Genomic DNA, 111,915 nt, shown 5'->3' with positions numbered 1-111,915 from the left:
TTAATAAAAACAGAACAAAAACGTTTCGCCTCGTCTGAACTGTGTCACATTTAGACAAACATAAAGACAAAAATAATAAATCAAACTCGGAGAAAACTCCACCCTGAAACACTTCAATGGGAGATAAACAAACTGCTGAAGCGTGTTGTTGTTTCTCGTGCAGGTTAATCGGGCGATGCCGTTTGGCTTCGGGGCCAGAACACCTGAAGGAACGCAGGTGATGCAGTATGTGAGGGGTCGTCAGGGGTCGTCAGGTACCAGTGATCGGATTTGCCTTGAAAAATAGATTTTATTGAGTGTTTTTGAGAGTCAAAGTGTGCGTACAAGAGTTGTGATTTCATTTTGGCACTTTCAGGATCTTGTGAACATCCGTCAGATTGTTCACACTGATATAAAGATATCGTTTTCCTTTCGCACTGGAAGGTCTTACTAAAGGTCCTGAACCACGGCGAGGTTTTCACTCTTGATTTACAGTCTTCTGGCACAGTGAACGTTACCAATTAACCTGTTCAGCGACGCACGATATGGACTTTTTTCTGGCTAAACCGTCAAACGTGAAGTTGACCATCGTTTATTCAGACCTTCAGCTTCTCGTCCGAGGTGGAGTTTCAAAGTCAAAGAACTGAGGAGTCGTGAACGATGTTTTCCTAAACCGAACCGAACTTCAACCGTTTCCTGACGTTCGCCACATGTTTGAGAGGCTGAATCGAACTTCTCCCACTACTGAGAATGCTGCAGTGTGACATCGGTGTGTAGCAGCTGGTAGTTTATTAGCTTTTGGTTTATTGTTTCTCATTTTCCTGAACACAAATATGCGGATATCATATTTGCATATTCGTGTTCCCTGAGGGGGTGGGGGTTGTGTTTGTAGACGGCTAGTGAATAAAATATTTAGATACTTTTCCAAGAATAAAAGTGCCGTAAACTAAAATGTACGATGGTGTCGACTGGCTCCGTTTTGTTTAAATATGCGAGAAGGCTGCACTGCTGAGGGTTGAGCTGTGTGTAATTGTTGGAAATTGGAAAGTTGGAAATTTCAACTGGGGAAATCCCGACCCCTGACTCTGACTCGAACGCACCATGAGTGCCTGGAAAGCCTCAAACATGGTAGAAGACGACCTGTGAGAAGTGTTCGGTGGATTTCAGGGTGGATTTTTCCTTTAATTAGCTTCAGCTCTTCATTATCCACGCTAACAGCTGACTGACATTGATTGTGGCGAGCGGGGCGATGAAACTGTGATTTTTTCCGAAAGCTGCGACGACACACGTCCGTCTTCCACAAAACATGCGTACGAACACAGAGCGCAGACGTTTTGGCCCTTGAGGAGGTTTTATCGCCTCCGAAAAACTGACTCAGTCCAACTGAGGTAAAATGCAGCGCTGCGAGTGATTGAAAGCTGTCAGACTCCTGCCTGACCCCGCCCTCCCTCCCTCCCACCCGGCCTCCCCATCCCAGCAGGAAAACAAGCCTCCTCCTCCTCCTCCTCCTCCTCCTCCTCCTCCTCCTCCTCGTCTTCTTCTTCTTCCTCCCTCCCCCTGAAAGCCAGGACAGATTCACGAACAGAGAAGTCCCCATAATGCAAACACGTTGGACTAAAACACTGGAGATGCACAGAGAAAGGGTTCGTATATACACTCAGAGTCACTTCCTCACCCCCTCCCTCCCTCCCCCCCACCCCCTTCATACACAATAGTTACACCGTTGTCCTTGGTATACCAGTCTTCATGGTTCCCATAGCAACCGGCTGCTCTTTTGTCAGCCAATGGAATCGCAGTCTCTATGGTAACTGGCTGTACAAGAGCCAATCTGAAAGAGTCTGTGGTTCCTGTACTTCCTGTTTTCTGCATCGGAATGATCAACCAACCACCTTCGCCCACAAAACACCCTCCGCCTCCGCGTGTCGTCGAGCAGGTCCTCCTGGGTGCTCAGGTGACTCAAGTAAATATTGATGTTGGCACTTTATGCACTTCAGTAACGGAGGGAGGGGATGGGGAAGAGGGAGGGATGAGGAGAACCAGTCGAGCAGCCTCGGTTTTTTTTTTTTGTTTTGTTTTTTATCCTCCCTGGTCTCACCTGCAGGAATGTCTCTGGGTCACATCTGTAAGCTCTGTGAGGAGTCCGTCAGGGCTGCTCGTGGGTCCATAAAAAGAGAGAGTGCTCCTTCAGATTCAAACAGAGCGAGGTGGTGGGGGGTGAGGGAGGGAGGGAGGCAGGGGAGGAGGGGAGGAGGGACAAAAAAGAGAGACAGGGACAGACAGGAGAGGACCGGGCGTCAGTCCTCGTCACATTCATGCAGAGGTTCTTCACATGCTGAGTCCTCCCGAATGTTTCTCTCCTCGTCCCTCTCGGTGAACTGGCAAGGTCCCATGGCAGGCAAAAAAAAAAACTGTATCGCGCTTATGATTGGTCGTCATGTTGAATGTGTTGAACGTGCGTGTGTGTGTGAGTGTGTGTGCGTGTGTGTGTGTGGTCGGTAAGAGGCTGGTGGACATGGTCCATACACACACTGCGAGGCGTCCTGGGAAGGTGTCAGGGCTGAAGTCCTGCGGCTGATGAGAGGGGGATCTGGGATGCAGTGTGTGTGTTTGTGTGTATCAAGGTGTGTATATGTGTGTGTGTGTTTATACGTATATATATATATATGTGTGTGTATTCACAGGCCGTTGCTGTTGCGGTGTGTTAGGGGAGGTTTGGAGAGCTCCACCACTCCGGCCCGGCCTTTCCCGATGACTTTGGGGGCGCGGCGCAGCAGCTTCTGGGCTTCTGTGAACGCTTCGGTCAGCTCTTTCTTCCACTGCACGAACTCCGGGTCGCTCTGCGGACAGAAAAAAATAAAAAAATAAATAAAAGGGATCAGCTCTTTGTCTTCATCTCGCTGACAAGATTCAGGAATAATAAAAAAAAGACGATGTGGCGCGCTGGTCCTACCTCGCACTGCAGCACAAACTGCTTCCCTCCTTTGATGCGCAGCAGGATACATTTCTTGTCTTTAATCTGCGTCTCCTCCACCGTCACGATCTGCTCCATCGTCAGCAGGTTTTGCTGTGGATGAAATTGACCCATCAGAAAAATGAGCAAAGGTGAAGCCGACCGAGCAGAATAAAGATAATGACACATCAAGGCTGAGCTGATGGACTACAGTGACTGCAGAGCTGTAGAGGTGAGAGTCCACTTTAGACTTGAGAGCAAAATTAGGTCTCAGGTGTGACTTGACAAAATCCTGGAACAATAAAATATATACGGCAGAATCAGGAAGGTTTTTAAAGCCACAACAAGATGTTTCATTCTCTCAGTAAAGATCTTGAACCACAGCAAAGTTTTCACTCTCTTAACCTAAACTAATCTTTTGTACAGTAATCGTCCTAATGAGTCAAATTAGGACAGAGTGTTTGAACAAGAGAATGTTTACTAGGGGTAGACGGATCATCGTGGCCGATATTCAGCATTTTCAAGGTTATCTGTGATTTTTCTGTCAGATTGCAGATAAAATAAACTGATTTTAAAATGTGCCACTTTGGCTCTGACGCAGCAGCATCCTCTCACACAACACTATCTGACTGGTAACACGTCACAATTAACAGCCTACAAACACTGAATAATCAAAGCAACTAGTACCTCAATGTATCAAATAAATGTAGTAGAGAGCAGAAAATGGAAATACTCAAGTAAAGTATCTGAAAATTGTACATAAGAAAAGTACTTGAGTAAATTGTACTTAGGTTTATTTCATCACTGGTTGTGACAAAGACTTTCATGTCTACTACAGACGAGTGTCCGTCCCAGATATCGTTTTTCTCTCCTTGATTTCTAATAATCGGTATCGGCCAGTCAAGATGTCACCTGACGAGTAACTGAACGCAACACAGGTAACAGCTCAGCGACAGGGTGATGCCTCTGTCCTGCACAACTTTCTGTCTTTAAGGAAGTTAAAGTAAAGAATGTGTGTGAGAGGATGGATTAGGGTGCGAGGATTATTTTGCACTGAAAACGTATGATTGCCTGCTCGTTTTGTGGTTCAGCGGAGGACGACATGGTCCTGATTACTGAACAGCTCGTGCCCATGTATTCTTGTGAAACTGTAAGGTTTTATTGAGCCCACTCCGCACACAGAGAGGCATAATAGGACAGAATTCAGGGAGTTGCTGCGGATGACAGCAGAGGATTGGCTGTAGCTCTTTCATGGCATTGGGGACATGTTGGCGAGCTGTCCCCGAGCTCCTGGATCACGTCTTTGAACGGTTCACACATACCGATCGTCAGTCACGACAGAACGAGCTGATCTGACTCTGATCTGGGGCTTTTTGTCAACCGTCTGCGAGGCCAAAACCAGGGCTAACATCCTGTAGTGTGAACTTGGCATAACATGAACTCAGTCAGGTTCAGACGTAGAGGAACAGCTTGTTGAGTTCGGGTCAGGCTCGGTTAACGGTGTCGGACTCTAGCCGCGCTCTAGTTTGTACGATCAGTATCTCGTCCTGTATTCAGCTGATGGGTGGAGAAGGATTTAAATTCTCTTTTTTGGAGTCGTGGTTGAATGAACGTACGAACAACGATCACTGAATTACTCTTGATGCTGGAGGAAATGTGTAAACATCTTTTATGGATCGTTTCTGAGCAGATTTATGGATGTTTATCCTTTGACGGAGATGCTGAGTTATGACTCTGAAGAGATGGGATTTTTTATGCCAGTCTGGGTTCTTTGAAAGTTAAAGGATTTCCACCGACTTGCCTTTAAACATAATGAGTTTCTCTCTCTTGGTTTCTCTTCCTGTTGCTCGTCTAACAGGGTGTAAAGACTGAAGCAGCACTACAGAGAGTGAAGCAGGGAGGAGGTCTACAGCTATAAACAGCTTCTGGACAACGACAGCAGGGGACACCGAGGACACAGCAGCGGGGATCTGGTGGGACCTGGTGTCAACACTCACCCCGTCTTTCTGCCATTTTAAATGTTTGAGCCACTTGTCCTTCAGTGTGGAGTCAGGACAGACAGACAGACAGACAGACAGAAACATTCATACTCTGACAAACGGCAGAAGAACACCCTCTCTTCAGGACAGACGGACGTTAAAAGGACACACGTGAACATGAACATGGAAAGTGATTAAATGTGTGTGCTGCCAGGTGAACTCACCCGTGACTCGCCCTCCCCCCTCCACTCCACACGGTTGGGGAACAGATAGAAGTATCGGCGCTGCCACTGGGTCAGGAACGGGTTCCCCAGCTTCAACATGTAGCCGTGCATTATACAGTCTTTTCCCAGAGCGTAGTCTGCACACGGACACAAAACATGGTTAGGTTAAAATCTGCCAAAGGATTTTTTTTAGTTTCCTGTCGCGATCACGTTCAGAGCGGCCGTCATTACCCTCCTCGTGGCCCAGCTGCTTGTTCTTCGCCCTCTTGCGAGCCTCGTTCTTGTCCGTGTCCGAGTTGACCGCCTCGTAGACCGTCTCTGCCACTTCCTGCTGCCAGCGCTCCGATATGACCAGAGGAAAGTTCTTGTACAGCTCCTGGTCGCTGTCCAGCAACTAAGGACAGACGGACGGAGAGAGATGGTGAGAGAGACACATTAACAATGTCACAATTTTAATTTTGAATCGAAAATCGATCGACATGAGTCTTTAATTTCAGGACTCGAAATCAAATGCAGTATCAATGATCAACCCCAAATGCTTCTCTTCTCGAGTTTGATCCAACTGTCTTGTTATTTTGGAAGCTGTGCTTTGTGTCATTGTCGACCTGTATTAGATTATACTAAGAGGTGTTTCTAAAAAATGTTCCACCCCTTTCATATCAGCGGGAGTAGATCAAATAATAAAGAAACCTCTCTCAGTATAATGCAATAAAATGTGTCCTCTGTTCCCTCTCAGACATTTTGTTCTGGCTGGATGACCACCAGGGGACTGCAGCTCTCCGCTCTCCTTCCTTCATCTTTACGTTCTCACGTTTTCCACACAGCACTTCTTTACATTACGGCTGCTGTGTTAATAAAAGCACCGCCTGGGGAAATGCAAACTAACGCTCCAGTCTTTTTTTTTTTTTTTCCTCGGCACTGGAGCAGTCAGAGGATGAATAACTGCTACTGCAGCCGCATTAATGTTAATGAAGGAGGAGTCTAATGTTCCAGGAGAGCCAACACAATCACAGGAAGAGAAGACTATATGTTCCATACCTCCCATATTACTACTGTAAACCAACACCTATAGTTAGAGTCATGCTGAGAAATGACCACAAACTAGCTGTATTAGTTTGTAAACCTCTCTGCACGTAGTCAAAGAGACAGCATACGGTTTGACAGAGAAGAGTGTTTTCTTTTTGTGTCTTAAACAGCACGAATAACAAAAAGTAATACACAAAAAGTATCAATATTCTGAGGAGGAAATCTTCCTGATCACTTCTTCCACACTGGTCAGAAAACCTGCTAGCCCCTCGCTAACATCTGTCTTTTGTCTTCAGCGTGAACGTGCACAATCCTGCAGTAGTCATAGCCTCAGATCAGCTGTGATGTGAACACAACACCCGGGCGAACACGTTAATTTACTCTCCTTTCCAGGCGCTATGCTGTGACATGTGATGTCTGTTGGCTTCTTGATATCTTTCCATCTGACGCTGTCAAGCAGCTTGAACATCGTTCAGTCGGCGCAGAGTTTGAAAGAGAGACCGAAGTTAAAGATATTTTGCCTGATCAGTTAAAGACACAGAAGTGAGAGGTCTCACTCCTTAGCAACTTCCTTTATCAGCTCTGGAAAAAAAAACCGATGTGCCTAATTCAGAATATTATTGATTAAGACTTAATTAAAAAAGTTTAACTTCTGTTGGATGTATTCTGATGAGGTTTATGATCTGCTGCTTTCTACTGTTCCCTGTTTTTTTTCCTCTTGTGTTTGTCATCACAAACACAAGAGGTCCAAGTATTCGTCCTCTCTGCTGGCTGCAGCCCCCAGAGGCTCGATCGTCATCAGACGGTTCCAAGATGGTGAAAATGGTTCCTCACTTATCAAAATAATCCATTAATTTTCTGTTGATCAGCTATTTTTTCATCGAAGCTAACGTTCCCTCTTTCTGGTGAGACGAGGACTTCCTGCTGCCGTTGATGCATCGGGAGACTCACGGTTCATTTCTCACTGCCTACAAGGTCTGCATTAGTGTTAAAACTACTACTTGCTGCTGTCTCTCACTGGAGTTCAGTGTGTCATGTAAGCCAGCACCAACCAACAGATGTCCATCAACGTGTGGTGTGCACAGAGGACAAGTTCGGCATACAAATTCACCGCTAAACAGCAATTTTACCAACATCATTGCCGTGACCCTTCGGCAGGGAGATTTCTGATGTTGTACGGACGGCATCTGTGCCGTAAGTGGGTAATAAATGTAGTGTATGGACGTGTTAGCGCGCGCTTTACCTTGATGCCCTTGGTGTCCTCCTCATCAAAAGAGCCGATGTCAAAAGCATCTGCAGCGTTCACCTCCCCCCTGGGAGGAATTAACGGAGGGGAGTACTACAGACGGAGGGAGAGAGGAACAGAGAGGTGGCGTTCAGAGCGGAGCAGTGAAGAAGAAGTAAGAGGAAGTGACAAAGAAGAAACAGGACAGAAAAACAACACCAGTGTAGCTCCGTCCTCTGTTGCTTCAAACAGAGGGACACAATTTTTACTGCCATGATCAATATTTTTCGAGAGTACACAGCAACAGTGTGTACTCGCATGGATCCGTTCTGTTGCATCACATTCATATCTTGGTCAAATGTGTGTTTCATGCCCTACAGTTAAAAACAAGATTTACAAACGTGTGAGGATTTGTGAGTCATTAATGGTCGATACGTACAACAATTTTATAAATAAATACCCAAATTTCAGTGTTGGATTCAGAGTTTTGCTGTGTTTAAGTGCGTCAGAAAGGTTGGATGTAGTGATTTTTGGGACATTCATGTGGATTTATGAAGCCTTTTTCCCCAAAAGATAAAACATCTCATACTTCAGGTTCATGTGACTAAGTTTTAGAAAATGTACCTCTATAAATGACTCACAAATCATCATAAAACACTAATTATTTAAAGGTGAAAAACCCCACATCCAGTATTTAGACAGTTTTCTCCCCTATATGTCCATCATATCAAAGGCGGACCGTGCTGACATTAAAGAAATAATAAAAAAAAAAACGTGCAGCTCAAAGAACAACAGGTGGTGACTCACCTTCTGGAGGTACACCTGCTGCCAGTCGATGCCTTTGAAAAACTGATGCTCCTTCACCTCTGGAGCTCTACATGTGTGTGACAGAGAGATGGACACAGATGAGATTGGAGCAAGGTTTTTTTTTTTTTTACTCGTGTTAATTTACATTTGCACACTAGGTGGCAGTGTTTGCCACATTAACTCCCCTCTAATAAACACTTGTAATCCTGCTATTTAGCCAAATACCCAGTGCAGACAGTGATCCATCACTCCGCTTTAGTCCTAAGCTGATGTGAAACGACAGCGCTGATGAAATTAGCTATGAACCCGGCTTCTATCGGATCACTTGATGTCCGTCTCTATCCGTCTTCACTGGGCCGCAAACTACACCACCCTGTGTTTCCAGCTCTAATGAGGACGGCTAGCAGAATACAGCTGATGGACTGATTTAATTCATCTGGAGGTTAATGTGAACTTTTGTATGTGTGTGTGTTGGGGTTGAGTGCGTGTCGTACCCTCGGCCCTGACAGCCGAGCCTCTTGGATACGTCTCTCTGCAGCAGCCCCTCGAGCAGATCTTTGAGCTCTGCGGTGAAAGAGTCTGGCAGCTCCACATTCTGCGAAAGACAGACGGGGGCGAGGGAGGGAGGAAGAGAGAGAGGGAGGGAGGGCAGGAAGACACCAGAAGGGGGAAAGTGAGAATGGCTTGTTTGAAAATAGATTGACATCATTTGCACCTTTTTTTTTAAATTGTTGAGGTTTTTGTCTGTATTTAAATATCAGTACATGAATGGATGGAGGAGAGCGTCACAGTTCCAGGAATATAAGTCGAGCCTCAGTCATGATTATGTCAAAAACATAATGAAGACCAGTCAATTTTAATAGAAATGTATCATTCTTCTCATATTACTCTTCATCTTATGTCCATCTGAGGGACAATCATGCTCTTAAATTTAGAACTACACTTCCCAGAATGCTTTTGAGGGTGTAAACAGGAACTGTAACGCCACCATGCTGTTAGCTACAAGTCAAGCTTGTTTTTAAGCCTGTATTTGTTTACATTTTAACACATTTTCACCATTTAAAGTATGCCGAATGATTTATTGAAAGTTCATGTTTGCAGCGTACTCATGAATGTATAAACAACCATCACTGGATCACATTGATACAGAATTAACTTAAAAATGTTTATTCTCAGGCAAGTTCTGCAGTTATGAGGAGCGTCTTTTTTATATGATTTTTATGGGAAATTCTGCACATTCATTCACATTAAATATATATTTTTGGAAAGTGTGAGTCACCCTGAATCTAAAAATATGTGTATCATGTCCCATGAGTTTACCCAAAATAAATAAAGCCCTAAGTGTTTTAAAGTACTTTGAGACATAAACAGGAAGTTTAATTTTGTCCTGGATTCAGTGAATTACACTTTGGGAAACAACTTGAGCCATGTTTCTTTAGTTTATCTTTATGTGTTGCAAATCAGCGCCATTAAGAGAATGCCGAATTAGAAATTAGCACTTCCGGTTTGCGGTGTACCTACAGATGTACAGACAACCATCACTGGATCACTTTGATACTAATATAAACTTATAAACGTGCCGATTCTCAGGCAAGTTCTGCAGTTATGAGAAGCGTCTTTTTTTCCATGATTGCCATGTGAAATTATGCACGTTCATTTACGATAAATATATATTTTTGGAAAGTGTGAGTCACCCTGAATCTAAAAAAATGTGTATCATATATGTGTGATTACATATTTTTACCCAAAAATAAATAAAGCCCCAAGTGTTTTCAAGTACTTTGAGACATAAACAGGAAGTTTAATTTTGTCCTGGATTCAGTGAATTACACTTGAACTCTGTTTCTTTAGTTCGTCTTTATGTTTTGCAAATCAGCGCCATTAACAGAATGCCGAATTAGAAATTAGCACTTCCTGTTTGCGGTGTACCTACAGATGTACAGACAACCATCACTGGATCACTTTGATACTAATATAAACTTATAAACGTGCCGATTCTCAGGCAAGTTCTGCAGTTATGAGAAGCGTCTTTTTTTCCATGATTGCCATGTGAAATTATGCACGTTCATTTACGATAAATATATATTTTTGGAGAGTGTGAGTCACCCTGAATCTAAAAATATGTGTATCATGTATGTGTGATTACATATTTTTACCCAAAAATAAATAAAGCCCCAAGTGTTTTCAAGTACTTTGAGACAAACAGGAAGTTTAATTTTGTCCTGGATTCAGTGAATTACACTTGAACTCTGTTTCTTTAGTTCGTCTTTATGTTTTGCAAATTAGCGCCATTAAGAGAATGGCGAATTAGAAATGAGCACTTCCTGTTTGCAGTGTACCTACAGATGTACGACATCACTGGATTACTTTGACACTGAAATAAACTTAAAAACGTGCTGTTTCTCAGGCAAGTTCTACAGTTATAAAGAGATTACAATCATGCGTTTCCTAAAGTGGTGAACCTCGCCCCATCCTTGCTGGTGAGCGACTGAGTATTTTGAGGAAGCTCCTTTCACACCCGATCATGATACAATCACCGGTTATCAATGAGCCTGTTTAACCTGTATAAGTATACATTTAAAAAGAAAATCAAAAATTAGATACGGTGTCTTTCTACTGTTTTCAGCTGAGTAGATGTCATAAAGGATTAGTAAACTATCACATTTTGTTTTACATTTCACACAGAGTCTCAGTTTTCTTTGGAATCGAGGTTGTAAAGATGTGTTTCATGCCTGTGTGCTCAGATTGGACCGACTTCTGACCAGTGTTTCCCACACATAGACTTTACTTCGGGCAGGCTGCCCCAGATTTATTTGGCGACCCACTTAAGCATTTTTTTACTTTTAGTTTTTTTGAGAACGACACCATCCGCCATCAATTAACTAGTGGACAATCTGCCCTGGTTCTGCCCCTGCTGTCTGCCGACATTCACACATGCTCTGCAGAGAAACACAGGAAGAGAGATGTCCTCTGGTGTTACATCCCTCCTGCAAACACACTGACTATGATGCAACCTCTCCTATTTAACGTGCCCTACTTACGCTGTTGTTTCACACAGGCTTAGAAGTGCACCTGGTTGTTGTGATGTTATTCAACGCTTTCTACGAGAAATGTATTTTAAGACTTCTAATAATTATGACGAGGAAAATGATTATTATGTTAAAGCATATTCTATTTAACAAACTAGACTGAATACAAGCCAATGTATGGCCTATTTGTGAAGTAGTCTAAAGGCTCATTAATGCTCAAGGTTTGATACGTATTCCCTGCGTTCATTTCATCCATATTGCTGCACATTTTCGGAAAGCTTACAGATAATGACCAACAGAGCAGTACCTCCGGTAGTCATGGGGGGCAGTGTAGAGGTGTAGTCCATAGTTCGAGCGAGACACGGCCACAGGACAAGAGGAAGAAGTTGGTGAGAAGTTTTAGACGTATGTTTTTGAGAATTAATTAGATTGGACGGGAATTAAATGTGAAGGAAAAGTGGAGGTCTGTGCGAGACCGACTTGACTCTGAGTGGCGCCCTCTGGTGGTTTAATTGCTTAACATTCATGCCAACATGAAGGAGCCATGTAAGAATATGAGGGAAATCTGAAATGGACGCAAAGGGAGCATAACGGAGGCTGGAGTGAATTACAGATTCCCCTGATGAGCATAAACACAGTGTGTACTGATAATATATATCCGGGACTCTTATTGTGAAAGGTAAAAAAGGAAGGAGTCTATCTATCACGTGCTGCAGCCGACACGAGCTTCCGTTTTGTTATTTTATATGATCCTTAAAGCGTAGCGACGTATGTCCCTCAGCTGCATGAATAAAAACGTGACGTTAAATCACATTAATGTCGGCTTTGGGTTCATACACTTGTAATCAGCTGGCAAATGAACACCCCCACTCTTAATTACCTCCATGAGCTGTGAGTCACAGATGAAAAGTGGCCAAAATCAGCAGCGGAACAACGATAACTAACTTCCTGTTGTATTTAGATCGCCTGTCGCTTTTCTCTTCACCTCTCGTTTACAGTTTGGAAACCTTTGCTTCAGTCCGCCTCGTTTCTCCTGGCGGCCTTTACTTTCTGTTTCAGAGTGCAGACTGCAGAGTGCCATCTATCGGGATTTGTTCCATCCCTCCTTCTATCCATCTCTTCCTGTCTTGGCTGCTCAGTTCAACCTTTTCACTGCCGTCTGCTTCCATCGTGTTTATGTAATGAGACCATTCATCATGTTTAATAAACACAAAGACATATAGAGCAGTATTTTTAGCCCGGTCGAGGCTGAATCGCAGCCTTTCCCCTCTCTCTCTCTCTCTCTGCCTCTCTCTCACACACATACACACCCACAGATGAGGATTAAAGGGATAAACCAGATTAAGTGGCTGGATTAAAATCCTAATCTGGATTTATTGTGATATGAAAGATCATACTTTCTCTGTTTAGAGGTCCTGCTCGGCCAAATAGCGCCTGTGTCTGTGTGTTAGTGTGTGTGGGAGGGAGCAGCTACCCTTCTCAATTGCTTCATGTCCTGACAAAACACATAAACGGACACGGAGATTTGGACGTCTTCCACTGTGACGGACAACTGCTGCTGCTGGCAGGCGGGCAGGCGGGCAGGCAGGCGGAGTGAAGAGGAGCAAAGCTGTGCTGAAAATTCACTCTACAGTTTGTCATCGTAAACTCGTCTGTGCTCAAACACAACATGTCGCCTTTACGGAGCTCCGGCCTGGACGAGCGGAGGGAAAAAAAGTGTGGGCGAGAGCAGTTATGTCACTGGGTGGGCTCAATGGACACCATTCATCAAGTGTTTGCTGAATCTGACCCCTGACATCAAAAGGCTTGGCAGCGTATTCCTCTGACAGACAATGACTCGCAAAAATACACCGCAAGCTTTCTGCTCAGTGTTATACCTCAGATTTTTACATAGAGCTGCGAGGATTTATCAATTAGTCGTTCAAAAGAAAATTAGTCGCCAACTATTTTGATAACAATTCATAATTTTAGTCATTTTTCAAGGTAAAATGTCAAATATTTGTTGGCTCCAGCTTCTTAAATGTGAGGATTTGCTGTGTTTTTGTCAGAGATGACAGTAAATGAAGAGTCTTGGTTTTTTGGACTGTTGGTTGACAAAAGAGGAAAACTGAATTTGTCACTTCGGGTTCTGGGAAAATTGTGATAAGCATTTTTTATTTTTTTTGGACGACGGATTAGTCGTGAAAATAATCGGCAGATTAATCTATAATGAAAGTCAGTTAATGTGATTTGAAAAGGTAAGACCAGCAGTGATGTCACATCTTCTGGGACAGAAATGTGTCTGAAGCTCAGAGGATCTGAAAATCATCAGGTACTTATTCAGTAACCTCAGTTCTCTGAAAACATGAAGATATTCAGTTTACTGTCATGTCTGACAAAGAGAAGCCTGTAATCCTCACACTTCTCCGAAACAGACGTTTGTCACTTTTACTAAGAAAGTGACAAAAATCATTGTTCGATTTGCAGAATAACGGCGATTCATTTCTAGTTGTAGCGCTAAATAACTACTCATTCACCGAAGTGTAACCTCAGTTCTCTGAAAACACGGGGCTGCCAACTTTTGGACGTTTTCACTTCTCTTTCAAACATCTGTTGCAGCTTCTCAACAGTCTGGAACCAAAACAAACCGTTCTTATATTTGTGGATGACTCTTTGATCAATATTTGTATCTGTTATAACTCTGAACTCAAGCAACAGGTTGAAAACAAACCTCCAGGTTCATCAAAGTGGCGGCAATAAACGTCCATCAACTTTTACATTTCAAGAGCAGCAATTCTAATCTTAAGTTAAATAATTAACAAAGTCTTAACAAGCTGCTGCAAGTTAAATTTTAAGCCAACAACTATTGATCTGCTGGCTACAACTCATAGATTCATGAAGGACTTGATACCAGATCCAAAGGTTGGATCCTACTCAGTGCAATGAGAACTTCTCGTCTAGCACTTCCGGGTTTACTTCCTGGTTACACAGCCCACTGAATATTGGTAGTAGTTTTTCGTCCTCTGGCTCGAGAAAGGAGGAACATGGATGCTTTTTTTTGGTGACTTTGAGAACCACAAGCCGACTGACACCACTCACACCAAAACAATCTAGACTGATGACCAGCAGTAAAGGTAAGAGGATAAAAACATTAAGTTGAGCTCAGAGAATCTTTCCTACTTCAGCAGATGTGATCTGTTCTGTACACTGAAGGTCACACAACATGTTTTTAAGTGGAGGTGGACTTTCAAAACAAGAGAAACTGTAATGCGTTGTCTCTCTTTATTGTTTTTTACCTGGACCACAGATCATCACCGCCTCCCTGAGTAAACCTGTTCTGGATGCGTCTATAAATCCATCTTCAACTTTCCTGCTCGGCTGCTGGTTCAGTTTATCTAAGCCGGGTTTTCTGTCATATGCCTCGTATCCGGTGTCTTCCCGTGACACAGCAGAGTAAACAGAGTTAAAGACGACCCAAAAACAAAGACATTTATCTCTGTCGGGGCGGGCAGCTGAAGAAAAACACCGTGGCCGCAGTCAGATGGTAGAATACGGCTCAAACAGGTAGATCTAATCTAATTCTTCTGCCTCGCGTGCATCAGGCGTCTGTTCACACACAATTCAGTATGCATAGGGATATAAACATCTGTGTGCATTTGGTATTACTGTAAGGTAAACACGGGCCGAACCCCTGTGCTCCGGGTTAAGTAAAGCTTCATATTGCCAGTGTGTTTTACAGCTTGTTGACACAGAGACCACGTTTAATATGTGCATCCCACATCATGTGCACTTTTGTCAGCGTGCACCACTGACTTCTAGGAAATACAGGTAGCGTGTGGATGTGCCTTACCATGGTGAGCGTCATGCGGTCGATCTCATGTTTGTCTTTGGTCTTGTGCTGTCTGAAGGGACTGTGCCTGAACAGGAGAGGAGACAGAAGAAGAGGGATACTTAAAACTCTAACTGGAGATTATTGGACAGAAAAACAGGGAGGATGGGGTGAGGTGAGGTGAGGGCGAGGATGAGGGGGAGGACACAGGCTGCCAATCGCACCTTTCACAACTCCACAGACTTTAAACATTTCTTGGTTCAAAACTCGAAGCAGCGAGCTCATAAATATTACAACGCTGTAAATTAAGAAATGGTAATTTGAAATGACCCAGATCGCACCGGCTCTAATTAGCCACCTGCATGTTCAAGTGCTGACTTGGAGATTTAAGCGTGTTTGAGAATTTTCACATTCAGTATCAAAAAAAGGAAACTGTGGCCTCTTTTTTGTACACTTTTTGGACACTTTCTTTGAGGTTTTCATGGTGGGATCTCAGAAAATTTCACAGTTTTATGGTATCGCCATTAACAATATTATACACTTATTAGTTTTGGTATTATCAGTTACAATTATCCTTAAGAGGCATGAAAACAGAAGGTTTTTTTGGGCTGAACAAAAGATTCATTATAATTTCACAAAATATTACGCCCTGAGGCAAATGCAGGCGGCATGATAATTGTCAGTTTTCATACCATGGTATACCGCTGCGACCATACTGCCTCCACTCTCCATTCAACCTGCATGTAATCACCATCAAATTAAAGGGAGCGTGACAGTTGCCACCTTTCTAGCTTCAAACAGTGTTCTGGGACCCTTTTTTCCTCTGAGAACAGCTTTTTTATTCAGTTATGGAAAGAATAAATATTTCTGAGATTGTATTATTACCTCATTAATATTGTAAATATTACAAATCTGAGTTTGAATTTCTTCTTCAAAACTTCATAGTGCCCCTTTAAAGAAAATACAATTATTTTAATTTTATGTCTCAGTCCATCTGTTGTTTTCTCATCTATTCCAAATTAATAGACATAAAATGACTTTTCACTCAATACAAATCCTTCGACATCTTTTTCCATTCTCATATGAACCAGAAACATGTGATTGTAACGTCCTCTTTTACTTCAGTCTCCCCAAATATGCATTTCAATATTAACTGCTGACGCACGGTTTCAATTATCTTGAACTAATAGACTGTGATTAGATTTTGCAGGTGTTTGTTGCAACTGCCACGATGATTACAGAAGATAACGATTATTTTTCATAAAGTCAGAGCGCTGAGTTGAAGCAGTTTTGGGACCAATTTGTTCCTCTGAATGCTGAAGCAGCAGTTAAATTGGACATTTCTAAGGAAGCTGAAGAATTCATGCTGTAGAGATTTTCACAGACAAACACATTCTGACCCAATACAGTGCGAGCGCTGCCCCCGAGACAGAACGGCATCTCCATCCAAGAAACAGCAGCGCACTCCACTTAGTGAAAGTGATCAAATGACAACTGGCAGCCTTAATGGGAGAGTAGCAGCTTCCCAACTACATCTTCAATGGGTCTAATTGTTCCGTCTGAGCCAAATGACGTCAAAATCCACTGCTGAAGACCGGAAGGAAGATAATCGATAAAGTCTGAACTTTATGGACGCAACCAGAGAGCTTATTTCAGGAGAATTAAGAAATAAAGCAAACAGCCTGAAAACAAACATGCGGCTGGAACTGAAAGGAAAGAGGACTTTAAAAAGACTCAATTATTCACCAGAGGCACGTCGACGTTGTCTGGATGAAATCTGATTTTCATGCAGGACAACAGTCTACAGATGCAATGAAACTCCAACAGGCTAGTTTGAAGTCCACAGAGGAGCAAAGGAGTTCTGACCTGCGCTGCTTTACAGAAATCTGAACTTAGGGGGTGGATAATATGGATACAATCTTCAGTCATATTGTGATAAAGTAAACTAAAGACAAATTAAAAATGACTGTGTAAAATATAAGACTGCTTTGGAGGTGTCAGACAGAGCCAGGCTGGCTGTCTCCCTCTGCTCTCTAGTGTTTTTGGTGAGCCAGGCTTCAGTACTTCAGTAGAGAGCTCTGCAGCACAGTACATTGATGTCATCACTGTTGTTTTTTTTCACACTCTGTTGATAATGTAAGTTCATTTTTTCAATGTTTTAAATTCAAATTCTGACTGTATCCTACACATTGGTCCTTTAAAAGAATCTATGCTGCTTAATAAGTGATTATTAGGTAAAACATTCAACCTCTGGTTCATAAGTAGTCAAGAGTATTCATAGGACACTTAAACCTACAGTATAATTCATTACAAGTCACGTTTTCAGTGTTTTATGACTGTTAGTATAGTGTCTTAGAAAGCATCATGTGTGTTTATGAGTGACCCGGAAAAGACAACATTTAAACGATGGCTCAATATTACAATAGACTGAAGAGACTGAAATCTGTTTTTACTTTTGAACCAAACATTTTTACAGAGAGGATTCTTTGGACCAGAGCGTTACAACACGTCCATCCATCTCTGAAGCAGCCAACCTTTCACCAAAGACCAACACACTCTTCCTCTTTAAAGTGTTCAAACACACACATCCAAACATCAATGGAGAGACACGTCACACACGCTCTTCGCTCAGAACCACACACACACACACACACACACACACACACACACACACACACACACACACACACACACACACACACACACACACACACACACACACACACACACACTCTTCTTCCCTCCTTTTACCTGAATTCTGACCTACTGGGCTCAGACCTCTGGCATTTACACACTCCAGATCAAACAAACACACACACACAGCCGCACACACAAACAAGATCAAACACACACCAAACAGGCGGCGAGCACATTCAAAGAGGTTTTACTCCGAGTGGCTGAAGAGGTTTGAAAAGCAGACAGGAAGCCGGGACGCGGAGTACAGAGAGGTAGAAGAAGAAAGAGAGGAGATAAGAGGAGGAGACGAGGAGCTGGAGTAGTTACCCTCGCAGGAGTTTGAAGAGCATGCAGCCTAAGGAGAACCAGTCGGCGCTGCTGTCGTACGCCGTCCCCTTCTGAAGAACCTCCGGAGCCATGTAGCCATGAGTGCCCCTGTGACAGACAAACACACCACAGCTTCATGTCAAACACACACTCATTACTTTTTACAACCCCAGTGCAGAGTCGCACACTAAAGCTCCATTTGGACGGGATTAATATTAGAGGAGAAGGTGGGTAATAAAACATCCGCCCTCGTAATAAAAGCTGTGGTTCCAGACGGCATTTCGGCTTCTGGGAAATTACAAGAGCTGCTTCTGTGATGCACAATCAGGCTTAGTGTTAGTCTTATTATTGCTATCATTTAGTGTTGAATTAAGCTGTAATTTAATTTTTATATTTACTAAAAAGATCCCCTCCACACATATACTTGGGCGTACATAAAAATTCTCTGTCTGACATGGGTTTTGCAGAAAATAAAGTTTAATGAGCCTGTTAAAATCCTTAAATCCTCCCTTATTAAAAAACTCCCGGACGTATCGATGTGGAAGTGTTTTCATTTCACATGTTTAAAGCTGCAACTCACGATTATTTTCACTGTCCACTGATCTGATCACACTGATTCATCGATTAAACCTAGCAGCTCTATTAACGTTTGACTGCTGGACACAAGATGTCTCCTGGAAAAGTTTTTTCTCAGTGTTTGTGCACCGGAGGCTTAAAGTTTCCACATCACGCTTGTGTTTGCTGAATATTGGGCCAGGATTGGCTTCCAAACTATTTGTGATGTCATAAATCATCTCGTAGGCCCCGCCTCTTAAAATCAGATTTTTCAGTGAGCTCAGAGAAAATTTACGTTCACGGCTCAAACTCTGCACGTACATCATTCCTCACAGCGAGACTGTAGGAACAAGAAGAAAAACATCTTCTGACTGGAGGAGGACCTTTAGAGACAAAACCTGAGTTAAAAAAAGGAAACAAACAATAAATTAAACCTATGGAGGCTCATATCACCAAACGGATCTCATTTATCACCTGTTTTAACCACAGAACTGCACATTTAGAAATGAACAGGCCATTTAAAACAATATTAATAACATTTTTATGTGGAAAACTGTATTTCAGAATGGATACAAGAAGCGTCATAATAAACGTCATAATAACTGAGTGCACACTTACAGCTACAGTAAACTTCTCCCAGCTTTCAAGATGTTTTTAAGTATCATTATATCTGTTTTCATTACAATATAATGTACTTCATTGTAGGAGAGAAACTGGTGTCTGCAAAGAGAGGTTCGTATCCAAGTGATCTACCAGATTAACAAAATCCATTTCTACTTCTTCAAACTCAGTAATAGTAAACCAGCAATTTCTCCAGTCTGGAAAATGATAAGCTCACTGAAGAACAGTATTAAACCCTATTTGTACAGGACCAGTATTACCAGTATTTCTGCTTTTTACATCTGAAAGGCAGAAATGTGTCTTTGCTTGCATGTGCAGAAGTGCTGTAACAATCACTGGGGTAGGCTAAAAAAAATATATATATATAGTATATACACTTGGAAAATGTCAGAAATTGGCACTCCAGAAGGGATTAATGCCACTGACCAGTGTTAGCAATATATAAATGACCCCACTTCCCCCAGAGAGAGTGAGAAGGCTGTTTCACGGTGACTTACACGCTGGCGTGGGGTTTCTTCTTTGAGAAGTCGCAGGCGAGGCCGAGGTCGGAGATACGAACATGGCCGTGTTCATCCAACAGGATATTAGCTGGCTGAGGGGCAGAGAGAGGGACAGAGAGGGTGATACTGATGATGGAGAATACGACAGATACGATCATAAGTATAGGAAACAATGTTAGAGACCTCGCTAATTCATGACTTAAGAACAATTTCTGCCCAGCAGCAGAAAAAATTCTGTGTGGATACAGACAATAAAAGAAAAAACCTCCTGTCCTGGTTATCCTCCGCTGTTTGGGGAAGAAAAAAAAAACGTGACTCACTCGCTCTCCCCCCCAAACACTCAGCCTAAAAGTATTATCTGCATTGTTCTGCTCTGTTTATTGAAGCCCTAAAACTGTTCCCTGACTTCCAGCAAAATATATCTGTTATTATGGCAACCAGTCCAAACAGGGGAATCGGAGGAAAAACAGAGGAGAGCTGAAAACATGGCTGATATGAATCTATGGCTTTGAAAGAGCATCTGTGGAGGTGAGCTGGGACTGAAATGTGCAGGGTTTGATTCTGTGTCACATGTCATTCTTCTCTCTGTGCCGTTTCCTGCAGTTATCTACTCAAAGATCTGACGAGGAAACATTCATTTACAGGCAACATGCTGTGAAATATCTCCAGCAACTAATCATCTCAGGTTTTAATTAATCAGTCTGACGTTAACAGGGTCTCTACAGGTTTCAGACACTTTAATGCTTTTTATGATTGTTGAGTTTTTTAACTAAATTAAAAGACTTTACATTTTTTGACAAATCACCATTTTCTCATTCAAACATTGCAGGTAAGTGTAAAGCTAAGTAGTTTATATGTGATCCCGGGCAGAGGAAGGTTTTATGTAGAAATATGGTTATTAGAGTGAGTTAGGTTAAATGCAAATATAAAGTAAAAAGAAAGTATTAGGTTCAGTAGAACCTGTAGAAGATTTGTAACATCAGAAAAGTTTCACGCAGAAGAGCTCGACTCATTTCGACAAAAAGAAATTAAAATGTTTGTGGCAATTAAGTCCTCATAAATTCAAATTTAAAGCTGCTCTAATCAATATTTCAACACAGTGTGGCCCTAATGCTACGTTTGTGGCTTAGAAGCTTCAGTGAGAGTTTCCTGGGAATATTCGAAGCTTCGACAATAAGGCTGTGGCCAGACTTTAATACATGCATTGTTATTAGTCTAATGGAGGTGAGGGAGAGAGGAGAGACATCAGTTGCTGTCTATTCCATCCACACATATTACTTGTGTGGGTTTTGAGACTAATTAAAAACTCTTTTACATCTTTTTTGGAGCACCGACTGCAAAGTCTCCTTCCTCTTCAAAAGAGTAGAAAAACAAAACAAACAAACGCGGCAAACAGAGGAAGGAGATGTACCTTCTTGACACACGAGGGTTTATTTCAATTCAAAATCAAAAAATCCATCAGATGAGCTTTCATTTTTGATGAGGGGTGATTCTCCTGGTGTTTTTTTGTATTCGCTCCACCCCTCCTACTTGCACCCATCTGAAGGAAAACAACACTTAACAGAGGACACAGCTAAGCTTATCCTGTCTGCACAAAGACGATCAACTGTCGAGCATTATTGGGTTTATATCCTTTTTTTAGAGATTGTTTACTGACTTGTTTGAGAGGAGGCTTTACTCGGGACAGATTTGAGACAACCAAACGTTGTGACAAACTGAATTTTGTATCTTTTGTTGTGTGTTGTTGAATCCATCAAGGTGTCTTTTGGTGAAATCTGGAATCTTTATTTTTGGTGAATATTATTTGAACTTCCCTAACCTGCAGAAAGCCAGCAGGATGAAGTCAAACTGTTGTTATAAAATCTGGTAAAGTCTCCTGATCTTTACAAAATTAGGTGTGGTAGTCTGACAAAGGCGTAGCTGTCAGTGTGGATGGGTGTCTGTGACACCCATAACAGACACAGAATACTTGTTAGTCGATACATTCACTGGTTTATTGACAATAAGAAAAGTCTAGAATAACCAGACTCGTCCTTTAAACGAGCTGTTTCAGAGGACACTGTTGAATCTACCTTGAGGTCTCTGTAGACGACGAAGCGGTTGTGCATGTGCTCCAGACCCAGGATGATTTCAGCCGCATAGAAACGCATTTCTTTCTCGCTGAAGACACCGTGCTGAGACAGGTGGTAGTGCAGGTCGCCCCCTGGACACACACGCGCGCACACACACACACACACACACACACACACACACACACACACACACACACACACACACAGACAGACAGACACAGAGTGCGTCAGTATGACCTCATAATACCTCATACTTCAATCAATAGCCATCAATAAGTTGTGGTTATCTTCTCGGGGGATAAAATGAGAGTCGATGGGAGGCCTTCTAGGACTCTCCCCTCCACCCCTGCAGTCTGTCTTAACATGTATTGACCAGCTGTATTATTAGCACAACTGAAGCTATAACAGCCTCGTATTTGTACACTGTATGATGATGATGATGACTGTGTTGACTTTTAAAAGGTGACTCAGGCTTTGATTGCGAGAGCCTCTGATGAAGCTGGAAACTGGCTGACCCCTCGGAGGAAATACTGGCGTTGAAGTGTGAGGAGTGTTAAAACTAGGCCAATATTAGCTGTGAGGAAGGCTAATACAGGCAGGTCGCTGCGGTGTAAGACGTCACCAGTGAGGTCAGAATCCCATCAACTGTTGATTCTCTGGGGGAGGAAGTAGCTGACCGGCGGACGACAAGCTGAGTAATCCAATCTTTGTGACTGACTGTGGCTCGTGTTTAATCTGTGCAGGAGCCGTGGAGGTCATCCTACCGTTCATGAGGTCCAGGATGAAGCAGAGCTTGTCGGGGGTGTGGAAGGCGTACGTCATACACACGATGAACGGGCAGTCCTGCATGGAGGGAGAGCCAAAGAGTTTAAACCAGGAAGTTCGCAGGAGGTTGATTAATCTTAATTCACACTTGAAAAACATGTGGACGCTAAGTACTTGGGAACTGTTCACCCAGAAATGGAAATTCAGTCATTTTCTACTCAACCCCATGCTGATGCAAAGTCAAGCTGGTCAAACAAGCTGCTGACGTGTCCAACTCACCCCTGTGCTGACTAATGACAGCATGATTCTTTCATTGAGCGCTAGAGTCTCCCCCTGCTTCATCTTGATCCTCTTCTTGTCCAAACACTTCATGGCGTACCTGACATTCAGACAACAAACAGCACGGATTACACGTCAGCAGTCACAGCATGACTGTGTCCTTTAAAAGCTTTCATTCTCTTCTCTGCGTGGCCTTTCTTACATCTTCCCTGTGTCGGCCTTCCTGCAGCCGTACACCTCTCCGAAGCCGCCCCTGCCGATGATCCGATGCACGCTGAAGTCATTCATGGTCAGCTGAGGGATGGATGAGGAAGAGCACAAGCTTCAGTAAAAGCAGGAGTTAAAAGTATCTTTCAGAGAGCTTCACACCCTGAACCCTGCGAGAACCGCATTTTCAGAAAAGCATCCTGTTTTCAGCTTCGTGACGATGCATTTTACAGCCCATTCAAGAGGGCTTTTAAAGAGTTTATTCAGCTTGAGAAGGAGGAGAACACATTAAGGAGCACTTCAGCCTTCAGTTTATCACAAACACCCAATGTCAACACATCTGCAGATACAGTACGTGGTTTTCACAGGACAGGAAGGGGATGAAAACTGTAATCTGAAAAGTAACTAAAGCTGTCAGACACATGTAGTTGAGTTAAAAGTAGAATATGTGCACAGGATTATGTGAGTTTTGTATCTTTCCGTCTGTGCTTTCAACAACATCTCCTTCATTTGATCGTTGAGCAGTGAACAGCTGACTGACTAGTTGTTGTTGTTTTGATTTGGATCCTGATGATGCAGGATGAGTCATCACCAATGAATGAACTACCTGTCAGTCCATGGGATGTAATGTTTACACCTCTTGGTTAATGTGTAGTAAGTCAGTGTGAACATGAAATGGACTGGAACTAAAAGCCAACAGAGTGCCGTTGTTGTCCTTTGGGTCGGGACCAGAGGTTTTCAAACTGAGAGCAAAGATCTTGCGTGAGGTGAAAGACACAGGTGCACGCAGCTGTTCTGACCCGCTGACTTGAGCACTCGTCGACATGGTGGCACGCAGCTCACGGAGGCAATTAAGGTACTTTAACACGATTGCTGCAATTTGCGTCAATATCAGACTCCTTCTAGGAGTCACAGCTCAAATCTGAACACACAGACATGGTGCACATATTTCAGGTTCAGTGTGACTTGCACTTTCCAAGGGCGATCATCCATCGATCGATCGATCAGATTGCTGGGAGCAGCATCTGCTAATACCAGTTCAAATAATGCTTCCTTACTTCCCCATCATCTTTTGTTGTTAGTCATTAGTAGAATAATAAAAACTAAAGCCTGACCGATGTGCAGTTTTTGGATATTGACATAAGGGAGTAAAAAATTCAGATATCGATACAGCAGTTGATATACACAGTTTTTTGCATTGATCCTGGTTATTAAACAGCAGCATATTTAACATTTTAACAATAAACTTTATCGTCTTAATAGACATCAGTGAAGTGAAACATAAACTCACCCCTGGCATCAGTCAACAAAACAAAAAGTCTTCATATGAGTCAATATCGACAACATATACACTGATACCAATGTATCTGTGACAAGCCAACATCGGCCGAAAATAGTGTCCAACCGATATAACAGTTGGACTTTTATAAAAACGGCATCCAATTGTTGAGAAAATAAATAATTCTATTCATTCAAAGTAAGAGGCTTAAAACCTAACTGGAAAATTATCTGGAAAATGTAAAACAGCATAATTAAGAAAATAAATAGGCCAGTCAGTCTCAGTCTATGTAGCCCGAAGCCACTTCTCCTCTCCACTATCTGATCACTGCTTATTTAATCAAATACATGCTGATGTAAAACACAATGCAGGACTCTGCTAACAGCTAACAGCTAGCTGCCTCACGTGACGTTATAAAGAGGGATTTGCAACGCCGTCTTGGTTCCTGCCAGCAATAATAGGAGAAAATATAGCTTATGTATAGACACGGTCACTGACACACCGTCTTATATTTGCCCTGCATTAAATACATTGGGACACACGGACGAGAAGTGTGGCGTTGGGGCGGAAACCTCTGATCTGGACCAAATAAGCTGAACTTCAGGTGTGATGGTGACATTTAAAGCTTGAACTCACATGGATGTTGAGCTCCACGTTCTTCCACTGGCAAAAACGAGTAAATTTGTCACTGAAGGAGAAAAAAAAAAACACAGATGAGTAAAATGTGAATTTATTGTATGTGATGAATCTCTTCCATCCAGTCCCTCCACCTCCACCTCTGCCTCCCCCGTCTCACCTCTCAATGAACTTCTGGAAGATCTTCCCTCTCAAGCTGTCACAGATCTCCACTATGTATGGCTGCAGGGGGGAGAGACACACAAACAGCAACTCAGGCCAGGTTTCTCTCAGTAAGTCCTCTGTGCATTGTTCTGATGACTGAACTGGACCTCCTGTTACTGACGTTCAGATTTAGTTTGGTTCCGCCTTGTTAAAAGCGTCGGCCGCCTTCCTTTTTGTCTGCTGTTGAAGCTAATTCACTTCAGAGAAACTCCCACTGAACGCTCATGCATTGTGACAACTGAGCTCCAAAGACGCCTTTATGTTCACGCTGAATATAAAATTTGAGCAACACGACATATACAGGAAATTCTAACAGGTTGATGTCATATCTTTGAGGGAAATTAAGTCACTGGGGATAATTTTATGTCCAGAATAAGAGCCATGTTGTCGTCTAAAAGAGGAAATTGTTGATTAGATTTACTGTGCTGAAAGAAAAAACTGTTGTCCCTCTTTTTTCTGTATTTTGTTTTCCTGGGTGGCCTTTTGGCAACTGATGCTCCACGCTGAATTGATAATTACCAAAAGTATGAATCTCAGAGTCTGGAGTTTAAAAATAACCCTGAGAGAGTTGGAAAACATGAACACTTGTTACAAATCAGGGCTGGGCTGAGAGCACATAAACACTTAACATTTCCCTGATAAGGAAACTTTCTTTAACTGTTGACACACAAACAGACAACTGCATCACAGAGACCAGGTTATTTTTAGCCGATCACATGACAGTCTTCTAGGATCTAATTTGGAAGTAATTTTCCTAACTGGCTGAGTTAGCTGAACACAAGTCAGACTGTTAGACAGGTGTCACCACAACCTTAAACATGAAGAGCTACTGCAGATAAATAAGGTCAGGTGACGTCGGTTGTGCGGCGAGACTTGCCCATGCACACCAAGAACGATTAAACATAATAAAACCAATAACGAGTGCAAGGGAGCATCCACACTGATGACTGATAGCGTTCTGTAAACAGTGGCACCAAGCACATACTGAAAATAGACATGGATGACCTGTTACTGCTATATGTGGCTAAGAAAAACAAACCAACAACAAAAAATAACCCCAGACGGATTTTATGAAATTCTTTACAGATGAGGAGTAGGAGAATCTAACACTAGACAAATTTGATAATTGCTTTTGGCTGAGGAACATCAATTATCATGGGGATCGTCAGTGAAGACAAAACAACGTTGTCTTCGTCTGTGTTGAGATTGTTCATCAAATCACTTAGAAGTCATCCCAAGGGCATCACTTTCCTGAGTCTGAGCTCTTTATAGTTGTTTTTTATACTGAAAATAGTTTATAGTTATTGTTCTATTCGATGTTCTTGGTGAGGACGGCCCCTTTAGACACAAAGTAGAAGAGACCGTGTTGAACGTGAGGCTAGTCTGATTTAAGACGAGAAACCGATCGGCGATAGCGACGGTGGTGTTTCAGAGCTAGTTGTGTATTGTTGAAAGCCACTGCCAGTGAAGATGTAATGTTCATTAACTGGAGCATCAACATCTGGCGAGACTCACAAACCAGAAATTAGAGCAGGATACACACAGAGAAACAACCCGCAGCTAAAATTCATGCCAGGATCTGCTTTTTCCAGCTTGTAACCAACTGGTGAATATCAGACCAACTTCAGCCTGGTGTCGACTCTTTCAGACTTATTAATTTCGCTCGGTGATGTAGCACCACGGATCATTTTCCCTGAAGCTAAGCGAGGATAATATTGTATTTTATAAAGTGCATCAGTTCGTAATGGAGGCAAGAACACATTGTTCGCTTAGTTAGTGAACCGAGTCGTGACAAAACGTTTCACACTGGGGGAACAAGATTAAAATCGTACGTTTAGTTTTGTATCATTTATTTAACTAAATAGATTTTTTCATTTCTCTGACAACTCTTGGTCATTTTTAGGTTCACAGGTCTAATACAAACATTTTGACAAAGGGCATAGACTGCAGCATGCTGCGTGTGTGTGTGTGTGTGTTCATAATTTACACTCTCAAATGTGTCGAGGGTGTGAAAAACAAAAATAAGGGAGGTGTTCAATATTTTTTAATTAGTTATCGTCAGCCGTCACTGACCAGGGCGCAGATCGTTTGCTGTGCTGAGATCACAGTCTGAGCTGTTTTACATTATTCATTCATTATTATTATTATTGTTAATGGAAAAACATTTTGACATGTCACAGCAGGAAAATCACAGGTGGAAATAATAAATAATTCAGTAGTTGTGAATTTCTGTCAGAGGTAGAAAAAACACACAGAAACAAGAAACAAAACATTGATAAAGATGTTGAAAGATGTGTGCGTTTTGTTTGTTTTACCTGGAAGAGAGTTGGGGGAACCTGTTTCTTTGCTAAGTGACTCTGCACATGGTCCACTGCTTTCTTAGAAAATGGCTGAGACAGGAGAGGAGGAAATAAAAGGAAGGGTCATTAAAAAATGCAGCGTTACCAGTAATTTCACTTCTGTTTTCTCTGTGTGAGGATGTGCAGCCCCGAGTGGAACATGACCAGCAACATTACGCTGCTATGAGACCGCTACTAACAAGAACACCAATATCTGTGTGTGTGTGTGTGTGTGTGGGCGGTGTGTTTAATAACTTCCTCCCTTTGGACGCCAGCAAGCACCAACTTTGCTTTACATCCAAAAACGCTGGCGTGCAGGAGGACAAGAGCTGCACTGTGGTGAGTTTGTTTGTTTTGAACATGGACGGACTTGTTTCAGCTGGTTTCCCATCATCCCTCTGTTCCGATACGTGCAAAGTTTTGGATGTTAAATCAGTTAACTAAACATGACATCCGCTGTTTTGAGTTAGTCAACCCCAAAGTCTGATTCTGGTCTCAGTCTATAGTGTTTTTTTGCCGAGATAATAAAGATTAAATCTGCCAACTAGATTTAATCTGCCAAAAAACTGAAAAAAAAAACCAACTTGATTTCAATTACAGAACTCGACTGTCTGTGTTGATGAGAGCTTTATTGACGACACACAAGCTCCCATTAAGCCCTATTTGCATGGGACCAGTATAACTGAGGGACCTCTAGCAAACTGTAATAATTGCAGAGAACGTATGTGGTTTTATCTTGTGTGAATCTGCCATCTGTTATTTGTAAACAAAGAATTCCACCACATATTACCCATCACCCATTGATTACCCATATATATGCTGTTTGGACCTGGTATTAACATCCGTCCTGAGTGATTGGATCACAGGTGAACGGCTACAAAACAGGTGTGAATTCCCCCAAAACACATTGTAGGATGAATCTGAAATTCGATCACTCGGACCACATTCACGGATAGCCTGAGCCTCATGTGAATGTAAATTACATGTTTGATGACCAATATAGTCTACTTCTTTGTTCCCCGAGAGAAAGTCGGCAGACTCCCTTAAAAAATTGCTCAATTTTGAGAATTGTTGCGCGAGAAGAAACATTACAAACTGTGTGAAACACTGTCTTTAACAAATCCTTAATTATTTGGGCCTTTTTGTTCATTCAGCAAATGTTCTACATGAAGATATTTCTTTCTTTGTGTAAAAAACATCGTATCTGTTTGTTGAAGTGATGTATATAGATAATTGCATATGGAGCAGGAACCTGAGATCTGATCAGGTCACTCCAGATGCATTATAATACCAGATGCAAGCTGATGGTTGTAAAGCTGTCCACTTGTGATCAGATCACTCAGGACGGATGTTGATACAGCCTCTCAGAGGTCTGTGATAATATTAGTCCCTGTATGAATCAGCATGTCTGTGATCTGGGGTTGTATTTCTTTATAAACTGCTTATTTCTGCTGTCAGACAACTGAACAATTATCATAATGAGATAATGTCAGTAAATATTAGCAAAAAAACTGAATAAATCACTTGAGGTCCCATGGTAATACTAGTCTAGATATTGAATCTGCAGCAAATGTTTGATCATTTTGCCAAAAAAATGACTGAATGAATAGTTGCTTGTTAGCTCTGCTTAAAAAATACAGACACACAGTATGTTCTACTTTTTTCTATCTATCCGCTCAGATTTGTCTTGTGACCCATTTCCTGGGAGACGAGGCCGCACAGACTCCGCCTCCCACCAGGTGCGAGCTCTGTGTCCCTGCCTGTACTTGACCCAGAGTGCATCAGTGACGTAGTGTGGAAGGATCTGAAGGTGCCCTCACATGTGAACAGGACAGGAGCTCCTTCATGATGTAGCCGTCGTAAATCTGCCGGCTGCGGCTCAACCTCTCCTCCTCCGAGTCCAGCTTCTCGTAGTCCTTAATCTGAAACACACACACACAGGAGGTCAGATTAACGCCACAACAAAACAACGCAAAGCGCTTCCTGGGAGGGCTAAATCTCAATGAGCGGGATTACAGGCCTAATCTCTCACCCAACCCATGATGCCGTCTAATCCTGCACATGCACAGGGACGCGTTAGACTTACTTCTTCGTAGAACTTGAGCTGCGGCACGGCCTCGTCGATCTCGTTCATACAGAAGTCCTTGAACAGTAGGAAGCCTGGAGGACACAAAGAGGAACAGTGAGGAAAAAACAACCCACACTTCACAAAAACTCAAGTGTTGTTGGTGACAGGGATAAAACGTTGTGTGCTCATTCTGTCGGTCCACGCCGAAACATCTCGACAATGATTAGATAGATTGCTGGTCGATATTTGTGGTCCTGAGAATGAATCTGACTGACTTCAGTGATCTCTGACGAGTGTTTAATCTGCTCCCTCTCAACGTTTGTAGAATAAAAGTTCATTAAGAGAACATAAAACTCAAAATTAGACTGAAAGACACTTTTCATTCCTCCACAGTCGAGCACTAAAACGAGTGTCAGGGTCGCAACTGACGATTCATTTCAGTGTCGTTCAATCTGCCCATTCTGAAAATAGTGAAAAATGTCGATCAGTGTTTCCCAAAGCCTAAGATGACGTCCTCAAATGTCTTGTTTTGTCCACAACCCACAAATATTCAGTTTACTGTCACAGAGGAGGAAAGAAATCAGAAAATATTCACATTTAAGAAGCTGGAATCAGAGAATTTTGACATCATTTTTCTCCTAAAAAGAATTACTCAAACTGATGAATCGCTTATCAAAATACTTGGCAATTAATTATGCGGACATACAGTGTGTTGTACACATTCACTGAGCAAAAATTTGAGAACTACTAAGGCAACAGCCATTTTCACATTCATTTCTGGCCGATACTGATACCGATAATAGTCATTTTCAAACCTTTATCAGTCAATAATCCAATATTATAGTTGCCCTACTTGTACTGAATCATTTCCTGTTAGAACAAAATGGTTAAGTGTGTTAATCTCTCATTTACTGACCTAAAAGCACAAGTAAATAATGACCTACTTCTCGTCTAGCACCATCACCATTCAATATGTTTAAGACCGAAATACCATCAGCCTCAGCTACACTTTGCTTTTAGTACCAATAAGCAAATGTTAGCATACTAACACCTTGACAAACATTACCTTCTAAACACCTGTAAGTTAAACACACTACAAGGAACTTTTAACTGCATATGAAACAGCCTCTGACCTACATGAGCAAACAAAACACATCAGTGCCAAGACCGGCTATTTGTGAATAGTTATTAGTTATCCGTGATGCCCATCAGTGGGTTGGATTCCAATTTATCTTGGTGAGACAAGACATAAAATTAAAATCATATTTCATGGTGCTGAGGATAAATTGAGGAGCCTCAGCCTGAGGAAAGAAGCTGCTCTGTAGTCTGTTGGTACAATATGGCACTAAACCTTTGGTAATACTTTGTTTCACAGCAGTCATCTCTTGTCTACAGGAGCTGCCAGAATCAACAATAAATTAAAGTTCCTTGTCGGGGCTCAAACTAAATAATTGTGAGCATGTTCACATGGTAACCACGACGACTGAGATCCTAAAAACACTTTGCACCACGAATTTAATCCATCTAACGATTTGGTTTTGTTAACGAGGACAAACATCTATATTAAAAATGGACAAAAGTCAATCTGTCAGTTCTGTATAATGATCACGACCAAAATCAATGTATTCAACAACAGACGCACGCTGAAGTAAACAACTGTAAGAGCACATGAACATGAAAGAAGGGCAGCTCCATTTACTGTTTTAGCCTTAATAATGGATTGAGGTTTACTTGTTCTTATTAGGGTCGCTACAGCAGCTGATTCCCTCCAGCCTACACACACACACACACACACACACACACACACACACACACACACACACACACACACACACACACACACACACACACACACACACACACAAACACAGCTCATAATTACAGAAGATGGCACCAGGCACTATTGGCTGCAAATGACACACAGTGTTGTCACTCTCAAACACACCAACAATGGATAATAATCTCACGACGTGCAGTCAAATCTACACCCAGTGAAACATTATCTGAGGGAGAGGAGGGGCTGGGGAGAAATAAAAACGGATCCACGTTTGCTTGCAGGGATGAGACCCGCTGTTGCCATGGTAACTGCCTCCGTGGCTACCGGCTATGTGTGTACGATGGTGTGGAGATGAGACGTACAGTAGACGGTGTCGCTCGCCGGGAGGCCGGCCCGGTGACTTGTGGTGGTCCCCTGATGTCTGCAGCATTATCACGCTGCTGGATGGTTTCACAGCACATCAAGAGGACAGAGAGGAGTAATGAGCTCAGCTGCAGCATGTCGCATGTGGCCGCGACACAGAGGCGCTCGGTGTTTGCATGCCTTGGCTTTACCTGATTAGCATCAGGTATTAGCAAAAAATAGACGCCTAACGAGATTCTCACTCCCGACACAAAGAGGCTGGTCGGACGCTCCGACCTTCTAACCGTCCTGTCAGACATCACGGTGCGAGAGCAGCATGATGGACGGTCGGACAACAAGGTGATGAAATGTGTAAGAAGAAATGTGGCACATGTTCTCAGAAACATGTTATTCCAATAATTTTTGAGTGTCATATAAAGGCCGGCACAACAAGAGGGAAGCAGAGAAAAGGGGGAATTATCTGGACTATAAAGGCTCACAAGTTAAATTTAATATAATGTTAATGTTGACACGTCAATTAATCAAACTTAATATTGCACCTTTCAACCAAGTCAATGCAATTCAAAGGGCTTAATAAGTGATTTAAACAAAAATGGACTTTGAGACCCACGTAAAAAGGTAATTAAATAAGACAGTAATAAAAGGTGCAATAAAAATAATAATTAAAATAAAATCATGACATACTACAAATAAAAATGGTTCTTGATTTAAAAGGCTAATAAGATTAAATTGAAAAAAAAAAAATAAAAATGACCAACAGTAAAATGTTCATTAAACAAAATATTAAAATAATTATGAAAAATTAACAAAGCATAAATACTAAAACCATAAATTTAATTAAAAAGGTAACTTTTCCCGAGAAAACAAACAATTAATTGAGAATCTACATACACACATACAGTAGGTGGTGGTATACACCTTTAAAGGGGCATTATGAAGTTTTAGAGGAGAAATTCAAACTCAGAATTTCAATATCTACAATATTAATGAGGTAATAATACAAACTCAGAAATATGTATTTTTTACATAACTGAATAAACAAGCTGTTGTCAGAGGAAAATAAGGTCCCCAGAACACTGTTTGAAGCTAGAAAGGTGGCAGGGTCCGCCACATATAAACAAAGCAAAGCAGTATGAAAATGTGTTGTCTGTCATGAAAACAAAGAGAGTTTGTTTATTTAGTTTTAGGCATTAAAGAAGATCGTTCTCTTTTGATTAAAATCGTTTTCCCCAAAACCATAAAATGCTCCTTTAAAGTTGGTTTGCAATCTGCCAATAGAGAAGGAGAAGAAGGAGGAGACGGAGCTGTCGTCACGCTCGTGACGTCAAACTGCTGCCCCTGGATAGAACCACACAGTGTTGACTGGAGCACTGGTCCTCTGCCTGGGGGTCGGGGAAATTCCTGGATCTGCCCTTTTTATCCAGATCGGCCCAGAATAGACCATAATAAGTTTTGGTGCAGCTGCAGATAAACAGGACGGATCCAGGGATTTTTTTTCCTCACTTTCTTTAATACTGCAAGATAGGGCATTTTTGTTGGGTGTTGGCGGAGGTATGCTCTCTACTGAGTGCCATTATAGTTGAGTCTGTTTTAGAGAGTCGAGGTGTGCGTGCATACAAGTTCTTACTGGACACACACAAAAATTATTTTCTTATTTTTCCACTTTCAGGGTGCAAGTCCCTGTTTTTTACAGTTTCAGAGGAAAACAACACGATTGCAATTTCAAACACGTTACGAGTTTTTACACCAAATCTCATTAGAGCTACTAGATCTCATCCTTTTCTCCCCTCAGGTGGGCATAAACTACAGGTGAGAACTGCTTTTTTAAAATACGAGAATGAGAAATTATGTGTTATCGGCTGAAATAAAAATCCACATCATGCATCCCTAAAAATTATGTATTGTGGATCTTGTGCTGTGGAAATGATGCACCAGTCACAGGTAAACGTTGAGGAAGGGTCGAGTTTGCGTCGAGAGCAAAATGTGACATAAGAAGAACAAAAAAAAGGGACAACTTATGAAATGTATGAAGATAAATGAATAACAACAGAGGATATTTTGATACAGTCTTGTATTAGGAGGTCTCTGAAACTCTCTGAGAATCTGTAACTTGTTTAGCAACAGAAATCCGCCACAGAACAAACAGAAAATGAGCTTCTGGCTTTCTAAAAGGAGGCTTTTGTTTCAATTTAGTGGCCTCAGTGATTCAGTTTAAGGCGAGCTCGCAGCAGAGCCCATTTGTTTTGGGCCTCGTGCCTACTATCATCCATCCTCACTTCTTCCCCTCTCTGCTTTATCTCTTCTCCAGACGTGATGCATCATTTCCCCTCTGCTCCCGTGCTGACACTGAGGCTCACACGAATAAATGTGCTCACATGCATACACACATGGTGTATGTACACAGCCGACTGCACAGGGCATCCTTGTTTGCAGAATGGGTGCTACTGACAACCAAACACACACACACACACACACACACACACACACACACACACTGGTTTTCAACAGCAAGGACTAAACATGCAGGAGAGGTATTAGAGAGAGGGACAGAGGGGGAAAAAACGACAGTTCTTACATCACCAAGACTCAAGGATTAACCTTAATCGCTGAACACTTCAACACTGCCCAGCTAATTCAACAAATGGCCTCTTCCAGACACGCACGCACACACACACACACACACACACACACCTGGCTCAAATCAGACACGAGTTCCTCTGAGCTTTGTCTCATTAGCGGGATCACCTGAACTGTCTAAAAATATCACGTTGGCTTGTTCTGACCACTGCCTGTCGTCGATCACCGGCGCACACACAGCAAGGAGAGCAGGGAGGATCCAGAGTCGGTCCTGAACTCCAACCAGAGCCAAAATGTGGTGTTTGATTTCTGAAAGGCAGGTTTGGACCTGCTGTACGTCCTTCTACATCACCATTGGTCAATACGCTGAAAAGGATAACTTAAGACAATATTCACTGATTAATCGATTATGACAGCGATTGCTAGTTGCAGCATAAAGAAAATCTCCTGAAGCCCGAAGTGACTCCTTCAAACTTCTTCTTCTGTTCGACCAACAGTCCAAAACAATTAAAGATTTAAGTCACAACGACACAGAAGCGGCAAATCCTCACGTTTAACAATCAGGGACCAGCAAATGCTCGACATGACAAGCGACTTAACTGATTATCAAAACTGTTGTAAAGTAATTTGCTGTCAATTGACTCGTGGATTAATCAGCTCGAGTGTGATTACTGCACCAAAGTTATGTCAAACAATGAAGTCTGTCTCTCAGCTGTTGAAGTAAATAAGAGGCCAACTGAAATACGCTTGAGGATTCCTGTTGATTACTTTGTAACATAGACGCTATATTTCTACAGTTTCCCTGCAATCATTGTGACAGATGATACATAAAATGATCATCGGAGGGGAAATAAAATTATGTCTCATAGAATCATAAGCAGCTGAAAAGTGTTCAGCATTTGAGGAACTTTAAAATTCATAGATCTGTTACTCAAACTAGATTCACTGAGTGATATTTCATTGTGCATCTCCAGCAACAAACCTACATATACCAATATAAATACTCTGTATATTCAACAAACAGAATATCTATATTTTCTATTTTTTTAACTCTGGGTGTAACGCTACGTGTTTTCAACCTGAACCGTCACAGGACGGACATCTTAAACCATTTATTTTCTAATATTTGCTATGCTAAATGTCCTTTAAAAGCAAAAATGCTGCACTACTGTTGGCTGCAAATACATGAAAAGAAACCCAGCCTATTCATTTGGTGTTTTTTTGTTACTTCCTTCCCGTTGTACCAAGGTATTTACCAAAAAGTGACTTTTATCTGATGTGACAGACACAACTTTTCATACTTTTAACCCAAAAGAATCATAAAATCTCCTATTTCAAAAATGACGTGAGAATCAGATTGGATAAGCAGAATCAACCAACAGAATCTTGCCTCAGATAGTTCAGCCAGAAATCAATGATCCTTATCTTTCTCTTAAATGTTCTGCTACTTATCTACCTAGATTGTTTTGGTGTGAGTTGCAGACTTTTGAAGATATCAGCCGTAGAGATGTTTGCCTTCTCTAGACGGCACTCAGCTCGTGATGCTTAAAACACCAAAAAAAAAAAACAGCAATGTCTCTTTCCAGAAATCATGACCTGATTACTCAAGTCTGTGAGGAGAATCCCACTTCCTTCTGTGTGGTGAAACAAGAAAATAGTTCCTACATGAAACTGATCACAACAAGGTCTGTGGATTATCTTCAGTAACCAGGTCGTGATTTCTGGAAAGATTATTTTTTTGACGCTTCGAGCACCACAAGCCGAGTTTCATCTAGTCCTATCATATTAAAGAGGAGGAAGACATCTCTTCAATGTCAGGTTAACCATCAAGATGGATAGATAACACTACAGGTAAGAGGAGAAATAGGTGTTTGATATTGGGTTGAACTGTCCCTTTAAGAAAAAAATGCTCACAAAGTACTGTATCAGCACCATCACACTGTCTCACAGAAGTTATTCTCTGCTCCGTCTTCTCACTTTATGTTTGTTCCGATCAATGTTATCTTTCAGGAAGTGCAAGTTTTCACCCGCGTTTCAATCACTCTCACGTTATTATCTTATATAAACATGTTGGGTCAACATCAAGTAGAAGCATTCGTTAGCAAATAGGTATGTAGTTGAGACGTCTACTACCTTTTCTCTGTCAGTGACTACTCAAGTTATTCAGCTGTACGTTTCTGATCCGTTGTGAAGTTGAAACATTTATCACATGTTTGAATTTCAGGTGTGTCCTCACAGAAGCAAAACAAACTCTTGTTAATTTTGAGGTGAAGATGTATTGAAAAAAATAAACATTATTCAGTTCTATCTATGGAAAAAAAGAGAAGAGAAAAAGTTTTGTATTGAAGGGTCATGTGAGACCGGGGATGACTGTGTTGCATTATACATACACTGACCTTTACTGGTGGAGGAGAGCCAGCACCGAGCAGACCAGTGTGGTGTGTGTGCGGTGTGTGTGTGTGTGTGTGTGCGGTGTGTGTGTGTGTGTGTGTGTGTGTGTGAGAGTGTTGCACAATGTGGCAGATATTCATTCTAGTACAACATCAGGATTAGCAAACAATGTTAAGTATTCTCACAGCCCTGCTGCTCTCTTGTTCTGCTGTCTGATGGTGATTACCAAGTGTGAGTGCGGGCTAAAGGCCGCTAATATTAGCTCCAAAAATGCTAATTACTGTAGCTCTGACGATTTGCTTTGAATTGTGATTTTATAAAGTGGGTTTTAAATAAAACACTGGCACAGTATCATTGACAAATCTACTACAAAATGGCTACGGGGATGCCATGGGTAGTACTTGTTGCTCTGTTGATTCCTCTCGGTTGTCACTCCCTTAATTCACAGGCTTACAGCAAAGTCACTGCATGTCTAAGCTAGTCAGTTATATATTGTTGTTTTGAGGCGCGGTTAAGCTACACAGATACGCAATCATGTGGTATGCAGGCAGTACTTTACATGTTCAGTGACAGTTTATATGGTGGAGGTCAAGGCTGCTGTGGCAGTCTCCACAAAGAGACTGCTATACAGAATAAAAACACAATTGCTTACACACGACTCACAAAACAGTTGTTTGCTGTTAATGACAGAAGAATTCCAATAAATAACAAGCATACAAACAAACATCGCATTTGGCAGAAATATGTTTGTGTATATGAGCGTAAACACAGAGGACTGATAGTGTGAGAACAAAAACATCTTCATGGATTCTGTCAGTCCTGGTGTCTTTTTGTTCCAATGGGAGGGAAGTTACGAATACGTTACGCCTTCATGCCACTGGACATGTCTCTGTAGCCTCATGTGTGACGCTGTTTTGAGTTTATTCAGTCATTTTTCTTGATTTCTGTGCTTCTACCTTGGGTTGGTAGGGAGTCTAATGGTTTCTTATTATGTGTGTTTTACGTGTGTTTATTGTCCATATTTCGGACTTTGTTGTGTCTGCACAGAATGTTTTATTTTGAAAATTGACCAGATATTCTGTGCCGTTCCTGTGTCCGACTTCCTGCCTGGCTATGTGCAGCTTGATGCGGCTTCTGTCTGACGTTTTCACGTCTCCCATTCATAGTCTACGTGGGAAGCCAGGCAGTGCATTCTTGTAAAAGTCGCGTTGTGTTTCAAGAGATTAGGCGTCGTACCGCCCACTCCTCGTTTGCATAAAGTTGAATTTCCCACCACTTCATGCAAATCAGTAGCTTCGGGCTTGAAGCGACTTATCTTGAAACTATAAAAACTATGAAAACTGAACCCTGCTGAGTTAAAGTTTCTGCAACTGCAAGGGTTGTTTGTCGCCTAAAATATTTTCAGAAACAGATTTTGCTGAGCTGTTTTTGTTATATAGGAGAAAGTCTCCAAACAAGCCGCCATGTACGTTTGGTTTGAAGGAGTGGTGTTCGCCCAATCCTGTGCAGCCAGTGAGTGTTTGCATGGTTGACGGAGGGTGTAGCCTGTATTGGTTTATTTTTGTTAAGGTAATCAGCTGCTACCTGGCAACTAGTAAGCTAGTTAGCTAATACCACTTTTACACCAAAATTACACACTAAAAAACAAAGTACTAGGGATGCACCGATTGTGAAATTCTGGGCCGATGCCGATGCCGATGTTTAAAATAACGACATGGCCGATGGCCGATGCCGATGTTTTTTCTTTCCTTCTTTGTTATTTGTTTTGCTCTAGCGCTGTCTGGAGCCAGTTCTTTTACTCTCTCAAAGGCCGTGTCAATTAAAGTCTGAGTCTTGCCGGCGGTGGCTGTTTTCGCTTTCTTGGCAGCTTCATTTTTCCGTTTGTGGTCAGCTTGCAGATACTCGTTGTACACCGCTGCGTGCCGGCTTTTCAAATGTCCAATTAAATTTGATGTGTTAAACGACTTTCTGTCGGTCCCACCTCTTGAAATATTAGTTTTACACGCATTGCAAACAGCATGACGGGGATCGTCCTCCGACACAGTGTAATATTCCCACACGGTCGCCATCTTCTTTTACCTGACTAAGAAAAGTGTGGCGCTGGCGCCCTCTTGTGGGCATAGTTATGTTCCCCCCCCCAAAAAAGGAAAATAGAAAGGTTCCTCCCGAGCACAGCGTTCATGCGACATTTAAATCAACATAAACATCGGCCACTGCCATCGGTGAATGTAATCTTTTTTTGCCGATGGCCGATGGCAGTTAACTAGCCGAACATCGGCCGATGCCGATGGTCGGCCGATGCATCGGTGCATCCCTACAAAGTACCATGTAACATTATCAAATGTCTCTTTTTACCCGACCAACATGTTAATAATAATAGTTGCAGATTCATTTTCAGCTCATCAACTAAACGGTTAAACAACCAATCATAGCAGCTCTGCTCTACATGCTTTTGCATATTAGCTACATCTGCGCTACTAACACTTGTAAAAACCAAAAACAAACATTAGCAAAGCTCACATGCAAGCTACTGCTCATTTGACTGAATGTAAATCCATCCCACACTGTATATTTGAGTTGCCTGCGGTCTGTTATGCTGGTGAAAAAGACAAGAACTGAAGCTTTGTATGGTAATCAATAAAACCTGTCAGTGCAGCCTGAACACCAGGTGCAGTTAAGCCTCGATCAGTGAAGCGATTTCTGTTTTGAATGTCTCGATTTTCATTCGACATCAGAATAAAATCATCTTATCTTATTTCCCAAGTGTGAAGGGAAACCCTGATCCAGGGTTCTGCACTGCACATTGGAAAGCATGATGTTAGCAATACCTTTAAAAAGAAATGTGTCTGCTTTCAAATGCTAATTTTAAGGACACTTCCTTTATGATGATGACACCACATCACCAGTTGAGGTTAGAAGCCGTTTACAAAGAAAATGACTGACATTGAAAGCCCGTTTACTCTGGCTGGGAAGAGACTTTCATGCTTTCAACGTCTAGCTTCATCACCACGGGACTGTTTGCAAAACTTAAAACAAATTACAGAGCGGATGTCTCGTCCTGGAACAACTTTGACTGTTTACAGAGCCTGCTGCATTGAATATGCTAACCGATACTACACTCATGACATTTGGACAAGCTGTACTTACTGTACGATTCTGAGCAGATTATGAACACCTTGAGACTTTAGTTTATAAAAAAAACAAAAAAACAACAAGCTAGGAGAGGTGAGAATTCCCCCGCACACTCAACCAGGCGCTGCTCGTGGTGAGACAACACAGAGCAGACAATATGATTTATACATGTGGGTTAAGACCTTACTAGACGAATCTGAGCATATGGAGAGCGTCTGCAGGCCTGCTGGCTGGGCTCGACTCAGCATGTTACACAGCTTCATCACATCATCCTGCACGTCCAATCATACCCATATTTACAAGTTTTGATACGAAAAGGATTAATACTAACACAAACTACCGTCACAGTTACGTTCACTCAGAGTGCTCGTTTCTGCCACTGACAGGCCGAGGTTGTTATTCAAAGTGTCTGACGACGTTACGGAAATGATTCTTACGGAGATGAACCTTTTTGTTGAATATTAAGATCCTTTTTGTAACCACAAACGCAAGTCTCAAGAAATCTCCCTCTGAAATCTTCCAACAGGTGAGTTGTTGCAGGGAGACGATGGTGGGAACGTGAGTCGAAGCTGGAGAGAGGAGATTGAAGTTCAACTAGAGGAACTGCTAGCAATAATATTTCCAAAGTCATGGCCGACCACAGAGGATTTTGACAATCTAGATGAGGCAACAACTTCTCCATGAGCGAGACTTGTGTTTCGGTTTACAAAGTGATTCTTATATCTAACAAAAGTGTCCATCTCTGTAGGAGTTAGGGCTGAGCAACATATACATTATATATTGTTACTGTGATGCGAGACCACATATCGTGTGTTGTCTTTTCCTGGTTTTAAAGGCTACATTACAGTAAAGTGATTATATCCACATAACTACTGATTATTTAATACAAATCTTATTGTGTTAACATTTTTTGGGGATTAGGATGTGCTTTTGAGGATGTATATATCGTGTATCGCGATATGGCCTAAAAATATCGTGATATTATTTTATGGCCTAGGCCTCGTGGGAATCGTTTCCATAACGTTGTCAGACACTTAAAATAACATCCTCAGCCTGTCAGGGGCAAAAACAAGCACTTTTAGGGGACTGAACTTGTTGCAGTTGCCCCAAATGATTTCACTGCTGCCACTGTAGCCAGCTGAGGCGAAGTTTTGCTAAGTTTGAATTATTTACACAGCAATACCTGTAAATGTAGGTCATCCCCTTTAAATAATATTTGGGATGGGCTGCAACTAACAGTCATTTACTTCCTTGATTAATCGATGAGTTGTTTGGTCTGTAAAATTGTCCAAACGTCCAAGATGACTATTCACATTTAAGAAGCTGAAGTCAGAGAATTTTGACTTTTTAATTTTAAAAAAATGACTCAAACCGATTCATGACTCATGATTAATTTAATAATTGACATCTCATCGATTCATCCTAGCAGCTCTAATTTGGGACCATTACGACCAATCAGAACACATGAGATGAAACTGATGTTGTCACCAACAGATGGTGTAACCTTCAACACGCCAGCAATGTTCATTTTTATAACAAGATGAAGACGAAAAACGATATGAACCAGTTCAAATACACAATTAAGGAAACACAGACTCCCTGTCTGAGAGACACATGGTGAATTAAATGCACACACACACACACACACACACACGAACACACACACACACACACACACACACACACAACTTGCTGCCAAAATCTGGAAAGGGGGGCAGAATGGGTCAGAGGAAAAAATGGAAAGTGGGCAACAAAGCGAAAAGCTGACATCTGTCTCTGTAGTGAGTAGAGAGGAGAAATATTAGCCTGTTACCAACTCCATGTTAACCAGCAATCCTGGAAGGTCATGAGGTTTGCTGCCCAGTGGCATGATGGGTAGAAACCCGCTCACACCAGCATCGAAAATAGCAAAAGTTTGGAGTGAGATACAGTCATTTCACTCAGAAAATCTGAGTTTGTTTGACTTTGGTGGACTTTAACACACAAAACTACTGATCAATACCACGCTGTCTCAACAGTACCGACCTCTTGGGGAACAAACAGCAAGAGAGTCCAAAGCAAAGCGAGCTATCACAGGCGACAGTGGTGCAGTGAAGGCAGAACTTCCGGGTTCTGTTCCCGAAATAAAGAAAACCTCATTCAAAACCTCTCAGACAATCATCTACGTTGTTGACTAAAAATACAGCCTGGGAACTGAGCCGTTCTCAACAGTACGTCAGCTGGCTCAGTTCATGTTTACATGAAGATGTGGGTTTTCTTTTGGAAAATGATCCGATATATTAGTTTCTTTAATATTTGTGTATTTTAGTGGCCTCTAACAAACAGCGTTTCTCATAAGCTCTAGGTATTCTTGGTCTAAACGTTACAGCTCGACAGAAGAGGAGAGCACGAGTAAGTCTGTGACAGTAGCAGGATATGTACCGCACCACACTGTAAAGTATATGCAGTAAACTTGGTCGTGTTAATTTTCACATGTGATGGGAACTCGACTCTTAACATTCTCACCATCGAGCCGAATGAAGATATGACACCTGCTTCCTTTGAGGTTTTAGAGGTGAGAAGGTGAGAACGAAGACGAACATTTTAATCAGAGTGGGAGCCTGTTTTCTCTGGTGTGAATGAGTCGATACGACCACAGTTTAACACAAGACTAAACAGGGCTGCTGTAGCACAACCAGATACATTTTTCCACTTTTGTTTTAAGGGCAAGGGGTCAACCGAGCAATAGCAACAACCTGCTTTAGCGCAGAATAAGTGGTGGATTATACAGTATGTATAAATATAAGGTAGGCTGCAACTGAAGATAATCTTCATTCTCAACGTGCAGATTATCGTCACGATTAAATTATTATCTTTACAAAGAAAAGCAGCAAATGCTGGAACAATGACTGAAACAATCAATTTTCAAAATAGTTGACATCTAATCTAATCCAACTTATCAACGCAGCTCAATTGTACCAACTTTTACTCAATGTGGAACAGCGTTGTCAGATGCCACTTATCGTATTTGTGCAATAATTCGGCCCTCCGTACAATCAATAATGCCAAAAGTGCCACAACGTAGAATAATAGTCATAGTCTACACCGTCTCATAGCAATTAACTTCCTAACTTGATCAGCTGCTAAGATATGGATCCTAAGTTTCACGTGACCTCGTTCCAGTCAATCATGCTTAGAGTAGGTTCTGATGATGGATGTGATCGAGTCAATGCTCGACACTCGTATGAAATGTATTGGAGCGGGAGCTTAAACTTTGATGTGCTCATGTTAAGTTGTTATTTATCAAATTAGCTTAGTCGATGGTCTCATGTAGATGTTTTCACGTAGAATACGAGCCGTCTTGCAGTCAAGATGTCATGTACTTTAATTTTGTAATAGTAGTACAAACATGGTCAGAGTAATGGACGGATGGTGAACGTATCATAGCTGCATCCGCTTGCTCACAAAAAATAAATATATAATGTGGGTGGATCTGTAGAAGTGTCAAAATCCGTTTCAATACGTGCTCTGTAAAATGACACATTATCACTCGTCTACAACTGTGCAAACTCCAAAGTGACACAGTCAAACGCTCCAGAGCAGAAACTCTGTCTGGCGTGTGGTGAGACCGTTTCATCAAACCAAAAATAACATAATTTCTCGTCTCTTTGTGGGTGAACTCATCAGGGCTGGTTGTGCAGAGAGCAGGTGGACAAAAAAGCATTTTAAGCTGCATTGTGTGTCTGAGACCTGCTGTCAAAAGGAAGTTTGTGATCATTATCATAATGAAAAGTTATTTGTTTGGTTATCATTTAAGCTTTTGAAGTAGAATAATCTGACCGCAATACTTCAGTTTTTAAAAATACAAATACTGCATTACTTTATCACAGTCCAGTAACTGTAATCTGCTGTCTGTAACTCCAGTAACTCAATCGAGCTGCAATCAGATTCCTTTGATGTGAAGATAGTGTGAATCATGATGGATGAATAAAGGACAGACGTGAGAAGGACTGGAGGCGTGGACAGTCTGTTGACATACTCATCCTGGCCTCCAGGAGAAACGATGCATTCTGGGAAAAAAAAGGGAAGAAGAAAAGAGAGAGAGAGAGAGAGAGAGAGAGGGAGAGAGAGAGAGAGAGAGAGAGAGAGAGAGAGAGAGATATGGTCCGGGCTCTTTCCATTTATTGCTCTGCTTTTAACGTCGTTGTCCTCTCCATTTCCTCTCTCCAATTCTCATCACCTATTTTATTCCTCCTTTAATCAATTTCATTTCTCCCCGTCGACAAGCAAATGCAGCAGTTCTGGTCGGGTTCCCATGGCAACCACAGTTGCTAGGCAACGCGCGACTCTCCATCATCCATTCCAGAAGTCTGACAGATGGAGAGCGAGGACGCCAAGGCAAAGAGTGAGAGAAGAGGGGGGACATGAGGAAAGAATGAAGAAGAGAAAGAAGAAGAAGAAGAAGAAGAAGAAGAAGAAGAAGAAGAATACATGATGGCTGAAGCACGGATACAGAGCGCGGCAGAGAGGCGGAGATGATGCAATCCAAATAAAACACAGAGGGTCCAATAACCTCGTCAATGATCCGAGCTTCATTTGAATTCCTTCTCTGACTCAAACTCTCTCTGTTAGTCAACACTTTCATATTTCACGAAGGTCAGAGGGGATGACGTTTTGTTCCAGCCAGTTTTTATGAATGATATTTCAACACTACGAATCACTTTAAAGCTTTGACTTGATGGTGTTGATTAGATTCAACTTTATTGCCAATTGAACAGAACAGAACAAATGGTGAGACACAGTGAAATGCAGTGAAGCATCTAACCCTCAGTATCTTCATATAAATACAGTGCATGTATGCCACTGACCTGATGACTTATTCATAATCTCAAAGAAATTATTTAATCTGCATGTACTGGGTTTTTATCCCCTGGAGACTGTTTTTACAGTGAAATAATGTAATTTGTTATTATTTCAACAGAAAATAGAGGAGCAACATGAACATGAAAGGCTGCTGAGTTATACATGTTCATGCTCCTGAGGCATACAAGGTAAGATATCAATTTAACATGAGTCAGCTTATGACAAAAGTGGATAGACGGGCACTTTATTCATCCCCCTGGGGGAAATTCGCATGACACAGCAGCAGAAGGAGCCGCAGAGTACAAAGAATACAAGCACTAATATATCCCTTTTAAGCATGGGTGTACAAGTGTGCAAAGTGCAGTTAAGTGTTCAGACTTTAACTGTAACTATAAGTCAAAAAGTAAAGAAGATGAATTGCAGCATGTCCAAGTCCAATTAGTGACGCTCCAGCAGAAGTAACAGCGGTATAGATTATGGGGATATCGATGAGGTAGAAATCTGCCCCAAACACTGCGAGTGATCACTATTCAGTACTCGCCTACTACTACTGCAGCCATTGATTTTGTTGGTCTACATGGTATTACTTGATGTCATACTGTTGATTTTACCGACTCTAAAATGTGGGTTTATTGGCCTGTGAGTCTCTGAAGCAGGAATAATTGATTTCTGGTCATTTAGGGGCCGTAGATCAAGCTTCAGTCATTACATCGATCCACTGTGTCAACAAGGTGGGTTTGTCCAAAACACGAACCCAAAACAGGGAGGGCTGACAGATGTTAAACCAAAGTCTTTACAGGCACGTCTCACCACTCAGCAATGATTAATGTGTGGATTATTTTCCCACTTTAACATTTCGGCTATAAAATATCAAAACAGAAAAACATGAAAAGCCCAAAGTGACGTCTTCAAATCGCTTCTTTTGTCCAACAAACAGTCCAAAACCAAGGAATCTTCATTAACACACAAATGACAAAGACAAGCAGCAAATCCTCACATTTAGAAGACAGAACCAGGAAATGTGACAAAAATGACAATCTGACAAACAATTAATCGGTTATCATAATAGTTATAGCTATTTTGGTCTAACGAGACCTTGATCAATGGGGAGCGTGCCATAAATACACTTTTAACTGTCAGCAGCCAATCTGATAAATACATTTTAAAAAAACACGGTAACAAGTTTGGTGACTGCCCCAAATATGGTTTAAAACTTCTTCAATGGTTCAATCCAAATCACGGTGATGTGACACCAGTCCACCTGACCTTCGCTGTCTGCTTGCGTCAGTGCAACAACACAATCAGCTTGATATGTTTCCTGGTGCGGCTGTTATAAAGCACACGATTGGCTTTTTGGGGGAAAGGGGCGGGATATGGGTCAAATATCTGCCATCTCTGGTGTTAATAGAAGTTTCTATTCAAAAAGTGGTTTGTATCCTCTCTTATAGCATCTCTGGTTAAACCGCCCCACAGAGCAGAGGGGAACTGCAGGGCGGTGATATTTATCTGTAGGTCTATTAAGATAAAAATACTGATTAGTGTAGCTTTAAAAGTAGCAGCCACAACATCTCAACTGTGTGATAATGTGTGATATGATGCACACGTTCAGCCTCTTAATGTGACACATCGCTAACACGAGTATTTTCATTTAAAGGCAGCCAGAACTGGAATACTGAATGCAGTAGTAGGAACCGTATACATAACCCCCCCAAAAAAAGTATTCAAGGTGAAGTTGTGGCCAGTATGCCTGCTATATTTAGAGCATACAAAATGTCCATTACATAATGGCCATCCTGCCTGGCCCTGATTTTGTGTGGTCCATGGACTTCACAAGCAGGAATCTACTCACAGCCAGGTTCTCACAGCACTGGCTGCCATCCAGCTGATGTAAAGACAGGTGGATCCCCTCAACACTGCTTCTTCAGGTTTGTAACACCGAAAAATAGGTCACTGACTCTCATCCCTTCAGGAGTCTGGATGGCAGAGTTCATGAACCACAAAAGATTATAATGGATGCTCTCCAAATGAAAACTCTCCTTCAGATCTTCAAGTTTGATTCACTGGACGCACAAACTCGTCCTACTTAATCTAATCTAATTCACCTACTAATACTAATTCAATATTTCACAATAACATTTTATGCTTGCCAAAAGGCTCTCAAAGTTGACTCGCTAACGCTGCATCTCTACCCTTGAGGATAAACATTCCAGCAGCACTGCAGCGTCTCCCTCCTGACCTTGGTTGTCATGACAGTCAACAAGGCTTGTTGAGCTCAAGGACGAAGCACGTTAAGAGTGCCAAAATCAAAAGCAAACTCGCAGCCCTGCTTCTGCGACTGCTGATTAAAATCCACCTCCAATTGTGAAGCTAAAGCCCTGCAATCCGAGTGAGAAGGTCGACATATTTTTATGCATGACAATACCGGGAATGAATCCACTGTGAATGAGATCCAACACAGGTAAACCCAGTACCTGGAACAAACCATGGATCTCTGTAATTCATATTCAACGGGTATTTATGTAACACAGGTCAAACTCTTAATGCAATGCAGGGTAAAGATCGAGTGTTCTCTTGCTTTGTGTCCAAATACACGACAAAGTGTAAAGCGCAGTGGTTAACACCGTTCACTCGCACCGCCCTTCCTTTGAACCGCCCTGACGACTGTGTCTGTTCTTAAGAGAAAAAAATCAATTGTTTTCTTTGCATCCGGACAAATGTTCTAGCTAACTCTTTAAATTGACGGTAGATTTCACATATTGCACGACACAATCGGTAATACTGAATTCAGAGGGCACGCTCAAGTGTGAAATAAAAGGATTTTTCAAATGAAAGAACTCTTAAAAATCAATTCTGTCTGACAATGGCAGCCAGTGTCAGCAGAATGAGACAGGTGTGTTGAGGTCTGACAATTTTGTCTGTATCAAAACCTCGGCTGCAGCATTTTAAATGAGCTGAAGGGCAAAGCAATAATAGAGGCGGACTGATAATTAAAGCATGAATGAGCCTTTGTGTCCTGTTGTGACAGGGCGGATCTTACTTTTAGAAAATGTGTTGCAAATAAAATAATTTTCAAATCATTTAAATGACAACAATCTAATAATAAATAACACTGTTTAATAATAATAAAACCGTTTTAATACCAAACAGGAGGCTTGTTGTTACTTTATCAGATTGTAAAGCGACAGGTTTGTGGCTGATGTTTGTATTGCTGAAAACACAGCCTGAACACCTCCATGGTCACATCGTGCTGCGTTTGAGTGCATTGGACAGCTATCTCTTGTTCCATGCAAAACCACACATTTGCCATTCAGATGTGTACAGTGCACAGGCTCTCTGTGATGCTCTCAGCCTCGCAACTATTTCCCTGAGCTGTGCTGCCTAATGCTGCGCCGCCTGAGCTCATCACTTCTTTCACATCTCTGTGTTGTTCTGTTAATGGATCGGGCTAAAAGAGCACAGAAAAAAAAACAGTAAAGCAGGAGGGAGGCTCACGACTGATTCCCGCACTGACTGAAAGACTCGAAAGATTCTTTGATGGGTTCACATCACTGATCGGCACTAGAACCTGAGTGTTACAGGTACATGAGACTCGACATGTGGGTTTGTTATGAGAGTCTAGATAGCTTGACCTGAAGTCACTGGAGCTACAGCTGTCCAGCTTCTCATTCTAGCATCGCACATATGCTCATTCATCGCAATCATTCATTGATTATGATAAAATGACAACTGGCAGACTTGATCGACTGTAGCTAGCTTGCGAGTTCGGTGGAAAACTACATGTGCAGCTAACTCGTTTGAAAGCCAGAGCCCTGTAAAAGGGTCTTAAATATGCACAAGATGGCTACAGCAGGGCAGCTGTGGTCACCAGTGGTTAGCATGGTAGCTCGCTGCCATTGGTGTTTGAATGCGTATGTGTGTGAGTGAAGGAGAGGTAAACTTTAGAGTGCTTTGGATAAAAGTGCCATATTAATGCCCTTCATTTACCATCAGCAGGTGGAGTGAATAATATTGATCATCTTATTGCATTGCAATGTTCTGCTGGGAAACCTTGGGTCCTGGCATTCATGTGGATCACACACCTGAACACAGTTGCAGCCGACATGGCAACGGCACTCCCTTGAGGCTTTAACATACACATTTGACTAATGTCGCTCTTTTCAAGAGTAGCGGTCAACGGAGAGGCTGTAAATACACTTCCTCCCTTTATTATCGCAGAATACCTGCTAATAAAGCTCTGCTACTTGATAAACACATTTCATTTCATATAAATTGATCATAATAAAAGTCTCCGTTATTTAATTATGAAGCTTAATGTTGTGTTTTCACCAACTGTAACTTAACACGACTTCCAAAACAGCTGAAAGCAAACAGTTAACAGTAAAACACAGTAAAACACAGCAGATATCTGAGAATACAACCAACAAACTTCAAACTACAGAGATTCAGTTAGAAGCAAAAAAAGTACTGACAGCTGAACACAGAGAATTTTAAACGTCTTTCTCTCTGCTCTCTTGCACAAACATCTTGCAATCACAACACGTGCATGTTTGAGGGGGCGAGGGGGGGTTCATCGTGGGTGAACCGCAGTTGTGAAACGTCAACCCAGCTCGCTTTGGCCCCACTCCAGAGAGGGTCCATCCTGGGCGTGGCTAGGCTCAACTCTGCGTGGTTAAACTGGTAATTGAAACCAAATCAGCGGGGTATGATCCGTCTGGGCCAAAGGTGACAGTGGAAGAACAACATGATGGCAGAGGCTCTCCCAGCAGGAAGTTGCCCAAGGAACTTGACAAAGAGCTCAAGGCTTCAATCTGGACTCCAAATTCCCCAATTCCAAAAAAAAAAAAAAAAAAAAAAAAAGCACTCAGCTCAATGTAACATCAATCAAGACCAAGTAATTATATCACCAAAATTAAGCAGGGGGAAGGCTGCCTTGATTACCTGGACTGTCAAAGTCCCAGAGGTAGAGACACATTGACTGTCCTGGTAACAAGTATTTTCTAGGAGAGCAGCTAATGAGAGCTGAGAGCTGGACTAATGACCAGCAGGAACCAGGGGACGGGCTCTGGCTCTGATGAAGACAGTAAGACGGATGAGAGAGGAGCAGTGTGATAATGTGTCCACAGTAAACATCACACACATTAGGAACAGGAATACAGGAGAAAGAGGCCGAACATTCACTGGTTCCACGTTCACATGTGAGATGACTTTATGTTTAATGTAAATTGTATAGTTGGGGTGTGTTCTTAGCATTTTCTTACATTTTATAGACTAAGCAATTAGTTGATATCATTATAGGTTCAGCAGCCTCACTAGACAGTAGGATTGTCAAATTTTTTTAATTATTATTTTTTATTATTCTTCGAGATATTTTGGTTTATTGTGATAAATACTGCAACATGAAAAATAGAGGAATTTCCTCCAGATAACTTGTATAGCTCTATTTGGAAAGAATTAAATCACTCCAGAAGCAGGCCATGCTTTGTTTGATGGATTGATCGAGAATGATTGTGGTTCGCTGTGCATGCAGCGCCTGCATGTCACCCACAAGCAACAAACTCCCCATGAACCCAAGAACTCTTAAATCGCACTAGATTACGTAATATCAGACTGACATCTCTTGTAGATTAGTCATCGACAATGAGAACTGCTCGACTTTTGTTTTTGTATGAAGCAACAACAAAAGTTGTATATGAATTAATTTGTCTGTCCTGGCTGAAAATATATATTGTGCAGGCATAATTCCTTCTAAATAAAAACACTGAAGTTCAAAACTTTCAAATATCTATTTTTGCTCTTTCTGTTTATGAGAAGGCAAACCAATACAAGAGACATGAACCTGTCTTTAAAAGTATCCAACGCCGCTTTCTTTCACTGTCTGTCCAGCAACGATCTGTGTGAGTTAATTAATGACTCATTATTGATGGTGAGTGATTCTTACAGGTTGGCCCTCTGCTTGCTGGCTAACTGCTGCTGAGATAGCTTGAATACAACTTTATCTCTAGGTCAGCTATATTTCCAAACAGGGCTTTTTAGATTGCTCACAGTGTAAATCTCTCTCTCTCTTTGGCCGAGTTAGGTTGTGAACTCCACATGGTTGTTGTTGCTTGTTTCAGCTTGACCTACATTTAATTCTTTAACATTTTCACAAATCACATGTCGTGTTTTTTACAATTCAATTACATAAATCGAATTCAGAATATTTGTTGATAGCCCTACAAGAAAGAATTTTTCTAGACAAGTGAAGTAAATCTTAATTTTTCCAAAACAATGTGATATTTGTGAAGCTCAGCTCAGATTGTTCATTATGTAGAACGGAAAATGACCTGTCAGGTCTAATTTGTCTCATAAAATTAACTACAGTGTAGAGAGCCTTATGTGAAGCATTCAGGTACATTACCATAAGCTGTAGAAACTGGTTTAATGGTTTACCTGAGGAGGAAAGGCTTTGTTTGTGATGTGATCTAGATGAGCCTGAAAACATTAGACAGTAAAACCTCTTTCATTTGTTCCGGCTGGATGATTATAAAAGACGAGACTTTGATCTTGATCATCTAAATACCGGGTGCTTGACCAATTGAAGGTGAAAACATGACAAAACATCCGCACACTGATCTACGAATGACTTTTCAAGCTAATCCTTGTCTTTAGATTGAGTTATATACAGAGACGCCATCTTCACTCTGGTCAAATGATAGCCGCATGATGATAATAAGTTATATTGCAGACAAATGCAAAACTTAAAACGTCCCTTTCTGGATGTGCTAATGAACTGCATGTAAGGGAGCTGCAGCATGCAGATCTTTTTTGTGTTTTTTAATGTTTCATTGCTGCAACAAGTCCATATTCAATATGCATGACACAATAAACTACTACAACAACTTGAAAACGAAGTCTGCAAATGTATTGATCAGTAAATATTCGTAAGCTGCAGTCTTGTCCCTATATGGACCAGTCATTAGCAAGTAAACACCGTAGTCCCCCCTAAGTTCGAAAGTGCGATTTCCATCTTTTCTCCCTCCATTAATGGATTAATTGTTTGTTCTATTAAATGTCAGAGAATAGTGAAAAATGACATTCACAGCTCCCCAGAGCCCAAGGTGACATTATCAGATTGCTTACTTTGTCCAGGCTACGGTCCAAAACCCAAAGAGATTCAGTTTACAGTGACATAAAACAACAATCCTTGTGTTAGAGAGGCTGGAACCAGCAAGTGTTTGGAGTTTTTATTTAAAAAAAATGACTTCTTATCAAAATAGTTGCTGATTAATTTTCTCTCAGTTGAATGTTTATCATATGTTGAACTGGCAGTCTGTGTAGTTTTAAATATTCCAGCACAGGAAACAGCACGTCTGTACTTTTGTTTAGTCAGAGCGAGAGCACAAAATATCACCTGGGAAGTGGTGATATATTATTGGAGGGGTGAATGTCAGGGGTTTCAAACTGGTGTCTGACAAGCATGTGCACACCCACCCACACACACATACACAGAAAGAGAGAGGAAGTATGAGGTGATGATACAGAGAAATAAAGAGAGCAACAAGTGTGACGGAGGGAGATCTGGAGACAAAGAGAAGGAGGCAGGGAGAATTAACGCAGCCTGTTCTCACAGGGGGGCTGAGACCTAGAACAGTAAGTAAACCTTGTAGAAGCCTGCAGGGCGGCTGTGGTCCCCTGGTACGCCACAACTACTGGCACACAGCCCGTCTGCTCAGAATGGAAACACTCGGAGGAGCCGGCGCAAAGGCGCTTGCTACCGACTGGAGGGCAGGAGGAAGCAGGAAGCATGACGCTCTGCATTGAGCCACTGCATCGACAACAGAAGCACTAACACAAACAAAGACGCCAGGCGATCGAGTCTGCATTGGGAAGTGACAGCAAGTATTTGTTACCATTGTGGTGCTAAAAACAAATCCTGACTCGGATGATTCAGGGCTTCAGGACAATGTGCTCCATGGCTGAATTAAAATTATTTAGAAATGAGAATGGAAGAATAATAAAAAAATAATACTTTGTCTGGACAACAATTAGGTGGTCTATTTTTAGCAGTAAGGTGTAAAAATATGGAGAAAGTGATGAGTTTGTAATCAATAGCTTTTTGTCCAGTCAGCTTTTGCGAGTGTGGATGTCAGGACAAGCAGCAGTAATGGAAGAACCCCAGCAACACCAATAACGACACCTCACCTCTGACCACAAGCAATCAATGTGCTGGATGTAATATCTGGTGCCTGTAGGTGCACATTGCATTGAACCACATAGCAGCTGTTGTCGGTGACATTAATGAAACCGCACTACAAAGTTAAAAATGACAAAAATTGATCTAAAGTTCAGTCAAGATGTGAACTTTTAAACTACAACAACAAAGCAAATGAATGTAAAATCAATGTGGACATGAGCCCAGGAGACTTCTTAAGGAGGTATAATCACTGAGCTGTTTCGGTGTCGTTCATTTATTATCTGTTCTAGCTTTTTGTACATTAGTACACAGACATCATGATTAATAGTGGCCTCAAATTATGTGTAATTGCACATTTCTGATTGAGGAATTCTTTCAAAACTAATTTAAAGGATCCTTTATGTATATACTCTGAAATACAGATAACAGGCATCAGCCTTTTAAAGCTGATACCAACCTATACTTTCATCAGCGGATGAGCTTTCCCTGACTTAATACCCTGAACAAACTCCATCAGCCCATTGAGACCAAACGTGGTTAGAAGCTCTGAGGAGCAGCTCGCCAGTGGGCCTTCGGTTAAGATATTTTTCCATTAAATTGAAAACGTGTCCTCAGCAGCTCAGAGGAATCGTGTACAGAGATCGTGTGAATGTGATCATGTTCAAATAAAACACATTCCGACGATTGTTTTATTTAATTGTGTGTGGATGAGGAATGCTACTGAATACTGCCAATTCTATTACAATGTCTGGGGCGTTTCATCTGATTCCTCTGAGTGGATAATGTGCTTTGATGAAATAAAAAAAAAAAAAAGAAAGAAAGCTGAGACTTACCAATTTTCTGGTTGAAAATTTTGTCGAATGTCAGTTCATCTCTCTCCTCGAGGTACTTCTGCATCACGCTGCGAATACTGTGAACAGAGGGAGGGGGTGAGGAGAGGAGAAAGCTGATTAATAAACACCATCATTAGCAGTTCACTGAGCCAGATGCAACAATAACCTAATCTCAGAGACGTCTGTCCTCCTCCACCTCCACCTCCACCTTCCATCCGTGATCCCGGCCCAGGTTTGAGACTCTCCCTGCCACCTGTCCCCTGACAGTCAAACTGCAGGGAGGGCAGGGGGACACATGGGAGGCTGCGGGGGAACCTGGAGAGATACATTCTACCCTGGGAACGGGCGATAATGAGAACGAGAGCGGGGAGAATGAATCAATTAGCACCCCCTCCACGGGCCCATTAACACTACACCAGCACCCTACATACACCGGAGAAAAGTGGCCAGGCTTGACCTACAAACACCTCCGCAGGCACACACTGAGCATGTGCACGGAGAAACCCTGGCTCCTTATGACTGGGTCGTAATTTTCTCCAGTATTTACATTCTGATAGCGTTGGCTCACATGAATAGGTACTGTTGTTTTCTGTTCCAAGAGCAGACAGACAACACAATCATAAATAACCTTTTGTTTCCAGGATCAAGTCCAAAGAAAATGTGTGTGACCACAGTGAGCACCGACGCTGACTGGCGAGATATTGCTTTTAACCACTGTAGAATCATAAAAACACTAACTGAGATATAGATGTAATGGTAGAGAATGGAGTCTATACAATACTTCTGCATAAGTAATTTATTACAGTTAATAACTCAAAGTGCACATCATGATAACAGGCTCATTAATAGATGATCAGTGTGTAATACTGAGGTGCTTATCTGTAAATACAATGATGCCGAGTGGACCTCCACGGCCTTTAATGCATTATATACCTCATAACAGGGGTGTGACCATCTGGATTCTTTGAATCGAGTGTTCAGTTTCGATCAGAGAAATCAAAAGCACAGTTTGGCAACACTCACGGCATTATTTTGTCTCTCCACCACAGAAGAAAAAAACACTTTGAAGATAATACATCTAGCTTACTGGTAACAACAATGATCAACTGTCTGGTACCAGAGGTTACTCTGTTAGCGTCGAAGATGTTAGGTTCATTTTCTTTTCCAAAGATCCTCTATTGATTTGTTTGGAAAGAGGGTTTACTCGAGACAGACTTAAGAAACAATTTTACCGTTTATTGTTGAACTCTTGAATCTTTATTGTTGGTGAATATTATCTGAACTCGTCACACCCTAACCTGCCAAACCACACCAAGATAAAGTCGAGCCGTTGTTATAAAAATACTACTATCTTGTTAAAGAAGAATTTCAAAATGTAAACAACACTTGTCAAGACATAAAACCAAGGATCTGTTGATCTTTACAGATCCGGGTGTGATAGTCTAACTACGGACGTCATAGCTGAAAAAATGTTTAAATAGAAAATCAATCCAATCGTGGATCCTCGTGGGCCTCACAGTAATTTGTGAAGTGTACATGTCATCCTAATGAGCTCCTGTCGGATTGATCAGAGTGTAATGTGAGCATTTTGAAATATCAATAAGTTTGTATCATTGACTTGCTAGCATTAAAACTGCAGGAGGTGTGTTATTTTTTCACAAACAGCTCATTAAATATAAAAATGTAAGTATTTTTTAAAATGCGAAAAACTGCATTAGGGCTGTCATGATATAAGATTTTCACTACATGTTTATTGTGACCATACAAATTCACATTAATGATATTATCGCAATATTCATCTTTCACTTTGTTTGCTGTGTTTTGTCTCTTTTTTGTCAAATAAATAACACTGAAATACAACTGTAGGGATTTGGAGAGAGAGTTTCTGATCATAACTGATTAAAAACATACAAAAGAACAATTACACTTAAAAGGCGCGCTGTGTAACAATTTGTACCAATTTACATGCATCATTTACTTTTTTATTGGCCATATGTGAGCGAACGTGATGCGAAAAATGAAACCAACCCCGTCTCTCTCGGTCGTCTACAAGCCAGTGGATGACTTGTTGAAGTTGTTTGGACTCGGGTCGGATTTTCCACGACAGTCCAAAGGATGTGACTTTATGCACAGTCGAGTGACTGTCTCCGCTCCGCTAACAGAGAGCAACAGTAGCTAACGATAGTTGAGAAATGGAGTCTGCTAACATAAACCAACGATCCGCTTCCAACACAACACAGAATATCCACAGAGAACCTTAAATGAATTGTAAAAAGAAACCAGATGCACTGAGAAACAACAGATCCACAAGTCCTAACATCTGCGCTGGATTCTTCATACAATATTATTCTCTGTGTATTATTATCACAATATCAATATTTCAATACCAGTATAGAGCGACACCCGTTAACTGAGCAATTACTTATGTAGCAATTTGCTGAAATTCTTTGAGGCATAAACAGTTTCAGTTACACGTGAGCAAAAAAAGGGACATAGGATTGAAAAGAGTGTGACTGTTGCTCCACAGCAGTGACACTAATAAAAGCAAAGTTGACCTTCTTCCTCCTTTGGAAGGCAAGAATGACATGTTGTCATTGCAGGCTATATATTTTCTCGAACCAATAAAAACATCAAAGCACTGGGACCTGCACTGAAACTCTAACTTCACGAGGTCCAAACTGGGACTGCTTGCGCACCCAAAAACTCACTGAGGACCCCAGCAGATGACGGTCCGTGCTGGTTATGTGACTGTAATGGGGCCTGTGCAGGCAGATTTTATGGGAGGGTGGGAATGAGCAGTGGATGCAGCAGTTCATCTGTAGACGCAGCGACAGGAACAAGAACCTAGGAAGTAAGCATTTCCTCTTTTAGAGGAGGCCTGTTTGTGTGCCCCAATGAATCATTAGCAGCTGACTCTGGATTATTTGTTTGAAACCTCCCCACTTCAGACGCCATATTAAGACCGCTGGTGATATTTACTGTAACACTTATGCCTCACTAGGCATAAATAACACGCTCTGGGGTTAAAAGTTTCCGAAAACAGTATGTATGGTAAACCCGTCTGTAACCCTTCAAAGTGTGACAGACAGTGTACAGACAGACAGCTGTGGCTGATGAGTCTGGTCATGAAACACAGGTGCATTAAAAAAATGTAATCATTCACCACAGGACACTTTCACACCAGTCACATGTAGCCATATAGTCAGCTTGTATGTTTAACTGCTTGAGATTTCTATCAACAAAACAGTAAAAAAATAACATTTTAAAACGCCAACAGCGACGAGTCTTTCAAAAAACGATGTCCCAGTTACTCTCAGAGCATGTTGTGATCAGGTTTTGTTGCTTGATACCAAAGAAACCCTCAGTTAGCAAAAGCAGCCGCAGCTTTAAACACCAACACTCGCTCACGGGAGCAGATGACCGGAGCAGAGCAGAAAACAAAGAGGCTCCTGCTGTGACAATGCAGTTTGAGTGACAGCATGACTGCTGGCACATAGTGATAAATAAGGCTCTATCTACAGGGACTCAACATGTATGAGGTGGTGGGCTGTCACATGTGAATGAATGTAGCACAAATCCTGGTATTCATTTATTGTATCAGAACGGCCTTCAGTTTCACAGAGAGCAGAGTCCTTTCACCACCGCCCGTCCAACCGCTGATAGTCAAGGTGTGAGCTCCCAAAAGGTGTCTGATTTTACTGAAATATGACTGAGCCTCTCTTCGTATTTACATTTTTGAGAAGTGTGTAACGTTGGCGGCTACAGGCATAACCTCTGTAGCACCATAAATGCATAAAACTCCAGCTATAAATGTCAGACTGCTCCTGATATACACACCCTTTTTCCCCCAACGACAGCCACAGTCTATTGATGATGCATCGCTGGAGAACGTGTCCCATCCCTGCTACCAGTCTTACCCTAAACTAATCCATCATTAAAGGGCAACTTCTCCATTTTTACACATTACAGCGTGTTTATAAGTCTTGGGGAGAACAACTGCATGTGTGAAAAAAAGTAGTGTAAAGCCTTTTGTGGCTCCAGAGGAAGCTGCATGTAATCTGATAAACTGCCTACAAGACCTGTAAAAAAAACTTGAATGTGGAAAGCTGTGGGAGCTACCCTTTGAAAGAGTAACTCAACACTAAACCCACTGTTGTTTGACGGTGATAACGTTCAATGCAACAGAAGTTCTTTGCCTTTATCAAGAGACAATTGAATAATTCTGTCCCTTTTTGTTAATCGATTACTCAATCGACAGACAAATTAATCGTAAATATTTGGATAATCTGTTGCTCCATTTAGTAATTTCTCAAGCAAAAAAGTCACAAAATTAATAGTCCCAGGTTCTCAGATGTAAGAATGTTCTGAAGTCTTTGGCCGGAGATTTTTTTACCATATCATGCAGCCCTATGTACATTATAGTATTGAATATTTTGGGGTCATTGAGTTGATACTGTGTCGAACATTTTTCACTGTTTGTTTCATAGACAGAACTATTAATGGAGAAAACAATCTGCAGTTAGTTGCATTTCTACTCTCCAAACCTCCAAAGAACATGGCAACATCATGTTTACTCAGATATGGGCCACACCCCCTATAAAGACCAAAAAAGAAAAAAAGGTTACGAGCTCTTGACCCACAGTCTTCAGACCGCAGTTACACTTTCAAGTTAAAACCGAGGCTGAAACTCGTCCAACGAAGACGGGGTTAAACCGAGGGACACTGGAGCACCGGACTATGAGATGAGCGCTAGTGTCGGTGGTCATGGGTTAACAGCAGTGGGGAGGTCAGGAAACAGAAAGATATTCTGGAGTGTCCTTGACCAAGACAGTTTATTCTCAGAGTCGTGGCACTGTTCTGGCTTGTGTCCTCCGCTTGTACCCGCCATACAGTCCACTTCCTGCATGGTTGGATACAGACAAGGTCCATAAGAACACACAGTGCACCTTCCTTTCGGCTGCACTTACATAATTCTGCCTCCATTACATCTGCTTCAGCAGCTGTTAGCACAGTTAGATGAGAACGTGCACGCGTACCTCGCCAACAAAATGAGCACCACAACAATGAGCCAAAAGCTCCCGATGTCAGTTTAGTCTTCTGCCGCCTCCTGGGTGACCTTTTTAAAACCGCCAACAGCTACTGCTGGGATGACAACGCAGCACCGTGATGGTGGGAGACCCTGACCTAATTACATGTCTTCCTAAATACCCTTCACTGCATGTCAGTGCATACCTAAAGCTTGATTTATTATATAGCACGCTTGTTTTGTTTACTGCACCGACAGGAAAGCTCGGGTTACATTTAACAGGATTTTGAAAAAGTATCTGGGCCTGTACTAATGACATTATCAAAACTAGTGTCTCTTTACTACAATACTGAGCTCCAGGTGGGCAGAAAGGGGGCAAAACCCACAGATATACAGTGTGTGTGCATGTTTACAACACGTCTGAGGTTTCAGTACAGCAGTAAAAGGTCAGGGTGCCGTCAGTGTGAATGAGTCTGAAAGAGCTTAATATAAAGTAATTTCTCTGTTGTTTTCCTTTGATTATCGTTCTTTAGCAGGAATTATAAAACGTTTCCACCCTGACAGGTCAAGTTTGTGTAAAGACACAATTACCCAGCTTTCATTAGCTGCTGATCCTCACACTGACACTGTAACAACATTGTCTTGGTGACTATTTAACACTACAGGAAGTATTCAGATGTGTAAATATTTAACATATTAACAGGATGACACTGACATTTCAATAGCTGGGTCTGTGGGCATGTAATTGAACAGTGTTGATAACGTAGCCCCTGTTCAAATTTATTTTAGACTCAACCTGATCTTTAATCGTTAATCTATAGATTTTCAACCTCTTTATTTCTCACGGTGTGCACGGACAATGAGCGGCCTCATATCTGTCACTATCTCTTCAGACAGCACAGCTCAAAGCAGATGATACAAACACGAGCGACAGAGAAGAACACCTATTTCAGTTTATTTAAGCCTCCAGACATACAATTACTTTCTTTACCTGGGAAACTAGTTAGACTTTGAAACCTGTTTTTCTGGCTGATGCTTGGCGCCTGACTGCAACTACTGTAGGATTCAGGGGGTGTAAGAGGAGCTGCTGAAGAACAAATTGAGCAATTTTCAGAGAAGCAGTCATTTCCTATTAATTCACTCAGGCGCTAAAAATGATTTTGAAGCTTTGGTTTCACTTTAGATAGACCTACCTTTATAACTGACTAAGTTTACATGCACAAAATATATTATATAAGTTTTTGCCCTCATTCCAAAAAGACAATATTCCTAAAAATCCTCAGACCAAAACAGACCCCACTAACTTTTGGTGTATATCCACAAAAAGGCACAGATTCAGGAATTTATTCCTCACTTTCTTAAACATTGTGAGATGGGTTGTTTTTTCACATTTTTGTTAAATTCTCAATGAATAATGGCTGTATTTAGGTGGCTGGTGCCTAAAAAAGGGGATTGTTGGGCCTTGGTGGAGTATGAGTGCCATTCTAGCTCCCTGTGCCTGGGTCTAATGCCTTTGGTCCAGTCTGATTTCAAATCTAAAGACTGCTTAAAAACGGTGACACACTGTCCTCGTCCGAACCACCAATTGCTCTCCACTGCTCACCTAGCTCACTGGGAGCCCTACATTTCCCAGACAGTTGATCTGAAGGAAGCAGACGGGTCTTTTAGCTCTGTATAGTGACTCACAGCGTCGTCTTCTTCTTCCTCTAGTTTATTGTGTCTTGTGGCTTTTGTTTTGTAACGGCAGTAGGCAAACAGCTTTAAGATGAGTGTGGATCAGAATAGGTATGCTCTCGCCAAAGTCAAACATGTTCGTTGTATGACTGCAAAACACCAAACCCAGACGTCTGCAGCATGACAGCTCAGGATGAATAAATGTACCATAATACACTTAATTCCCACTAAGCTGTTTACATGGCTAATGAAAATGAATATCTCAAAAATATTCCAATTTACATGCAGCTGTGCCTACTCTGAGGAACAAACACACTTATTTGTCTATGGTCTTCTGGAAAAAGCTCTCCATTGTGATATTTGTACATATTGGGACAAAACCTGTTGATATCCAGGTCTTTCATAATGTTTGTCTTTCATAATGTTTCAGTATGTGTGTCCCATTCCAACTAGAAATGCGGGCTTTTCTTTTATGCACGCGTCTCTAGCTTTGCAAACTGTTGGCTAGGCAACACAATGCTCCTAAAACCCAACTGATATCAACATATCCCACATGTCAAAATTGGAAAATGCTATATTTGGAATAAGACCTAAATTGGGATGTCCAAACAGAATATGCTGATTACATGACCCTTATCAAACCTGGAATATTGTCATAGATGGAATAATAGTGGAATATCTGCATGGATGTAAACCTTGTCATTGTTAATGCCTGATATACACCAATGTTTTGTTTTCAAAAGCTAAAACAAAAAGCTCATTTGCTGTCTCAGTGTTGGCTGACAACAGCAGTCATACTAACAATGTTACTTTTAGGATTTAGCACCTTGTGTTATTATAACACGATGGCACCGACCATATTTATTCTCAAGCTGAACTGCCAGATTATGCAGTTACAAAAATAATCACTGACTGTCCTAATTCACTGCCTCGACAGAAACTTCAAAATGAAATGCTTCAAAACCTCCAATGTGCAACGATTGCCGGGGATGTCTGCTCTGTGCGCGTTACCTTTGTGGCAATTATGCTTTTGCTCTTGAGGTGAAGAGGCAAATATAATTAAAATGGGAACTCAAAGGCTGCTACCACCCTTTCCAACAAAGTCGATTCAGGACAAGCTGATAACCTCAGTACTAACACCGTTATCTAGTTTCTAATCGGCGGTCATAATTGCTGCAAGTTCTACGAAAACGGGGAAAAGACGGGAAAAAAGCCACTCGAACACAGAGAGATCAGCTGGAGGCAACAGGCGTCTATGGGAGGTGACAGAAAACCTTGATGAGTCAAGTGGAACACTGACATGCTCCTTGGAAATCTGTATATATGAAGACGAAGTGTTGCGCTGCTTCAAGTGTTTGAGGCAGAATTGTCTTAGGGAGGTCAAATGGGCCTACTGGGCCTACTGGTACTTTTCTAATGAGTCACTGCTCCATCCAACGGACGGCATAACAGTACTCTAAAACCCCATTAGAGCTACAGAATGCTATTAAAATGTTATGAGAATCAATACGAGACTAATATTGTTTTCAATTACATTTAAGAAATTACAATTATAAATCATTCAGATGAAAAAACAGGCGATCTTAAGTGTTTTACCAGGACACAAAATGAACATCCATTTCAGTTAAAGGGAAATTCATCACTATCAGTGTGTTTTTATCACAGTTACTGTAAAGCAGCCTTTAAAACCAGGAAAAGACAACATTTACAACAACACACTAAGACAATATGTAGCCTCATAATGCAGCCACAGTGATGACATATATACTGTATATACTGCCCAGCCCTACAACAGCACGCTCTGGTTCAAAACCGGTCCATCTGAGACTGAAACTACTCGCAGTCTCTGTTTTCCTTCGTATCTCCACCTCCTGGATAACTTCATCATGTCTCCTCTCTTGTATGGATTTCTCTCTAACAGCGGGCCCTCCCCCACGCCTCTCTCATCTCAACTGCCTCCAGTGTTGCTGTCAGAATCTCACCTCACTGCCAGAGGACATAGCCTTGGCCCGTCGAGAATGTGGCAGCACCACGCTATCTCCAAAGTGCCACATTTAACTGCCCCCCCCCCCCCCCCCCACAAGCATGCGGCTGAAAGCTTCACACATGCATCACTGCTACTGCTGAAACCGTGCACACATGAAAAGTTTGTCAGTTTGCACATGATCTCTACAGTTTTATCAAGTTCTGCTATTTCCAGAAGCTACTTTCACAGATACCATCCATACACTCCCTTTCCCCCCCTCTCACTCCTACTCACTACTCTTGTGTCGGCCACATTATTCTCAGATCTTTTACAATCCGGTCCAAATTAAAGTAATTCCTCTGAAGCACTCAACGTGATAACGATATGTGTGATAAGGCTGTACAGAGAAAACATAATGCAACCATCTCATCCATTTAGGTTGGACACATTATTGCAATAACAATGACCTAACTGACATGTTTTAAGTACATTTTCATATTACTGCGAGTCTTGCTTTGCTGACTGATTTACTCAACAGTGGTGTAATAGTGCTTTTACAAATCCATTAGCTGAGGCTTTTATCTCACAGCTCCTGTATTATGGTAGGCAATAAATACTAAAGCTCATATCTAACATGAAATCACAAAAGCAGTCGACAATGCTTGTTCGGGTTTATTCATATAGCAACACCTCTGTCTGATGACATTTTTAACTGCATCCGCTGTGCCTCCATCCCTCTTCTATGGTCGATAATGTGCTAATCAGTCAAATGGCCTCGTGTTGTCTTTACACTGCGAGCACCTCGGTGGCACGTGGTTGCCAATCCTTGGATTAACTTCCAGCGTCAATGTCTCCCAACCTGCACATCTAATGAGGAGCGGTGAACTCAATTAGCATGGCATACAGTTTCACAGTCAAACAAGATGATCCTGATTAGGGTCTCAAAGGCTACAAACACAGAACCTAGACTTAGTACCAACAACTTAACACCGTAGGTGAAGGAGACAGCACACACTAATGTAGAACTGCTCAACAAGGATCAATAATGATTCACCTGGGTTTGATTTTTTTCAGAAAAAGCTAATGATCTAATAAAGACAACAAGAGTCTTTGATTTGTGTACTTGGGTACAGCACCAAGGCTCCCCCAGCTGTAAAAATCATTATAATGACAAAACGGTCAGTTTAAGTGTTTCTTTGTTTAAACGATGAGGCTGGTGACATTCAACATTTTTCTTGTTTATTCTTAATGAAGTGTTTCTATGAACACGTATTGTGTGCGTATAAAAGCCTGATATATCTTCTTCCTCCCTGTCATAGAGCTCTATTGTTGTCGAAAAACTAATAAAAAACAAATACATTTCAAGAGAAGATGGCATTGACAAGTTTGGCTATTAACTACTTCTAGTTTTCTCTGCTTTTTGAAAAATGTCACTCTAATAATGTTGATTCATGCTTTTGTTGGTGCAAGATGGTTTAATGCTTCGCGTTAGGTGCCATGATTGTTTTAGTTTGATCAAATCTGTCCTCCAAGATGCACATAATCTGGGATGGGAAGTTGAGTGAAGTTTCGTAGTCCGCCAAACGTTTCTGGAGTTTCGCAGCGAAACAACATTGCAGTATTCTCCTGAACAACTGAAGTAGATGAGGTGACTTTGAAAACGAGGTAATGCTAATAAAATGGCTCCACACAGCTCATCCGGCGTCATCCTAAAACTGATTTGAAGAGATGTTATTACACCCTCGACACGCATTGAGCTTTTGCACCCACTTCAGACGAGGTGCGCGCTAACGCTTTTAACTTAGCAGCTACAGTGAAGATATAGACTTAAAAAAGGGTGTTAATAACGTTGTTTTGCTGTGAAGCTCCAGAAATGCGGACAACAACACTTCACCCATCTTTCCGTCAGCATGTGGCATCGAGCAGATGATGACTGAATTTTCATTTTTGGGTGAAGTCATCCTTTAGTCTATTTAAATTTGTTTGGCCTTATGTTGAATACTGAGCAGCCTGACAGCGGGATTTGGTGTCATTGCTGATTTAAATAATTTACAACTGTTTATTAAATGCATGATTAAAATACTAAAAGCCTTCGGAACAGCTTGTGTCAACTGTTTAAAGCTTTCATTGAGGAAAAGTGCATTTTCTATTATGGAAGCTATTCATCAATTGATCAATTACTGAACGCTAACACAGCAGACGATCGATGAAAGAAAGTGCTTTAAATCTGCATCACTATGCCAGAACATGAAAAGAAGCACTCTGTCTTGAATTTCAAGTCATGACAGTCACCATGTACATCCTGAAATATGAGTACAGTAAAGTGGGAGAGGTTTTCTGTTTTGATCATTGTGCTTAAGGCTAACAAAGCTTAGAGTGGGGTTAGTAGCTCACTGTTGTAAAAGAAAAAAAAGTTTTCTCTACAGGTCGCCTGTCATATCAGCTCGATTATGTTAACAGCAGTTTCATTCATATCTGACCCCTTTTACTTCTTACAGGTCCCCGTCCACCAAGACGTCAAACAGTCCTGTCTCTGCAATAACGATTATAGCTCGTCTTATTAATCAGAACATTTTCTTCTTCACTCAAGGGTAATATCTGTTGTACATCCCGTGCCTCGCCATCTTTCCATCATCCGATATGACACCATTATATTCACCAACTTTAATAATGGGATCTGGAGTTATGGTAACTTCACTGAAATGGACTCCATTAGGGCGAGGAAGATTAGCTGTCAACTGACTCAACCAAAAAAAAGCCTCGTCCAGCCACTGCTTTAAGACATAAAAAGAAACCTCATGTGTCGACTGTAACTTCCTGCTCCAATTCTGGCCTTTCCTACAGTTTCAGGTCTTACCCATAACACTTGAATCAAAAATTAATGAGCGGTTGGTAGCTTGCTTCATCCAGAAAATGGCAGCTGTAGTCTGCTTGCACTCACGACTGTTTAAAATTACAACATCAACCTTGACCTATTCTCACTACAATAAAAGTGTCTGAAGATATCCACAGAAACTTTTCAAAACGATATTTAAAATATTATTTTTCGACATGTACAGCTTTGGTTTTTCATTAGCATGGTTAGCCGTCTACATCTGTCCTGTGCAACCAATACAAGCGAGTTCAGTTGGGAGAAAGCAAGCTACAAACTGTTATGGTCAAACTTTCAAGCCTGCAGGTGCAGCTGCGCAATGTAACGTTTCAGCATCAACAACGCAATGTGTGCAACAGTCACACTGCAATATGTGCAATGTCAAGTACAGTAAATCAGCTCAGCTGTTGCACATTTTAGATGTGTATGTAAACCTGCTAAATGATAACAACGTTGTCACGCAGTAGTTTTTCTACCGCTCAGTGGTTGTAACCATGGTTACTTCCGCTTACTGTGACATCGCGTTGATATCGCAGAAAATCAAAATATCACCACGTTTGCAAATTTGTCTGAACCAACCAGCGCCTACAGCTATGCATCGAAACGTGGTCAGTCGCTAGTGGGCCGGACAGTATCCTATGAGAGTTTGGTCAAAGCTGGCCTCCATTTACTGCAAATTTCAGGACTCTATACTGAAGTCAGAGTGGTGGTAATATTACCTATACGACTTGGGAACTTAAGACTATGCTGCAATTAAGTTATTGTGCAACATTAACAGGAGTTCATTCACTGACACGACAAAATGCAATGTGACAGACCGTTCACTTTAAAGAATTGGCGGTCTCAAGCAAGCTTCAAGTTTCTGGAAGTTAGTTTCAATAGCATGTTGACACAAACCGAAACCGACAAGCGCCTGAAGGAAGGAAACCGACACTTAACAAGTGTAAAAATATTTTACCAAAGGTTAGCAGTCATGTTAAGCAAAGGGATTTTTTTTTAAAAACATGCAAAAATCTTGGTGTGGCTGTTGAATCATCTCAGAGGGGAAAGCGACACCCAGAACTATTAGGTCAAACATTTATTAGTTATAAAATGGTTGCGTTATAAAATGAGTAGTTTAATGTCGCCCCATGTCAGTTAATATCGACAGCTAACAGCTCAGAAACCGCCGGAAGGCAGAATTAATGTCAAACATTCAGATCCTTTCTGCCTGTGAATTGGAGGTGAGAATATTCTCTTGAACTTGTCAAGAGGGGAGGGCGTTTCTGCTTTTTATTACAGATAAACAGATGAACGAGCTATAGGAGGTAATGAATGACTGTATATCAATCTAAACTCTAATATATGACTGCCAATTGATCTGGGCTGGAATATTTAATTAGCTATCAGAGAATAACCTTTAATGAAATGATTACAGTTGGGGGAAAAAATCAACAGGCTTCATGTTCATTACTGTGTGTAAAGCACTGTTTGGATCACTGCTTTCTGCTGATCTACCGAGACGAGTCAGTAAGTAAGTGAATGAATAGCTGACCTCTTCTTAAATCGCTCTTGGTTTTAAATGTAATGGTTGCTAAAATAAACCCACATCCACGCAGTGAAATCACCATGTCGAGCCACTGGGTTTACACACGTGTGGGTGAGTCAATAATAGTTTTTAGCTTGCGATTAATAAATGCGAGGTACAAGGTGTACGGCTGAAAACATGATGAACGCAAATTAAATCTGACAGCGGTGTCAACTGCCAGCTAAGATCTGCTCTACACAAAGCTGTTCCTCACACACACGCAGACAATGGTCATCATTTGACTAAGCTCCCAAAACGACACTATCAAATCTACAAACCCTGTGTGAAAAGCAACCCTCTCAATAACCAAATTTTAACCACATCCTCTTCAATCAAGTTGCACGCTACACGCCTGAAACCTGGTCTGAAGAGACACATTGGGGCTCCTGACGAGCTGCGTAGCAGAGGACAAAAGGATGTGCAATTATGTGTAGATGTTGAGGGGGGGGTGTATTATTTAAATCAGACTTTAGATGTGGTCTCATCTCGATGGCCTACTCCTGCTGGGTTCTTGCAAACAGCATGGAAGGAGCTGCATATACTGATAGTGCAACTGCATCAAAGAGGTTTATAGAGCAGTATACAACCCCACAGACCAGGAACAGCAGCGTCTATAAATGTGTGGCACATGCTATATAAAGCAGCCAGCAAGCCTGGGAGCAAATGAGGAATAAAAGACACCATTAACAGATGGTATTGTTTGCAGAAATGACTCCATCGTGACAAATATCCTGCATGTTTCTGCATCACAACCTGCCCTCAGAGAGCCACATGAGATCTGAACACTGGGTTAACTTCTAGGTAAAGTAAAAAAAAAAAAAAAATGGCATGCAAACCCTAAGCCACTGCACAGGTTGTCTCTGGTGGCATAATGAAGCCACTGAAGGTGCTGCGTGTTTGCAGACATCTCAAGTGAAAAAAGCTCCACAGTCATATTTCACTGAGCATCTACAGTAAGTCACAGGTTTGAGAGGAAGCACGCCTCCATCTCCCTACATGGCTGCATAGCATGCACACAAAAAAAGAAAAGATGCATCCATTTGACAGGCAAACACAACACGAGGCCACACAGCACAACATGTATATAAAAAAAATTGTTAAATGTGCTTACCTGGGCTCGGGCAGGATGATTTTCTTACTCGCCCGGGCCGCTGGAGTAGATTTGCTCTTCTCCATCGCCATCAAATAACTGACATCGGCGAGTACTGCTTCGAGGTCCGCCATCTTTCGACCCTGGGACGACCAAATCAATAAAACAGCCGGGTTCGGGATGGGTTCTGGTGCTGGGAATTAAAAAAAACAATGTCCTCCACCAGATATGACCAACATCAAGCGCCGAGGTGCGTGACAGGGCCAGCTGAGCGAGCGGACGGCGGGGCTGACCATCGACAGTGTGTGGGGGGGGGTGAGGGAAGAACAGTGTCGTTGTCTCCGGCTTGCAGTCTGGCTCACTTCGCCCCTCAAACTACCATCATTGTGACAGAAAAAAGGGAAGACACTGGGTGAACAAGAGAGATAACACAGTCAGCAGGGCCCTGCTAGATCAACGTCCTTGTAATCCCATTAAGTGCAGAAATGCAGGTTTCTTACGGGCGTGTGTTGTTGGGGAGGAGGGGGAAAAAAAATAATGCTGGTTGAGATCTCGTTTTGAGGGCCAGCACTTCTTCTTCTCCTTCTTCTTCCTTCGCTTTTAAAGTAATGTGATATGTCTGATAGGTAGGTGCACCAGATGTTGGGTCTGGAGGCAGCTGTCAGATCCTGCAGGACTTGTCCCGGTCCTCTTGATGGGAAGACGTCCAAAACGACTGGTTTGTCTCCAGTGCGGCATGTGTATCAGGAGGGTTTCTTTTTCTCTTAAAATGTAAACACTGTCGAGAGAGAGAGAGAGGAAAAGAAAAAATCTAATTTTAGTGAAGTGGCTGCACGGTGCTCCTTCAGATAAAACACGGGGGCTACACGTGTTGTTGGCTTTTTCTTCGTGTCAAGCGACCGAGAAGAGAAAAAAAAAAAAGGAAATTCAGGGAGGGGAGGACACTCGGCGACAGGTTGAAATGTGTCTCATTCGTCGTCCTTAATAATATCTCAGCTGGTGCACCAAGAGAGGGATAAAATGCAAATCTCTCTCACATATAAAACAGGTTGAAGATGAGCCAGGACTCCCATAAAAAAAAACAACCAACACACCGCTGTTGTTTATGTTGCCGTCGTTTTTTTTCTTCTGCTGGCTTTGGCTTCCTGTTGAAATGTTCCCTAACGGCTCATCAATCACACCAACAAAAAAAAAAAATGTCGCCCGAAAAAGAAAAAAAACAAAGATGTGGTTGAAACACCTCGACGTTTTTTTTTTTTGATGATGATGAACTAACTAATCTAACTTGTTTCTCGCTGCTGGCGATATCGATATTTTGGGTTCGCCTGCTAGTTAGCCGCCGCGCTAGCTAGCAAAATGAAACCTGCTAGCCAGTAGGCTAACTATCGGATAAGGTATAGAGTGATTAATCAATCTATACATCTAGTTTGGCTTATTTCCGTTCAGCGGATACATTAAGGAAAAAAATACCCTCCTTCTTTAGTCGGCAGCCAACAGAGTCGCTAGCTGGCGGACCGAGCAGCAACACTGGACCAGCGACTCACTTAATAACGTTAAGCTAACGGCTGCGAGTCCATTTGGGGAAGTCTTTTTTTTCTTTGCAAGCGCTGCCGGTGGGAAAGCAACAAAAAAAAACAAAAACACGGGTCTTTTTAAGAGTCCAGCGGCTTCAAAAAACAAGCGGAAAAAAATCGCGTGAAATAATCCATAGCTGCTTTGTTGAGGTGGGGGGGGGGGGACCCTCCTCGCCTGGAGACCCAGCACAGAGCTACTGACTGTGGGCTGATGGTGACGCTGGTGGCGGTGGTGCTGGTGGTGGTGGAGGAGGGGGAGGGAGCGCTGGGTAGATGGAAATCGGCTGGCCGGCGGTGGTGAACGATAACTTTTCCCCCCTCTCCCGCCGTGAAAGTGTGGTTAACCGATAAGGGCTTTGACCACCCCCTGGGTACTGTCAAACGCCGACGGCGACACGGCGCTGGTGGGCTTCTCCCGTGAGCCGAGCGGGTCGTCGCACTCCGCCTGCCCCGAGCGACTCCTTGCCTGCCAGGCTATCCGTGCTGGGGGAGCCCACAGTCGGCTAAGTCAGAGGAGCTAAAGTGGCTACAAACGCCGCCCCCCCCCACCAAAAAAAACAAAACAAAACAAGCGTCCCTTCCGCGGCTTTGCCAGGCGATTCTGTGTCCGCTCCTTTCGGTCAAGCTGCTCGTTTCCCAGCTCCAGTACGGCACATGTTTCGCTGAAGTCCCCCTTCGGTGTATTTTTCTGTATTTTTGTGGCTCTGCTTCGCTTTGTGGTTCAACTTCCTCCCACTGCGGCGGGGGAGAGAGGCTCGTAAAACCCGGAGCGGGTCAGCGCTTTGGCTGGAGCCGGACCACACGGACACACACACACACACACACACACACACACACATGGGTTTGTTTTTTGTTTTGTTTGGTTGGAAATTAATCAGATTTTAGATTTTTTTTTTTTAACAACATGAGTGTTTTATTTCCTGCACTTTAAAAATGAAAGCAAATCGAGCTACGTGTGCGGCTGACGTCACTTTACTGGAATAATTTTTATAAGTGGGGACTTCCCTTTTTCTTTTTCTTTTTTTTTTTTTTTTACAGATGTGGAGCTGGAGCATGTCACTGGTGATTTACTGGGAATAACATCGACCAGTCTGTGTACAGGAAATATCCCACAGGGGGGGGGGGTCTCAGGGCTTTTATTTGAACTGGATCCGTCCCTGCAGCTGTCCAGTTGTCCCTCTGTGGTTAAATAAGATGTGTTCACACTGGATCCGGATGGTCACGAAGCTGCAGCCTCTAGCAGTTGTTAATATCACAACACTGTAAATGGTTTCTTTTCTATAGGATGCCCCAGTCGGCTGGGTGTGTGTTGTTGTTTTGGTGGAAACGCAGTGCCGTTTCCTGGCCAGCACTGGTAATGCTCCCAGTGCACTGCAGTGGACATATAGAGGGAGAGGAGGCCTCACGCACACAGCAGGCAGGATGAAGGAGTATAAAAACACGTTTCATTACCTTGAAGTATGCCCATCCAGTGCTGGAAGAAGTGTTGATCCTATACCGAAGTAGACGACTATTTAATCTGAATCCTGCAACTTTTTTCATAATAATTTAAGTGATTATTTAAGCTAAAAACAAAATAAAAAGCAAAATGTATTCAGGTAATTGATGAGGTAATAATATCAAACTCAGAAGTATTTATTTTTCTTTAACTGAATAAAAGAGGAAAATAAGGTCCCCAGAACACTGTTTGAAGCTAGAAAGGTGGCAGGGTCCGCCACGTATAAACGAAACAGGCAGGCAGGATGAAGGAATATCACAAACAGGTATGTTTTATACCTTCAACATGTATAAAAAAACATGTATTATTGATCCTTTACTGATATTTGAGCTGAAACCTACAACCTTTTTGAGAATTAAAAAAGGAGATTCACGTTGTTTTTTAAATGATTATTAGCAATCAAGGAGATCGATAACCAATATCTGGAGCCGATATACATTTGGAGTCAAGTCATACTTGAGTAAAAGTAAAGATTTTGTGCTGAAATGTTACTTTGGTAAAAGTGACAGTCACTCATACAAACAGTACTCGAGTAATGAGATCATTTTTTTTTTTTTTTTGAGATCATGTGATCAATCAGAGGGTCACAGGATGATTAACAGTCTGAGAGACTTTCCTCTAATCTTCACCTTTTTTCTTCTGTCTTCTCACTGGATCATTAATTTCCTGATGACGTCACTTTTTATCGAGCTGATCGATGTTATCCAACCAGTGATGAGTGTTCAGTGGAAGATATTTCTTTGTTTTTAGGTGTTAAATAGTTTGGTGACCACTGGCCTGAAAGATACGTAGACTTAAAACTCATTCTCATCCCATTTTCAGACACTTTATAGAGCAAACAACTAATTGATTAACCAAGAAAGTAATCGTTGGTTGCATGAGAAAAACTAGATATCGAAACACTTTAGATAAAATCAGATGTACTTTAACTGCAGCTCCAAATAGTGATTACTTCTTTAGGTTTAAATATTAATCACTTATATTATAAACCACCAGAAAAGGGTGGAAAATGCCCACGCTGATGTCTTTAAATGTCTTGTATTTCTGACCCACAGCCCTCAACTCAAAAGTATTAACTTTACAAAACTATAAACCAGAGATTTAAGTCAAATGTTCATATTTAATAAGCTGTAACCAGATAATGTTTCAAACGTTTGATTGATAATTGACTTAAGCACATGGATTATCAAATGACTGATGAGTTTTCCAGCTCTTAATTTATTTAAAAGTGTTTTTTGCAAATATTTGTGACAGTTTTCTTCCCATACGTTCGTCAGATTAACAACTACGCCGCTAATTTAAAAACTATAAACTCAGTTTTTCATTTCAAGTTTATAACCCTTTTATTGCTAAAACACTGACACCAGGTCGTCTGTTGACACCATAATGTGAACTGCGTCGGAGCGATTGTAATTCAGGAAAACATGATCTTTCTCTCCGTCGATCAGATAAGCAGATACAATGGTGGAAGTCAGTAGGGTTTAAGAAAGACAGTTTATTCAGCACTGGGAAGTAGAAGGGGTCAGAGGTGAAGGTTCACATGGGTGAAAGGGTTTTGGAGTAGGTTGTTACTGCTGAATACGGCGGATGGACTGGATCTGAGGGGTCTGGCAGTGGGAGCCAAACTCCCTGAAGTGTTTGAACTCCCCACAGTGACGATCACACTCCATGATATACTGGTATCCACGATAACCAGGATACTGGTAGCACACAAATCTGTTGAGAAATCACACACAGAGAGAGAGAAGGAAGTGTTGGTGAAATGTTGCAAAAGATGGCTATTGTGAAAGTCTCAGCAGGATTATTTTTAAATAGGTGAGAGGCTGAGGACACTCACGCTCCAGACTGGATCCTGAGAGAGCCAACTTCATTGTTGCACCAGCCCATGGCCTGGAGGGAGGGATAATCGTCACTCAGCTCGCCCTTACGGCCCAGGAAGTTCTCGCGCTCGTAGATGGTCATACGACACTCTCTGTGGTTCTGGAGGGAGGAAAAGAACAATAGATGCATTTGAGTTGTTGTTCCAGTCAAAGCAAAAAAGAGTAGAAGAAGAAGAAGAAGAAGATGATGATGAGATGTTGTAACTTACAGCACAGGCGATGGGTCTGAAGGAGGTCAGCCTCTCGATGTGGTAGGCGTTGCTGCCTCCGAAAGCATCACACTGAGGGTACTCTCCCCTCTCCAGCACGAACTGCTGTCCCTGGTAGGAGGCGTGCTCGTAACCCACCCAGCTGTGGAAGAGAGACATTTTCAGTATTGTCTTATCGTGTTAATCAGTTTAACTTGAGTAATTTTGGTCTGTAAGAACTGCTCTTTTTCTACTCACGCTCCACTCTCCACCCTGAGGGAGCGCACGGTCTCGAAACCGAACTCCATCACGTTGCAGCACTCAGAGGTGAACTCATGGCGACGGCCCTGGAAGCACTCCTCATCGAAGACAATGATCTGACGAGGAAATACAGACAGCGATGTATGAAGTACTCAAACTTAAAAAAGTTGAGATTAAAGCCGTAAAATTGAGTTTTTGTCGCTGTTAAATGCACCAAATTTGGAAAACAAGAGTCATTTTTTCACCCTGAAGCATTAAAAATATGATGAAGATGATACATATTGATTATGTATGGGCTACAGGCAATCAATATCCTCTTAACTCAGCTTAACTTTGTAGCTTTTGGTTAATATCTGCTCTGTATGTCTTTCGTCCCTGTTTCTATGTGATATAAGTCGAGTTTTTGTGTCTGAGCTTTCAAATTCTGTCCTATTTTTGTGATATTTTGTCAAATCTGAACTAATAAACAGATGTCTAATAAATGAAAATGATAAATAAAAGTCTAGAGGCACAGTCATGTAGCTCTGAGCAGCTCTGGTGATAAAGCGTTTTCCCTTCCAGTTGAGACATTGTAATAAAAACTGGTAAACTGATTGAAAGGTCCCTCCGGTGAGGTTGATGTATGAAGCTGTGTTTCCATCCTGCAGACTCACCTTCCAGTGGCCGGAGAACTTGGTGCAGTGGTGAGTCATCTTGTCTGGAAAAGGGAAAGGAAGCACAAGAAGGTGAAAAAGTGAAGAAATGAACGTGCAAAATAATAATTTAATAGCTAAAAGTGTTATTCTACTCAAACAACGAGCCTAGCCGGCTACATAGCATGTTAAATGCAGCAGAAACAGTGTGTATTTAAAGGTTAAAAGGCAACATAATGGCCTGGCTACTAGAAGCAGTCTATTTATAGTTGCTACACAAAAAACGAAGCGGGTTAAAAACCCTGAGGCTTCATCTAGACTTCTCTCTCCCGCCCATTCTATCACTTTATCTTATTTTCTGCCCATTTCCTCCCCTCTGCTGCTGCCGCTGCTGCTGCTGCTGCTGCTGCCCGGGAGACTTTTCCACCAACACCACCATGTTTATCACCGGTGCAGTGTCGGGCCTTTTGGGCCCTGGAGCCCGGGTGGCTCCTGTGCTTGGGGATTGTGGAGAGTGTGTGTGGATATGTGGGGGCCGCTGCACCCTGGCTGCTGCTGCTGCCCACCCATGGCTGTGCTGGCCTGGTGAGGGGACAGGGACTCACCTTGCTTTGATGCCCTTGGGTTGTCCTGCCGTGAGAGTGAGAGGAAACCACGCGCCCCCACCCTTTTAAAGCCTCCCCTGGCAAGAGGCCATGCTGAAAGCCCCGGCTCAGCAGCGGGGAGGGGCTTTTCTTTGTCCCCCCCGACAAAAGCGTGGTTAATCTGTGGATGGGGCAGAAGTGCAGACACCACATTATCAACCAGGGCAGTGGACATGGAGGCAGAAATATAAGAGAAAGAGATACAGTGAGAGACCCTGAGAAAATACTGAGGACCAAGGACATGAGGGGGTCGGTGGAGGATGGAGAGTGAAGAAGAAACTAAAAGTCTTCTTCACTCTTTATCTGAATCAAAGGAATGAATAAAAAGTTATTATTATATTATCGATCAGTCTGATGAACGCTCTCTTGATTGTTTTTTGTCCAGAAAATATCAGAAAATAGTGGAAAAAATGCCCATTAAAGTTCAATGTGATGTAATCAGATTACTTGTTTTGTCTGACCAACAGTCAAAAGCTCAAATATATTCAGTTTACAGACATTAAAGACAAAGAAAAGTATTGAATCCGCATATTTTTGAAGCAGGAACCAAAGAAAGTTTGGCTTGTTTTTGATTGAGAAATGATCAAAATGATTATTATATTATCTGAATATTATTATTATTAGATTATTTGTATTAAAACAAGCGTTACAAAGTGCTTTACAACAAACACAACAATAAAATACACAGCAACATATGGATAAAGAGGCCAGCATGAGCGCCAGTGTCGGAAAATGCCTTATCTCGTAATGTTAAAGAAAGTTGGGGTTGGGAGGGGGGTTGGGGGGGGGATCCTGGATCCGTCCCTTTATCCAGATCCACACCAAAATTTAATGAGCTCTATTCTGGGCCGAGACTCATCCTCCATCCAAGTTTCATGGAAATCCATTGAGTAGTTTTCGTGTAATCCTGCTCACAAACCAACAATCAGACACCTCCTCAGTGGAGGTAACACAACAAAATGATGATGATTAAAACCATTAAAACACCAGTGATAAAATGTGAAAACAGCGGGTTAATTCAGGGTCCTTTTTCAAAACGTGGCCAGTAACATAATTCGAGTATCACAATATGAAAGTTTGGTAACTTACTTTTAGATAACCTCAAGACCGAATAAAACAGACTTACATAAGAATACACACTCGAAAACACGTTTGTGTATTTGGTTTCACTCGAGCCCGGAGTGATGTTACAGACTGGTACATTATTATTTATCTTAAAATCGTCCTGTCAGCAATCCCTTTTTTTTTTATTAAATATATCTGTAATCTTATTACATCTTTTTTCCTGTAACTCTACTGGAATACAGTTACCTTTTTCTGTATCCTGATTACATGATCCAGTTGCATTTATTTTGTTTCTCCCCACGCCTGAGTAAATTAAGACTCACACATGAAAAATAAAACAATAAACCTGAAAATTCAAACACCTACAACTAAACTAAAGTGATTTAAAAGAAGATACTGATGTAGCCAGTCGTAGTTCCTCAAATGCTCGCTTAGGTAAAACTCGTTAGGTGTAACCAACATTATTAAATTATAAATTTAAAGTGAATTAAACTTTAGTTAACATTTACTAAGCAGTTGTTTATTATAACGTTGTAACTGATGTTTATAAACCTTCACAGCTGCTTAATAAATGGTTTATCAAGCATTTTATAGTTAGTTAGGTAGTAATTAACTATAATTAACCATTTGCAAGTGTTATCAATCATTTCAGTTCTGCTCTCGATGTGTTTCACGTCACCAGGTGTCCGTATGTGTGACAGAATATACATGAAATGAAAATACAGACTCACTGATGCATCAGTAATGTTTAGTTAATAAGGAGACGTGATTTTTCTGTGCAGATAGCGTCTGTTTATGAAACCGGACCGCCTGTGTGCGAGCAGAAATACAGTATAAACATCATACGGGAAGTCGTTCGTCCAGACGTGACGCTAACATGACATTAATTCTCCATTAGACGACTCCATGATGTTCTGCTACGCCACGGTGCTTCAAACTGTTGAACTTTATCACAGTAGAAAATGTTTTTGGTAGTTTACACAGTCACATCTGCACTTGGCGTGTTTGATTATGTTGCCGCAGTCAGATTTCAAAATTAAAGGCAGACGTAATCGTTGTTCTTGACATTTAAAAAGATTAAAGTCCTCAGTGTTTAAGAGGTTGTGTGTTGTGTAAGACAATGTTATCTCCTGCTGCTGGCCTGCAGTGTGTGTGTGTGTGTGTGTGTGTGTGTGTGTGTGCTGCTTACATAATCAACCACTTGTAAACATGAGCACAGAGGCACTGCATGGGCAAGCACGACTTTCTAAACAACTGCTTTATTTCCTGTGAGCCCGAAGGAATTTAAACAGTGAATCTGTATTCGAGCCGCTCCCAGGTTTCATTTAATACTCTGATGAACAATAAGAGACACGTCTCACCGGAGAGCGTCACCCTATAAAGAGATGTTACCTTCAAAGTGAGACAGAAAAATCTGCTCTCATGAGACAACGAAACTGTTTCCACCCCGAGAGAAATGACTGACATGCTGATTATTATTCAGAGTTTTTGTAGAAATGGAGAGAGGAGATCAATGCGGAGGTTTAATAACTGGCTTGATTATCTGTCAGGAGGAGCTGGTTGATAATAAGAAAGGTTCTGGGGTCAAAATCAATGGGTTTCTTCTCGTTAGCAAGAAATTGAACGACAAAAATCACAAATAAGTGGGCGGATGAACAGATTTCATGTCTCAAAGACATGATTTTGGAGAAGAAAAGATGATTTATGAGTAATGTTGAGGAGATGGCAACACTGGAGAGACCTTAAAGGAACAGTTCACCCCAAAAAATGAAAATTCAATCATCATCTCCTCACCTTCATGAGTCCACAACACACTTCTGGAGCTTCACAGTAAAACAGCTGTTGCAGCAAACAACTGAAGTAGATGTGGACTTGTTCGTAATCCAAATCTCCAGAAGACCTGAGATGCCAAATTGATTTGATTTGAAAGACAGTGAGCTTGTTACGCTTTTAGCTATGCAGCTACAGTGAAGATCCTAAAAAAGGGTGTAAATAACGTCTTTTCAAATCAATCTGGGACCTCAGGTCTTCTGGAGACTTTTCACATTTTAAAACAAGTCCCCATCTACTTCAGTTGTTTAGGAGAACGTTGCAACAGGTTTTGCTGTGAAGCTCCAAGAAATGTTTTGTGGACTACGAAATTCATCCATCAGCTTGAGGGTGAGTAGATAATGAAAGATATTTCATATGTGGGTGAATTTATCTCTAAGGGCTGCTGAGATAAAGTCATTTATAAATAAGAAGGCTGACGGGGGGAGTCATGTGGTATCAAAAAGGTTTCTTTCTTTTTTGGGGAAGAGATGTGCACAGTAGATTCTGTGTTGAGTGTGCAGTGAATTTACCTGAGTTTTCTAACTTTACTTTGAGAAATGAACAACATATCGTTAAAATCAAAACCAACAAACCTCAAAAACGATTAAAAACACGTCAATAAGCCACACTGTTGTTGCCTCATTACCATAAAAACACACACCGTGGTTTACTTTAACAATCTGCTGCCACAAATACTCACTAGAGCCACAAATGTGGATTCATCCGCCGCTGAAAATAGTCCCCGACAAAGTTGTATGTAAGTATTAAGAAAGGGTAGTTTTTCATACTCTGTGCAAAGGGACACCAAAAAAAATATAGAGATTCGCTGCCCAGCCTGAGGACGCGTTGGAAATCACCCAGATTACACAGCAGGATTAGTTCACACCTAATCTGCAGATCAAACACAATTTAATCCTGCTCCCATAGAGAAAATAATCACAGTTGAGGTGATATAATCCAGGTTTAATCCAGTTTTAATCCAAGAATTATCATCATCAACAACAACAACCTTTATTTCACCTATAAAGATAAATGCAGAGAGATCCAATGATGCTTTAATTATGATGGTTTGATGTTTATGTTGCTATAAAATCAAAACACAGAGAGTTCATCAAAACATGGATGTAGATTTAAAGAGATGTTAAAGTCTTTCTCTTACAAATTAAAAGTTTACAAGTAATAAAACACATCCTTGTTCAGTTCAACACAGTCTTACTAAATCTGGTATGACTGCTAGCTTTTGGTGGCTAACATTAGCTACTGTTAGCTAACTTTAGATAGATAATAGTGTGTATGTGACGTTACTGAGTCATGTTTTTTGACTGCATGACTCTTTATTTATTTAGCATTTATTGCTACAGTCTTGGAATGTTATGACCAGTAGCATCCGTAGCTAATGTAGGCTAATGTTAGCAAACTTTAGATAGCCTGTTACTGTGTAGGCGTTTACTGAGTCATGTTTTTGGACTGCATGATTCTTCTTTTCTTCTCCTAATGTTTAACTACAATTTAGCATTTAATGCTAGTGTTACTTTGGTATGTTATGACCAATAGCTTTAGGTGCTAACATTAGCTAACTTTAGATAGATATAACTGTTTAAATGATATAAGGCTACTGGGTCATGTTTTTGGACTGCATGACTCTTCTTTACTTGTGCTACTGTTACACTAGCATTTAGCACTTATTAAGGTCCTGGTTGCAGGTGTTTGATATACACAGAAGTGTTTGGTGGATGGAACAACTGTTGCTCATCAAGATTGATAGAACGAGGCTCAGAGTGCAGTGCCAACTGACTAGCGCTAGCATGTTCCCATCTGGTTAGCATGCTAGATATTAGCTCACAAACTTAGGTGGTTCAGCCTACTAATCACCCCTCCTTCTCTATGTCTCAAGCACTCACACGTGAATTTATGTGGCACTTTCTGGTGTGAACAGGCTTTTAGAAGTGTTGCTAGGACTATTGTTGTTGTTGTTGTTGTTGTTGTTGTTGTTGTTGTTTGTTAGCAGGTTAGCTGTTTCCTCCTGCTTCTAGGTGCTATGTCAGGCTAACTGCCTCCTGACTCCGGGTCGGTCTCCAACACACGGACATGAGATTGATTTTAATCTCGGATGGCAAATAAACAGATGAATGTCGGGCAGATTGATAGTTTGCCCAGGCTAAAACATTAAAACATATAAACTCTATAAATCTAAATGTTCCTCATGAGGTTTAAACTGTGACACGAAGAGTGAAAACAACACAGATGTTGTCAATCAGGTGTGTTTATCGACAGATAGTTTTCTTGGTTATCTGTTTGTTGTGGTTCCTCGAAAAACCAAGAAGTGATAAGGTTCAGATGAAAGTCTGATTTCGAACAGCGAGTCTTTGTTTTTCAGAGAACATGTTGTATTTTTGTGTGCCTGTGTAGGTGATAGAGAGCAGGGATTACCTCTTTGTGCCCTCTGGACCTTTGCATTCCTCTTCTCTACATGCAACTATAGCTTACAGCCCTACCACCCCAACACATGACGAAAACGCCTCGGTCAGTGGTTTCCTTTGATAGTAAAATGCTTACAGGCAGGCCAGAGGGGCCGGCGGCATTTCTAGGCTATGCGATGACCCGGAGGCTTTGGCACGGGCCAACTGTGATGACGAGAGGCTTTCTATTGTCCTGTGAGCCTCTACGTTTGGCCTTTGCCAGAGTATAAAAGCTTGGGTCGAGCGTTGAAGGGACCAGCACGAGCCAGCCTCCCTCACACGGCACTGCAAGCTATACTAACGCAGGTAAGGACACACATACACAGACATTCAACACCAGAACACCCATCATAGTACAGGGGGACACCCACACATCCAGAGCACAGGGCCCACTCCCTGCCCACCGCACCCAGGCAAACCACCCTCCGCCTGGGGGAAAGGCCAAAACAGAAGCCCAAATGAGCCTCCCACATAAAAACAGCCGACTTGTGCTTTAGTCCAAATCCCAAAAAAACGTTCCTACCTACCACCCCTCTGACAGTGTTAACACCTCGACCGGGCTGCATCCACTTCTCCTGCCCTCTCACTTTCTCCTCTGTAAACCTGTCACTTCCATTTACACCTCTATTTCTGTTCATCCCCTTGTCTTCCTTCATCTCTCACCCAGACTCTCCTGAAGCCCCTCACCATGTCTCAGACTGCCAAGTCCGCCTCCAGCCAGGGCACCGATGCCAAGGACAAGGGAGCCCCAGCCCCAGCTGCCTCCAGCAAGGCCACCAAGACCGGCGAGCCTGGCATGGGATCCTTCAGAGTGAGTCAGGCTGCTTTTTCTACGACATCTGTACATTTAGTTGTATTTAAAGGAACAGTTCACACAGTTTAAATAGAAAACATGTCCTAGCATCGGGCTACGTGGACAGTTTTGGTTTTATTTGCTAAGCATTTGAGATGATTGTGAGATTGATTGAAGTGGTTAAAGTAGTGAAAGCAAGTTGTTGTTTCTGGAGATGCCTTAAGCAGCCAAAATAATACTTCACTTCTCCACTGTATTGAGGTTGTAACAAACAGTGAAGTTGTTAGTCTTTGTGGTTTGAGTGAACTGACCCTTTAAAAGGCAGTTTTTGATCGAGGCTTTTGCTTGATATTGCTCGGATTTGTTTCCTATTGAAAACATATGAAGAATTTAGCAGATCGGCTCATTTTTAGATTATATTGTTGAATTTTTTTACATTTTTGCTGCATTAATATACAAGCTGCAAGCTGAAACTACTTTACATGCTACTTTATATACTACGAAAACATTGCCAGAATATTTTATCACATGTTTTTTGGGACCAAATGTTAGTAGCTGTATCTACAGTTGTCAAATTAATGTGAAAGAAAGTATATTTGTCTTTGAAATATGGTAGAAAAACACAAATTCTCTTGAGCCTTGATTTAATCTTATATTTAAAACAGTATCTGTCGATGCAGCAGGACAGTTATTTATTTCTCGGGGAGCTTATCCCTTGTTACTGAACTGAAGATAACACTGCTGGGACTTGTGATGCATTCAGTGCTTGCTCTCTTGTCTCCCTGCTGTAACTTGTAACATCTCCTCTGTGCAGATCATGCTGTTCGACCAGGAGAACTTCCAGGGCAGGATGATCGAGGTCCAGAATGAGTGTATGAACGTGTGTGACCGTGGCATGGATAGAGTGCGTAGTATCATTGTGGAGTGCGGCCCGTAAGTGGACACACACGAACCCCCGATCAAATCAGCTAAAAAGCGAGAAAACAAACTATCCACATTCTGTCTGTTCACATGAATTATATCCTTCCTCTAATTCTTCTCTCCTGTCCTCTCCACCCTTGTGCCCCCCTTGTGCCCGGCGGACCCCCTTCTCCAGCTTTGTTGCCTTTGAGCAGACTAACTTCCGTGGGGAGATGTTCATCCTGGAGAAGGGAGAGTATCCTCGCTGGGATACCTGGAGCAACTCCTACCGCAGCGACTGCCTCATGTCCCTCAGGCCCATCCGCATGGTGCGTTTAACACTGTGCACACGATGTTATATAGAGGAGGACAACACTGCTTCTTATAATTAGAAGTAGGAGGAGGAATGGTGGCTGATGTAACATGAAGACTAACCCTTCATGTCTCTTTTCCTCCCTACAGGACAGCATGGAGCACAAGATCTGCCTGTATGAGCTCTCTGACTTCAAGGGCAACAAGATGGAGATCCAGGAGGATGATGTGCCCACCCTCTGGGCGCATGGCTTCTGCGACAGAGTGGGCAGCGTGAGGGTGCCCGGAGGATCGTGAGTACACACAGCACAACACAACTCAACTCAACACACAACTGGATCGCTTCAGATGATGAGGGCTTGTGTTTTTAAGATGTGTGACAGTGAGAGAAGACTGTCATACAGCCTGGGAGCAAATTCATCAGCTCATTATTCAAATTTAAACAAAATGGAGGCTCTGTACTGCAAATATTGTTTTAGACATGGCTTCAGAGGAAGCCACAGGCGCCCAGAGTTTCACCACAATGTACTTGTTCACAACAAGGAGGATGACATTACATCACAAGGCTCTAGACTGACTGCGTACTGTTTACTTGTTGACAATACGTACTTTTAGCCACAAATGTTTCTTGATATTTCTATTTTTTACGAGTCTCACAATGAAATACTGCAGAGGAAACACTACAACCTCTTTAAGAACCCCTAAAACCCCCTGAAGGACCATTCGAACTTCTTCAGTGACCTCTAGAACCTCCTAGAATACCACTTCTGACCCCTGGGACCTCCTTGGTGGCCTCAATGACCACTAACCCTCCTTGAATGCTAGAACCTACTCAAGGAATATTAAAACCTCTTTATGGATCCATAGAACCTCCTGAAGGACCCCTAGAACCTTTATAGGGACCCCTAGAACATCCTCAAGAACCTCTAGAACTTTCTCAGTGACCAGTAAACCTCCTGGACCTCTACAACCTTCTGAAGGAACACTAGAACCTCCTTTATGACCCCTAGGACCTCCTCAATGATCACCATAACTACTTAAAAGAAGGACTAGAGCCTTCTACGGGCCAGTAACCTCCTGGGCTTCTAGAAATCCCTGAAACAATACTAGAAATCTCCAGAAGGACCACTAGAACCTCTTTTAGGATCTCTAGAACCTCCTCAATGCCCACTAAATCTGCTGGACATCTAGAACCTCCTCATTTCTAAAAGCTGTGAGATTCAAACACTGAAATGTGTGATATCAAAGTGTTGCTGACGCTCAGCATTAACTCTCCTTACCCTCTCCTTGTGTCTCTCAGCTGGGTGGGTTACCAGTACCCCGGATACAGAGGCTACCAGTACCTGTTTGAGTGCGGTGACTACAGACACTACAACGACTTCTGCGCCTTCCAGCCCCAGATCCAGTCCATGCGTCGTATCAGGGACATGCAGTTCCACCAGAGAGGATGCTTCACCTTCACCTCCGCCAGCAAGTGAACCGACACCTGCTGAACGCCTGGTGCTGCCGTAGCCAAGCAGCCCTCTCAGCTTTTTATTTCTCCAAACGCCCCCTGTCTCCAATCCTTTCCTAAATCTCCACCATCATCGCTCCATCCCAAAGGAAAGACAGCATGAGAGCAAAAACACGGGACAACCGTAACTGACTTTTTATGGTGCTAAAAAATAAACATGTTGTGAAAAACCTGAAACCTCCCTGGCTGGATTACCTTTATTCTTTCTACAAAAAAAAAAACCCACTCATGTTTGGATGATAGTCCAATAGAAGTTAAAGGTGTGTAGGTGGTTTGTTATGACTTTAAAGTGCTTTTTGTTCATCATCAGTCATCTATTTACCAATTACACATCGGAAAATGGAAGTATTATATAGGATGTAATCAATATAGTATCACAAACTCACTGTTAGTCCAATATGACCAGTTGTAGGACATCATACATGGTGTTACTGCTGAATTAAAGATACAACATCACACAGTTTACATATATACATCTATAAGAGCAATAAGAGGAAACAGTGCCAGGTAAGTAAATTATAACATACACCAATAAATCCCTACTTAGTAACCACTAGAACCTCTTTAATGGCCACAGAACCACTTTAAAGACTTCAAGTCTCAGAGGACTCCCTAAAGAAACCCTAGATCTTCTTCAAGTGACCACAGAACATCAGACCAATACACATAGGACTACATAAAGAACCCATAGAACCTCCTAAAATGCCACAAGAGCATTCATAGAGACCCCAGAACCTCATTAGTGGCCACCAGAACCTCTTTAAGGAGCCCTAGAACCTCTGCAATGACCACTAAAATGGTTCTCAGCAACCCCTAGAACCTCCTTAACAGAATCTCCTAAAGATCATCAATAGCGTTCTCAATGACCACAGAACCACTTCACGGACTTCACAACTTATAGGACTTAACGTATGGACCTCTAGAACCTCCTCAATGACCACTAACCCTCCTGGACTCCTAGAACCTCCAAAAGGAACACTACAACATCTTTAGGCACCCCTGAACCTCCTTAATGTCCACTAAAAAACCTTAAAAAATACTCTAGCACCTCTTTATTGACCTCCAGAATCTCCTAGAACACCACTTCTGGCCACTGGGACCTCCTTGGTGGCCACTGGAACCACCTTATGGTGCCCTAGAACCTTCTCAATGACCTCGAGAACCTCCTCAATGACCACTTAACCTCGAGAACCTTCTCAAAGAAAAAAAATACTCTAGAACCTCTTTATTGACCTCCAGAATCTCCTAGAACACCACTTCTGACCACTGGGACCTCCTTGGTGGCCACTGGAACCACCTTATGGTACCCTAGAACCTTCTCAATGACCTCGAGAACCTCCTCAATGACCACTAACCCTCCTGGACTTCTAGAACCTCCAAAAGGAACACTACAACATCTTTAGGCACCCCTGAACCTCCTTAATGTCCACTAAAAAACCTTAAAAAATACTCTAGAACCTCTTTATTGACCTCCAGAATCTCCTAGAACACCACTTCTGACCACTGGGACCTCCTTGGTGGCCACTGGAACCACCTTATGGTGCCCTAGAACCTTCTCAATGACCTCAACAACCTTCTCAAAGAAAAAAAATACTCTTTAACAACAAACCAGATGCATGTAAACAATAAAACACAAGCGTTTGTTCCACCACCGGTTACCTCAGTTGGCCTCCTGCTCCAGTTTCGTAACGCTAAAGATTCCGACAGCACGTGAATGCATCGGCTACTTCATAACACCTCAGTTGAAGCTTGAATATCGAGCCGAGAGGAAACAACCATGGCTGCACTGTTCAAGGCGAGGAAAGGTGGGTCCCTCCGGAGGGAAAACATTATAATAAGCAACATTATTTGTTAAGTGGGAGACAATGCTAACCTGAACTGTGTTAGCTGCACTGGAAATACCACAGAGCACTAGCAAACCTTGTTAGCATAGCTTGCTACGTAACCACATAACCTGGGGAGCTAACCTGCCTCTTTATCGTGTTTAACAGTAACTATACCTGGCAATAAAAAATATAAATGTATAAGATATAGCCAGCTTCAGCTAACAATGTCGTTAAGTGACGTGAGAAACGTTGGTTAGCTAACTTACAGGGGTGTACGTGTTTTTGACAGTTAGCTCCTCGGCTAAGTAAGGTTAGAAGTTAGCCGGCTAGTTTTGACGCTTAATTTAAACATCTAACGAGTTTTTCCCAGTGAGGAAAAACATCTCAACTTGTAGTCAGATAGTTCATCAGCTGTGCTTGTTTGTTTGAGGGTGTTATATAAGTCTGGGACCGAGATGAAGGTGACTGATGGTGAGGTTAACCTTTCACCCACATAATGTTAAGCTAACCGGTGAGCAGGTGCTGCGTTCAAAGACACAGTGAAGCACAAGAAAGAGAGCTAAATGACTGTCAGTGCAGGAAAATGTGGCATTTAACATGATTGTTATGATTATTAATAGTTAAAGAGGAACTTTATCCTTTTATTGAAGGAGAAGTATTAATACCACACTTTGAAAATACACGTGTAACTCCTCTCACATACTACTACCTATTAAATATGATGTTTTTGGATTAATATTAATACTTCATTACTGTGTATGTTTAATTTTTCTGCTGTATATGTTTACGCTTGAGCTCATTTAAACTAGTTTATATACTGTAGGCAAACACGGTTCCTGCGCATCCTGGAAAATCTGGAAAACAGTTGTTTCCAGAGAAAAAGCAGAATGTCCTGGAAAAGCTTGTGTTGTCCTGAAACATTATTTAAACTCCCCAAAACTACACAATACAGTATTGTATTAGCAGTATACTGTATAGTATTATAAGAATGTAGATTTTTCTTAAAGAGAAACCAGTTAGTTGTTCGTTATAAGAGACTTGTCTTATTTTCTGTTGCTCTTGATGAGCAGCCGTGGATAATACACTGTTATTCCCAAGAGAAAAAGGCACTGGGGTTATAAGTTGATTAATTAAGGAACATATTAGTGTAACAGTGTGCTCCCTTTCTGTCGTATCAGCTAGATCGTCACTGAAAATGTCCTGGAAAATGATCCCTAGAAAAGGAAACCAGGGCAGGTTTAATCCACGTCATCTTCTCTAAGATCATCACATGTTTGTAGCGTGTTATTCGTCTTTGTGACGATGCATTTTCTAATCCAAGAAGGTTTTTAAATTGAGCTTCATCATTTAGCGTAAGAAGTGGGAGAATATTCTCAACACATAAGCGAACACTTCGTCCCTGCAGAAAGTCTAAAGAGGTCAAAAAGCTCCAGCAACACTTTGAGTAAACTTAATTAAACCGAAGTGTTTCGGCTTGTGGCTTTCATCTGGGTCATCTGGAAACAAATTCAATTCAAGTCAATAATTTGTTGCTTGATGATCCTGATGAAGGCCACAAGATGAAACACTTTGGTTTAATAAAGTTTTTCTATTTGCTACTCGTGTTGCTAAAAGTGGAGCTTTTTGCCCTTTTTTAAAATTGAATTACTTTAAGTATTAATACCTCTTATTACATTGGCCTACTTGGTTTCTTACATACGTTGACTCCACCACTGCTTATTAAGTAGACACATGTATTTATTTATTTTTTTATTGTATTAAATCCGACCAACAGTCCAAAAACCCAAAGATAAACCAGATTATAATCAGACATCAGGGATCCAGACTACCTGGTGTGCCTGATGCACCCGGACACCGTTTTAATTTGATGTCTTACACATTATGTTAATGATTGTAAACAGGAATAAAGGTGCAAACGCTTGTTTTTCTTCATTTAAATCCCAGCACACCCAACTAGAAATTGCGATAACTTTAAATGTTTACAAAATAAACACAATTCATCTCTAGATTTCCAAATGTTTAGTCGCACGTGACAGATTTTTTGCCGAATGTGCAACCCAAACAGTCACACCCCGGAGCTCTGGATCTAAAACAAAGAGAAGAACGGCTAATATTCACTTACGAGAAGCTGAGACTGGAGAACATTTGCTATTTTGTTTAAACATTAATGAAACAATGAGTTAATGAGATTATTTGTTCGTATCAGCTCTGATTTTCATCGTCCAGTAATCTATCGTTGCGTTTTTTCAAGTAATTGTCAGAAAAAATAGTAAATAATAATAATAACAATATCCAAACCCACATACAGTTATATGTTGGTAAATTACACCCCTGGCTTTCCTCTCCATTATGACTAACTGTGCAAAGTGACATTCACTATCACAGTATTTATTTAATATTTATATTTCAGTACTGTGGCCTCGCTCCGGTGCTTTTTCTCTGCACTCTCCGTTTTTCGGCTGTCCTTAACAGCGCCACGAGATCTGACCCCATCATAACAAATCAAATCTAACTGAGCGTTGTGAATTATTACACCAATAATAACATCATGAGTCACTTCTGGCTCGCCGTGGGCGTCTCCGCAGCTGCAGCTGGGTCACCGCTCAGACCGGTTCATCAAAGGATCACATCACCTGAGAGAAACTGGATCTGATCACGGCAGACAAGTGTTCTGTGGTTTTATGCCGCATTAAAAGAATTTGATTAATGACACAACCTTTTTTTCCCTTCAATGAAAATGTCATTAGGTGGATTAAGATAATTATATAACTTGTAATTGATAAATGGAACCTTTTCTTTCTTGCTTTAACTCGATCAGCAAACATGAGACAGCACTGGCATCGAGTTTTTCCCTTCCTCTCAAATTAATTTAGAAAATGTCATGCTGAGTCTGGACCACAGTGGTGGTCTGATATTGTTTGCAAGCATGACTAAACATTGACGTACTGAAATCTTTTTCCCGTCCATCAGCTCTTGGCTTGTGTCTCGGCGGCTGTCGAAGTCTGTCTCAGCTGGCGGAGTTACCAGACACGCATCAGCTCCTGAGACAGACCTGCAGAGACTACGCTGACAGAGAACTGAACCCCATCGCTGCCAAACTGGACAAGGAGCATTTGTATCCTGCCAAACAGGTACACACACACACACAGCTGCTCACCCCGACGCTTTGACAGTGACTTATGAGCTGAAATTTAATCCTATTTTTATTGTTGCAATCAAGTCTTAAGCTGGCCAAAGGGGGAACCATCAAGATGATTCAAGAGGACAAATGCTTTAGACTTTAAAGTGACTGTGATCAAATAAATATGTGTCTCTGGCTGTGATGAAGCTTCAGAGTATGAGCTGAATCTGTAGCTCCTGAGGTTGAGGCCGGGATCGCACTACAGAAGTTCTGGGCCCATTTAAGCCTGATTTTTTGCCCCTCCAGACAGTTGACCCTTCCTAAGTTCGGCCCATTTTCACCCAGTGGTCAAATAGCAGTTGAGCAAGCTCAGAACTCGGATGTATCTCAGTCTACTTTCCCATTTTCTGTTAAACGTACATGTGTCCATGTGCTCAGTTCCTTTTTTTATTCAAAAGAAGTTGAGAAGATGGTTAAAAGATGTTGCTGGGGGAGCTCTTAAAGTGACGCTCGCTAGCCTGACCGTTGTCCTAAAAACAAAGACGATGTGTTGTTTTGCCGTGTTCACAAAACTTAACATCGTGATTATATCCTTCCATCACATCGTCCTCGCTGTTAGCTTCTTGAAGCTATATTGCCTGACTTCAGCTGGCTAAATGGGACCAGCGTCCACATGTTTCTAATTGTCTGGCTTGTACGACCAAGCAGTAGTAGCTAAGTGGGGCAGGACTTATAGGATCAGCCAATTGGAGGAGAAATCTGGTCCGAAGTTCAGCTCAGTTTATCTGATAATGTGAAGGGTTTACAGGTTCAATCTTTAACCTCCTGAACTGCTCACAGACTCATCGGAGCAGCCTCGATCAATATCATATCATTCATATCTAGGATTTGAAATCTGGATGAATACATCAGTACTTCCCAAACAGCTGACGGAGCTGCCAAGCAACAGTAAACATCCTAGCCCTCGGGCTAATGTTGGCTAGCATACCACCGTTGACAGATATCAAAACTGACATGTGACCTCCAGCTCTCAATGACAGATAGACCACCCATGTTGACCGCGTGTCACTTTTCCTCATCCAGTATAGTTTTTTCTCGCTGCAGAGTCTGAACGTTGTTTGTGTCACAGTCTCCATTTTGTTTACATCTGCTTCCCCATGAGATGAAGCGAGGAGCTGCTTTAAATCTTGTAGCGTGTGCAGGTTTGAGATTAGAGAGAAGAACATCCATGAACATTTTCTTTCTGTTTATGTGTCCTGTAGAGTTTCAGCTAATAGTTTATCAGTCCTGGTACAACTTGACTGTTTTGGTTCAATCTCATGACGTCGTTTTCAGAGAAAAAGCCACATAATGCAACATTTAGCAGCTAAAGAGCCAGATATTTCTCCAAAAACAGAGCTAAAAGAGAGTGAAAACTGGACTTAGATTCATCAGGTTGCCACAAACACGTCTCATGAATGATCACGTTGTCCTGTGTCTGCTGGATGTAAATGAGTAACCGACTGATTACAAGCTCAACACATCAAATAAAAGATTATACATTAACTTGTGTCTGTTGTCCTCAAGTGACCAGAAAAATCAGTGATTGCAGGTTTAAGTTATCAAACACTGTAGCATCAATGCTCTGCCATCAATCGTCCAGATTCAGGAGTTGGGGGCGATGGGGGTGATGGCCATAGAGGTGCCCGAGGAGCTGGGTGGAGCTGGGATGGATTATCTGGCGTACAGTGTGGCGATGGAGGAGATCAGCAGAGGCTGCGCCAGCACTGGAGTCGTGGTCTCCGTGAACAACGTGAGTACAGTCCGTCTGTGGAGAGAATGGACCCGGGGTGATGTTGTGTTGGTGTGTTTTTTTATTTTTCTGTGATTCTGCTCGTAGTCTCTCTACATCGGACCGGTTTTGAAGTTTGGCTCAGAAGAACAGAAGCAGCAGTGGATCACACCGTTCACCACCGGAGAGAAGGTGGGCTGCTTTGCCCTCAGTGAGCCAGGTAAACACGTGTAACTCCTCTCACATGCACTCATTTATGTACAAATACTTTTGTTACTGTGCGTACGTAGATTTTTCAGGTATCTGTACTTCACTTGAGTATTTATTTTGACTTTACCTCCCTACATTTGAAAACAAATACCTGAACTTTCTCCTCACAGTTTCAAAACAGGCTCATTACTTTAGTTTGAATGCACTTCGTCATTGTACGCCGCCTTCCTAACAGGACTGATTTTTTGATTTTGGTGTGAACTGTCCCTTTTTAAACTCCAGGTAATGGCAGTGATGCGGGTGCAGCCTCCACAACAGCTCGTCAGGACGGAGACGAGTGGGTGCTGAATGGCACCAAAGCCTGGATCACCAACAGCTGGGACGCCTCTGCCACCGTCGTGTTCGCCACCACCGACAAGTCGCTCAAACACAAGGCATGACGCAACACATTGGACTGGTTTTACGTTCAGAACATCGAGATATAGAGTGGATTGTTCTGTTCTGTTGACCTCCCTCGCAATTTTTGGTTTTGATTTCCTGCTCTTTGTCTTCCGTGTCTGCAGGGCATCAGTGCCTTCCTGGTCCCCATGCCGCACCCGGGGCTCTCTCTGGGGAAGAAGGAAGACAAGCTGGGCATCAGAGCCTCGTCCACTGCTAACATCATCCTGGAGGACTGCAGGATACCGCTGGGGAACATGCTGGGCCCTCGTGGAGCCGGATTTAAGATCGCCATGGTATTTACACAGAGGCTGTGTTTACATAGAAACACCTGTTACCCCACTAGTATTTCAAAATAAGAGCTTATCCAACTGAAACTTCACTTCTGAACATACCCGTCTGTGTGACATTTAATAGTTTCAGTGACGCTTCTCTTCCTGTTAAACGACTGCAGGGTAGAAAAATCCACAATAGAAACCACGTCAGGTGCCAAGATGTTGTCCTATCGTTGTGACAGGTTTGCTGAAGGTCCGGTTTTTATGTTATAAACAACTTTAAACAGGAACTTTAACAAGTAATTTAATCTGGAGAAATGTTGAGCTCCTTGTCATGATAGATAACTTCAGTCTCTTCATGGTCTGTTGCAGAAATTACGTTCTTAGCGTGCCAAGTTGTATCATGCAACCAAAGCTTGCCCGACTTGCTTCCAAGTAGGCTAATGTAACGTCTCGTGTCAACATCCAACCCGTGCCAGCCCCCCATGTCCCCCTCAAACAAGCCCGTGTTGCAAGACTCTACTAATGTCTGTGCAAAAGACCAAAGAGAGACTTTTTTTTAAAAATCCGTGTTCAACTCTCAGTAATTTTGCAGCTTCGTACTGAACATGCTGGTTTGAATTTTAGATTCTCTCCACTGTTTCATCATGTTCACGTCCTGCTGTTTCAAAAGCTGCATGAAGTTACTGTCATTGAAAACCCAGAATTTCCCGATTTATTTATTTTTTTCTCCTTAAATAACTGAATAATGAAGGACTTTTATTGTGAATGATTTATAAGAAATGAAACATGTTGATCACTGACTTTGCTGAGCTTTGTTAGCGGCTACTCTTAATTTATGCTGCAAGAAAGTTTTTACTTCTTTCACATCTATGCAAGACGAGTGCGTCACCCGTTAAAGACACACCTTCAAGCCGTTAGCCCTGTCTTAATGTAAAAGAAAACCCCTGCCGCGCCGGGTTGATGTGCCAAGACAAACCGAGATGGAAAAGTTTCTAATCTGCTTGATGCATGCGGGCATGATGTGCATCACAAAGCAGTGGCATCCTCATATTCAGAGACACAAAGTGGCCTCTATGAGTCAGAACAAGTCGGTTTCACAGTTGCAAAAACAAAGAAAGCTGTTCTTACTTCAGAGTTCAGATCTTATCTGCACCACCAGCCCTCCAGCAAAAGAAAAAGTCTGCTTTTATCAACCACACAGTTAAAATAAGAAGGTCATGCTTCTAAAATAAGGTTGTGATTAATGACATGCTGCGTGTAAACTTTCTGTTTATCAGCAAACCCTGGACAGCGGACGGATCGGCATCGCCTCTCAGGCTCTCGGCATCGCTCAGGCTTCTCTGGACTGCGCTGCGGACTACGCACTCAAACGCACGGCATTCGGATCGCCCATCGGCAAACTGCAGGCCATACAGGTGATGAGACGTCTGATCAGTCTCTAAGCGACGCTGAGGTTTCTTCTTGTAGCTGTAGGTTATCAGTTCTGTTGGTTATGATACGACTACACTGAAATCTGGGAACGCTGTGGCATCGCTTCACCCATCAGACAGGCTGTGAACCAACTAACAGTTAATCCAGATTCTCTGAACCTCTTTATGTGGTAGTAAAGAAGTTGAAGCAGGAAGTCGGCCTATTAACTGCGATGGAAACAGTTAGACTGATGCATTTACTGTTACCTTCTCCTCCAGATAGGTTCAGACTAACCCTGAGGGGTTTGTTTAAAACCTGTCCGACTGCGTGTCGTTGCCCCTGGCTATACTTCATCGCTGGAATACTACTCAAGTTTAAAAGATGTCCACACATCCTTAACTCAAGTAGAAGTTCAGATACTACAAGTAAAAAGTAATAAAGTACAGGCTCTGACATGTACTCAGATTATAAAGTAAAAAAGTGTCCCTCTGAAGGACATTTCTTCTGGCTGTTTCTGGTCAAAGCTAACTGAAGCTCACGTCATATTAATATAATTCTATTAAAGTTAAAGGTAGAATCAGTAGGATTTTGTCCCAGCTGTTCCTAAACGCCCCACAAAGATAATTGATTGTTGAGTCTCATTCCCAGGACGTCAAATAGCCACATTTTGGGTTGGTAAAGCGTCCCGAGCAGCAACAAAGTGAGAAAATAAGAAAATCTCTGCAGACACGAGACACTAACACGCCTTTTCTCCCCATTCCAGCCTCCCTCTCTGTCTGTTTACGTCTTCTTACGACTTTGTTGAAAATGTGAGGAGGAGAAAGTTCAGATATTTGTGTCGAATGTAGGGAGGAGAAGTCAGAAGTTGTCAGAAAAATAAATACTCAAGTAAAGTACAGATACCTGAGACATCTACTTAAGTACAGTAACAAAGTATTTAAAGAAAAGCAGCTCCACATTTGAGAAGCTTGAAACTGAGAATCTTTGTTGTTTTTGCTTCATAAACGACTTAAATGAAACAACTCATCAAGTGTTTTTCACCTCGTTCAGTTCAAACTGGCCGACATGGCGTTGGCGATAGAGAGCGCTCGTCTCCTCACCTGGAAGGCTTCACTCCTTCGAGACTCGCACAAACCCTTCACCAAGGTACAGTCGCCTCTGATTTAATGAGTCTGACATTTTTTACAGTGTGACATTCATTAATGTGATGTCGTGTGTTCAGGAAGCAGCCATGGCCAAGCTAGCAGCGTCTGAAGCCGCCACGTTCTGCGCCCATCAGGTAGGAAAACCGACAACAGAGCGAATGTAACGATGCAGAAGAAACCCTCGAGACAACTTTTCTTTAAAAATGTCTTTGTTTATGCTTCAAATCAGGCCATCCAGGTTCTGGGTGGGATGGGTTACGTGGCCGACATGCCCGCCGAGAGGCACTACCGCGACGCTCGCATCACAGAGATCTACGAGGGCACCAGTGAGATCCAGAGACTGGTCATAGCCGGCCAGTTACTGAAGGAATACCAGTCGTAGACACACTGCTGTCAGTGCCTTTTGGGACAGTATGGACACTTAATCCCACATCTGGAAACAGATATATCAACCCGGAGACGTCAAGACGGAGAGAAGCCAGTAGGATCAACTTTAATGTGAGCTGTGGTGCAGCAGCAGCAGATCAGAGACGATACAGAAGTCCAGAGGAGACTTCAGTGTCTCGTGTCTCAAAGGGATTTAAGGAAACACTTTATAATACTGTAAGCAGCATAACCTCAACCTCAAAATAACCTCAAACTCGTCTCTGCCGCCTTAAGAGGATATCAGTGTGTTGCCAATTTAAAGGGTCAGTTCACTTAATTATAAAAAAGGATAAAATGCCGCCCCAGTGTGCAGTTTTTTTAGATACCATGCCAGCGTTCGGGAAGCAAAAGTCGACGTCTAGCGTGACGTTTTTACACACTCGTCGGGTAGTGCTTTCTAAACGACAGCATAACATGGATGTAACGATCATTAACCCTCTCTGGAGTGTAATGAGCTCAAGGTGCCATTTTGTTTTCATCGTTTTCTGTCCTACAACTGAACTTCACTCACCGACGTAACAGTGCATAAAATGATCACATTTGTCCTGATGTGGCCTTTTTCCAGAACAACCTGGTTTGTAAAACGTAGTACCGAGACCTTACAGTGGCTTAAAAGTTCAGTTTATGGGGAGAAATGAGGAGCAAAATCGATGCAGCAGAATCAGAGCTTTCTTTTTAGTCCACACTTGGCAAAACATGAACGTTTGTTGGAGATTGTGATGTGTTAAGCTAGTAGCAGCTAATGAAGAGCAGCTACAGACGTCATGTAAACTCTTCTGTCTGACTCCTCACCAACAGATTTGTCTCTGTTTCAATCTCGCCGTTTTCAATGGACACTGAGTCAAACGACATCACTTGAGGACATTTATCAGACTGCACACGGCTCCCTCTGGAGACACTTCACTTGTTTGAACTGCTTATCAACGTGATCAGCAGTTGGAGCTGCAGCGGAGCCTCTGACACACAGCTAATGGAGGAAGTACTTAAGCTACTTCCTCTGTGAGTCATAACTGAGTCAGATCTGCACAAACAGACATGATACACATATTTTTACATTTACTGTGATTTATGCTTTCCGTGGTCATCACTCCACCTCGAATAAACATCAGGAAACCTGCGTAGAAATCGTATAAATCAGATGCTACTTGTCTCTGCAGAACCTGCCTGAGAATCTTCATGTTTTTACATTTTCTTCAGTATCAAAGTAATCCAGTGATACTTATCTGAACATCCATGAGTACACTGCAGACAGGAAGTGCTAATGGCTAATTCGGCTTGCGTTTAATGGTGCTAATTTGCCAAAAATATGCACAAATATGAGATAACAGATCTCAAGTGGTCGCCCATGAGTAACTGTGGTAACAATGCTTCTGGAGGGGAATCTGTCTGATAACAGTACAAAATCAAGTATGAGTTTCCAGGCTCACATTCTGTATTTTTGGGTGAACTGACCCTTTAAGCCAAAGTTCATTTTAGTCCTGACTGTCTCTGACCTACATGAGGAGAAACACTCTCCCTGTCTGTGAGAGGCTGAACCAGCAGGGGGCGACGGTGTGCCTTCATGTTTCTTGACCCACTTCTGCTTCATCATGACTCACGAGGGGGGGGATACAGCAAAGTAATCTCATTACACACCTGTTGTTCTGAATGTGCACCAGTTGTTGATTTACTAATTGAGACTTTCTGGATGGTAGTTAAAGTTTATACTTGAATAATTAAACGTGTGTTAACGTCCGCCGGCCTGAACGCTGAAGGTTGTTGAGGGTTAAATCTGTAAAAGAGGCTGTGAAATGAAATACTTACCGTCTGTTTTATTGTGGCTGATCTCACGGACCTCTTGTGCCTCAATAACTTGTACATATTTTAATGTAATTTATTGTGTGCAGATGATAATAAAACATAATTGCAGTACTTTTCACAGCGAAGTTGTGAGTTTTGTTTATTAAAAAGTCAAACAAATACAGTCTGAGGTGTTTCATGATGAAGTAATCCCTGTTTAAAACAAGCTTATTTCAGTAAATAACTTTTTTTTAACAAAGTCTGTTTCATGGAATATGTTAAATAAAATATAAAAAATAAGAAATAAAAAATAAATATGTTACTTGATCAAAATCTACTTATAGCTTGAGCTCTGTCCAATCAGATGACAGGAGTCATCACTCCTACAGGATCCTGACAGGGACAAAAATACAGACTGCCGGAGGCGACAAAGAGCTGCGACGATCAGTCGATTAGTTGTCAAACACTAAATGAATCAGCAACTATTTATATCTTATCTCGCCATTTTGATTCTACTTAATTCTGACAGGTTGTTTTTTAAACTTAAAGGAGCATTACGTAGTTTTGGGGATTTTAATTGTTTACGTCTGAATAAACTTTCTTTGTTTTCATGACTGAATAAACTGAGTGAAAGTGCCTCACATGTCCTCAATCCTCGTAATATATGGAATTAATTGATCTAATGTGACTTAGAAAAGTATTTGAAGGCATTAAAGCCTGATTAAAATCAGTTTTAAAGGAGCACTCTGTAGTTTTTGGGGAAGAAATGTTAATCAGAAGAGAAAAATCTTCACTGACTGATTATTTTTTATGTCTAAACAAACTAAATAAACAAACTCTCTTTGAATAAACTGAGTAAACAAACTGACCTTAAAGGACAACACAATTTCATACTGTTTTACTTTGTTTATATGTGGCGGACCCTGCCACCTTTCTAGCTCCTCTCCTCCGTCATGTTACATTTGTGGTCACTTTAATCTATTTATGTAGCTATTTTCACTCTATTGGTGTAAATGTTTGATGTCACACATGATTATACTCGTACAGGTTGATTTTTTTTCATTCATCATTGTATAATTTATGCAATTCATTATTTATTTAAGTAGATTTTCTTAAAACTTTCATTTTGTTTTACTAATGGTGGAGTTATCTGTGTCAGTTTACCTCATATGATTCATAACCGACCAATAACACGAGTTTGCCATCTCTTACGAAGGGTCTAAGACAACTTTCACCTTTAACTTTCTCCCTCTTAGGAGTTTTAGGAGACTCGCTTAACTAGAAGTGGACACATGAAGCATCTGCCAGGTCGGGACAGACTGACTGTCGCCGGGCCTCTCTCAGTATCTGAGGCCGTTTAAGGACATTCGATAAGAACGTGCCTGCATGCGACACAATATGTGTGTGTGTGTGTGTGTGGTTTTATCAGTAACGAACATAATGTGACCTGTGATTAGCGAGGCTTTAATAGAGGAAGAGACATTAAACGCTACAGCTGATGAGAGTCAGTGGTAAAATCAAATGACCGGGTCAGTGTCAGTTTATAGGATCACTGGTTAAGCAAAACAGGTTAGTCTCCGAGTGTGAGTTGCCATGGTAACTGAGCTTAAAACTATGTTGAATTCGCTTGAATTCACTGAATCTGGAAGATTAGTCAGACTGACTGAAGTAAGCCTGGTTTATTTGGTCCGGTCAGTCTTCACCCAGTTCATTTTATGTCATTATTTAAGTTTTATTTCATTTCTTTCATTATTTTTCTTTTACATTTGCATTTTACATGCATAACATTTATTACTTTTATGTAAGAAACAATTTATCTGGTAGTCGACTGTTCTGCACTTTTACTCATTTCATGTTAAAACAGTTAACTTGTTCAGCCGTGATGATGGTTGTGTTGCATGTGCAACGGACAAACGGCGGAGCAATATACAATATATAGTTTAACTGATGGTGCACTCAACTGGGGGCCCCAAATCCAAACCTAATCAGGGCCCCGTAAAGCCTTGTGCCGGCTCTGCTTCAGGCTCAGCTTCACATCACCTACTCAACAATGTTTCCATCTTTTCTGAGATCTGACATCATGACAACACCTCCCCCACATGTCCTCACAGTCCCTCAGCTCTGAGTTGACTGACATAGTTGAATCCTGGACTTTCAGCCGACAACAACTCTATAAATCACCACCTTCTCCGTGATTGCGTGCACTTTGCCGTGCTGTTCCTGTTTGTACGCACGCTCGTCTTCTTTGTTTTTGCACGTGAGGGCCCTGATTGCTCCACTGGTCCAGATCTGGGCCAAGCTTCCTGACGCTGGAGTTGCACCCTGCTGATTGTGCTAATCACGGTGACAGTCTGCTGGGTGCATTGTTCGGGCCAGCCTCCGTCAGGGTGTGTGAACCGGCCTCTTGATTATTTTGACGTCACGTTCTGGCTCTTGTTTGTTTCCTTTATTTCGCATACAAAACAATACAAATAAGTGCACGTGCGAGAAAATACTGAGTGTTCCTGCAACTGATTACCTCTGACCTCCTTAAAGGGGAGCGAGAGTCTGATGCTCTCATGCAACACAGGCTGATTTATAGTCATGAATTATGAGGTCAGCACCTATATTTTGATTTTCTTCTTTAAATATCAGATAAAACACGTCAGAAATCACAAGAACAGACAGTTTAAGTTGTTTCTTCTTTATTAGAAAAAGTATGTTCTGTTAAAATACTAGAAAAACATGACAAGATAGTACAAAACACTGTACATGTATTGAAATGCAAATTCCCCTCTTTGATCACAACATGAGTGCACATCGGTGTGAATGGAGCTTCACTGCCGGCTGCACGTTCACTGTGGGAACACGAGAATGAGTCCGCAGGGAGAGAAAACAACATATTTACAATGAAGCCACTTAAAACACAAACACCAGCCTCTAATCAGACGTCTTCACCTGCTTTTTACTGAGTTTGTTAATCACCGCACTCAAAAACTGGCGGATTTAAACCCACGTGGAGCTCAAATACACTTCTGCTGCCTGGAAAATGTTACAAAAATTACATTCAGTTCAGTTCAGTCGCCCTTATTTTACAGTTCCTATGAAGCCTGTGTCTATAACGCAATAAGCCAACGTCTATAATGCATAATAGACACATATAACACATTATGAACATACTTATGATGTGTTATAATGCAGCTTTAAGTCATTACAAACATTCATATAATGGATTTTCGGTGCTGACTTCATCTTATTTTCTTCACTCTACTTATAACCAGCTTGTGAGACTTCACTCCTTTACTTTACGCACACATAATGACACTGTGACGCATCATAATGATGATTATAATGCGTTATAAATGTTCTGTAATGTGTTATGACACTGCAACACATCATGAGTATGTTAATACATTATAGACATCAGCATTAAAAGTTGTTTTGAGTTTTCATGAGTGTTTATAACCAGGGTGAATCATACAGGCGCGTTACAGACACAGACTTCACAGACAGCCTCTCTGAGACCCGCACTGAGCTCATAATGTCTCCTGAGTTCCTCCTCAGCACCGGAACCAGCATCTTCTGGCCCACACAGAAAGTTCTGACGCTTCAGCTCCTCTCCACGTCCTCACATATTTAAAGTCTCAGTTCTTAAACGTAATACTTCTTGTCCCCGTTGGCTGTGATCGTCTTGGTGGGCGCGTATTTGATGGGGTACGCTCCCCTCGCGCCCTGAGAGAAGGAGCAGCACAGCAGGGTTCCTCCCAGCAGCAGCAGCGCGGTGGCGGCCCAGCCGATGTAGATGGCGGCTCCGATCTCCCTCTTCTTGGACGGAGGCACCTGCGGGTCGTGGAAGTCCACGATGATGTTGTTGGCCATCCAGCACAGCGGCACCAGCACGAACAGCCCGCTCATGATGTAGATGACCCCTCCGGCGTGCACCACCTTCGCCTTCACCGCCTCGTCCCTGAGGCAGTTGGTGCACTGCGCCCCGGCCACCGTCACCGTGAGCGCGACGACCCCCAGCACGGCGGAGATGATGGTGAGGGCGCGCGCCGTCTGCAGGTCCTGCGTCAGAGCCAGAACCGAGTCGTGGACTTTGCACTGCATCTGTCCGGTGCTCTGAACCACGCACGACATCCACAGCCCGTCCCAGATGGTCTGCGCCACCACGATGTTGGAGTCGATGAACGCAGTCACCTTCCACATGGGCAGCCCGCAGGCGATCATCACCAGCAGCGAGCCCGTGACGCACAGCGTCATGCCGAGGAACTCCAGACACGCAGCGAGCATGGTGCCAATCTTCAGTGCTCAGATGGTCCTGATGTGAGAGGTGAGGTGTCTTCTCTCCTGCTGTCTTCTCTCCTGCTGTCTCTGTCTCTTGGTGGTCTGTGCGCTCAGCCTCTCCTTCTGCTCACTGAGCCGCTCCGAGCCGTCGCATTTATGGAGCACCGGACTGACGCTGCTGCGCCTCCATCAACACAAAAACCCCACAAACTTCGGGCCAATCAGCACGAAATGCATCATCGTCTCGGCCAATGGGAGGGGGCGTGCACAGTTAGGCGTGCACGTGTGCGCACTGGTGTGAGAGAGTAATTACCAGTTTGTGCTGGAGCACCAGATGTGTGGTCTTCCTGTAATTCAGAGGCTGTGAGAGGTGAAGCGAAGCAGAGCATCAGACTGAACCCACACTTATAGAATAATCATAAATCTGTAGGTCGACCTCGAAGAATCAGATGCTGTGGACCGGGATGCTTGGTCCACTGGTCCGAGCCACATCCTGGGTTTAAATCCAACCTTTTCTCCATCATTGTCCAACACAAACATGCATGATCTTTCAGAAAAAGGACACACACAGGAGGAAGTCTTTTCTTTTGGGTCATTCATTCAACCTAATATGAATGATAAACACTGTAAATTCATCTTTTTGGGAGCATTTTTAAAAAGATTTTGCACAAAAAATAAGTTTTGCTGTATAAATGTTTGTGCTAAGAGCAGCTTCACTCCCCCAGGCTGAGAGAGTCTTAACATCACCAGACTCTGGTGATACGACAGCACTTGTGTCTTCTGTCAGACGGCAGCAGAGTGAACAGACGGTGGCTGAGGGTGGGTGACCTCCCCGATGTCGCTGATGCTCTGTAGATGAGAACCAGTGAAGTAGAGCCTTCCTGTCCTGGCCGAGTTTGTGATGTTTCCAGTCAATGTGCCTTTAATTACTTCTCTGTAAACGTTGAACAGGTTCATGCTTCCTGTTGTTGGCTATGATCGGTTCTCAGTAGTGGTAATTCCTAGGAACCTTGAACTGTTCACCTGCTCCACCTCAGCTCCACAGAAGGAGACAGGTGTGTAGGTCTTTGCCTCCTTTTCTTTGTTAACCCAACCATCAGCTCCTTGGTTCTGCTGATGTTGAGCAGCATCAATCAATCAATCAAACTTTATTTATGTAGCACCTTTTCAACCAATCAAAATGCAATTCAAAGTGCTTAACAAGATTGAAAAAACATGTATAAAACAGATTTAGAGGCTAATGAACACCAACTGCAATACAATGCAATGTTAAAATAACAAAAGATAAAGAACAAGGAATAAAATTTGATTTTAAAAATGTTAATAATAATAAAAACAACATAAACCATAGAGCACTACATCTTATTATGTTATATATTCTTCAATATCCAGCTGAGAAGTTAATGGTTGTATGGTTAGAAGACAATAAACTTGATTTGAAGGACTACGCAGGTCTGTTCATGTAACATTATGCATTATTTTAATGTCCTTTAATGTCTTAACACCTTCGTTAAAAAACAGAAATGGAAAAATCTGTTTAATTTGCTGCGAATTACAGCCGGCGCCCATTGTTAAATGTTGGAAATCTATTTAAATCCAATTTTTCATCCATTAGTTTGACCTAAACTTCATTAAAGTGGTTGAGTTGTGTGCAGACGACTCATGAAACCGTGTCACTGATTATTCTGTTGCCTGACCGACATCACTGTCTGATATTTTGACCCATTTTACGGCTTCAACAACACACACAGGATGCACTCTGCTCAGAGGACGCGGCGGCCATGTCGATACGCTCCATTGTGCTTCACTGACCTGTTGAACAATTCCCTCAACTCTCCTTTTGTTTTTGTGCTTTAAGTGGACTCAGTCGACCCGACGTACACATCCTAAACACGCCGCCTCGTCTGTGATGAGAGACACAGCAGCAGCAGCAGCAAAGCATTCTGGGCCGTCACAGGGAACTGTGATCTAGTTTGACTTCCTTTATTACTTATAGTTTATTATTTGACTTACAACTTTTGAAATCACTGGTAGGCACCAAAACTAAATAATGTAACACACTAAGAGACTAAGACTAAGTTAACAGCCGTGCTAGCAGCTCTGTCAGGCTGTACTTGGGCACCAATGAAGGCTAATTTGAGCTAAATGCTAACATGCTGATGTTTTGCTTAAAGGTGCCATATTTACCATCATCAGCACTAATAAAGCGTTTTGTCCACTTTGGTGGAAAAACACCAACATTATCATCTATAAGTGCAGCCCATTCACCATAGTTTAGCGTGTTAGCATGCTAATACTTGCGGCCACAAAACATTTCTGATGTTTGAATGGTAGATAGTGTCTCGTTTTAAGTCGAAATAAAACATAATCTACGTTTCTGGAAGCCACAAGATCCCAAAAGACGTTATCACCCTTTTTTAAGCCAAACTCTTCACTGTAGCTGCTCAGCTAAAAGCGTTAGCGTGCACAAGTGTTGACCGCGCATCGAGGGTCTAGACGAGGCCTGGGCGAGCTGTATGGAGCCATTTATTTCTTCCTTGTTTTTTAACGCTTCAAAACAAGTCTCCATCTACTGCAGTTGTTTAGGAGAATGCTGCAACTCTGTTTTGCTGTGAAGCTCCGGAAATGTTTTGTGGACTAAGAAAACTTCCCCCGACTTTCCATCAGCATGAGGATGAGGAGATAATGAATGAATTTTCATTATCCGGTGAACTTCCGGTGGCCCTGTGAGTACACTTGTGTCTGAATGGTGCTATATTAAAACATTTAGTAAGTCTCTATAGAAACACAAAGTAGGGATCAGTTTATTTTACTTCGTCCTGTTTGAAATTTTGATTAAAAACCCTCCAGAACTTGTTTTCCTTCAGCTTGACAAACAGCGGTTGGTGCAGGCGCCTGTAGATAATGTTTACTGCAGAGACCGTGATGCGTGTTGATAAAAAGCTGGACCGCACCTTCTGTAATTATCCTCAATCTTTCTGTTGTAGTGATGAAGTCTCCCTTTTATAGAGCGAGAGCGCTGAATCACCGCTGGTATCTGGGGGCTCCGGGAGTCGACGGGGATTGGAGGAGAGTTCCCTGTCGCCTGACTCAGTCGGATGCCACAGCTGATAAACACAAACAGGGAGGAGGAAGAGCTGGGCTGCCAAGATAAAGTCTCCGATAACCACAACAAGAGCAAATTTGAGCTTTAACTATAAATATTTAGTCTGTATGTTGAGTTTTACTGCCTGAACATAAAGCATAACAATTCTGGTTATTCAATATGGATCAACATGTGAGCTCGACGCCATTAATGTCGCTGTTTTATTCATAATCCGATGCCGGATTCATGATGGCATTTTCAGATGAAGAACGGCGGCACGAGCAGGTGTTGTTGGTCGTAAACATGCTGACAAACAACATTCCTGGAGGAAAACACAATCAGGTCTCCATGTGCGAATCTCATTATATCATGAGCACACACACACACACAGACTCACACACTCACGTACACATGATGGAGAATAAAAGTCATGATGTCACGTAGTAGGTGAGTGGGTCATGAAAACAGCCAACTTAATCACAGTCAGGACCGGAGTCGCTGCCAGCACATTCAAAACGGCTAAAACAACAGTGTGTGTGTGTGTGTGTGTGTGTGCGGTCCATGTGTGTGTCCTCACGGGGCCAGATGCTTCCTCCTTTCTCTATAGCGTGTGTGTGTGTGTGTGTGTGTTTACTCCTTACGCCATCGCTGTTGAGAGACGGACAATCAGCTCTGAAACAGAAACATTTAGATTCACACAGTAAAGAAACTAAGTTTAGTCAAGATGAGGGAAACATAAATAAAGTATAAGCTAAATATAAGTTACAGTAGAATCTGAGGACGCGTACGACTTCCTTCTGTCCTCTGAGCCTCGATGTGGAAAAAAGAAAAACTCCCAAAAAAACATTTAAAGGTGAAAAACTAGAAGAAACTGAAGAGCAACAAGAGGAAGGATCGTTATCTCTGATTGGCTGTTTACAATGTGATCAATCATGAGATCACATTAAATATTACAAGACACGCATCGCTTTACTTAACTTTATTTTACTTCACTTTACATCACTTCAGTTTACTTTTCTTCACTTCACTTTATTTGACATCACTTTACTCACATGACTTCACTTCGCTTAACTTCACTTCAATTTACTTCACTTCACTTTAATTTTTGTTATTTTACTTAGTTTAACTTACATTACTTTACTTTTCTTCACTTCACTTTATTTTTCTTGACTTAAAGCCACTTCACTTCGCTTAACTTAACTTCGCTTCGCTTTACTTTACTTTATTTTACTTTATGTCACATTACTTCATTTCACTTTACTTTTCTTCACTTCACTTCACATCACTTCACTTTATTTTTCTTGACTTAAAGCCACTCCACTTCGCTTAACTTCACTTCAATTCACTTCAGTTAAATTTTTGTCATTTTACTTAGTTTACCTTACATTACTTCATTTCTCTTCACTTCACTTTATTTTTCTTGACTTAAAGCCACTTCACTTCGCTTCACTTCACTTCGCTTTACTTTACTTTATTTTTACTTTATGTCACATTACTTCATTTTACTTTACTTTTCTTCACTTCACTTAACTTCACTTGACTTCACTTCACATCACTTCACTTTATTTTTCTCGACTTAAAGCCACTTCACTTCGCTTCACTTCGCTTCACTTCACTTCACTTCACTTCACTTCACTTCACTTCACTTCACTTTACTTTACCTTTACTTTATTTTACTTTATGTCGCATTACTTCATTTTACTTTACTTTTCTTCACTTCACTTCACTTCACTTTATTTTTCTCGACTTAAAGCCACTCCACTTCACTTAACTTCACTTCGCTTTACTTCACTTCACTTCACTTTCACTCTCAGACAGAACACTGTAGCAGATCACATGAAGTAAATCCCGAATAGTTAATACTTGTGTTACGTAATCTGGAGTTGTGACACGACACTCATCTGCAGTACTCAGATACTTGTACTCGAGTACTTGTACCTCATTATCTCTGCACTGAGAGTACTTTCTGCTGAGAATCATCTGTTTACAGCTTTATTACAACGTTCAGGAGGCAACAACATGTCATTAAAAGTGTTTAATGTACAATCGGATAATGTAACAGACATCCTGCATTTCTCTGAGGGCTTCGCTGTGACTGACAGCTGCGGCGCTGCCAGGTGACGTGTTAGCAGCCGGTGGGAGGCCTGAGACGCAGCAGCGTTAGGATGTCCTGTCTCTTATCACTTCCCCTCGACTCCATTGTTCCCCGAGCTGCGGGAATATTCTCCTCCTCCTTTTTCCACATCAACTCTTTTTATTATCCACACTGAAATGTCACCTGCAGCGGCCGCTTGGCACTTGTAGAGGCGCGAGGCCTTGGCATTTTGTCGAGTCGTGCGTTTGTCCGGTACCGATATCTGGCACGTGGACCGACGGTTTGGTTTACGGATGCCTTTAATGTTTTGTCTTAAGTGTCGGTCATCTAATGTGTGTGTGTGTGTGTGTGTGTGACCCTTTGTGATCTGTATTGTCCTGTGCAGCAGCAGAACAGAAGGATTATACCCACAGCAGCAACTCCCCGCTCGTATAAAGGAAACCTTTAGAGCCGAACATCCATCTTCAGTAAATGTGCTGACGTGAGTCACTCTTAAGTAGTCGCAGTTTGTTGCACCACAGAGGACGACGTGTCGCAGCTGGTGACTGGTCAATATCGTACTTAAGAGTAAAAGTGTGAGGTGAAAACATAAATGTTCCAGTTTTGATACCATGCCTGTTCTCTCGGCTTCATTTTAGTGCGTTTCCATCCACCTATTTTCAATTAAGTTCACGACTATTTGATTTAAATGCAAAAAATCAACCAGAAAAAATCTCATAAAATGGGTCCAAACAGCTTATAAAGCGTTATAAAGCTGCTAAGCTAAAAGCGTTAGCGTGCTAAGTGGGTGCAAGAGTTCGACCGGGCGCCGAGGGGCGTAAATATCGTCTTTTCAAATCAATTACTTGGATTACGCTGGACGAGCCGTATGGAGCCATTTTATGTTGTAGACTGACGAGGTGCATCATTCCCCAAGTTCATTAAAATGTTTATTTAGTGTTTAGATCAACATTAGTTGAAAGAATTGATAACAGCCATGTTTTACATGAAATTTAATAGAAAAAACTATTTGTATCAAGAAATGTATTATTTCATGTAGCGCTGCCTTTTTTAAATAAATGTCCACAACTGAATTTATATTTTCTAAGTCTCTTCTTTTCCGCTGAATGTTTTTATTGCTGCTAAACTAAATGTAAAAAGTATAAAAAGTATTTATATGTTGTACTTAAGCAGGAGAAAGCTGTAAATTGCAATTACAGTAAGTAACTATAAAAAGTTCCTTACTATTAATTTACAGTGTTAACATTTTAAAGTGTAGTTAATGACTACATTTTCATTTTTGGCTGAACTGTTCCTTTAAACAGAGCTGTAAACATCAGATCAGTGTGTTTAACCTTCCTCACATTAATAGATGGAACAGAAACATTATATTTCCATCACGTTTTCCATCATTTGAGCTTCGACTGGAGCCCTTTTCATGTTTTCATCTCGCTGTGTAAACTCAACAGCAGACGATGGAAACAAGCATCGACCACATTAATCTGATTTTCTTGACATTTTGGATTAAACCTCGTTGATCACATTGTTTAGGAGCTGTAGTCGTGCTCACGCACAGCTGGATGACGGCCTCGTGCATCATAATAGAGTGCCATTAGCTGTAATCATCGAACATTATTGCTTTAACAAGTTGTTGACTCAGACTGGAGGAAATCCCAACAGTAGAAAGTCATCAAGCTGCCCCGATAACAGCTAGAAGTCCTGTGTTCGAGCCTTTAATGTCCAGCGAGCCTCGTCTTCCTCCGGTGACTAATTCCACCTGCTAGAACAAACAGCGGACGTGACACATTCCTGCAGCTCATCTCAGCTCAGTCATCCTGTGTGAGATCAGCCCATCATCTGTTTCATTTTGAGGAGGAAAGCTGTGATCACACTGTTATTCTTCAGTTTAATCTCCAACCAGAGGAGGAGTGTAACTAAGTAGATTTACTGGAATTCACTGTGCTTTCTTTTAACGTGACTCTCTGTTTCTACACGTCATTTATCTGACAGCTTTAGGTGATAGTTTCTGCAGACTTTCACTCAAATATTCACATGGAGGGGACTTTCCCTCTTACTGAGGTTATACACTGACCCTAAATCCAACACACTGCACATTTACATTAGAACAGAGTAAAACAGAAATATAGGCACTAAAGGAAGCAATTAAAAAGGAAAACCAAATTATATTTACAAGGAAGATCAGAAGTTTTCACATACGAGGAAGTTGCTGCCGTCTGAAGATGCAAAAACAACAAACAATACTAAAAAACAATTAAAAGATAATAAAAATAGAAATAGAAATGAAGAATAGAAATATTAAGACAATAACAAACAAGATATGGGTCATTCTACACTGTAAAAAAAACCCACACCCACATCCCAACATCCCTAACTCATTTTGAGTAGTGTTTAAAATATATAATGAAAGTAATCGTCACCTGGAGTCACATCACTGGTGTTACTGTGTGACAAAAGTCTCTTATTTTGAAATTAAAATCAAACTGATGACATCACTTTACTTCCTGAAGATCTGCAAAGTAAGGACAGGGTTCAGTCAACTGTCTCTTTTCAGTTATAAGAAATATTTTTTACATTTATGTCCTCTGTATTTTTATTTGGGTGCTTGATATCTTGATGTATATATTTGGTTACACTTTATAATATCTGTCATATCATTAAAATAAACACTTACATATGATTTTTATAGTTGATTAAACTTTAGTTAATAGTTATTTCACTGTTTACAAGCAATGACAAGCTTTACAAACTATTTATTAGCGATTGTTTATTGGAAAGTTGCAGTTGATGTTCATAAATCGTTAATAAATACTGTGTAGTTCATTTATAAACATTATCTGGACGCCATTAGAGAGCTGCAGCTGATGTTTGTAACCTTTACAACTGATTTATGAACCATTTCATTGTTTCTTGCCAGTGAAATGACTTAAATTGACCATTTAATAATGATGATTATTGATACTTTTCTTCTTCTTCTTCTTCTTCTTCTTCTTCTTCTTCTGTTGGAATTTGAGTCCAATTTTCACGTATTCGCTGGCACTGATATTATTTCCTCAACGATTATTGATCCTGTCAAAATGCGGATAAATGCACAGATTTATACTATGGTGGGGGTCGGGGGGGCATGTACCTCAGTATTTCTAAAATCCTGTCTACGGCCCTGCTGGTGTTACCCTTCTTATGGCTAGCACCAGTAAACACGTTTAAATGTTAGAAAAGGAAGTCAATTTTCAGACATGTTGCTTTTCAAAAGTGGACGTTTCTGCAGAATAACCTGATCCAAACGTATAAAAAACATGTGCGATATGAGGCTTTATCATAGTGTAACGTAACGTGTGCGTAAACTCTGCTCTCAGTGTGTGTTTGTGAGCTTGTGTGTGACAAACATGCATGTGAACGTTGTACTCATGTCCTCATGTGAGCATTTCCTCCCCACAGACAGAGATGGTGGAGGGTGGGGGGGAGCGGTCACACAATGACTTCAGCTAGGAAACAGGCTAACGCAGGAAGGCCGCAGCACGGCAACGTACAATAGCACATCACATGTGCTCCGCGTCGATTCCTCGGCGGCTGTCGAGCGCGGCCGCCGCACGGGAGGAAGTGCATGTTGTTGTTGTGAGCGAGCCTTTTCTCTTTTCCCCTGGTGGAGGGACAATGGAAGGAGACGGGGGAGGAGGAGGAGAGAGAAAGAAAAGGAGGGGAAATGTTTTTATTTATTCTTTTTAAAAGATGCAGGAAAACCAGAAAGAGACACGAGTCAAAGAATTAGTGTTGGTCGGCTCCTGTGGTGGAAGTACTGCACTGAAGTACAGCATTGAAGTACTTATACTTTACTTTAGTATTTGCAATTGATGCCACTTTTACTCCACTTCATCTTTACGACATTTTAAGTTACTTATACTCTACATTTCTACATTAAAATGTCCAAAAACAACCAGACTTTTGTTTTATATTTTGTTGAGTTGTGTACTCACATTATCCCAAATGTTTCCAACAATGTTCAAACCAGAGAAATTTGGTTCACTCAAGGTAACGGTGGAAGTATTTATTCGGTCACCTGTCACCTGTGCCCGAGTATGTACGGCAGATTTTTTAAGCGTCTTTGACCGCAGGATGATTTGCGTTTACTCACCCACACAAGCCAGATTACTTTGCCGTACATTAGCAGAAAGCTAACAAGCAACAATACGCACATGTTTCAATTTTTTCTCTGGCGGAATGCTGCTGCAGTCGGGCTGATAAACAGGAGTGAAGATATCCTAAAAGTTAGATCTAATCTCTGAGCTCTCCTCCCGTCAGTAAACGTCTCTGGATCAGAGCAGAATCTGTTGTGACTCGGGGTGTTTTTTCCTCCAGAAGGTCTGGATCCACACCTGACTTCCTCCTTACAATGAACAACACTCGGCACGTGTTTTGTTGTGCTTTGACGGACAGAAATTACATATTGTGCATTTAAATGTTTGTTTTCAGTCCAAAGAGGTAAAATTATCCAATAAAAAATGCAACAATTAGCGAGAAATCCTTAAAAATAAAACATATTTATGAATCAGAACTTTGCTTTTGCTTTTTTCTCCCATTAATCATCTGACAACGCCTTACAGTTATCTGCTGTCCCCTTGGAGAAGCCTGACTACTGATACTTGTAGTGCATTTTTGTGTTTATTTTTACTTTTGCTTGACTTTTAAATATGTTCACATTGTCACATTAGTATTTTTTTTCTTGAGTAAAGGATCTGACGTTCTTCCACTGCTCTGGATACATGTTATTTGTTCTTTTCCCTGCATGAAGTCAATAATGTAGGTCAAAACACCAAGATGGAGATAACAGAGGACTCATTTTCATTCGTCGGACCAACGTTTGATGATTTCCAAGTGTTTAAAAAAAATCCTTAAGATAAGATATGAATGAGAGCCAGAGAGCAGGATGCTGAGAGAACCAGTGGGAGGAGGAAAAAGAAACGTGCAGGCCCAGAAATAGTAAAACGAAACAAGGAGAACAGGGAGGTTTTGTGTGTTATCTCTCTGATTGTCTCCACAGAGACAGGAAATGGTGCTGTTACACACAGGAAATGAGCCGATGGCAGAGATAAGGCGGGAAAATGGCTCCGGAAATCAAAACAACTCCGTTCCGATGCAGAAAAATTAAAGAAGTACTCCACTGAAAATGTTCCCCTACGAAGCGTCCGTAGGCTGATCACTCTCTCAGCATTTTGAGGTCACACGTCAGTGTGATGGCTTCAACACGCCTCAGGGCAGCATCGAGTGAACCGCTGCCTCCAGATGTCATATTGAAAAATCCCATTAACCTCCATGTTCAGTGACGTGTTAAGAAACGTGTTATTACCGTGTTAAATCTGTCTCAGTGGAGCACACGTGATGGAAACAACAGGTCAGAATAAATAGAAAACTGACAGAGGAAGTATTCAGATCAGATTCGGTAAAGTACAAGTACCTCAAAGTTGTGCTTAAGTATAATACTTGAGTAAATGTACTTAGTTACATTACATCACTGGGAATGGAATTTAATAGTCATAATTAATATCCAACTTATTCCTAGCTCCTGTGACACCTTGCATGTTACCTTACGTTACGTTAAAGGTCAAGCTGTCTATAAACAATTATCAGGTGCTCATGTAATTATTCCTAAATGTCCCTTACAAGCATATTAAATCCAGAACAACAGAGGTAATTCAATGTTACTTGTCTTATGGAGACGCTGGACTTGTAGGTTAAATGTCCTCAAGAGCAGCGTGGCTGAAGCGTGGACTCTCTAATGAAGATACTTTGAGTATACAAGCGTTTACTGTCGGCTTGCGTGGATTACACCACTAAACTCCGGGTTATCATGTATCATCTTTGACCTGGAGTGCAAGCGGCTCATGTTAATCCCAGTTTATTACATCCGAGCCTTCCCCCTCGCTGACGCCGCAGCCAGAAGCCAGAAGCCAGAACTGAGCTGCGAGTGCCAGAAAGTGGGCCTGCAGAAGCACCATGTGGGCATTACACAGAAATAAAGAGCAAGTACCGTGTTATGTTGTTTGTGTGCAGAGGTCGCTGTGGCCCCCCTGAGATCAGAAGGAATCCGACTTGGTGATGTTGGGAGGGAAGGTCGCTCATTGTCTGAACCCTGCTGCCCCACCACCCATGCACAGGAAACAGAGTCGGTAATGGCACCCTGCTCCCTCCTCCAGTCCCACGCTCCCATCATTGTTTGCCTGCTGTCTCCTCCTCCTCCTCCTCCCTCAGGTAGCTGCCAGCCCTGCAGCACCATATCTCAGCAAACCTCCTGTGTTTTTTGGCTTGTTTTAGTTGTGTTTGAATCGCTCACCGTCTCCAACAATTGATTGACAAGTCTGACTGTGCGGCAGCTGTCGGCTCACGGCAAACACTTTCACTCTTCCACGAAAAAAGTCCACTTTGATTTTTCCATTAAGAAAAATCTATTAAACAAAGCGATGCACAGCAGATTGTGTATTTATTTTCACACAAACGTGATACCCAGTTCCTTCAGGGATGGCATCCCACACAGAGCCACACAATACTGCATTGTTGTTGGATATTTTCCTTAAAACACTGAGTTCCTACCAGGATGTCTATATTCAGATGTGTGAGGGCACGATGCTACGTGTGTTCATGTGTACGCGATGTTACATAAATAAATACATCCAGAGGAAATAACAGTGAAGTCTGTCTGCCGTT

The 111,915-nt window shown here is 41.8% G+C and overlaps 5 protein-coding genes across 8 annotated transcripts; 2 read left to right on the top strand and 3 right to left on the bottom strand.

Moving 5' to 3' along the window:
* Window positions 1-1,521: 1,521 nt before the first annotated feature.
* On the bottom strand, window positions 1,522-70,092 carry grk3 (G protein-coupled receptor kinase 3). Of its 4 annotated transcripts, none has more exons than XM_073477961.1 (22): window positions 68,339-70,092; window positions 67,860-68,246; window positions 53,644-53,720; window positions 29,574-29,647; window positions 29,308-29,409; window positions 27,464-27,538; window positions 25,105-25,166; window positions 24,945-24,996; window positions 23,025-23,116; window positions 22,823-22,922; window positions 22,543-22,621; window positions 21,779-21,909; window positions 19,704-19,798; window positions 18,031-18,138; window positions 15,049-15,115; window positions 8,685-8,785; window positions 8,191-8,257; window positions 7,402-7,497; window positions 5,364-5,526; window positions 5,133-5,269; window positions 2,930-3,043; window positions 1,522-2,816 (listed from the first exon to the last, which is right to left on the bottom strand). In XM_073477961.1, exons 2-22 carry the CDS (start codon window positions 67,970-67,972, stop codon window positions 2,655-2,657), a joined length of 2,067 nt encoding a protein of 688 aa, XP_073334062.1. In that variant the 5' UTR covers window positions 67,973-68,246; window positions 68,339-70,092; the 3' UTR covers window positions 1,522-2,654. The 4 variants fall into 4 exon arrangements, with proteins under 4 accessions (XP_073334062.1, XP_073334064.1, XP_073334063.1 ...); XM_073477963.1 differs by having other exon boundaries at window positions 67,860-68,213; XM_073477962.1 differs by having other exon boundaries at window positions 67,860-68,616; window positions 68,933-70,092.
* A 2,185-nt stretch (window positions 70,093-72,277) lies between these two features.
* On the bottom strand, window positions 72,278-83,233 carry cryba4 (crystallin, beta A4). The gene is made up of 7 exons (XM_073477910.1): window positions 83,137-83,233; window positions 74,477-74,636; window positions 73,893-73,936; window positions 73,237-73,355; window positions 73,000-73,141; window positions 72,748-72,890; window positions 72,278-72,626 (listed from the first exon to the last, which is right to left on the bottom strand). The coding sequence occupies exons 3-7, from the start codon at window positions 73,929-73,931 to the stop codon at window positions 72,479-72,481; spliced, it is 591 nt and encodes a 196-aa protein (XP_073334011.1). The 5' UTR covers window positions 73,932-73,936; window positions 74,477-74,636; window positions 83,137-83,233; the 3' UTR covers window positions 72,278-72,478.
* Window positions 80,540-83,359, top strand: crybb1 (crystallin, beta B1). Its single transcript, XM_073477909.1, has 5 exons — window positions 80,540-80,662; window positions 81,459-81,577; window positions 81,741-81,873; window positions 82,007-82,149; window positions 83,157-83,359. The coding sequence occupies exons 1-5, from the start codon at window positions 80,540-80,542 to the stop codon at window positions 83,332-83,334; spliced, it is 696 nt and encodes a 231-aa protein (XP_073334010.1). The 3' UTR covers window positions 83,335-83,359.
* Window positions 83,360-85,082: 1,723 nt separating this feature from the next.
* acads (acyl-CoA dehydrogenase short chain) lies at window positions 85,083-95,905 on the top strand. Its single transcript, XM_073477665.1, has 10 exons — window positions 85,083-85,174; window positions 88,166-88,326; window positions 89,959-90,108; window positions 90,196-90,307; window positions 90,580-90,731; window positions 90,861-91,031; window positions 92,291-92,428; window positions 93,474-93,569; window positions 93,646-93,702; window positions 93,798-95,905. The coding sequence occupies exons 1-10, from the start codon at window positions 85,147-85,149 to the stop codon at window positions 93,948-93,950; spliced, it is 1,218 nt and encodes a 405-aa protein (XP_073333766.1). The 5' UTR covers window positions 85,083-85,146; the 3' UTR covers window positions 93,951-95,905.
* Window positions 95,906-98,440: 2,535 nt separating this feature from the next.
* On the bottom strand, window positions 98,441-100,199 carry cldn5b (claudin 5b). Its single transcript, XM_073478260.1, has one exon. It carries the CDS (start codon window positions 100,043-100,045, stop codon window positions 99,404-99,406), a length of 642 nt encoding a protein of 213 aa, XP_073334361.1. The 5' UTR covers window positions 100,046-100,199; the 3' UTR covers window positions 98,441-99,403.
* Between the last annotated feature and the right edge of the window lie 11,716 nt (window positions 100,200-111,915).

This window comes from Pagrus major, chromosome 12, assembly GCF_040436345.1.
Source record: "Pagrus major chromosome 12, Pma_NU_1.0".
Lineage (NCBI taxonomy): Eukaryota > Metazoa > Chordata > Actinopteri > Spariformes > Sparidae > Pagrus > Pagrus major.
The sequence above is the reverse complement of the archived record's forward strand: the minus strand, read 5'-3'. Positions and strand labels throughout refer to the sequence as shown.

What these genes read in the sequence shown, in the direction of transcription:
- crybb1 (XM_073477909.1), top strand. Translation starts at nt 80,540, where the DNA reads ATGTCTCAGACTGCCAAGTCCGCCTCCAGCCAGGGCACCGATGCCAAG. An exon ending in ATCATTGTGGAGTGCGGCCC is followed by an intron (nt 81,578 to 81,740) that starts GTAAGTGGACAC and finishes CCCCTTCTCCAG; the next exon opens with CTTTGTTGCCTTTGAGCAGA. An exon ending in GTGAGGGTGCCCGGAGGATC is followed by an intron (nt 82,150 to 83,156) that starts GTGAGTACACAC and finishes TGTGTCTCTCAG; the next exon opens with CTGGGTGGGTTACCAGTACC.
- grk3 (XM_073477960.1), bottom strand. Translation starts at nt 67,972, where the DNA reads ATGGCGGACCTCGAAGCAGTACTCGCCGATGTCAGTTATTTGATGGCG. An exon ending in AGGACACCAAGGGCATCAAG is followed by an intron (nt 5,527 to 7,401) that starts GTAAAGCGCGCG and finishes GTCTGTCCTTAG; the next exon opens with TTGCTGGACAGCGACCAGGA. An exon ending in GCAGCTGGGCCACGAGGAGG is followed by an intron (nt 5,270 to 5,363) that starts GTAATGACGGCC and finishes GTCCGTGTGCAG; the next exon opens with ACTACGCTCTGGGAAAAGAC.
- cldn5b (XM_073478260.1), bottom strand. Translation starts at nt 100,045, where the DNA reads ATGCTCGCTGCGTGTCTGGAGTTCCTCGGCATGACGCTGTGCGTCACG.
- cryba4 (XM_073477910.1), bottom strand. Translation starts at nt 73,931, where the DNA reads ATGACTCACCACTGCACCAAGTTCTCCGGCCACTGGAAG. An exon ending in AGTTCTCCGGCCACTGGAAG is followed by an intron (nt 73,356 to 73,892) that starts GTGAGTCTGCAG and finishes TTTCCTCGTCAG; the next exon opens with ATCATTGTCTTCGATGAGGA. An exon ending in CTCAGGATCCAGTCTGGAGC is followed by an intron (nt 72,627 to 72,747) that starts GTGAGTGTCCTC and finishes ATTTCTCAACAG; the next exon opens with ATTTGTGTGCTACCAGTATC.
- acads (XM_073477665.1), top strand. Translation starts at nt 85,147, where the DNA reads ATGGCTGCACTGTTCAAGGCGAGGAAAG. An exon ending in TCGTGGTCTCCGTGAACAAC is followed by an intron (nt 90,109 to 90,195) that starts GTGAGTACAGTC and finishes TTCTGCTCGTAG; the next exon opens with TCTCTCTACATCGGACCGGT. An exon ending in CTTTGCCCTCAGTGAGCCAG is followed by an intron (nt 90,308 to 90,579) that starts GTAAACACGTGT and finishes TTTAAACTCCAG; the next exon opens with GTAATGGCAGTGATGCGGGT.